General features: G+C 43.2%; 2 protein-coding genes across 2 annotated transcripts; one reads left to right on the top strand and one right to left on the bottom strand.

Moving 5' to 3' along the window:
* The first annotated feature begins 21064 nt into the window (after nt 1-21064).
* LOC137373161 (di-N-acetylchitobiase-like) lies at nt 21065-78360 on the top strand. Its single transcript, XM_068038020.1, has 8 exons — nt 21065-21214; nt 21966-21983; nt 22363-22522; nt 57622-57818; nt 68423-68594; nt 68680-68777; nt 72060-72221; nt 78157-78360. Exons 1-8 carry the CDS (start codon nt 21065-21067, stop codon nt 78358-78360), a joined length of 1161 nt encoding a protein of 386 aa, XP_067894121.1.
* Nucleotides 78361-92013: 13653 nt separating this feature from the next.
* On the bottom strand, nt 92014-113799 carry LOC137373162 (di-N-acetylchitobiase-like). Its single transcript, XM_068038021.1, has 6 exons — nt 113766-113799; nt 112437-112633; nt 101957-102128; nt 101774-101871; nt 98345-98506; nt 92014-92217 (listed from the first exon to the last, which is right to left on the bottom strand). Exons 1-6 carry the CDS (start codon nt 113797-113799, stop codon nt 92014-92016), a joined length of 867 nt encoding a protein of 288 aa, XP_067894122.1.
* Nucleotides 113800-144179: the final 30380 nt, after the last annotated feature.

The following is a 144179-nucleotide window of genomic DNA, read 5'->3' on the forward strand; positions in this document are numbered from 1 at the left end:
ATCTCACTTTCAGCAAAATATCTGCCAACGTGGAGATAACCTACAGAACAGACAGGAAACTGTTCAACCTACGCCACCTTCAAACCAAAACCAAAATCACTCCAACCTCAGTTGTCGAGCATCAGTATGCAGATGTGTGTGCTCACTCTGAAACTAGTTCCAGATCATTGTCGACTCCTTCTCCAAAGTATCTGAGAAAATGGGTCTTCCACTAAACGCTCGGAAAACAAAGGTCCTCATCCAATCAGCTCCCACAGCACAACACCTCTCCCTGTCAATCAAGATCAATGGTGAGTTCCTGGAAAATGTGGACCATTTTCCACATCTCTCAGCGAACGCAGACATAGACAATGAGGCTCATCATGCCTGCAATTTGCCAATTCAGCCTTGGACCAACTGAGGAAGAGAGTATTTGAGGATCAGGATCTCAAAGCCAAGATAAAGATCATGTTTTACTGGGAAGCAATGATCCCTGCTCTCCAAAATGCTTTGGAGACTTGGACAACCTACAGCAGGCACCACAAAGCACTGGAGAAATACCACCAGAGGTTCCTCTGCAAGATCCTGCAAATCTGGTGGCAAGAAAGGCGGTCTAACAGCAGCATCCTCTCCCAAGTCAACCTGCCCTACAACTGGGCGCTAAACACCCAAAACCAGCTCTACTGGGTTGGACACGTCATTCAAATGACTGACACCAGACTCCTGAAGCAGCTTTTTTACTCAGAATTTTGTCACAGCAGGAGACGTCCAGGAGGACAGTGGAAATGCTTGAGAGATGCCCTTAAAGCATCCCTGAAGAGATCAACCATCCCCATTGACTCATGGGAGTCTCTGGCTCGTGACCATCCTGGATGGAGGAAGCTCATTCGGGAAGGCATCGTGCACCTCGAGGGACTTCTTGAGGAAAACACGGAGGTGAAGTCGAGGCATCGGAGGGAAGCAACAAACCTCCAAACTGCTCATCTACCTGAACCTTTAAGCACCACCTGCCCCTCATGTGACAGAGTCTGCAGATCACGCATTGGATTCATCAGCCATCTCAGAACCCATCGAGCTGGAGTGAAAGGAAGTCACCCTCGATCCCGAGGAACTGCCTAAGAAGTAAGAAGAAGAAGAAGGCACTGAACTTCAGGGAAGAGAATTGTTCCCTAAGGACCCTGAGTGGTGAAGTCCTGCTGTGGAGGATCCTTCTCCCACTTCTCCTCCCCCCTCTTCCAGCAGATTGTCCTACTCTGCGTGGCCTTTGCTCTTGTTCCCAGTCATGCTCAATTCCAAGAGGAAGGCCGACTAGTGCACTCATGTCTGGGAGCAGCTGCTTTGTGAAGAAGCCTGAAGTCAGCAATAATGTACTTCAGCACCTGCCGCACCACTCCCTGAAGACTTTAGAAACTTTCAAAGTCTGTTTCCAATGAATTACATGATAATATGTTTCGCTTGACAGCTCTTAGTTTCTACTTTTTCGAGTTAGTTTGCATTACCTCATTGTACATCATTCATGATCTTATTGAATGGCAGAGCAGGCTCGAGGGGCCAAATGGCCGACTCCTGCTCCTATTTCTTATGATCTTAGTGACCTCTTTAAATGTAGTGCAGTGTGAAGGTCACTTGTACAGCTAGTTGATATTGGAAGGTGAACAGTATGTTGGTGCCCATGATGCTCAAAGAAGTAAAATGGACAGCAGCTGGTTTAACTTGCCTTCCATCATCAGGTTATTGAACTTCTTGCAGCACCAGTCTACAGTTCTGAGGGCAAGATGCGCCTGCACTCAGTGTTACTCTCACCTCGGATTATAGAATGATACAGAAGAGAGGAGGCCATTCAGCCCATCCGGGTTCTTTGAAAGAACTATCCAATTAGACCCACTCATCTGCTCTTGCCTCAAAGTCCTGCAATTGATTCCCCTTCAAGTATTTGTCCAATTCTATTTTGAAAGTTAGTATTGAATCTGATTCCACCATCCTTTCAGGCAGTACATTCTCGATAAAAACTCACAAAGAAGATTTTTTCCTCAAGTCACCTCTCGTTCTTTTGCTAATAACCTAAATCTGTGTACTCTGTTTACCAACCCTTCTGTCACCTGGCAACAGTTTCTCCTTAATTACTCTATGAATAAATAATCATGGTTTTGAACACCTCTACACAATCTCCTTTTAACCTTCTGCTCTGTAACTGTTGGGTTCATCACTCCCATCCTTTTTTGAACGAGTGTGTAAAATTTGCAATCCTCTAATCCTTTGGCACGACGTGCATATCTAAGGAGATTGGCTGATTGTAACCAGAGCTCTGCAATTTCCACCCTTACTTCCCTCTGTAATCTATGATGGATTGCTACTTTGAGTGCTGCCAACCTCCTCTTTATCTATTAACAGAGAGGGTCACTGAGGGTAATGCTGTTGATGTGGTGTACAAGGACATCCAAAAAGCATTTGATAAAGTGCCACACAACAGACACAACAGACTTGTGAGAAAAGTTACAGTTCATAGAATAAAAGGGACAGTAGCAACATGGATATGTAATTGGCTGAGTGACAGGAAACACAGAGTAATGGTTAATGGATGTTTTTCACACTGCAGGAAGGTTTGTAGTGAAGTTTCCCAGAGGTCAGTGTTGGGACCTTGCTCTTCCTGATATATATTAATGACCTGGACCAGGGATCGCAAAACGTTGATTGTGATTTACTGGAAGCTCGCTGTTGGTCTTTGAGTAGCTGACATAAAATCAATAATTTGTGACGGTAAAAGTAGAATTAAAAAAATGGCCTCTTTCCCAGACTGAAATTTGCGGCATTTTTCGAATTCACACATTCTGCCTGTTTGACAATTTAAGCCAATGATTTACTCTATTTTCTTGTTCAAGGTCTGCGATTGGTTAAGACATGTGAATGAGAAAAAGGTGACCAATCAGAAGTGGACTCGGGTTTAGAGCGGGTGCAAACTGCGGGAATGAATGGTCCCTGAATGACTGAGCTGAAATTGATCAGTTTCATAAACCCTGTCAGTTTCAGTGCAGGAAATACCGTCTCGGGGGAAATAACACCACAAATCATTCTTCGATTCTGAAGAAGGGTCACTGACCTGAAACGTTAACTCTGCTTCTCTCTCCTCAGATGCTGCCAGACCTGCTGAATATTTCCAGCATTTCTTGTTTTTATCTCACAAATCATTCCATTCTGAAGATGTGATGTTACTTTTCACTGGGAGGGGAGAATCCGCCATCTGAGTAAATCAGCAAATTTATAACATCGTCTGCACATTCAGAAGAGAAACAATGAAAACTCTCGCCATAACCCTGGTGCGCTGGAAAGGCTAAATTCAGAGGCTGGAATATTACAAGAGCATAACGTAAATCATTTACTAATTTCTCTAACACATCCCAGTTCCTGTTCCCAGGTCACTGCAGTCCCTATGAGGCGGTGGGTGGCTCTGAAAAGAGTCTTTGTTTCGTGCTTGGGAGAAATGGTTGAGTTTTTTGACTGCCGAATCCACAGGGAGTGCGACCCTGCCGTTTCAGAGCAGACACCACATGCTTGCATCTTGCGCTTGACCTGCTCAGTGCAGGTGACCCGCTTCACTGCTCCCGCATTCTCCAGGAAAACCACAAAGATCCTCCCAGGCAGTGAAACTCATCTTCCGAGAATCTCCATAACAGATTGAAACAGAAAATACAAAGACAATGGGAAAGATCCAGAGTGATACTTAGCATTAAAACTAAATAAATAAACCGATTCTATAGAGAGATGTTGGTGCAGCTTTTTCAGAGAGATTGTGGGTGGTTCTCAGCTGGGCTCGATCTCAGAGCAGAGATGTTAATGAGACAGTTAACAGTTGTTTTCAACATTGTGCAGGGTTTTTATAGAGTAAATAAAGAGAAACTGTTTCCAGTGGCAGAAGGGTCCAGAACCAGTGGACACAGAATTGGTAAAAGAATCAGAGGGGGAGATGAGGTGACATTTTTAACGTAACGAGTTACGATGATCAGAGATGCATGCTCCAATCATGCAGTGTCGAATATAACATTGAAATAAAATTAAGATCAGTTTTCCTTCATATTAAATATATTATAATGTAATTATAATACCTATCTATTTAGATATTTCTAAAACAGATGGTGAGAGTTTCTAGAGATACTTAAATAAGAAGTGATAACAAAGTGGGCATTGGACCTACAGAAAGTGAGTCACGGGAATTAATAATGGAAAATAAGGAGATGGCAGATGAATTCAACAGTTATTTTGCATCGGTTTTCACCATAAAGGATATCAGTAACATCCCAGAAATAGCTGTAAATCAGGAAATGGAAGGGAGGGAGGAATCAAGAAAATTATAATCACCAGGGAAGTGGTACTGAACAAATTGTTGGAGCTGTGAGCTGACAAGTCCCGGGGTTCTGATGGACTTCAGCCTAGGGTCTGAAAAGAAGTGACGGGTGAGATAGTTGATGCGTTGGTTCTAATTTTCAAAAATTCCCTAGATTTGGGATAATTCCATTAGATTGGAAAATAGCCAATGTAACTCTTTTATTCAAATAGGGAGGGAGACAGAAAGCAGGAAACTACAGGCCAATTAACTTAACACCTGTCAGAGGGAAAATGTTAGAAGCTAATATTAAAGACTTTCTAGCAGGGCACTTCGAAATATTCAAGGGAATCAGGCAGAATCAACATTGTTTTGTGAAAGGGAAATATGTCTCATCAATTTGTTCAAATGGTGTGCCTTATGTTAAGAGAGTTGGCCAAGATCTGGTAAATGGAGTAAAAAGGGGAAAAATGTGAAATTGTCCATTTTGGCAGAAAGAATAAAAAAGAAGCATATTATCTAAATGGTGAGAGATTGCAGAGCTCAGAGATGCAGAGGGATCTGGGTGTTCTTGTACATGAATCACAAAAAGTTAGTATGCACTTACGGCAATTAATTAGGAAAGCTAATATAATGTTATCATTTATTGTGAGGAGAATTGAAGACAAAAGTATGGAGGTTCTGCTTCAATTATACAGGGAATTGGTGAGACCACATCTGGAGTACTGTGTACAGTATTGGTCTCCTTATTTAAGGAAGGATGTAAATGTGTTGAAAACAGTTCAGAAAAGGTGTCCTAGACTAATACCTGGAATGGGTGGGTTGTCTTCTGAGGAAATGTTGGACAGGCTAGGCTTGTATCCGCTGGAGTTTGAAGAGAATGTGGTGACTTGATTGAAACGGTTATAAAAGTCATTCTTTTTTGTTGAAAAAATATTTTTCAAGGAATTTGTGGTTAAGCTGAATAAATGTTGGACCTGGGTATTTTTTTATAAAGGAAGCCATCAACAGGACACCGAGAAAAAGAGCCAGATTGGCAATAGTGTTGCTGGTTGTCACATGACTCGGGTTAGTCTCGGAGCAGAAACCCTGGCAACAGGGGCAAAAAAATTACAAGTGCTCCTTTGATTGGACAAGCCCGGTTGTAAGAGAGTGAACCTGGAATGGGCAGATAACCCGACAAGCTTTCCGGTTATCAGTCTGTGTGTGTGTGGTTTTACCTTCCAGAAGGAGATAAAAGTCAAGTGCTGCTGAAGCGTCAACAAAGGACAGAAGAAGGACAGAATTCCAAGGAAGAATAGAAGACGACAACTCAGATCACTTTCCAGCAAATATTCTGAGAAGTCCATTGTGCCAATTCATCTTGATTCCTGTATATGAAGAAAGCCTGCGAAAAAAAATTCTCAATGCCCGCTGAACAGAAGTGTTCTAAAGATCCTGTCTATGTGTGCTCGAAGTTTGGACTTGGTGCCAGTTTTCAAGCATGTTTCATCAGGTTTTTCTTCAGAGATGGGCAAGTGATCTGTCTGGGTGTTTGTTTTTTTGTGTGTAACAGAGCTCTGATCCAAAAATCCCTTTTTATTAGCTTTCGGTTAACCGGTATATATGTCTATTAGTGTTAAGGGACCAAGGTAAAAAGGGACTTTAACATTTGGTTAAGGTAGAAATGGGACTTTTAAAACTGAATGTTGGATTTTTAAAATTTGATCTGTGATATATTGTTTGACTTCATTACTAGTTAAGACTTGTTATATAATAAAATGTTAATTTTGTTGTTCAGTAAAGAACCCTGGTTAGTGTGTTCTATTCTGGGGAAAAATAATATATCTGATTGACTGTTTCAGTAAGTGGGAAAATTTAAAAAAAAATATGTTGTGACCTGTGGAGAAGTGGGACTGAATTAACAGTGCACTCCTCCCGCCTCGGTCGTAACATATTTAATTGGGGGCTCTCTCTTTCCGGGATAAGCCCAACATCGACGGCGTACAATTGTAAGTGGGGTAATAATAATTGGGAAGGTTAAAAAAATATATTGTGACCTGTGGAAAAGTGGGACTGAATTAACAGTGCACTCCTCCCGCCTCAGTCGTAACATATTTAATTGGGAGCTGTCTTTCCGGGATAAGCCCAACATCGACGTACAATTGTATGTGGGGTAATAATAATTGGGAAAGTGAAAAAAAATGAACCAGGTTTCTTGTGCAATAGAGTAAAGTTTACACGACCAGAATGTCTTTAACAGTTTCTGTGACTTTTCTGGGGAAGGACAGTGTATCCCTCATTGATTTGAGATACTTAAACAAAGTTAAACTAAAGGATTTGGCAGTCCTGATGGCATTCGAGTTAAAATCAGGTGCTAAGAAAGCAGACATAATTGAAGTAATAGCACACCATTTGAAACTGGAAGAAGAAGAAAGCAAACCAGGGAGTAGTGCAGTTAAACTCGCTAAAATTCAGTTCAAACTGAAAAAAACTTGAGTTTGAAAAAGAATTGACAGTGAAAAGACTTGAACTTGAGGAAAGGGAAAGAGAAGGAGAAAAGAAATACCAGATTAGAAAGCTGGAACGAAGTCAAAGAGTGATTTTTATACCTGTGGAGATTCTGATGAGGAAGATTCTGAATCCATGGTACAGGAAACCATTCAAGTGGAAGGAGAAAAAAGGAATGTAGTGGTAGTAGGCGACAGTATAGTTAAGGGGATTGACACTGTTCTCTGCAGCAAAGAGCAAGAGTCCAGACGGCTGTGTTGCCCGATGCCAGGGTTCGGGACATCTGCTCACGGCTGGAGAGGAACTTACAGTAGGAGGGAGCATTTAGGAAGGACTGTTAATTTATGTTGGTATTAGCGCAGTAGAGAGGGATGACCTAAGTTCAGGAGACCAGGATGTAGAAGCAGTTTGGGTAGAGAGGAGTAATCATAAAGACAAGAAGCCACTTGTGGGAGTGGTGTACAGGCCATCTAACATTAACAACACTGTGGGACGGGGTAGAAAGGAAGAAATAATGGCAGCTTGTCAGAAAGGTACAGCAATAATTATGGGGGATTTTAACTTATATATAGACTGGAAAAATCAGATGGAACAAAGGTAGCCTCGATGAGGAGTTGATAGAATGTTTTCAGGATTATTTCTTGAAACAATACATTCTGGAGCCAACCAGAGAGCAGACTATACTAGATCTGGTATTGTGCAACGAGACAAGAATAATTAATAACCTCATAGTTAAGGCACCCCTAGGGAGCAGTGATCATAATATGATTAAATTTTACATTCAGTTTGAGGGAGAGTAGAATGGGTCCAAGACTAGTATTTTAAACTTAAATAAGGGCAATTATGAGCGCATGAAAGCTAGCTAAAGTGAACTGGCAAATCAGGTTAAGGGATAGGTCAATAGTGATGCAGTGGCAGACATTTAAGGGGATATTTCAGAATACACAGAATAGATACATTGCAACGAGAAAGAAAAATTCCAGGGGTGGGAAGCGCCATCCGTGGTTAACTAAAACAGTTAAAGATAGTATCAAACTTAAAGAAAAAGCCTATAATTGCGCAAAGATGGGAGGCAGGTCAGAAGATTGGACAGAATATAAAAAACAGCAAAGAAGGTAAAATTAGAGTACGAGAGAAAGCTAGCTAGAAATATAAAGACAGATAGTAAGAGTTTCTACAGATATTTTTTTAAAAAGAGTTGACAAAGTGAGTGTTGAGTCTGGGGAATTAATAATGGATAATTAGGAGATGGCAGATGAACTGAACAGATATATTGCAATTGTCTTCACTACTGAGGTGGCATAACCACCACGGCGGAGGAGTACCAGTATGGACGTAACCGGACTTGTCCGGTGAGCAACAGTACATTCTGTTTCAACCCACAAATACCAACCAGAGTAGGGAAGATGGAGTTGGTAGACACACAGAAACGAAAGACAGAAACGATAACTGTGACAGGATGTATTAAGGAGGATTTGATAAATTACCTCCGGGAATATGAATATACTATTCAGCCATTGCCCACGCGCTTGTGTAAAGAGAGACAGCAGCTAGAAGCCATTGGTGTTGTGTACTACAATCTGGAACAACAGTTGAAGAAGCTACAAGATGAGATTGACGAGATAAATGATTCTACCTGGTGGGAGGACTTATGGAACTGGTGGTCAAATGTGCAGATACACCCCTGGTTTTGAATTATCTCCCATGTCCTGATAGTGGTTTTGGGTATCAAGGTGATATATGTGACCTACTTAATTTGGAAACTAAAGAAATCAATTAGGTAATGTGAGAGGATGTATGAACGCAGGTTGGACAGCTATCTAAAAGGCAATCAGTGTTCGAACTTGCTCTATAAAAGATAGACAATTAGTTATGTAACACGAGGGTAATTGTCTAACCTATTCATATATACTGAAAATGAATTAATGAATGATCAACGTCCTCTAAGAATGAAATTGCGACTGTATTATGTTCGCACAATTGATTGATTATGTAATAGTGATGTTTAAATTGTGCTTTCTTTAATATTACACTGCTTATGCTTTTGCTTTGAAAATGAAATTGTAATTGCACAAGTGTACAACCTAAGAGACATGAGAGTGTGATCCCTTGGACATAGCCCTGCAGGATCAAAGGAGGGACTGTAGTCCCAGCAAAAACACATACAAACTTAGTTAAAACAAAGGGGCCAGTCACACAACAATAAATAATGTGTTGAAGCATAGGGAGGATGAGTAGAAAGGAGCCACAGCACACAGATGACCGAGGAATTGTAAACAGTATAGATGAAACACTGATGATACCAGACCCTGTCTTTGCACATGGCAGATAAAGGGAGTCGTCATGGATACCAGATAAGATTTGATTCATAGTAGATAATGGGAATCTGTGAAGTTTTGAACAGGTGTTCACTGAGCCAAATAAGGAATTATCATTATGTCAGTATACACGACCCCTATGAGTAAGTAAGAGGGGCGGGTTTGGAAACAAGATTTAACCCCTGACTGAAAATGAGGAAGGTACGAGAACCCCGGGGAAGAACACTCGAGAAGATACCCTGAGCCAGGAACTCAGAGAACAGAAGAGCAGCCGCAAGTCTGAGACTGATCACCTTGTGTCTTGATGGGTAGAATACTGTACAAGCAGTGAGAGCTTGTATTTGATGATTTAGTGTGTGATTAAAATATTGAAATACCTTTCACCATTCAGATTCCGCGGATTGTTTAAGAGTAAGTGCATATTCGGCACAACAATCACTTGACCAAAATTTTAAATCTGTGTCCCCCAATCCTTGTACCTTTGGCTAATTGGAGCAATTTTTCTTTGTCTACCTTATCCAAACCTATCATAATTTTGTACATCTCTCCTCAATCTCCTTTGATCCAGGAAGAACAACCCCAGCTTCTCCAACCTAACCTTGTAACTAAAATCCCTCACCCCTGGAACCATTCCGGTAAATCTCATCTGCACCCTCTCAAGGACTCTCACATCCTTCCTCAAGTGTGGTGACTAGAATTGCATACAATACTCTAGTAGTGGCCTAACCAGAGCTTTATCAAGGTTCAACATAACTTCTCTTTTGTACTTAATGCCTCTACTTATGAAGCCCAAGATCCCATATGCTTTGCTGACTACTGTCTCAATATGTCATGCCACCTTCAAAGAGCGAGGGCATTTAACACAGTAAAACATAAGAACATAAGAACTAGGAGCAGGAGTAGGCAATTCAGCCCCTCGAGCCTGCTCCGCCATTCAATACGATCATGGCTGATCTCATCTCGGCCTCAACTCCACTTTCCTGCCTGTTCTCCATAGCCCTTCAACCCAATACTAATTAAACGGTCCAAGATGCTTCAAAGGAGCATCAGAGAAATTTATAAATGGAAAGTTTGCCAATGAGAGTGTCAAATATTTGGCCAACAGGAAGTGAGGTTTTGAAGACAGGAGACTTTTAATAATAGAAGAGATCAGTGAAAAGTGTGAAATTTATAAAAAAAATATTGAAAGACAACATCACAGCCTATTGTACACCTTCCATTGACACATGACTAATGAGGTAGTTGCCACGGATTTGTGGGACTGTGACAGAAACCACACCTGCCAAATGGAAACATATCAATTTTGTCACATGGAACACTATTTGAACGCTTGCTGGACATTGAAAATAACTTGCTTAAAAAGACCACAGAGCAGTGGCTGAAAACATGGCTACACATTTGCATTCTGAGAGACAGTTGCACAGAGAGACAATGGAAGTGTTTCCTGATTCAATTAGCCAGATGGGTATTGTCATTGGTGATGATCAGAAGACAATGAGAATCAGTGTTTGTGTAAGAGCCAGCGCTGCAACCCCACGCCCCCCCCGCCCCCGCACTGAGTGTGTCTGCTAAGCTTTGATGAATCAAGAAACCTCGCAGGCGATGCTGTCTCAAACAAAAAGCTAGTTACATGACTAACCTGCTGGCCAACCTGGGAATTGATTGAATTCTGTTCACAGTAATGTTTTGAGACAGACTGCTTTTGAAGACCAAAGAGAAGCAAGGTCTTTCTCTCTCTCTCTCTCACGCAAAGTTCCAGGGACCCACGGAAGTAACTTAAGTCTCAAGATAGAAGACCCCGGCAGCCTTCTGGTACCAGCAAAACAAGTTTGAATGTGTGCTCTTTGCCCTAACGAGAACTGCCAGACTTAACTTCAATCAAAGACTTCACAGCCAACTGAAAACCAGTAACTAAATTCCATCTACTATTTCAAACCTTCCTCCCTTTGATTCTTTGTCTTCCTCTGTGTCTATTTGTGCATGTGTTTATTGCATATGCATGTTAGCGTGGTTGTGTTATGCATTCTTAGTCATTTTAACTGCGTTTGAGTTTTAAGGTAAGTAAACTTACACTTTTCTTGTTTAAACCTGAGAAAATCTGTCTGGTTGATTGCTTTACAATTGCAATTAGACGGCAGTGAGCAAGGACTCACTGAGGAGAAGCTAGAAACACTGGGCTGAATTTTACCATCCCCTCAACCCTGCGGGTCGCGGTGTGGCGGCCAGTAAAACTTTGCAGGGAGAGGCCCGCCTCGACCCACGACACCGGGAAGGGCCCGCCAGAGATTACTGGTGGCGGGGGAACCTCAATGCAGCCCGACCGCTGCCTGGTGGCAGGACCTTCATCTGCATAATCAAATGAACCTGAATGAGATGCAAATAAAGTTACCTGCAGGCGGCAGGCATCCCACGCTGATTTTACCGACTCCGAACGCAGCTTGGGTGCCGTTGGAGGAGTTCTGCGGCGGGAACCTGGTGGGGAGGGGGGAAGAATAAAATTTTCAGGGCAGGAGGGGGTGGAGTAGCGGAGAAAACAATTTTGCACTGACTGTGAGGATGCTGGGAAGGGGTTGAAGGGCAAAGAGTGCAAAATTTGGGGTTTAAAGGGCAGGACTGTCAAGAATGGCTTTTGCGGGGTAGAGGGAAATAAATTTATTGTGTGATGATTGGGGGAGTGGATGTGGTGCTTTTATGTGAAAAGTACAGTTTATATTAAAAATTGGTCCTGGTCCCTTTAAAATTAAAATTTCTGCTCAGAGCTTAACCCAGCGCCTGCGAAGTGGCACCGGATGCCTTTTCGGGGATGTGGTGGCTGCTCCCTCTATGTTTGCAGCGGTGGTCGCTCCACCCCCACTGTTTAAATGTGCCCCCGCTCGAAATATCGTGGGGGCTCCTCGGTGACACCTCCGTGTTGGAAGGCCACCGACTTGAAAGTGCGCCGCCGAGGAGCACAGTGCGTGATTAAAATACAGCCCACTGTGCTTTAAAAGTTAAAACATGTTACAGCCAAACAAGGAAAAGGCCTGGAGTGGAGCCCTAGACACCTTCCTCACCTGGCCATAACAGGGACAAAGACAAGAACATTTTCATTCTGTATTTTATAGACTTAGCAACTGGATTTTGTCTTTCTACAATAATAAATAGCAAGGACAAATGGGTGATTGTGGACAAAATTCTGGAGAAATGGATAGGGACTGGACTTGGGGCACCAGCTAAATTTCTGACTGATAATGGAGGGGAATTTGCCAATGACGAGTTCAGAGACATGTATGAAAACATAAGCATTGCAGTTATGAATACTGCAGCTGAAAGTCCTTTCAGCAATGGGCTTTGTGAAAGGAATCATGCAGTGGTTGATGAAATGCTGCATAAAATCTCAGCTGGCCAGCCAAACTGCAAATTGACAACTGCCCTGGCATGGGCTGTTCAACTGAAGATTTTGTGTTAGATGGTTGGAGGATATAGTCCCTATCAGTTGGTCTATGCGTGGAATCCCAAATTGCCTTCTGTACTGTGCGACAGTCCTCCTGCTCCAGAAGGGACTTCAATTAGTTGCATTTTTTCTGCACATTTGAATGTTTTACATGCAGGGAGACAGATTTTCATCAAGGCTGAGGTCTCTGAGAAACTCCGGAGAGCTCTGAAGCATCGAATAAGGCCATCTGAGGCCGGATTTAATTCAGGAGATTTGGTGTATTATAAAAGAGAGGGTCATAGGGAATGGCAGGGGCCTGGTAAGATAATAGATTGTGATGCTAAGACAGTAGTTGTCAGGCATAGAAATCAAGCTGTTAAGGTTCGTTCCTCGCAATTGATCGGGGTTAATTACAAAATCTCAGAATCTGAGCAGTTGATAGAAGGAAATGATGCACCTTGTACCTCAAATACTCATGTGTTTTGTGATGAAGGTTCTGAGGAACAGAATGGGGTAGATCTCCGTTTGGATACTAATGTTTGGGATCATGATTGTGAAGAAAGACCTATCACATCCAACGGACAATTGCCTCGTGTAGGTACTCAGATAATAAATATTCCAGAGGAGTTCAATAAATGGAGGGGTGCAACAGTTGTGAGATGTGCAGGAAAATCTATGAGCAAGTTTAAATATTGGTTAAATGTTTAAAATGATGACCAAGAAGCAAGGTCCATGGACTGGCAAAATGGGGTGAAAGAGTGGAGGGTATGAAAGTGCAGTGCAAGTTCTCCTAGTGGGTCTGGAAGTGACTCTTGCAAAAGGAAGCGATCCTGTACTGGAGAAAGAGCCTCTGATAATGTGTGAGGGAGATCTTCTAGCAGTAGTCCTGAAAGACATCAAAGTGCTAATAGAGGCCCTAGTTTGAGTAGATTCCACAATGAAACGAACACAGTCTCGGAATAGAACTAGAAGCAGAAGTCCTCATGACTGTGACCTTTTAGTGGCTGACAATAAAATTGAGGATAAACTATTAAGAAAAGCAATACATAAGGAATTAGAGCGATGGAGAGAGTTTGGAGTTTATTCTGAGGTACCAGATAGGGGACAGACAGTCTTGTCACAAAGATGGATTTGTACTGAAAAAGTCCTTCCCAATGGAACTTATAAGGCTAAAGCAAGGCTAGTTGTGAGGGGTTTTGAAGAGTGACTGTGCGATACCGATGTTAGAGTGGACTCTCCCACATATTCAAGGGAGTGTAAATCCATTGATGTAAAAGCTGCATTTCTGCAGGGTGATTCTTTTCAGAGAGAAGTGTTTCTGAAACCACCCAAAGAGGCAGCAGATGCAGAGGGAAACCGATGGAAACTGAACAAATGTGTCTATGGCCTTAATGATGCTTCCAGGGTGTGGTGTTTCTTAGTGAGATCTGTTTTGTTGAAAATTGGATGTGTTCAACTAAAAGCAGATCCTGCAATGTTTTATTGGTATCATAAAGTGAAACTTTCAGGCACCTTCATGATGCACGTTGATGATTTATTATGGTGTGGTACTGCGGATTTTGAGAAATATGTCATTGATATGATGAGGGCAGAATTTAAGATTGGGAGTCAGGCGTGTGGGGCCTTTAAATATATTGGTTTAGATATTAAGTAGACTGAGTCTGTAATAACTTTAAATCAACAATCCTATTAAAAATGTTAATCCCATCCCGGTTTATCATGTTCGGTCATCACAGAAAGATGATGACATATCTAAAGCAGAGAATAACCAAATGCAAAGCTTGATTGGTCAATTAAACTGGTTGGGCTCTCAGACTGGGCCTGATGCTAGTTTTGATGTTCTGGAGTTAAGCACGATGATGAAACATCCGAAAGTTGAGAATATTTTAAAGGCAAATAAAACATTAAAAAATTAATTCTGGAGAAATGTGTACTGAAGTTCCCATCCTTAGGTGAGCCAAACAACGTGGTGCTAATCATTTTTATTGATGCTTCACATACTAATCTTGCTGATGGGTATTCGAGTTCAGCTGGTTTCATAACATTTCTGTTGGGTGAAAATGGGAAATGTTGTCCTTTCACTTGGGAGGCTAAGAAAATAAAACAGATCATTAAATACACTTTAGCTGCAGAAACACTGGGTCTTGTGGAGGCACAGGATATGGGGTTCTATTTTTCAAATATTTTGGGTGAAATTCTGAACAAGGGATATACTGAAGATAGGATACCCATCAAATGTAATGCAGATAATCATTCTTTGTGGGACAATGTACACTCTACAAAAAAGTGTGAGTGAGAAAAGACTACATACTGACCTTGCTGGATTGTAACAAATGCTGGAGAAAAAGGCAATCTCCAAACTTAAATGGGTAGTTTCAAGTCATCAGCGATCCAATTGTTTCACAAAAAGAAATGCTGGGACAAAGAAATTGTTAGAATTGCTAAAGGGCATCTCACAATGTAATACTTTATTTTGATTTATTTTGAAATATTCTTCGAGCATGTTAATAATTTGCGCAATATATGGAATTTATTTTGAAATGTTGTTTGAGCATATTAATCCACATTGTATTATAAAAGAAAGAAGGGAATTTGTTACTCTGTTAATTGTGTATCAATTGTTTGATTATATTCAGGTGGAGGTTGTTAACTGGGGTCTTACTTGAGCAGTTATAAGCAGACACTTACTGAGACTAATGAAGAGTTTTGAGTGAGGAGCTACATGTTTGTAATCCTTTTACTCTGCACAGTAAATGTGAAACAGAGTAAAGATAGACTCCAGCATTATCCTTCCATAACAAGCTTTCTGGAGTTTAACGCCACACAGTATACCATTACCCTACTAATTGTTTTCCCAAAAACTGGAATAGGAATTAGAGGTGTCGGTTTTATTGCAGGTTGCAGCTTTCCCACAATCGGGCACATATGACACGTTTTACAAAACTACACCACCTCCTTGTGAAGACCTGGCCAGTTAAAATATTGACTTCCGGATCCCTCCATGTCCCGCCAAAGGAATTTTATTGGATCGCCTTGACATGTCCCAGCGATAATTGGGTGATACCACCATCTGGTGAACCACCATCCATTCTTGTTCCGTCGGTCTGTGAGGAGGTCTCCACTTCCTCATCAGGATCCCATTTCTAATATAATAGCATTCTGGAACTCTCTCTGCTTCAGCTTCAGTTAGAGCCGATTGTTCCCCTTTACTTAACTCTGGATCAGCTTGCTGAGCATTGATCAGAGATTTGCTGAACATTTCCTTCAGATTATCCAAATCCCCCCCAAAAATTTCAGATGGCCAAATATCTGTCTGTGGTGCGAACTTGACCTTCGACAATGGAACTTGCTTAGCCATTGCTCAGTTCACTGCACATGAAGGAATAAATCCTGGAACCTTTTCCTGCAACTGCTCTGTCTCCTTGACTTCACTTGGTCTTCCATGACCTCTGGAGAAGCTACTAGCTTCACTCCAGTCAAATCATATCCTCAGGAGTAGGTCACCTCCATCTACAGGTAAACTATGGACAACTCCAACAGTTACCATTCCAGACATTAGATCACACTCCAGGTGCACCCAATACAAAGATACGGGTATATACTCCCCGCCAATACTATTCACTAAAACATAGCATTCAATGTTCTACCTGGTGGAAAAGTCATGCCTTTTCCCAGCAAAAGAGTTTGGGTTGTGCTGTTTCCTTAAGTACAAATACAGGTTTACCTGCCTCACTTGAGGGATAGGGAGTTACTTTTCCTTTTGACAAGAATTCCCTGTAGCTCTCAGGTATCTTTTTCACCATCCCCTGCACTCACAGTGGTGTTTGTACTTGGCCTCACAGCTACAATCAGAGCTGCAGCCTGATCTGCCGTCCTCTCAGTCAGAACCCCTTTCTCTGTATTGGCCTTGCGTACCCCAATAAATCCCATGGGTTTACCCTGTAACTTCCAGCAATCTGCACGAAGGTGTCAGGACGTGTGGCAATGGAAACACTTTGGCTTTTAGACCTCACTTCCACCTTCAGCATCTTCCTTTCTGGCCTGAGGAGGAGATCCCAGGATGGTCCCAGCTGTCCCTTTTCATCCCTGGCTACTTGCCCAGCTTCTATCCTTCTCAGTTTTGTCGGGGTGATGGAGAAAGGGTTTGGACTTCTAAACAAGCTTGTAATCATCAGCGATCTCAGCTGCCTGTCTGGCTCTTGAAAACTTCTCGTTCTCTGTGTGGTTTCTTGCTAACAGAGGAAGTATATTTTTAAATTCTTCCAGGAGAATTATTTCCCTGAGGCTCTCATACATGGCCGCTCCCTTTCGTGCCTGCATCCAATAATCAAAGTTAATTTGCGTTGCCCTCTCAAATTCTATATAAGTCTGTCCAGGCTGTTTCCGGAGGTTCCGGAATTTCTGCCTGTAAGCTGCAGGAACCAACTCAGAAGCTGTGAGAATAGCCTTTTTTGACATGTCATAATCTGCAGAAACCTCCCCAGAAAGTATAGCATAAACTTCATGAGCTCTGCCTGTCAACCTGCTTCGCATGAGCAGTGTCCAGTTTTCTTTCGGCCACCTCATCTGTTTTGCTATCTTTTGAACAGAAATGAAAAATGCCTCCAAGTCCCATTCCTGAAACTTCAGGAATGCTTATGCAAATTTAAATAGCTCCTCACTGGGTCCTGGTTTGCAGTCAGGTCTTTCCTCACCAGAATTTTCATTGGGGTCAAGGGAATCCTTATTTTTTTAGTTCCATCCTTTTTAATTGGAATACCCTTTGTCACCCCCATTCTCTCACCTGCCTCTTCTCTTTCCCTTTGCAATTCTAGTTCCAGCTTATGAAATTCTCTTTCTTTTTCCTCTCTCTGAAGTTCAAGTTTACTCATTTCTTTTTCCTGTTCAAGCTGCTTCATCTGCAACTGAATTCTATCTAATTCAACTGAATTACCATCTGGATTGTCTTTTCTTTCTTCCAATTTCAAATGCTGTGCTATTACCTGAATTGTACCTGCTTTCTTAGCCCTTGGTTTTGGCTCTAACTCCAATTTTTCTGCCAACGCTATTATTCGAGCCTTGGTTAAGTTTTGCAAATCACTCAGGGATAAATCCTCCCTTTCCAGAAACATCATAGCAACTGAGAAAGCCAATTTGCATTTCAGTACATATAGTAAAGATCACCATAAAAAACTTAATCAGCCTTAACCTCAGCAAGTCCCAGCACTTGTATTTGTCTGTGGATTTCGAATCCTGCAAAGCAACCTGATAGACAGATAGAGGTGATCCAATTTGGTAGGAGGAATAGATGTGCAGAGTATTTCTTAAATGGTAAGAGATTAGAAAGTGTAGATGTACAAAGGGACCTAGCTGTCCTCGTCAATAAGTCACTGAAAGCTGACATGCTTGTGCAGCAAGCAATTAAGAATTCTAATGGTATATTAGCCTTTTATCGCAAGAGGATTTAAGTGCAGGAGTAGTGAAATCTTTCTTCAATTGTGTAGAACCTTGGTTAGACCACACCTGGAGTACTATGTGCAGTTTTGGTCCCCTGACCTTAGGAAGGATATTATTGCCATTGAGGGAGTTCAAAAAAGGTTTACCAGATGTTTCCCAGGATAGCAGGACTGTCCCATGAAGAGAGATTGGGGAAACTGGGCCTGTATTCTCTAGAGTTTTGAAGAATGAGAGGTAATCTCATTGAAATCGACAAAACACTTCAAGGGATAGATAGGGCAGATGCAGCTAAGATGTTTCCACTGGTAGGGGAGTCTAAAACCAGGGGAGTAAATTTCAAAATATGTGGGAAGCCACTTAGGACTGAGATAAGGAGACATTTCTTTACTCAGAGGGATGTGAATCTTTGAAATTCTGCACCCGAGAGGAGGCTGAGATGGATCATCAAGTCGTCACTTCTGCCTGAAGATTGTTGCAAATGCTTCAGCCTTATCTTTTGCACGGATGTGCAAAATTGAGGATGGGGATACTTGTGGAGCCACCTCCTCCAGTTAGTTGTTTAATTGTCCACCACCATTCACGGCTGGATGTGACAGGAATGCAGAGCTTTGATCTGATCTGCTGTTGATGGGATCGCTTAGCTCTGTCTATCGCATTCTGCTTACACAGTTTGGCACGCAAGTAGCCCTGCTTTGCAGCCTCACCAGGTTGACACCTCATTTTGAGGTACGCCTGGTACGGCTCCTGGCATGCCCTCTTGCACTGTTCATTGAACCAGGGTTGGTCTCCCTGCTTGTTGATAATGGTAGAGTGGGGGATATGTCTGGCCATGAGGTTACAGATTGTAGTTGACTACAGTTCTGCTGCTGCTGATGGCCCACAGCGTCTCATGGATGCCCAGTTTTGAGTTGCTAAATATGTTTGAAATCTATCCCATTTAGCACGGTGGCAGTGCCACACAGCACTGTGGAGAGTATCCTCAATGTGAAGGTGGGACCTCGTCTCCACAAGGACTGTGCTGTGGTCACTCCTACCAATACTGTCATGGGCAGATGCATCTGCGGCAGGCAGATTGGTGAGGACGAGGTCAAGTATATATTTCTCTCTTGTTGGTTCCCTCACCACCTACCACATACCCAGTCCAGCAGCTATGTCCTTTAGGACTCGGTCAGCTCGGTCACTAGTGGTGCTACCGAGCCACTCTTGGTGATGGACATTGAAGTCCCCCACCAGTGTACATTCTGGGCCCTTGCCACCTGCAGTGCTTTCTCCAAGTGATGTTCAACATGGAGGAGTACTGATTCATCAGCTGAGGGAGGGCAGTAAGTGGTAATCAGCAGGAGATTTCCTTGCCCATGTTTGACCTGATGCCATGAGACTCCATGGTGTCCGGAGTCAATGTTGAGGGCAACTCCCTCCCAACTGTATACGACTGTGACGCCATCTCTGGTGGGTCTGTCCTGCCGGTGGGACAGGACACACCTGGAGATGGTGATGGAGGTAACTGGAAAGTGCTGGAAATACTCAGCAGGTCTGCAAGCATCTGTGGAGAGAGAAACAGAGTTAATGCTTCAGGACGATGAACTCTGATGAGAGGTCATCAATGTGAAATGTTAACTCTGTTTCTCTCTCCACAGATGCTGCCAGACCTGCTGAGTATTTCCGGCACTTTCTGTTTTTATTTCAGATTTCCAGCATTGGCAGTATTTTGTTTTTAGTATGGTAATGGAGGAGACTGGAACACTGGCTGAAAGGTATGATTCAGTGAGTATGACTAGAATCTTGCTTGACTGGTCTGTGGAACAGCTCTCTCAACTTTGGCAGAAGTCCTCATATGCTGGTAAGGAGGACTTTGTAGAGTAACTGACTGGGGCGTTCCTTTGTCATTCCCAGTGCCGAGGTTGATGCTGGGCAGTCCATCCAGTTTAATTCTTTGTCAACTTTTTTGTAGTAGTTTGCTGGGCCATTTCAGAGGGCAGTTAAGAGTCAACCACATTGCTGTGGTTGTGGAGTCACATGTTGGCCAGACCAGGAAAGGACAGCAGATTTCCCTTCCAAAAGGACATTAATGAACTCGATGGGTTTTTAACAACAATTCAGTAGTTTCATGGTCGCTATAACTGAGACCAGCTTTATTTAATTGAACTTAATTCCACCAGACCAGATTTGAACTTGTATCTCCGGAGCATGAGTCTGGGCCTCTGGATTACTAGCCCAGTAACATTACCACCATGCGACTGAATGTTGGCAAAGTCAGAGAGGAAGAGTGGAGAGAGGGTTAGGATGAATGTTGTGCAAGACACTGAGGAAGGATGGAAAAAGTTTTGAGGATAAAATTTACACAAAACACGATGGAAGAGGGCAGAAGATGCAAGGATGAAAGTTGGAAGAGGGCTGTGAGTTTCAGGAATGAATTTTGCCCAAGGCAGCGAGGATGGGGGTGGAGGGGGAAAGAGTTTTAAGGATGAATGGTGACAAAGATAGCAAGTAAATGGGGAGAGATTGCAATAGGTCAGTGTTGCTCCAGAGATGGACGATGTGGGGGGCACAAGGAATCAGAGTTTCAGGGATGAATGCGAGCGGAGATCAGAGGAATGGGAGCAGAGAGGGTCAAGGTGTTGCTCCAGAGATGCTGGAAGCAGTGGTAGCAGTGGTGGGGTGGAATATCAGAGGTTCAGAGATGAATATTAGCAAGGACTAGGAGGATGGAGGCAAACCTTTGGACAATGGAAATGGACCAAGAGGGGGAACGTGGTGGAGAGGAACAGGAATGAATATTGCACAAGTTCAGGAGCAAGGTGGGGAGACAGATTCAGGGGTGAATGTTGCCCAAGAGAGATATAAAGGGAGAAATGTTCACAGATGAATGAGTTGGAAAAGGGGAAAGGTTCAGGGATGAATGTTGCACAAGGCAGGAAGAGAGGGGGAGAAGAGAACTTCCCTACAAAGTTGCATTTGACAGTATGAAGCTTGCGTCAACTTTTCACTATTATCACACAAAGTGAGATAGAGATAGCGATCCAGGAGGTTTCATCATCAGTCACATGCAGCTCAATATAAATAAACCATCTCACTGTGTCTGACGGATTTTCATCTCCGGCGGAGAGGATGCGCTGGAGTTTGGCATTGGTGCGGGCTCTGGCGGTGATGGCACTGAGGATCAGCGAAGACTCCGGGGTCTTTCCCGATGACTTCTGCTCGTGTTTACAACGGGATCTGTGTCAATCCCTACCCGCGGATCATCAGTTCCAAGTTGAGGTGAGTGTCTCATATCATTAAATTCCCTCTGGAAAAGAGTTAGTTTACTTGAAGTTGTCTTTTGAAGTGTGTTGATCAGTAACACTTGGAATGGAGCATTGGGATGTGAGCTCCTGCCTTTCCTCATATGGTTCAGCTCCTCTCACCCGCATTGATGTGGAAGGTCAGAGACTGTCCTCTTTCGGATGTTCTTTTTACACCAGGGGCCGGGACTCCACCCCCCGGGGCTGGGCTGAACTGGGCTGGACTGGGGGGCTCGTGCTGGGGTGACTCGGGCTGGACTGGACTGGACTGGGGGGCTTGGGCTGGGCTGGACTGGACTGGGGGGGCTCGGGCTGGACTAGACTGGACTGGGGGGCTCGGGCTGGGCTGGGTAGAGGTGGGAAAGAGAATTCACCAGTCAGGCTCCAGCCTGGGCTCTGAGGGAGATGCAGGTTGGAGAGGAGTCGTTAACACAGTCCAAGTATCAGGAACAGGCTGAAGCTGTGAGTCGGGGTCGGAGACAGGTGAAGAAAGTGCAGCGGCGCAAGGGGCAGCTCAGATTATTGTTGAAATGCAAAGAGAATCCTGTTTTATATAATACATATGTTCAAGTGTTAATCTTGGTATAGTTACAGCTGTGTAAAATAGGACCAGCCGTAGTGTTGGGCAGTGCAAAGATATTTTAACAAGTGCAGCATCTATAAAATGTGTTTTTTAATGTTTCTCCAATGTGCAGAGTCTTAAATGATGTGTGATCTAACTCTTACAGCCTCATACCATGGTTCAGGTTTGCAGATTTCACACAATATTGATCCCCAAAACACCAGTTACAAATCCTGGAATCACATGGAATAAAATTGTGATTTGTCCTCGGTCATTGTAAAACTGGGACCCTGGTCATGATTAAACTGAATACAATTTAGCAGATCTTTGAACAAATGTTTGTGTTAAATGTCTCTGTAACTGCTGTGTAGTTGATGAGGTTAGTATTTATTTCAGAGTAATGTTACTAAGTGGGCAGTGTGGCAGGAACAGGAGCTCCATCAATATAACCTGCAGACTAGATGTGTTCATTATCCCTTCCTTATCCTGTACCCTGGGGACAATTATATTGATCAGGAAAATCTATATTTTTAATGTCAGTTTTATATCCTTCATTACTGCAGCTGACAGCTTTATTTTTGTATCAGGTCATGATGTTTGATAAAGAAGGAGCGGATTGGAAACAATATGACTGGTCCAAGGTCACGACTGTAACCATGGAATATCTTGACACTGATCTTGTGTGTCATGCTCATGCAAACAAAGCTCGAGTTGTCATGAAAGGTAACTAATTTTATCACAGAAAAGTGACGTGTCCTTCTGTCTTCTAATGCAAGCTATATTATTGAGAACCACGTAATGGAACATGCAGTGTACAGATTTGAGGCTCGAGCATAATCGCTGGAATGGACTGATTGGGCCGAATGGCCTGTTTTTGTGCTGTATATTTTGTCATTCTATGAAATTGCTGTTCTTGACGATACAGTGCGGAAATACCTGGACAGCTCCGATACAACCATTAATTATTCTGCTAATGATTCTATATTCCATTTATAATATATTAAAAATCTTACATCAACACCCGCCTCCTACCTTCATAGAATGACAGAATGGTTACCGCACAGAAGGAGGCCATTCATCCTGTCCTATTTGTGCTAGCTCTCTGCTGGAGTAACTCACCTAGTCCCCTTCCTCCGCCTTTTCCCGATAGATCTGCAAATTCTTTCTCTTCAGATAATCATCCAATTTTCTTTTGAGCTCCTCTATTGAATCTGTCCCCACCACACACTCAGGCAGTGCATTCCAGATCCTAACAAATCGTTGTGTGAAAAAGATTTTCCTGATGTCACTGTTGCTTCTTTTGCCAATTCCCTTAAATTAGTGTCCTTTGGTTCTCAATCCTTCTGCCAATGGGAATAGTTTCTTTCCAGCTACTCTGACCAGAACCTTCATGGTTTTGATCAGCTCAATCAAAACTCCTCTTAATCTTCCCCAAGGAGAACAGTCCCAGCTTCTCCAACATATCCATGTAACGATGTTCCTCATTCCTGGAACCATTTTTGTGAATCATTTCTCCACCCTCTCTGAAGCCTCCACAACCTTCCTAAAATGCAGTGCCCAGGGCTGGATGCAATATTCCAGTTGAGGCTGAGCCAGTGTTTTGTACAGGTTTATCCCAGCTTCTTTGTTCGTATACTCCATGCCTCTATTTGTAAAGCCCAGGATCCCATACACTTTATTAATGCTTTCTCAGCCTGCCCTGCCACCTTCAATGATTTGTGCATGGATACCTCCAGGTGCCTCTGCTCCTGCACCCACTTTAGAATTGTGCCCTTTTTTATGGCCTCTCCTCATTCTTCCTACCAAAATGAATCACTTCACACTTCTCTGTATTAAATTTCATCTGCGACTTATCTTCCCATTCCACCAACCTGTCTGTGTCCTCTTGAAGTTGTTGTGCGACAAATCAACCCCGACATGAGGAGACTCGGGTACAGGTTCAATTGATTTATTCAAGTGTACGCAGGGAGAAACACCACCTTGGATATTCCGAGGTAATGCTCAAACTTTACATTCTGGAGGACAAACTTATATACCGTTCTTATCATACAATGTGTTCAAACAACAGATGATCGATATGATTGATCACAAAACAATTGTGATTGATTACACATTCCAATGAACACACATCCTCAGCCTTATCAGTACACATACCAAATGGCTCCAAGCTGAGATTATTATCCCTTTGTTTCCCATTTCACCAACATTTCACGGAAACAGTGGCCTCAAGGTCTCGGCTCCAACCTTCACTCCCTAATCCTTTACCCGAGCAGCATGTTTGTTTCTTTTCTCAATCTGACTGTTATATTCTGCTGAGAGGCTTTCCTAAGGCTTAGCTTGTTTCTACTTAACCCCTTCAAAGTTTATCATTATCTTCCTTACAGTTCAAAATGCCAATATGCCAATTTTGAAATTGTGTCCCACATACCCAAGTCTAGGTCATTAATATATATCAAGAAAAGCAGGGATTCTACACTGTCCCCTAGGGAACCCCACTATATACTTTCCTCCAGTCCAAAAACAACCCTTCACAATTCCTCTTTGTTTCCTCTCATTCAGCCAATTTCATATCTATGCTGCTACTGTCCTGTTTATTCCATGGGCTCTAACTTTTCTGAGAAGCCTGTTATGTGGCACATTATCAAATGTGTTACAGACAGGTGGGAAATGGGGTGGCTGGCTTCCATTTTTGGCCGTAGATAGTGCTTTTGTTAAACTAGTGTTTCAACCCCTGAGAGTTTTAAGAGTCAAATCAACAGACCAAGAACAGATTTTCTCGTAGGTTTTTTAAAAGAAAAGATAACGATGTATTTTTACACAATAAGAGAATTGTTTGAAATCTTCACCCATGCACACATTCACACACATACACACAGGGATAGATGGATAGAAAGAAGAGGGTAAGATGTAATTAAAGTCTCAAGCCATGCAAGAATTTTATGGTTTGCAGAAACTTATTGAATTATCTTCGAAGGAAAGTCTTTTCAAATGTGAAGGCCTGGATGTTTGTAGTCTTGAACTTGTTGAGGTGTTGCAGGCTTCTCGCTTGCTTCTGCAGGTTGGGGATTCAAAGTCACTTTTGCAATTTCTCTTTGCCTCGGTTGTTCAAAGAGGTTTTAAAGAGGATTTTTGGAGGTGGGGCTCCTTTGCTGAGCTGGTCACCCTCACAGCTTATCTGGCTGGAAAATATGGCCTTCTGTCGTCTCTGGTTGATCTCTGCCTCTCTCTACAGGTTAAGGTAAAAACTCATCACACTTGAGTCTATGTTAGGTGATAACATGGCCCCTCTCCCCTGCTGTCACCATACAATGGTCCAGGATTTGGAAATCATGCTATCTGATGTCTTCTGGATGGGATCCATTCTGCTATGATGGAGCTACTTAACCTTATTATTTTGGCTTTTGAATCCACAGTCTCTCTGTCAGCCAGGGTCTATGATAATTCAATTTTTGAAGATAGGAGCCGCATTGAATTGCCTGTTGTCCATTTTAATATTTCCCCGTGGCTGGACCAGACATGATGATGGGTTTTGGTCTTCCAAATATACTTTCCAGTACAGGAGTGGTGTCACCTGACACCGACTCCATCTTGTCTGTAGCAATGTGTCCATATTTTGGAGTTTAACTCACCAGTTCATTTTTTATAGTCCTTAATTGCTCCAATTCACTTCATTTTTCATCCTTGCTTCTTTTGTGAGCATAACACCTCCCTGCAAAAGGAAAAAATGAAATTCCTTGGTATTTTATTTTTTGTTTCTTGTTTTCAGAAAGAAAGGAAGCAAGTTAGACATAAGATAACACACATCTGGACACATTCATCCCTTGCACTCTTCAGGCTTCCAGTCATGATTTCTTTACAGATTTCTGGCAATATAGTGATTTTAAATTCGGGATAGCACATCGGCAATAAGACCTTTTTCCTGCTTTATGAACAATTTTTATGTTTAACGGCTGAAGGAGTAAGCTCCATCAAAACAATCTGGCCTTTTTATCTTTAAATTTTTCCTGAGATGTTCGGCGGTTGTGGTCAGTATGGCTTCATTATCTGAGGAGTTGCAAATGGTGCTGAACATTGTGCAATTATCAGCGAACATCCTCACTTCTGACTGGAGGGAAGGTCATTGATGCAGCAGCTGAAGATGGTTGGGCCTCGGACACTACCCTGACGAACCCCTACACTGGTGTCCTGGGACAGAGATGATTGACCTCCAACAAACACCACCATCTTCTTTTGTGCTAGGTATGACTTCAACCAGCGGAAAGTTTTCCCCCTCATTCCCATTGACTCCCGTTTTGCTAGGGCTCCTTGATGCACACTCGGTCAAATGCTGCCTTGATGTCAAGTGCAATCACTTTCACCTCAGCTCTGGAGTTCAGCTCTTTCGTCCATGTTTGGAGTCAAAGTAGTTAAAGTTCTCCTGGTGTTTTAGTACCAAAACCAGATGGTTTCCAGAGTTTAGAATAATGAGGGGGATCTCATAGAAACCTATAAAGTTCTAACAGGGCTAGACAAGCTAGATGCAGAGAGGATGTTCCTGATGACTGGGGAGTCCAGAACCAGGGGTCACAGTCTCAGGATACGGAGTATGCCATGGAGAACCGAAATGAGGAGAAATTTCTTCACTCAGAGGGTGGTGAACCTGTGAAATTCTTGACCGCAGAAGGCAATGGAGGCCAAGTCATTAAATATATTCAAGAAGGAGATAGATATATTTCTTCATGCCAAAGGGATCAAGGGATATGGGGAGAAAGTGGGAACAGGGTACTGAATTAAACGATCAGCCATGATCTTTTTTGAATGGTGGAGCAGGCCCAAAAGGCCGAATGGCCTACTCCTGCTCCTATTTTCTATGTTTCTCTGTAACTAAGATGGACTGCTATCTGATTGTAAGGTTTGAGGATTGCATCGATAGGGTGGGAAACCCGACCTTTGTTAACAGCATTGATTTGCTTACGGGATCCCGGCAAGTCCTCTTGTCTGACCAAGCAAAAGAAATATCTGCTTTTGTGACACCAGATGGTCTCTTCCAGTGTAAAGTCATGAAATCTGGTATGAAAAATACATCGGCCATATTTCAAAGATTGACCAATCAAGTGATTGCTGAGTTGAGTAATTGTGTTGTGTACATCGATGACCTTTTGATAAAGTGATCATGTCCGATGTTTAAGGGCTCTGTTTGACAGGCTGGCCAAAGCCAACTTTGTCATAAACCCGGCAAAGTGCAAGTTTGTTAAGGCCAAGGTTTTATGTAGGACATATTGTGAGTCAAAGTCAAGTGTTTCCACAAGAGGCCAAGGTTCAGGCGATAATAAATTTTCCTGTACCCAAGACAAAGGAAGAAGTGTTACAGTTTCTGGGTATGTGTGGATTCTACAGTAAATTTGTCCCTAATTTCAGCAGAGTAGTCAGCCTATTAACTAATCTGTTCAAGAAGAATGTGAAGTTTGAAGATTAGAGTCATGCCAAACAGCATCTGTGAAGTTAAAGGATATTTTAATAAAAGAACCAGTTCTTGCAGCTCCAGACTTGAACAAAACATTCAAAGTAGCCATTGATGACAGTGATGTAGGGGTAGTGTTACGAACGAGGTGAGAGAAGTGCAGTGTTTCTTCTACTTCCCCTTCTCCACAGGTCACAACATATATTTAAATTTTTTTCCCAATTACCAATACGGTCAATTGGAGACTCCATTTTTATCCCAGAATAAAAGACCAACCAGGTTTCTTTAATTATCAACAAATTATCAGTTTATTATAAAATATGTCCAAACCAGTAATAAAAGAAAGCATAAACACACAGATCAAAATATAAAAGTTCCCTTTTTACCTTAGCCCCTCACACTCACACACACCTACACTGGTTAACCGGAATAATAAAAAGATTTTTGTTTTTGGAGCTCTATTACAAACTTGGGCTGAATACTTACTCATTCTTGAAGAAACAGCAAATGAGATAAGTTGTGTTCCAAAACTAGCACACAGTCTGGCCTCCGAATACATATGGACAGGTCACTGGGATCTTTTAGAACAGTTATTTTCAAGCGGCGTTGAGAATTAAATGAACTGGATTTTCTTCAAAGCCAGAAGACGAGATGAGTTGACACAATGGACTTCTCAGGGTCTTTTAGAGAGGTGCTGGAAAGCTGAACTGGGTTGTGGCATTCTCTTCATCCTTGGGAATTCTCTTCTCTCCTTGGAAGTTCACTCCCTTTTTATACAGTTCAACCCCAACTCAAAACAATTCAAAAACAAAACCGACAACAGGAGGTCAATCTTTTAGCCGCCATCAATGTTGACCTGTCACTTCTTAGTAAACAACTACTCCAGGTTTCCAAAATTCTCTGTTGTTTCTTGAGCTGGAAGTCAGTGGTTTCCAGAAAGGCTTGTTTTCCTCACAAGACCTCGCAGTGCCCCTTTTAAAAACATTTCCAGGTACTAATATTCAAAGTCAAGTCTTCTTCTTACCTTCTTGGGCAGTCACTCAGGAATGAGGATGACCTTTTTCCACTCCAGGGTTGTGGGTCCTTAGGTGACTGAGTAGTCTAATTTTGGATCCGGACACACTGCCAAAGGTGGGGCAGGTGGTGTTTGGTGAGGTGAGTGAATGGGATGCTCGATTTTCCAAATAATCCTTCCGCTGTTTGCACTTGGTCGCTGCCTGAGCAAGTCGACGTTTGAATTGGTTGGCACCTTCACGGATGTTTCTTCTCCATTTTGGGCAGTCTCGGGCAAGAGATTCCCAGGAATGAGTGGAGATGTCACATTTTTTCAGGCAAGCAGAAGAAAGTGAAGACTCAATCCAGGAGCTGTTTCTGTTACTGAAAGTACAAACTAACCAGACCCGGTCACACAGTGCACAGGTTGTCACTGAAGGACTCAGATAAAAGGAAGACTGGTATATTCACACCATCAAGAATGTCATAAACAGAGTAGAGGAGGTAATAGAATCAGAGAATCATTTACGGGACAGAAGGAGGCCATTCAGCCCATTGAGTCCATGCTGGCTTTCCATGGAACTATCCAGTCAGTCCCACTCCCCTAGTCGATACCCATAGCCCTGCAAGTTTATTTCTTTCGAGTGCCCATTTAAGTTCCTTTTGAAGTCATTTATTGTCTCCGCTTCCACCAGCCTTGTGGACAGCGAGTTACAGTTCATTACCACCCACTGCGTAAAAATGTTCTTCCTCATATTCCCCTTGTATCTCTTGCCTAAATCCTTCAATCTGTGTCCCCTAGTCCTTGTACCATTAATTAATGGGAACGGTTTCTCCTTGTCTAATCTTGTACACTTCCATTAAATCTCTCCTCAATTTCCTTTGATCTAAGGATGACAATCACAGTTTTTCCAACCTAATCCTGTAACTAAAATCCTACATCCCTGGAATCATTCTGGTAAATCTCCTCTGCACCCTCTCAAGGACCCTCACATCCTTCCTGAAGAATGGTGACCAGAAATGGACGCAATTCTCCAGTTGGAGCCTAACCAGAGTTTTATAAAAGTTCAAAATAACCTCCCTGCTTTTGTACTCAATGCCTCTATTTATGAAGTCTAAGATACCATATGCTTTACTAACCACTCTCTCAATATGTCCTGCCAGCTTCAAAGATCTATGAACATGCATTCCCAGGCTCCTCTGTTCCTGCACTGTCTTTAGAACTGTCCCATTAAGTACACATTTCCTCTCCCTACTCCTTCTGCCAAAATGCATCACCTAACACTTGTCAGTATTGTTATGACTGAGGCGGGAGTAATGCACGGTCAATTCAGTCCCCTAACTCCACAGGTCACAGCACATTATTAAAGTTTCCCACCGATCAGAAATTAGCCAAACTAAACACTTTATTAACCCCTAGAATAAAACACACAAAACCAGGGATCTTTAAACAACAACAAATTAGCTATTTATTAATAAATTAAATCTTAACAATATTGAGATAAATCTATGTCTAAAAAGCCTTTATAACTTCTTTTTCCTTCTAACCCTCATGCACACACACATATATTCAAAAACCAACAGTTAATGCATCTAAAATGATGTTTTTAAATGAGAACTGTTTCTCAGAAATAATAAAACAACTGGGTTGTAAGTCCTGGTTGGTTACTTTCCCGGATCAATGAGGTGTCCCAGAGTCGAATAGTCAGATGCCGCTCAAAGTCTCCATGCGAATTAATGAACAGGTTGGAATGGATAGGCGTTCAAGGCACTTCAGCTGCAGTAGGCATCACACAGATCTTTCAACAATGAGTATAACAACAGTTCTATTTGGATTTTGAAATAGCAGTCTATCGGTCAAAGCTTTACAGTGTCTTAAAGGCACACAGACTGCCCCCTTAGTTTAAACAACAGAAAAGAAAACACCTCCATGACATTACTGAATTCCATCTATCACCTCTCTGTGTATTCTGCTAACCTACGTCTTGTTGCAGGTGCTTCATATCATCTACACTGCTTGCCACACCTCCAAGTTTTGTGTCATCGACAAATTTTGAGATTCTACTCTGTATTCTAAGATCCAATGCATTTACATATAGCAAAAAATGAAGTGGTCCCAGTACTGACCCTTGGGGAACACCATTGTCCACCATCCTCCAGTCTGAAAAATAACCATTTACTATGCTCGCTGTTTTCTGTCCTTAAGCCAATTTTTTATCCATGCTGACACTGATCCTCCTATTCCATGAGCCAGAAGGGTCTGGAAGTGGTCACCTTGTGGTGACCACTGCACTCGTGGAGTTCAGATTGAGGGTAAACTACTGTCGGAAGAAGAACCGCAGCTAAATCCTTGAAAAAAAGGCTGAAAATCTACCTGAAGAACTGCAGAGTTGTGAAGAACGGTGTGACTGCTTCACCTTACTCTCTATCTCTTTTGACATCCAGGGAGCTCTGAATCTGTTTGCCCTATCTTTCCGCCTCATGGGAATGTACTTTCACCATTCCTGAACTATCTCTTTAAAAGCAGCTCATGTAATATTACTTGTCCCTTGGTGTGTGATCTGTTGTTAAGACTCACAGGATTACAAGTATATACAAAATAAACATGGGTTTTATTATAACTGATCTGGAACATATATATGGAAAGAGTAACTCAATGAGCACGTATTAACACATCTTATAATGTCGGGCTCCACCCACAACCCCCTAGTCATGTGTGATGTGACATCACTTCCTGTGATGCTCTTCACTTGCATTCCTTAAGGTAGTCCCTTCTTAAGGTCGTCCCACAACATCCCACTTTGCTCCAGAGATAAAAGCATATGGACAATAAATAATGATGTTGTGGTCCAGACTAACTAGACATGATTGAACAAGATGTTATTTACAGATAAGCAAATTTAACCCTCTCTAAAACATAGACGCAGTTTGCTGATTCATCCAGATCTGCTTTTTCTGAGTCTCTTCCCAGAGGTGAGCTTGTCTTGATGATTCACTTGAGATTCTGGTGACCCAGAACTCTGGTTCGTATTGTTCTCTTCAGTGCTTGTTGTCTCCGTGCTTTCATCTCCAAATTTTGTTTTTGAATACATCTGCATTATCTCAGGGTTGTCACATGTAGTGTTGTCATACATCTCTCTGAGCTGACTTCGGTTTCTTCTGGGTGTCTGGACCCTGTATGACCTGGGTTGGTGGCATATCCCAGCAACCTCTGCAGAATACCAGGATATGTCGTGGTATACATTGGGACAAACGACATAGGTAAAAAAAAAGGATGAGATCCTAAAAGCAGAATATAGGGAGCTAGGAAGTAAGTTGAAAAGTAGGACCTCAAAGGTAGCGATCTCAGGATTACTACCAGTGCCACGTACTAGTCAGAGTAGAAATAGCAGGATATATCGGATGAATATGTGGCTGAAGAGATGGTGCGAGGGGGAGAGTTTCAGATTCCTGGGGCATTGGGACCAGTTCTGGGGGAGGTGGGACCAGTACAAACTGGACGGGTTACACCTGGGCAGGACTGGGACTGATGTCCCAGGGGGAGTATTTGCGAGAGTGGTTGGGGAGGGTTTAAACTAAAATGGCAGGGAGATGGGAACCTTTGCAAGGAGTCAGAGGAGGGGGGAATCAAAGACAAGAATAAAAGACAATAAGAGGAATAAGAAAAGTGATAGGCAGAGAAATCAAGGGCCAGAATCAAACAGGGCCACAGTGAAAAATAGTGGGAAGGGGACAAGTAATGTTAAAAAGACAAGCCTTAAGGCTTTGTACCTTAACACATGGAGCATTCGCAATAAAGTGGATGAATTAATTGTGCAAATAGATGGAAACGGGTATGATATAGTCTGGATTACGGAGACATGGCTGCAAGGTGACCAGGGACGTGAAATGAACATCCAGGGATATTCAGTATTCAGGAAGTACAGACAAAAAGCAAAAGGTGGTGGACTTGCATTGCTGGTTAAAGAGGAAATTAACACAATAGTGAGGAAAGATATTAGCTCTGACGATGTGGAATCTGTATGGGTCGAGCTGAGAAACACTAAGGGGCAAAAAGCATGAGTGGGATTTGTATATAGACCCCCAAACTGTAGTGGTGATGTTGGGAATGGCATTCAACAGGAAATTAGAGATGCATGCGATAAAGGAACATCTGTAAATATGGGTGACTTTAACCTGCATATAGATTGCACAAATCAATTTAGTCACAATACCGTCGAGGAGGAATTCTTGGAGTGTACACGGGATGGTTTTCTGGAACAATACGTTGAGGAACCAACTAAAGAACAGGCCATCCTAGACTGGGTATTGTGTAATGAGAGAGGAATAATTGAAACTCTAGTGGTGCGAGACCCCTTGGGGACGAGCGAACATAATATGATAGAATTCTTCATCAAGATGGAGAGTGACGTAGTTGATACTGAGACAAGCGTCCTGAATCTTAGTAAAGGAAACTACGAAGGTATGAGGCGCGAGTTGGCCATGACGGATTGGGAAACGTTACTTAAAGGGATGACAGTGGATAGGCAATGACAAACATTTAAAGAACGCATGGATGAATTGCAACAATTGTTAATCCCTCTCTGACGCAAAAGTAAATCAGGAAAGGTAGCCAAACCATGGCTTACAAGGGAAATTAGAGATAGCATTAGATCCAAGGAAGAGGCATATAAATTTGTCAGGAAAAACAACAGACCTGAGGATTGGGAGTAGTTTAGAATTCAGCAAAGGAGGACCAAGGGATTGATTAAGAATGGGAAAATAGAATACAAGAGTAAGCTTGCGGGCAACATAAAAACTGACTGTAAAAGTTTCTCGAGGTATGTGAAGAGAAAAATATTGGTGAAGACAAATGTAGGTCCTGTACAGTCAGAAACAGGGGAGTTTATTATGTGGAATAAAGAAATGGCTGACCAACTAAATGCGTACTTTGGTTCTGTCTTCACAAAGGAGGACACAAATATCATACCAGAAATGTTGGGGAACACAGGACTTAGTGAGAGAGAGGAACTGAAAGAAATCAGTATTAGTAGAGAAATGGTGTTGGGGAAATTGATGGGATTGAAGGCCAATAAATCCCCAGAGCCTGATGGTATGCATCCCAGAGTACTTAAGGAAGTGGCCCTAGAAATAGTGAATGCATTGGTGGTCATCTTCCAAGATTCTATAGACTCTGGAACAGTTCCTACAGATTGGAGGGTAGCTAATGTAACCCCACTATTTAAAAAGGGAGGTGGAGAGAAAGCAGGGAATTATAGACCAGTCAGCCTGATGTCAGTAGTGGGGAAAATTCTAGAGGCCATTATCAAAGATTTTATAGCAGAGCACTTAGAGAACAGTAGTAGAATCGGGCAGAGTCAGCATGGATTTACGAAAGGGAAATCATGCTTGACAAATCTACTAGAATTCTTCGAGGATGTAACGAGTAGAGTTGATGTGGGGGAGCCAGTGGATGTAGTTTATTTGGACTTTCAGAAGACTTTTGACAAATTCCCACATAAGAGATTAACGTGTAAAATTAAAGCGCATGGGATTGGGGGTAGTCATAGAGTCACAGAGAGATACAGGCCCTTCGGCCCACCGAATTCGCATTGACCATCAACCACCCATTTATACCAGTCCTCCATTAATCCCATTTTTCCCTCTCACATCCCCACCTTCCCTCAATTCTCCTACCACCTACCAACACTAAGGGCAATTTTTTTTTACAATGGCCAATTTTCCTATCAACCCAGAAGTCTTTGGCAGTGTATTGCGATGGATAGAAAATTGGTTGGCGGACAGGAAACAAAGAGTAGGAATAAATGGGTATTTTTCTGAATGGCAGGTTGTGACTAGTGGGGTATCACAGGGATCAGTACTCGGACTCCAGCTATTCACAATATATATTAATGAGTTGGATGAGGGAACTAATTGTAATATCTCCAAATTTGCAGATGACTCAAAACTGGGTGGGAGGGTGAGTTGTGAGAAGGATGCAGAGAGGCTTCAGGGTGATTTGGACAAGCTGAGTGAGTGGGCAAATGCATGACAGATGCAGTATAATGTGGATAAATGTGAGGTTGTCCACTTTGATAGCAAAAATAGGAAGGCAGATTATTATCTGAACGGCTGTCAACTGGGAGAGAGGAATATGCAGCGAGACCTGGGTGTTCACGTACACCAACCGCTGAAGGTAAGCATGCAGGTGCAACAGGCAGTGAAAAAGGCAAATGGTATGCTGGCCTTCATAGCGAGAGGATTCGAGTACAGGAGCAGGGATGTCTTGCTGCAATTATACAGGGCCTTGGTGAGGCCACACCTGGAATATTGTGTGCAGTTTTGATCTCCTTACCTGAGGAAGGATGTTCTTGCTATAGAGGGAGTGCAGCGAAGGTTTACCAGACTGATTCCTGGAATGGTGGGACTCACGTATGAGCAGAGCTTGAGTCGTTAGGATTATATTCGCTGGAGTTCAGAAGAGTGAGGGGGGATCTCACCGAAACCTATAAAATTCTAACAGGACTTGACAGGGTAGATGCAGGAAGGATGTTCCCGATGGTGGGGAAGTCCAGAACCTGGGCTCATAGTTTAAGGATACGGGGTAAACCTTTCAGGACTGTGATGAGGAGAAATATCTTCACCCAGAGAGTGGTGAGCTTGTGGCATTTGCTACCACAGAAAGCAGCTGAGGCCAAAACATTGTATGTTTTCAAGAAGGAGTTAGATATAGCTCTTGTGTCCAAAGGGATCAAAGGGTTTGGGGCGAAAGAGGGAACAGGTTACTGAGTTGGATGATCAGCCATGATCATAACGAATGGCAGAGCAGGCTCAAAGGGCTGAATAGCCTACTGCTGCTCCTATTTTCTATGTTACTATGTTACCAACTTCCCTTTGCAAGATTGAGGACTCTGACCTTCTGCTCCATCTGCATTCGAGCTGATTCTGGTACAGCTTGCGTGTCATATGATGCCTTCATCTTCTCTTATTTGGACAGTGTCATTCTAGGATCCAACCTCCCAAGAATGAGGCACATTACTTTTGTCATGAACATTGATTTTAAACTGTTACTGGAGTGAAGAAAGGACTTGTTAAACAGATCAGCCGTGGCTGGAAAAGGCATTCGCATATTAACAGATAGTGTTTGGAAGGACAAAGGACCATTCCCTGACACATTCAACCTACAATGGACCTTGATCACCAGGTATTGCGTGTAAGAGGACCATTACAGAGACTGCTAAGGTGATATAATCCAAGAGGTGATCAGAAGGTTGGTCACATGACTAACATGCTTGGCAACCTAGGTTATTCTGAATTATACAAACAGTTTGAACTGAGAGTATCCGTTTACCTCTAGACAGAGAAGATCCCTCCTGTCTGCTCCCATCTCTTTCTCACAAGCCTCTGAATCCACTGAAGACACATGAACCCCAAGAGAGAAAAGTCTCCTCCAGCGAACAAGGTTTAAGAAGAATACTGGGTCCCAACGAAAAGCAAGAACTACCCGCAATTAAGAACTCTACAGTGAGTTTGAAGAACTGTGGCAATAACTCTTCAGATATGGCCTCAAACTTTTCACTTTATTTTTCTTCCGATCTTTTCTGTCTCTATTTGCATGTGTGTATCGCATATGAATGCTCGCGTGGGCAAGTCATATCCGTAGGCGTGAACCGAATTAGAGTTTAAGTTCAAGTTTAATAAGTTTCAACTTTTCTTCTTTAAACCTAAGAAAACCTATTTGTACTGGTTTCTTTGCCTTATAATTGAAAAGTGGTGAACAAGGATTCACCAAGGGGGAGCTAAAAACACGGTGTGTTTATAATTAAACCCTGTTACGGTAAGACTAGGTGAAGGCTGAAAGGGAATCCTAGACCTCTTTCTCACCGAGTCATAACAGAAAGATATCCTTTCCTGTGGACAACGTAGAGAGATGATGACTGGGCATGTTAGTTCTTCCCTGCCTTCCAAACATTAACTCTGTAGGCGACGATAATCCCCTGTCCGATGGAGTGGCCTGGAGGTTCAGAATTGTCACCTTGAGGTCTGCACCTGTCTGCTTACACTTTAAAATAAGTGCTTTGATAGTGCACACCATGTGATCAGCCATGCCATTGGACTTAGGATAATGCAGCAACAATGTCACGTGATGGACTCCCCACCTGGCACACACGTCTCGGAATGGTCTTCCTGCATATTGTGGCCCATGATCAGAGATGATTTCATCCAACACGCCAAACTGGTGAAAGAGAGCACTGACCATATCCGCAACAACTATATTTGATAATCCTGTAGCTGCCTGATGATTGGAAACTTGATGAAGTAGTCTGTAACAAGGAGGAAATCATCATCCTGAACGTGGAACAAATCTGTGCCAATCTTCACCCATTGGTGTGAAGGTGTTTCATGTGGAATCAAGGGTTCCTTCGTGTTGATTCAGCTCACAGATTTGACATGCCTCGTAGGATTTTACCAGCATCTCAACATCACTGTTGATTCCTGGCCAGTATACCATCTCTCTGGCAAGGCATCTGCTGCGTTCTATTCCTAAATGCCCTTGATGCAATTGCACTAGAATATCAGAATGTAGAGCCTCGGGTATTAGGATTTGTTTGCCTTTGATACGGCCAGTAACAGAGGTTCGGTTACTTCCTGTATGGTGTCAGACCATCTATCCACAATCATCTTCCACAACAATGGTAGGGTCGGGTCACGTGTCATCTCGTCTCTCAGCTGCTCCATTTGTGGGGTTCAAAACTCATGATGTTGATCTGGAGGACATTCTCAATCTCAGTATTCACCGTGGACATTCAAATCGAGTGGGACATCTGTGTTTTAATTTTGGTTGACAACCTGCTCAGGGTGTCTGAGGTGACCATTTTGCTGCCTGGTTTAAAGCATACATCACAGTCATAGCCCTGGACCTTCATCAGAAGTCTCTGCAGCCATGGAGGACACCATAAGTGGTTTGCGCCGGATGGTTTCAAGCGGCTTGTGGTCAGTCTCCACGGTGAAATGTTTTCCGAACAATTAGGTGTGAAACCTAACGATGCCAAAAACTAGAGCTAAGGTTTCACGTTCAACATTAGAGTAAATGAATTGTGTTTACCACAAACCCTTCGACGTGAAGGCAATTACTTCCATTCCTGCATGATGCAGGTGCCTAATCCCTCTGGGAGGCACCGATCTCAAGCTTAGTCTCTTTGGTTGGGTCAGAATACTGTAACATGCTGTGCTGTCTTGACAGAGCAAACTTTAAGGACTCAAACACCTGATGGTGGCCTTCCTGCCACAAGAAATGGGTATCTTTATGCAGCAGTTCCATAAGTGCTGCAGCTCGCTCAGTGAAATTTACGGGGTCAAAACGTTGAACAACCTTAGGCACAGTTGTAGGTTTTCCAGGTCCTGAGGAGTTGGCACAGCTCTGACATCTTCAACCTTATCCGGGTCTGGATGTATTCCTGTGTCGGAATATATTGACTCAAAGAAGTTGGAAAGTCGAAAGTTGACCTGGCACTTCTTGCTGTTAAATACAAGGCCTTCACAACAAGCAGCCAGCATAAGCAAGTGCAAGTTTCAGTCAGGCTCTGCCTTGGTCGGCCCCATCTCCGCAGTATCGTTGCCTGTACAAATATAGCCTGGACATTTTCTATTATCCTGTCTATGTATTGTTGGAATATGTCCTGGCTGATGCACAGACCAAACAGTAACAATCTGAAGCAATATCTACGGAAAGGTGTTCTAAAAGTTGTGACTGGCTAAGACTGCTTGGCGAAGTAGACAGATGAGTAGCCATGTTTTGCATCAAGTTTTGAAAAATATTTAGTACCAGTGAACTGAGGATTCAGTTCCTCCAGGGTCAGGATTTTGTGTGGGCCTCTCTTAAGGGCTAAATTCAGTCATCGTGGGTTTAAGCTCATCCTGAGATTGCCATCTTTTTTCAGCACACAGGTAATGGAGCTGCACCAATTGGAATGCTGGTGTACTCGGAGGATGACTCTATTTCACTCCATCACATCCAGCTCCACTTTAAGCTTCTCTTGAATGTGCACGCTGCACTTCCTTGGCGTGTCGATAACAGGAACTGCATCCTCCCTCATGTACAGTATGATATCACCCTTCAAATCACCGATTGCATCAAACCTGTCTGGGTAAAATAGTTTCAGGTCACTAATTGACTCAGTGCACTCTGTGTTACAATCTTCTGAACCTTTCACTGCAGTACTGACGTCATGTATTGTGACAATTTGTAAATCTTGGCAGACTGGAAGTCCTGCGACAGCTGGTCCAGTTGTGTCGACAATGTAAAATGTTTGTGGTAGCCGTTCAGAGTTTCCATAGCTGCATTGTAAGGTTATCATTCCAATGCACTTAATTGGAGAACCATTGTAGGCCGTCAGCCCAGCTGTGATGGGTTGCACCATGGATTCCCATTTCTTGGATTACATGTCCTTCACTATGTAGATGGGTAGAATATTTGCACTTGCATCTGTGTCATTTTCTCCACATAGCTTATGCTTGCTCCTCTTCTGCGGACAGATAATCCTCATCATGGTGAATGCCTTGGATTGCACAATAGCATAGACACGTTGATCCAAATGGACCATGTGAAATGTTTGCTTGCTGTTCGCATGAGTGCTCTCTTCATCAGTGTCCTCCTGGCAATCTGTCTCTTTGCTGACCTGATGTACCTGCTTGGGCTTCTGTTGTGTGTTGCCATACCTCTTGTTGCGTTTGCCATCCTTTCTTGCAGACGTTCTCTCTGCATGGGATCTGTCACCATTCCTATGTGCAGTGCCTGAGCTGGGTCTTCTGCATTTCCTTGACCAATGTCCTTGCATACCATAAACTTTGCACAGGACCTGTTACGCTGGACAGCTGTGAATTGGCTGAGTCAGGCCATGTTTGCCACAAGGCTTAGCAGACTTCTCAGCCTTGGTAATCATACTGATTGTTGTAGCCACCCCCAACACTTGTAACTGTTCGTGCCCAGCCATAATGGCTTCAAATTTAATTTGAGCAGTGCGTCTATGGTGTGCCCTTTTCTCTTTTCTAGCAGGTCTTTTTGAAAGACCTCTATTGGGGTAAATGCGATTACTAGCTCTATAACCCGTTCTGACAATTCCGTATCTGCCAAGTCACATTCCTGAGCTTTGTCTCAGCATCTTGCAACAAACTGGTCAATGGACTCATCTTGCCTTTGCCGGTAGATCATAAGCTCAAATCTATGTATTTGGAAATTTAGCTTTCCCTTCAGTTGCAGCTCCAGGAATGTCCAGATCTTTCTCAGGTCCTTCAGATCCTCATCCAACAATCCTGAGGTATTGAGTCATTTCAAACCTTTGTTCGCCTGTGAGAGCTTAATTTTGATAGCTTGTTTCTTTCATTCGGTGACTGCCATGCCTAGGACACACAGCTCCATCTACTGTCAGAATAGTTTAAATGCAGACACCAAGTCCAAAACCTTCAGTCCATAACTGGATATCTGAAAGCCATTGTAATAATGATCTTTTTACTTTGTAAATAAAGAACTCTGACAGGTTGTGTTTATCGCAGGAACAGTTCTTGTGTTTCCTTTTTAAGTCAGTTTCGGATAATTGCCACTTTTAAGAGTGACAGACGATAGCTCTCATTGTTTGCACAGACTGGCTGATTGTTGACACAGCTGTCCATTGTTGTTTTTGAACAAAGCTTTTGTAAGATGTCTGGGTGCGTGCAGTACTTGCAGCTGCCACAACCAGTCTTTAACCTAGTGCTGGACCTCCCATGGTGCTGTCTAGTCTTCCCACTCTTTTGGGCTTAGGCACTGCCCACAAACTGAAAGAAATGGAACACTAAAACAGTAATAGCTTCAGGTACTGCTTTAGAAACCCTCTGACCCATTGTCAGATTGGTGAAAGCTCTCATATCTTGGTCAATTTCCTGTTGTACTTACAGAACTCTACCACTTTGCGGTGTCCTGTCTGTGTCCTCGCTCGCTGCAGTGTTGTGGGGTTTCTTGCTAGCTGCTCTCCTGCTAGATCTTTGGCCACTCTGGTACGCAGCTTTCTGTTCCTTGTTATCTTTTTTGATGTATTCTTCAAGAAAAATCAAAAGTTGCCACAATGCGATGTTTGGTGGTCTCCAGATAAATCAATAGATCACAACACAGCAACCGTGTAATATTACCTGCATCTTGGTGTGTTATGAAGGTGTTTCTATTTTTTTAAAAATTTGTTTGAAGATTCGTGTGTTAGAAGGAGATGGATTCATTGGCGAACTGAGGTAATTCCATTGACGTTGAGCTATGTTTTTTTAAAAGAGGTCACCAGAAGGATAGTTGAAGTCTTGTTTGAAAACAACCTTCACTGGAAGTCACATGCCTTAAGCTCAATAAACAACAGAAACATTGGTGACTTGGGGGAGATGTTTGTGAGAAGTGGCATGTCACGATTTATGAGGGTCAGACGGTTCTGACTTGCTATTTGGTTTCACTTCTGACATATTGTTTTGGTTCAGTCGGGGTGTGGACAGTGTTGAAAGCTGTTGGAGATCAACCTTCTGGAGAGGAACACCCAGCTTACCTCCTTCCTTGTCTCTCTGTGAAATTCTGCATTTCTCCTGAGGAGCTCCTGGAAAGCTTGCCAGATTAATTGTTGATACTGCCTAAAAAGAACTGCTCCAGAAAAGATCCCAGTGACCCATCTACACGTACTCGGATGCCAGACTGTATGCCAATTAGAGATACAAAATATCTCAACCATTTTCTGCAAGAATGAACAAGTATTCGACCAGCGTATTCTTTTCTATATCTTTTTGTGAAAGGGCTCTGCAGAGAAAATCTCTATTTTTTTGGTTAACTGCTGTGTGTGTGTGTGTTTGTGCATGTGGGTGTGTATGCGAGGGGCTAAGGTAAAAAGGGAACTTTCATATTTCAATCTGTGTGTTAATGCTTTGTTTCATTACTGGATAAATCCTATTTCATAATGAACTGATAATTTTGTTGACAATTAAAGAAACCTGGTTGGTGTATTTTATTTGGGGATAAAGAATACAGTGACCTTATTGGTAACTGGGTAAACATTTAAAGATATGTTGTGACCTGTGGAGAAGTAGAACTAGAAAAGACAGTGCATTCCTCCCAACTTGGTTGTAACAGCTGTGTGATCTGTCATTAAGACTCGCAGCGTTATAAGTAATATCCAAAATAAATGCAACCTTATTATAACTGAACTGGAACATATGTATATTATATTTAAACATATATACTTACTGTGGCGGGATCTACCCACAAATCGCTGGTCAAGTGTGATGTGACATCACTTCCTCTGATGATCTTCACTTGCAGTTCTTAAACTGGTCTGGCTCAAGGTAGTCCCTTCTTAAGGTTGTCCTACAACAGCCCATTGTTCAATTCCAGTTTGCCTGCCAATCTCTGATTCCAGTTTACCTGGGCCAATTGCAGTCTCACTCCATTTTAGATGCCCACCCCCAATTAATTATCTTTAATCTGGATTGTTCCTTGTTCTTTTCCACAGCCAACATAATCTTTATGATGCTATGGTCACTGTCCCCTAAATGCTCCCCCTTGACACACCTCATTCCCCAGAACCAGATACAGCAATGCCTCCTTCCTTGTTGGACCAGAAACATACTGATGCAGAAAATTCTCCTGAACACACTCTAGAAACTCTTGCCCCTCTACGTCCTTTACACTACGACTATCCCAGTCTATATTAGAATAATTAAAGTCCCCCATTATAACGACTCTATAATTCTTGCCCAGCTGTGTAATTTCCCTGCAAATTTGTTCCTCTATATCTTTCCCACTAGTTGGTGGCCTATGGAAGGCCCCCAGTGATGTAATGACACATCTATTGTTTCTTAGCTCGAACCAAATAAATATCCCTCCAGGACATCATCTCTCCCCAGCACTGTAGTGTTCTCCTCAATCAATACAACTACCCCTCCTCCTTTCCTTCCTTCCCCAAAGTTTAGAGGGGATGTGCGAGGCAAGTTCTTTACACAGAGGGTGGTGAGTGCCTGGAACTTGTTGCCGGGGGAGGTGGTGGAAGCAGGTACGATAGCGACGTTTAAGAGGCATCTTGACAAATACATGAATAGGATGGGAATAGACGGATACGGTTCCCGGAAGTGCAGAAGGTTTTAGTTTAGGCAGGCGTCATGATCGGCGCAGGCTTGGAGGGCCAAATGGACTGTTCGTGTGCTGTCCTGTTCTTTGTTCTCTTTGTCCCATGCTTCCTGAACACATTGGGCTCACTGATATTAGTTTTTGTTTTGTATACTAATGAATCAATCAAGTATTACTTTATAGTTGACTATATTAAATTAAAAGCTTCCCAGTACACTCACCCCAGCCTGCTTTCTGCTTCCCCGCACTCTCTGTTGATTGTGATGTCAATCAGATGTCACTTTTCAATTTTTTTTCCTGCACTTCAAAACTTTACTTCCTGTTGGTCAAGTTTTTCACACTTTGATGACATTTTTTTTTCCATTTATAAATTCCTCTGATGCTCCTTTGAAGCATCTTGGTGTGTTTTACTGTGTCAAAGGCACTATATAAATACAAGTTTTACATTAGTTATTGTTGTCCACATATATAATAGGAACTGTCTGTGTAAACTTGCTGCACATAATGAGGACCTCCCCCCAATGATGGCACTCTCTAATTTGCATCTTCTCATTTAAATTGTGATTTAACTATAAAATAATACCAGAAGACAGGATTATTTTGTAATAGGATGGCATGCATCATGCCATGGCCGGCACAGACACGATGGGCCGAAGGACCTGTTTCAGTGCTGTATGACTCTGTGACTCTCTGACTATTTCACAATGGGACTGAATTATATTTGAACACCCTGGTTGAGTAATCCCACACATTCTAACACTGCTTCACCTGAAGACGACACTTCGGACTGGGCTCCCTTTGTCCATTGGCTGGGAGATTGACCAGTGACTTTTTTAAATGTTTTGCCTCCCAAACTTGCTGGATTTTTCAGCAAGGAGAGGGAGTCATGTGATCGAGGAGTGGGGAAGGGAATAATCATGACATGGGAGCTTGTAGTATTCAGGAGGATTCTGGAGATGGTTGGGATTACTGAGATTTGGCAGTATCGGGGGAGAGAGGGGCAGCAGCATCAAACATATCTTGTTGAGGGGTTGGGGGTTGCTGTGGTTTTTAATGCAATGAGACAGAAACTGCTATTGGCTCCTTTGGTACCTTCAGGCCTTCATCCATTACCTGTTCCTGAAACTTAGGTGCCTGAACTTCCACCTCCCTGTTTGTCTGCCTATTCCTATCTTCTGTTATAGTCTTCTGCTGGGGAGCATAAATGCTTGGTTACCAAAACCATAAAAAGTGATAACAAAGAGCTGGGGTTCCTTTCTAGAGGAATAGAATTCAAAAACTGACAGGTTGCCGGGTATTTTCCCAGGCTGTTGGAGACAGGCAGGGTGGGTTGAAGGAGAGCAGGTAACTGCTGTGGGTCTGGCTGGTGAGTAATTTAGAAGTTGTTGAGATTCCTGAGAAGCCACTTGAGGTCATTTAGAACTTCATCCTGAATTTCCCTGTAATAGAAGGTGTTTCCTGAACTGCAAGCAACCTCACCAGGGTCAAAGAAGCAATTGTATAGCGGGAAAAGCTCATCAATAAAACCGGCAAAGCTGGGAAGGCTTTGATCAATTACACTGAAGTGCTACAGCCACAGCCAGATGAGAGGCTGCTGTTCAAAGCACTTCTTCTCTCAGAGACTACTTTCACTGTTTGATAGGTGATTTCCAACTTCTTGGAAGTCACTTCCCCTGTCCAGAACGCCACTGATCTTCAGCTTCATTTCGCTGCTGCCAGCCTTCAGCATCACATGGAAGCAGTTTCTGCAGCTCCACCATCTTGTCAAGTGCAAAGGCCACACTACCACCAACTGTTCCAGCAGCAGCAGGAGCAACACCAGCAGCAGCACCAGCTGCATTCTTCTTAACCGCATACCCCTCCAAAAGCCAGATAGGATGGACACTGAGATCCATTTGGAAGGAGGCGAGAACCCCAACACAGGGTCTATAGCAAAGGAACAGCTCACTCAACATGTCTGAGCACCAGTGCCTTAGGAGGTTCAGGCAGGTCCCTGCTGACATCTGCAGCTTCCTGGAAAAAGACCCCTTCGCAGTGGAGCAGGTGAGCATACATTGCCAATGGCCGACAAGGTGCCTTTCACTGGAGATCTGCCTTTCCTCTCTCCTTCGTGCCTCTTCGTGTCTCACCAAGTTGTGCACTCTCTTCTGTAAGGAGAGAAAGCAGAGAGGTGTGAGTGCCAGCAATGGCTTATGTGCAGAAGAGGGAATGATTCCATTTGTGGAGGGCCACAGTGAGGTATGGGTGCGAGAGGAATAGGCTGAGGGTGAGTGTGTGTTGGCTGCTCAGATGGGGATGTGAGGTGTTTGCAGGGAGACGAATGAGTAGAGCTGCAAGGTATATTGTTCTGAGGTGTGCTGTTCAGGAGAATACTGGGCAAGTCAGAATGGGGGGCTTGGCACCTGAACGTGTTATGCCACTCACCCTTCATGCCCTCCTGAGGTCCTGGATCCTATTGAAGGTTATCTCCAGTTTGGAGGGCACGCACTTCTGCTGCTGACTTCCTCAGCCAGTTCCATCCTCGCCTGCTTGGTGAGAGAGGCCAGCCTCTTCCTTCCATCCTTGATAGAGATCACCTCACTGCAGCCCCTCAGATCCCTCAACAGGACCTCCAGCTATGAGTGAGAGCCCAGAGGAGGGCTCTTAATTGGTTTGTTCTGGGAAAGCGCAACCACAAAGCCCACACAGCAGGGAGTCAGCTTCCAAACCCGAAAATCATAAGATCATAGACTCATAGTAATAACAGCACAAGAAGGAAACCATTTGGCCAGTCGATCCATGCCAGCTCTCCACAGAGTAACCAATCAGTCCCATTCCCCAGCTCTATCCCCTGGAAGAATTTCCCTCAGGTGCCCATCCAATTTCCTTTTGAAATCATTCATCAGCGGAGTTGATCAATGACTTAAGAGGAAGTTGGATTGCCACCTGATTCGATGGGCTGAATGGCCTACTTCTGTGCCATAAATGACCCTATGACTCTACATTTCCACCACCCTCGTAGGCAGTGAGTTCTAGCTTACTACCACTCTCTGCATAAAAAAGTCCACCCCCCCATATCTTGCCCAAAACCTTAAATCTGTGTCTCCTAATCCTTGTGCCATCAACTAAGGGGAACAGTTTTACTTTGTCTACCTGACCAAACCTGTCAGAATCTTGTACACCTCCATCATATCTCCCCTCAATCTCCTTTGCTTCTCCAACCTAACCTTGTAGCTAAAAGCCTTCTTCCCCGGACCCATTCTGCGAAATCCCCTCTGCATCCTGTCAAGGACACTGACATCCTTCCTAAAGTGTGGTGGCTAGAACTGGATGAAATATTCTTGTTGTGGATTAACCACAGCTTTATAAAGGTCCAGCTTTTGAACTCAAGATCCCATATGCTTTGCTAACTCTCTGATTATATCCTGCCACTATTAAAGATCTATGCAAATAAACTCCCAGTTCTTCTGTCCCTCTACACTCTTTAGAACTGTACCATTTAGTCTATATTGTCTCTCCCTATCCCTTTTGCCAAAATCCACACCCTATTCGTTTTCCTAACCTTACAGTTCTCTGTATTAAATTCCATCTGCCACTTATCTGCCCATTCTGCTAGTCTATCAGTGTCCTGTTGGCAGTCGATTGGCATCATCCTCATTAAATGCCACTTCTCCAAGTTTGGGTCATCACCAAATTTTGAAATTTTCTCCATATTCCAATATCCAAGTCATTTATGTATAATCAAAAAAGCAGTGATCCGAGCACTGACCCTTGGGGAACACCACTGTCTACCATCCTCCAGTCTGAAAAACAGCCATTTACCATGACTCCCTGTTTTCTGTCCTAAAGCCAATTTTTTTATCCAAGCTGACACTAACCCTCCTATTTGAAGAGGCTCAATTTTGTTAACCAGCCTTATATGTGATACTTTGGCAAAGGCTTTCATACAATCAATATCGACAACATCCATTGCTTCCTCTTCATCAAATTTCTCTGATACTTCATCAAAAAATTCAATTCGATTCATCAAGCACAATCTGCCTTTTATAAATCCTTGCTGGCTCTCCTTAATTAATTCAAACCTCTCCAAGTGCCTGTTGATATTTTCCCTGATTACTGTTACTAATACCTTACCCACCACAAATGTTCAACTGACCGGCCTGTAATTACGAGGAATGTCCTTACACCATTTCTGGAATAATGGTGTCACATTTCCCATTCTCCAATCCTCTGGCACCTCCCCTGTATCTAGGGAAGATTGGAAGATTATGGCAAACCCTTCCACTATCTTCCACTCCCACTGCTTTTCACAACCTGGGATGCAAGCCAACTGGATCAGGTGACTTCTTTACGCTAACCATAGCCAGGCTTTCCAGAACATCCTGCCTATCAACTTTCACCTTATCCTTCACCTCTACCATCTCCGCTTCACATGGGATTGGAGGTATTATAATGGCATGGATTGAGAACTGATTAATGAATGGAAAACAGACAGCAGGAATAAGCAGTGGCAGACTGTGACTAGTGGGGTACCGCAAGGATCAGTGCTTGGGCCCCAGCTACTCACAATCTGCCACCTTCAACAATTTGTGCACATATACCCCAGGTCTCTCCGCTCCATTAGAATTCTACCCTTTATTTTTAATTTTCTTTCCTCATTCTTCCTACCAAAATGAACACGTCATACTTCTCTGCATTAAATTTCATCTACCACATATCCGCCTATTCCACCAGCCTGTGTAATTCCTCTTGAAGTCTATTACTATCCACCTCACAGTTCACAATATTTCTGAGGTGACCATTGCTCTGCTTATTTCCTTTGGCACATCTACTCTATACTTTTTATATTCAGCCTGATTCTGCCCTGTATGATCAAGCTGACATTTGTCATATGCCCCCTTTTTCAGATTCATCCTGCTCTCTAACACCTTTCTAATCCTGGGAGCTCTGGAATTTGTTACCCTCACTTTCCCCTTGTGGGAATGTTCCTAAACTGTGTTTGAACCATCTCCTCTTCAAAGGCCACAATTGCTCCATTATATTTCTGTCTGCCAGTCTTTGACTCCAATTTGAAAACGAGTTTCTATAGATATTTTAAAAAGAAAAGAGTCAACAAAGTGTGTGTTGGTACTATAGAAAGTGCATCTGGGGAATTAATAATTGATAATTAGGAGATGGCAGATGAATTGAACAGATATTTTGCATCGGTCTTCACTATTGAGGATACAGGTAACATCCCAGTATTAACTGAAAGTCAGGAAATGGGAGAGAGGAAGGAACTCAAGAAAATTACAATCACCAGGGAAGTGATACAGAGCAAATTGTTGGAGCTGTGGGCTGACAAGTCCCCGGGCCCTGATGGACTTCATCCTAGGGTCATAAATAAAGTGGCTAGTGAGATGTGTTAATTTTAATTTTCCAAAATTCCCTAGATTCAGGGAAGGTTCCGTTAGATTGGAAAATAGCATAAGTAACACCTTTATTCACATGGGATTGGAGGTATTATAATGGCATGGATTGAGAATTGATTAATGTTTGGAAAACAGAGAGTAGGAATAAGAGACAATGTTTTCTAAGCAGATGTTGTGGCTACTCTGTCTCCAGCAAGATCCCACAATTAGGAAATTAGATAATGGACCAGTTTGATATTTTGGTGGTGTTGGGTGAGGGATGTTTGTTACCCAGGACAGCACGAGAACTCCCTGCTCTTCTTCACATTGTGCCCACGTGGTCTTCTATACCCACCTGAACAGGCTGGTGGAACATTTATTTATATCTCATCTGAAACACAGCAGATTCACCAATGCAGCACTCCCTCAGTACTGCCCTTATGTGTCAATTGCTGGAGTAAACCCAAAAACTTCCAAAACAGAGGGTAGAGAGATAGAGAGAGAGCGTGTTCCCACTGAGTCAAGCTGACAAGATAAAGTGACCATTTCTTTCTTTCTTTTGGGCCTCCTTATCTCGAGAGACAATGGATACGCGCCTGGAGGTGGTCAGTGGTTTGTGAAGCAGCGCCTGGAGTGGCTATAAAGGCCAATTCTGGAGTGACAGGCTCTTCCACAGGTGCTGCAGAGAAATTTGTTTGTTGGGGCTGTTGCACAGTTGGCTCTCCCCTTGCGCCTCTGTCTTTTTTCCTGCCAACTACTAAGTCTCTTCGACTCGCCACAATTTAGCCCTGTCTTTATGGCTGCCCGCCAGCTCTGGCGAATGCTGGCAACTGACTCCCACGACTTGTGATCAATGTCACACGATTTCATGTCGCGTTTGCAGACGTCTTTATAACGGAGACATGGACGGCCGGTGGGTCTGATACCAGTGGCGAGCTCGCTGTACAATGTGTCTTTGGGGATCCTGCCATCTTCCATGCGGCTCACATGGCCAAGCCATCTCAAGCGCCGCTGACTCAGTAGTGTGTATAAGCTGGGGGTGTTGGCCGCTTCAAGGACTTCTGTGTTGGAGATATAGTCCTGCCACCTGATGCCAAGTATTCTCCGAAGGCAGCGAAGATGGAATGAATTGAGACGTCGCTCTTGGCTGGCATACGTTGTCCAGGCCTCGCTGCCGTAGAGCAAGGTACTGAGGACACAGGCCTGATACACTCGGACTTTTGTGTTCCGTGTCAGTGCGCCATTTTCCCACACTCTCTTGGCCAGTCTGGACATAGCAGTGGAAGCCTTACCCATGCGCTTGTTGATTTCTGCATCTAGAGACAGGTTACAGTTGATAGTTGAGCCTAGGTAGGTGAACTCTTGAACCACTTCCAGAGCGTGGTCGCCAATATTGATGGATGGAGCATTTCTGACATCCTGCCCCATGATGTTCGTTTTCTTGAGGCTGATGGTTAGGCCAAATTCATTGCAGGCAGACGCAAACCTGTCGATGAGACTCTGCAGGCATTCTTCAGTGTGAGATGTTAAAGCAGCATCGTCAGCAAAGAGGAGTTCTCTGATGAGGACTTTCCGTACTTTGGACTTCGCTCTTAGACGGGCAAGGTTGAACAACCTGCCCCCTGATCTTGTGTGGAGGAAAATTCCTTCTTCAGAGGATTTGAACGCATGTGAAAGCAGCAGGGAGAAGAAAATCCCAAAAAGTGTGGGTGCGAGAACACAGCCCTGTTTCACACCACTCAGGATAGGAAAGGGCTCTGATGAGGAGCCACCATGTTGAATTGTGCCTTTCATATTGTCATGGAATGAGGTGATGATACTTAGTAGCTTTGGTGGACATCCGATCTTTTCTAGTAGTCTGAAGAGACCACGTCTGCTGACGAGGTCAAAGGCTTTGGTGAGATCAATGAAAGCAATGTAGAGGGGCATCTGTTGTTCACGGCATTTCTCCTGTATCTGACGAAGGGAGAACAGCATGTCAATAGTCGATCTCTCTGCACGAAAGCCACACTGTGCCTCAGGGTAGACGCGCTCGGCCAGCTTCTGGAGCCTGTTCAGAGCGACTCGAGCAAAGACTTTCCCCACTATGCTGAGCAGGGAGATTCCACGGTAGTTGTTGCAGTCACCGCGGTCACCTTTGTTTTTATAGAGGGTGATGATGTTGGCATCGCACATGTCCTGGGGTACTGCTCCCTCGTCCCAGCACATGCATAGCAGTTCATGTAGTGCTGAGAGTATAGCAGGCTTGGCACTCTTGATTATTTCAGAGGTAATGCTGTCCTTCCCAGGGGCTTTTCCGCTGGCTAGGGAATCAATGGCATCACTGAGTTCCGATTTGGTTGGCTGTATGTCCAGCTCATCCATGACTGGTAGAGGCTGGGCTGCATTGAGGGCGGTCTCAGTGACAGCATTCTCCCTGGAGTACAGTTCTAGGTAGTGCTCAACCCAGCGGTCCATCTGTTTGCGTTGGTCAGTGATTATGTCCCCCGATTTAGATTTGAGGGGGGTGATCTTCTTGATGGTTGGCCCAAGAGCTCTCTTCATGCCATCATACATTCCTCTGATGTTTCCGGTGTCTGAGGCCAGCTGAATATGGCTGCATAGGTGTTGCCAGTAGTCGTTTGCGCAACGCCTAGCTGTTCTTTGTGCAGTACTTCTGGCTGCTTTAAGTGCTGCGGATGTTAAATCGCTGGGGGCTTTCTTGTAGTTCAAAAGTGCAATGCGCTTAGCGGCTATGACAGGTTCCAGCTCTTCATTATGAGATTGAAACCAGTCTGCATTTCTCTTCGCACTTTTGCCGTAGGTGGTCAAAGCTGACTCATAGATGGCGTCTCTGATGTGGGCCCACTTGGTCTCAGCATCCCCTGTGGGAGTGTTTTGAAGGGCTGTTACAAGTGAATTTAGAAATTTTTGTAACAGCTGTGGGTGAGAAATTCTGCTCGTGTTGATGCGCGGGTGGCCCTTCTGCTTGGAATGATGCAACTTCTTTGGTCTGAGTGACCATAAGCACAGGCAAACAGGTCAGTTTTGAGGCAGCTTGAGAAGGTAAGAGAAATAGCAAAGTAACAAAGGTAGAAGATTCTAGATTCTTGTTTTCAAGGCAGTAACAGCTGAAAGATCTGCCACTGATGGTGGAAGAGGAGAAATCTCATCAGGCCAGAGTCAGAAGAGTGGAACGTGTGCGCTGGACTGAGGCTTGGCACACAATAGGGTAAGACTTTCAGTAAAGTGCATTCTGCTTTCTAATTCTGGCTTCAATGACATACTGCTGTTGTGACATTTAATAAATGTTCTGCTTATCTATTTATCGGTTATTAAAATCAAAATATCTTGTCATCTGGAGTTAGGGAGGACGTCCAAAAGCAAGACCTCAAAGGTTGTAATCTCTGGATTACTCCCTTTGTCACACATGAAGGAAAATCGACATCGGAGGAGAGGGCAATTAATGTGTGGCTAGAAACATGGTGCAGGAGGGAGGGCTTCAGATTCCTGAGAGATTGGGAATTCTGTGGCAGGAGGGACCTCTTCTAGATGGACAGATTACACCTGAATAGAGCTGGGAACAAGATCCTTGCTGGCAGGTGTGGGGAAAATGTTATACTAATTTGGCAGGAGTTGGTACCAAGATGCAGAATTAAAAGTAGAAACAAGGTGTATCTTTTGTTAGGGTGGGAGTGCGTGTAAATATACAAAGTGTGGTTAATAAAGTTGGTGAGCTGCACGCACAAACAGCCATGTGGAAATATGATGTAGTCGTGATAACTGGATCAAAAAAGGGGAGAATTGGATGCTTAATATTCCTGGGTACAAGATATTCAAGGAAGATAGGGAAGGAAAAAGAGGAAGGATAGCAATTTTAATTCAGGGAATAATACAAAGAAAGAGACAATGTCATTGAGAGGTCAAACACAGAATCAATCTGGTTGGAATTTGGAAATAATACATGAGCTGTTACACTACCTGCTGTATTTAACACCATATTAAAGAGTGGGAAGGAGATGAAGGAGCAGATTTGCAAAGATATTACAGAGAGGTAAGGAACTGCAGAGTAGTGATAACAGGAGACTTTAATTACCTCAACATTGAATGGGCAGTGATTGTGTTAAGGGCAGAGAAGGGAAGGAATTTCTCAAATGTGTTCAGGGAACATTCCCGATCAGAATCTATCATGCCCAATGAGGAAGGAGGCATTGCTGGGAATGAAGTTGTTCAAATAGGGAATATTAGAGTCAGGGAGAACCTGGAGAATAATGATCATAGAATCAGACCAATTAGATTAGAACAAAGACAAGGAGCAGACTAGAATAAAAATACTTAACTGGAGAAGGGATAATTTCAGTGAATTGAAGAGGGATCTGGCCTGTATAAATACAAACATATGAACATACAAACATACGAATTAGGAGCAGAATTAGGCCACTCGGCCCCTCGAGCCTGCTCCGCCATTCAATAGGTTCATAGCTGAACTGATTACTCCACATTTCCACCTACCCCCGATAACATTCCACCCCTTGCTTATCAAGAATCTATCTACCTCTGCCTTAAACATATTCAAAGACTCTGCTTCCACCGGCTCTTGAGGAAGAAAATTCCAAAGACTCACGACCCCCCCGAGAGAAAATAATTTCTCCTCATCTCTGTCTTAAATGGGCGACCCCTTATTTTTAAACAGTGACCCCTAGTTCTAGATTCTCCCACAAGGGGAAACATCCTTTCCACATCCACCCTGTCAAGACCCCTCAGGATATGTTTCAATCAAGTCACCTTGTATTCTTCTAAATTCCGGCAGATACTAACCTAGCCTGTCTACTCTTACCTCGTAAGACAGCCCGCCCATTCCAGGTATTAGTCTAGTAAACCTGCTCTGTACTGCCTCCAATGCGTTTACATCCTTCCTTAAATAAGGAGACCAGTACTGTACACAGTACTCCCGATCTGGTCTCACCAATGCCCTGTATAGCTGAAGCATAACCTCCCTACTTTTGTATTCAATTCCCCTCACGATAAACAATAACATTCTCCGAGCTTCGCTAATTACATGCTTGTACCTGCATACTAATCTTTTGCAATTCATGCTCTAGGACACCCAGATCCCTATGCATCTCAGAGCTCCGCAATCTCTCACCATTTAGATAATATGCCTCTTTTATATTCTTCCTGCCAAAGTGGACAATTTCCCACTTTCCCACATTATACTCCATTTGCCAGATCTTTGCCCACTCACTTAACCTATCTATATCCCTTTGTAGCCCCTTGATGTCCTCTTCACAACTTACTTTCCTACCTATCTTTGTGTCATCAGCAAATTTAGCAACCATTCCTTCGGTCCCTTCATCTAAGTCAGTTACATAAATTGTAAAAAGTTGGGACTCCAGCACAGATCCCTGTGGCACACCACTCGTTACATCTTGCCAACCAGAAAATTGCCCATTTATGCCTCCTCTCCATTTTCTGTTAGCTAGCCAATCTTCTATCCATACCAATATGTTACTCCCTACACCATGAGCTTTTATTTTCTGCAATAACCTTTGATGTGGCACCTTATCAAATGCCTTCTGGAAATCTAAGTACAATACATCCACCAGTTCCCCTTTATCCACAGCACATGTAACTCCCTCAAAGAACTGAAATAAATTAGTTAAACATGATTTCCCTTTCACAAAACCATGTTGATTCTGCCTGATTACCTTGAATTTTTCGAAATGGCCTGCTATACCGTCTTTAATAATAGTTTCTAATATTTTCCCTATGGCAGATATTAAGCTAATTGGCCTGCAGTTTCCTGCTACCCTCCCTTTTTGAATAAAGTCTTGTTACAACCAAGGTGGGAGTAATGTACTGTTAATTCAGTCCCACTACTCCACAGGTCACAGAATATTAGTAAAGTTTCCCACCTACCAGAAATTAGCCAAATTAAACTCTTTATATATCCCCGAGAATAAAGCACACCAAACCAGATTTCTTTAAGCAACAACAAAATTAACTCTTTATTCATAAACTAAACCTTAAACAATAATGAGATAAATCTATTTATATATATAAAAGATTTATAACTTCTTAGTCTTCCTAACCCTTGTGCACACACACATACATTCGAAAACCGGTTAACTGGGGAAAAAGGCTTTTTGGTGTTAAACTGTTTCTTCGGAATAATAAAATAGTTAGTGATCATGGTCTGGTAGGATATTTCTGGATTAGTGAGGTGTCCCAGAGTCGAATAGTCAGATGCTATTCGAAGTCTCTCATGAGTTTGATGAATTTGATGAACATCTGTGATGGGTAGGCATTCAAGGCAGTTCGTCTGCAACAGGCTTCACACAGATCTGTCACCAAAAGGAGTAGCAACAGGTCTACTTAAATTTTAAAGTAGCAGGCTAGCAATAGAAGCTTTCTTGAGATTTCAGGATCTCAGAAGAATACGAGTAACAGGAATCATTCTTGAAGCAGAGATTTCCTAGAGATTGCAGGCAATATGAGTTTGCAACCATTAACAATGCAGGCCTTCCTCTCCGCAAAGGAGCCTTTCTCCACAGAGAGCAGCAATTCCTCATGTATCTTATTCTCAACCTCTACTCTCACTTTGGTTTTTGTGTCTGATTTTACAGCTGCTGTAAAAGCTACAGCCTGGTCTACTGTACTCTCAGTCAGTGCCCCTTTCTCTGCATTATCTTTCTGTACCCCAGCAAGTCCCATGGTTTAGCTAACCACTTCCAGCATTCTGAACGAAGATGTTTCATCTTGTGACAATGATAACACTTTGGTTTGCAGACCTCACTTCTACCCTCAGCACCTCTCTGTCTGGCCTGAGGAGAGGATCCTGGGGTGTTCCCAGCTGCTCCTTCTTGTCCCCAACTACTTGCCTTCCTTTCACTCTCCCACTTTCTATCCATCTCATGTTGTAGGGGTGATGGACAAAGGGTTTTGGCTTATTCACAAGCACAAAATCATCAAGTGATTTCTGCTGCTTGTCTGACTTTTGAAACTTTTAGGTTCTCCACATGAGTTCTCACTACTGGAGGAATTGAATTTGTAAACTGTTCCAAGAGAATCAGTTCTCGAAGGTTCTCATATGTGGTTTCCATCTTTAATGCCCGTATCCAACAATCAAAATTAATTTGCTTCACTCTCTCAAATTCTACATAAATCTGCCTGGCCAACCAGCCAATCTACATAAGTTCCAAAACTTTTATCGGTAAGCTTCAGGGTCTAACTCCAACGCACCGAGAAAAACTTTTTTTTCCATCTCATAATCTGCAGAAGCCTCTTCAGGAAGTATGGCATAAACTTCATGATCTCTGCCTATCAACCTGCTTTGCATAAGCAGTGTCCAGCTTTCCTTTGGCCATTTTATTTGTTTGGCTATTTTTCAAGAGAAATTAAAAGTGCCTCTACGTTCCTTTCCTCAAACTTCAGGAGAGCTTGTATAAATGTAAACAGCTTTTTGCTGGGTCCTGGGTTGGGTTCAGATTCTTCCTGACCAGAATTTTTCCTGGAGTCAAGTCTACATCTTTGTCTTAGTTCCATCTCTTTTAACCTAAATTCCCTCTCTCCTCTTTCATTTTCTCTCTGAAGTTCAGGTTTTCTTATTGCTTTTTTTTTTCCTGTTGACGTTTTCTCATTTCTTTTTCAGCCTCAAGTTGTTTCATTTGTAATTGAATTCTAGCCTATTCAACTGCATCACCCTCTGACTTACTATTTTCTTGTTTATGTTTAGAGATACAGCACTGAAACAGGCCCTTCGGCCCACCGAGTCTGTGCCGACCATCAACCACCCATTTATACTAATCCTACATTAATCCCATATTCCTACCACATCCCCACCTGTCCCTATATTTCCCTACCACCTACCTATATTAGTGGCAATTTATAATGGCCAATTTACCTACCAACCTGCAAGTCCTTTGGCTTGTGGGAGGAAACCGGAGCACCCGGAGGAAACCCATGCAGACACAGGGAGAACTTGCAAACTCCACACAGGCAGTACCTGGAATTGAACCCGGGTCCCTGGAGCTGTGAGGCTGCAGTGCTAATCACTGCACCACTGTGCCGTCTTCTCGTAATTTTAAATATTGAGCTATTACATCAACTATCTCTGCTTTTTTAGCACCTGATTTCAATTCAAACCCCAATTGTGCTGCCAACTTTTTTAGTTTAATCTTGGTTAAAGTTTTCAATCACTGAGGGGCATATTCGCCTTTCCCAGAAAGACTGCGGCAACTGCTAATGCCATTCTGATGGTATAGCCTGTCCCTGATTATACAAGAAACCCTGGTTCCCTTTTTTTCTCTTTCAATTATTTTTCCCTTACAACTAACATAATTAGTGTTGGAACTATCCCTTCAAGAGCCCCCAATTAATGTGTCATGACCAAGGCGGGAGTGATGTACTGTTAATTCAGTCCCACTACTTCACAGGTCACAGCATATTAGTAAAGTTTTTCACCCACTGGAAATTAGCTGAATTCAGCACTTTATTTATCCTCCAGAATAAAGCACATCAAACCAGGTTTCTTTACACAATAATAAAATTAACTATTTATTAATAAACTAAATGTTAAACAATAATGAGATAAATCTATACATATATACAAACGATTTATTACTTCTTCCTAACCCTCATGCAGACACACATATGTTGGAAAACTGGTCAGCTGGGGAAAAAGACTTTTTGGCAACTGTTTCTTAGCAATAATAAAATCAATGGTGGTCACAGTCTGATAGGATATTTCCAGATTGGTGAGGTGTCCCAGAGATGAATAGTCAGATGCCACTCAAAGTCTTTCCAGGCAAGCTTGATGAACAGTCAGTGATGGGTTGACATTCAAGGCAATTCTTCTGCAGCAGGTGTCACACAAATCTGTCAGCAAAAGGTATAGCAACAGGTCTTCTTATATATTAAAGTAGCAGTCTAGCAATAGAAGCTTTCTTGAGATTTCAAGATCTCCTAAAAACAAAAGCACAGGAATCACTCTTGAGGCAGAGGTTTCCTAGACACTGGAGGCAATAGGTGTTTGCTACATTTAACAATGCAGCGCTCCCTCTCAGCAAAGGAACCTTTCTCCACAGAGAGCAGCAACTCCTCTTTCTCTGGGTCTTTTCCTCTCCAGTGATCTTGTTCCCTCCAGGCAGAACTCAGTCACAACTCAAATGTAGACTTTCTTTTTTCAAGAGATGCAAGCCTTCTTTTCAGGGAGTGGTCTTTTTCTGTTCTGCAAAAAGCACAGGTCCCAGCCAGTTTGTTCTGTCTCCTGCCTGCCCAGCACTGGTCTTTCTCAAAGCAAAAGTGAAACTGAACTCTTAACAATAAGTCATGCGACCTGTCAGTTCCCTTGCTGATGAGTTGTTTGGAAACAAGTTGTCTTGCAGTCTGTGCCCCACCCAGTTCAGCATTCAATGTTCTCAGAGACTTTTTTTTTTCTCTCAGTCTTTCAAGACACAGAACACCAAGTTTTCTTTTTAAAACCAAAGAACTTGGAACACACTTCAAAAATAATGAATAAGAATATAAGAATGTAAGAAATAGGAGCAGGAGCCGGCCATTCGGCCCCTCAAGCCTGCCCCACCATTCAATAAGATCATGGATGATCTGTCCCAGACCTCAACTCCTCTTTCGTGCCAGCTCCTCATAGCCCTTAACTCCCCGATATTTCAAAAATTTATCTTCCTCCTCTTTAAATACTTTCAGTGATCTAGCCTCCACAACTTCAGGGGTAGAGAATTCCAGACATTCCATAATGAATATGAAGCATGTAAGGACATCCTGAGGATGTGGAAGGCACTAGGTAAATGCAAGTTCTAGCTAAATCTTCCTCTCCCACTTTCTACTTGATGCTGCCAGTTCTGTTTGTAAAGTGTTTTGGGACTGTCTGTTCTGTGAAAAAAGCTGTAGTTGTTATTTCTTCATGCTTCACCAGATTTAATACAACGAAACTACTTGACTGACAGTAGACGACGAGCGAATTGGATCGCATTTATTGTGGATTATTCAAAATTACTGTATCTGGATGGAATTAATTTGGATCTGCAAAGCACTACTTCAAATTATAGTGCACTACCTCAGGCGCTCAGGGAAGTCACAAACATGTTCCACAAGAAAATACCAGGATCTCAGGTAAAAGCCATCTTTTTAAAAATAGGGACAAGCAATTTAGTTCCACTTAATTATAAAGAAACATGGATAGTTTCCTGGATAAGTAAATTGAAATGAAGATTTCTAGCTGTTGTTTATCAGAGCATCAACTTGTTACGAGACTGTTTGGACCAGAGCTGAGAAAAGACATTTGAGTTTGAATCAGCTGAATCTGAATCTGTAGCAGACTTGGTGATGCAGAACATGTAGCCCAGAATTATACAAGTGTATTGAGGCCCAGATTCTCGTGATGGCATTTTTCAAACTGTAATTATGACACAAGTGGAAGAATGATACAGTGCAGAAGGAGTCCATTTGGCCCATCGTGTTTGTGCTGGCTGACTAAAAGAGCAACTCACTTAGTCCCATTCCTCTGCCAATTCCCTGTCGCTCTGCAAATTTTATCTCTTCAGTTAATTATCCAATTCTCTTTACAAGGCCTTAATTGAATCTGCCTCCACCACACACTCGAGCAGTACATTCCTGATCCTAACAAGTCGCTGTGTGAAAAAGTTTTCCCTCATGTCGCTGTTGCTTCTTTTTCCAATCCCCTTAAATTGATGTCCTCTGGTTCTCAATCCTTCCACCAATGGGAACAGTTTCTCTGTATCTACGCTGTCCATGTCCCTCATGATTTTGGACACCTAGGAACTTAAAACATATGAACACATAAATTAGGAGCAGAAGGAGGCCATTCAGCCCCTTGATCCTGCTTCCCCACTCAATAAACTCATGGCTGATCTGTTTGTGTTTCGAATTCCACACTCCCATATAACCTTTGATTCCCTTGCCTAACAAGAATCTATCTACCTCCGCCTTAAAGATATTTAATATCCCCGCCTCCACCACCTTCTGACGCAGAGAGTTCCAAAGTTGCACAACCCTCTGAGAGAAAAAATTTCTCCTCATCTCTGTCCTAAAAGAGCGACCCCTAATTTTTAAATAGTGCCCCCTAGTTCTGGACTCATCCACAAGAGGAAACATCCTCTCCACATCCACCTTGTCAAGACCGTTCAGGATCTTATATACTTCAATAAAGTCTCCCATCACTCTTCTAAACTCCAGTGAAAACAAGCCTAGTCTGTCCAACCTTTCCTTGTAAGCCAACCCGCTCATTCCAGGTATCAATCTAGTAAACCTCCTCTGATCATACTTCAACATATTTACATCCTTCCTTAAATAAGGAGACAGTATTCGAGATGTGGTCTCACCAATGCCCTGTATAAGTGAAGCATAACATCCTTACTTTTATTTTCAATTCCTCTCATAATAAAGGGGAGCATTCCATTAGCCTTCTTTAATACCTGCTGTTGCTGCATACTAACCTTTTGTGACTCATGCACTAGAACACCTAGATCCCTCTGCACCTTGGAATTTTGCAGTCATTCTCCATTTAAGTAGCATTCAGCTTTTTTATTCTTCCTGCCAAGCTGAACAACTTTACATTTTTCCACATTATATTCCAGCTGCCAGATTTTTGCCCACACATTCTACCCATCTATATCAGTCTGCAGCCTCCTTATGTCCTCTTCATAACTTTCCTACCTATCTTTGTGTCATCTGCAAATTTAGCTACCATGCCGTCGCTCCCTTCATCTAAGACATTGATATAAATTATAAAAAGTTGTGGCCCCAACACAGATCCTTGCGGGATACCACTCATCACATCCTGCCAATCAGAAAAGGATTCATTTCTGCATACACTCTGTTTTCTGCCAGTCAGCCAATCTTCTATCCATGCTAATATGTTACCCCCTACACCTGAGCTCCTACTTTGTGCAATAACCTCTATGTGGCACCTTGTCAAATGCTTTCTGGAAATCCAAGTACAGTACGTCAACGGGTTCCCCTTTATCCATAGCACATGTCACTCCATCAAAGAACTCCAATAAATTGATGAAATATGATTTTCCCTTTCAGAAAACCATGCTGACCATTCCCGATTCCCTTGAGTTTTTCTAAGTGCCCAGTCACAACCTCCTTCATGATCGATTCTAACATCCTCCCACAACAGACGTCAAGCTAACTAGCCGATAACTGACCCCTACCTACTTTCCTCTTAATCTTCTTTTCTCCGAAGAGAACAACCCCAGGTTCTCCAACTTATCAGCAGGAAAGCAGGAAACAACAGGCCAGTTACCTTAACATCTGTCATAGGGAACATGTTAGAAGCTACTATTAAAGATGTTATAGCAGGGCACTTAGAAAAATTCAACATGGTTGCCTTCCCTTATTCTTCCTACAAAAATGAATCTCTTCACACTTTTCTGTATTAACTTCCATCTGCCACTTGTCTACACATGCCACCAGCCTGTCCATCACGATCTGTCTCACAATTCACAGTACTTCCAAGTTTTGTGTAATCTGCATATTTTGAAATTGTGGTCTGTAAACTCAAGTCTAGGTAATTAATATAGAACAAGAAAAGCAGGGGTCCCAACACCAACCCTTGGACCAGTTCGCCTAACATCAGTTGTTGGGAAGATGCTGGAAACTGTTATTAAAGAAGTCTTAACATTGCATTTGGAAACGTATCGTGGGATTAGAACAAGTCAGCATGGGTGTACTAAAGGGAAATCCTGTTTAACAAATTTATTAGAATTTTTTGGGGATGTAACTAGTAGGGTAGATAAAGGGGAACCAGTAGATGTAGTATACCTGGATTTCCAAAAGACATTTGATAAGTTGCCATATAAAACATTAGTAAGCAGGATAAGGGCTCATGATGTTGGAGGTAATATATTAGCATGGATAGAGGATTGGTTAACGGACAGGAAACAGAGAGTGGGCATAAATGGGGCATTTTCAAGTTGGCAGGCAGTGAATAGTGGGGTGCCAGAAGGATCAGTGCTGGGACCTCAGCTATTTACACTGTATAGTAGTGACTTGGATGAAGAGCCAGAGAGCAATGTATCTAAGTTTGCTGGTTATACAAAACTCGTTGGAAAAGTAAACTGTGGGGAGGACAAAGAGAGGTTGCAAAGAGATATAGACAGGTTAAGTAATTGGGCAACAAGATGGAAAATGGAGTATAATGTAGGGAAGTGTGAAGTTGTTCACTTTGGTCGTAAAAATAGAAAAGCAGAATATTTTTTAAAAGGTGTGAAACTGGTGATTGTTAATGTTCAGAGAGACTTGGGTGTACTCGTACAAGGAATACACAAAGTTAACATGCAGGTGCAGCAGGCTATGAGGAAGGCAAATGGCATGTTGGCCTTTATTGAAAGGGGATTGGAGTACAGGAATAAAGAAGTCTTACTAAAATTGTACAGGGCTTTGGTGAGACTGCACCTGGAATATTATGTGCAGTTTTGGTCTCCACATTTAAGAAATGATATACTTGCACTGGAGGCAGTGTAGCGAAGATTTACTAAATTGGTCCCTGGAATGAGGGGATTGTCCTATGATGAGAGGCTGAGTAAATTGAGCCTATATTCTGTGGAGTTTAGGAAAATGAGAGGCGATCTAATTGAGACATACAAGATTCTGAAAGGGCTTGATAGGGTAGAAGCTGAGAGATTGTTTCTGCTGGTCGGGGAATCTAGGCACAGTCTGGGGATCATTCAACCAATCATTCAGCACCGAGATGAGGGGAAATTACTAGTCTCAAAGGGTTGTGAATCTTTGGAATTCTCTACCTCAGAGGGTTGTGGATGCTCCATCATGGAAAACATTTAAAGTTGGGATAGAGAGATTTTTGGTCTTGCAGGGTATCAAGGATATGGGGTGTGGGCAGGAAAGTGGAATTGAAGCCCAAGATCACCCATGATCGTATTGAATGGTAGAGCAGGTTCAATGGGCCATATGGTCCACTGCTCCTATTTCTTGTGTTCTTGTGAACCCCACTATTTACCCTTCTCCAGTCCAAACACAACCGTTCACCACTATGCTCTGTTTCCTGTCACACAGCCAACTTCGTATCCATGCTGCCACTGTCCCTTTTATTCCACGAGCTCTACCTTTGCTGATAAGCCTGTATTATGGCACTTTATTAAATGCCTTTTGGAATTCCATGTACACCACATCAACATCATTACCTTCATCAATCCTCTCAGTTACCTCATTAAAAAACTGAAGGAAATTAGTAAAACATGATTTTCCCTTTAAAAATCCATGCTGGCTTTCCTTAATTAATCCACATTTATGCAAGTAACTATTAATTTTGTCCCAAATTATCATTTCTAAATTTTTTCCCACCACCGATGTTAAACTGACTGGCCTGCAGTTTCTGGATTTGTCCTTACACCCTTTTTTGAATAAGGGTCTAACATTTGGAATTCTCCATTCCTCTAGCACCATCCCTGTATCTAAGGAGGATTGAAAGTTTATGGACAGTACCTCTGCAATTTCTACCCTTACTTCCCTCAGAAAACTTGGATGAATCTCATCCAGTCCTGTTAACTTTAAGTACAACCAGTCTATCTAATACCTCCTCTTTATTAATTTTTAGCCCCTCCAATGTCTCAACTACCTCCTCTTTCACTGTGACTTGAGCAGCACCTTCTTCCTTGGTGAAGACAAATGCAAAATACTCATTTAATATCTCAGCCACGCCCCCTGTCTCCATTCATAAATCCACTTTTATATTCCTAAAAGTCCCGGCTTTTCCTTTTCCCACCCCTCTACTGTTGATATGCCTATAGAAGACTTTTGGGTTCCCTTTTGTGTGAGCTGGCAGTCCCTTCTCATACTCTCTCTTTGCTTCTCTTATTCATTTTTTCACTTTCCCTCTGAACCTTCAATATTCAGCCTGGTTGGCAATTGTATTATCCACCTGAAATCTGTCATATGCACCCATTTTCAGCTTCATCTTATTCTCTATCTCTTTTGTCATCCAGGGAGTTTTTGATTTGTTTGCCCTGCCTTTCCCCTTTGTCTGTACACAAACTATCTCCTCTTTAAAGGCTGCCCATTGTTTCAAAGAACAAAGAACAGTACAGGAACAGGCCATTCAGCCCTCCAAGCCTGCGCCAATCATGATACCTGTCTAAACTAAAACCTTTTGCACTTCCGGGGTCCGTATCCCTCTATTCCCATCTTATTCATATATTTGCCAAGATGCCTCTTAAACGTCGCTATCGCACCTGCTTCCACCACTCCCCCGGCAGCAGGCTCCAGGCACTCACCACCCTCTGTGTAAAGAACTTGCCTCGCACATCCCCTCTAAACTTTGCCCCTCGCACCCTAAACCTATGTCCCCTAGTAACTGACTCTTTTACCCTGGGAAAAAGCCTCTGACTATCCACTCTGTCCATGCCACTCATAACTTTGTAAACCTCTAACATGTCGCCCCTCCACCTCCGTCGTTCCAGTGAAAATAATCCGAGTTTATCCAACCTCTCCTCATAGCTAATACCCTCCAGACCAGGCAACATCCTGGTAAACCTCTTCTGTACCCTCTCCAAAGTCTCCATGTCCTTCTGGTAGTGTGGCGACCAGAATTGTACGCAATATTCCAATATTCTAAGGTTCTGTACAGCTGCAGCGTCACTTGCCAATTTTTATACTCTATGCCCTGACCGATGAAGGCAAGCATGCCGTATGCCTTCGTTGCAGGTTTTCCTGCAAATCTTTGATTTCAATTTATTCATACCGTCATGGAGTCATTTACCACACAGAAGGAAGCCATTCGGCCCATCAAGTCTCCATGAAGCAATCTAGTCAGTCCCAATGCCCTGCTCGATCCCTGTCGTCCTGTACATTTATTTCTTACAAGTGCCCATCCAATTTCCTATTTAAATCATTGATTGTTTCCCCTTCGACCACACTCATGGCAGCGAGTACCAGGTTATTACCACTCGCTGCATAAAACAGTTCTTCCTCACCTTCCCCCTGCATCTCTTACCCAAAACCTTCAATCAGTGTCCTCTCGTCCTTGTACCATTAGTTAATGCGAACAGTTATTCCTAGTCTACCTTATCGAAGCCTGTCATCATCTTGTACTCCTCTATCTCACCTCAATCTGTTTTGCTCCAGATTCCAAACTAACCTTGTAACTTAAATCCCCCATTGCTGGAACCATTCTGATACATCTCCTCTACAGCCTCTCACAGACCCTCACATCCTTCCTAAAGTGTGGTGAACAGAACTGGATGTAATACTTCAATTTGAGCCTAACCAGAGCTTCAGAAATGTTCAACATAACTTCCCTGCTTTTGTACTCAATGCCTCTATCTATGAAGCCCCAGATCCCATATGATTTGCTAACCACTCTCTCAATATGTCCTACCACCCTTAAAGATCGATGCACATGCAGCCCCAGGTCCCTCTCTGTTCCTGCACACTCTTTAGAACTCGGCCATTAAATCTATATTGCTTCACCCTATTTCTTCTGCCAAAATGCATCACCTCACACTAGTCTGTTTTAAATTCCATCTGCCACCTGTCTGCCTATTCTGCTCGCCCAGGGTTGTCCAACATATGACCCGTGGGTCAGGATCCAGCCTGTCAAAGGTTTCCATCCGGCCCACATTCCTCTGTGGAGAGAGAAGCAGAGTTAACGCTTCAGGTCTGTGACCTTGTATCAGAATGGGGACAGAGAGGGGTGAAACAACACAGAGAGGGGGGAACAACACAGAGAGGGGGGATACAACACAGCGAGGGGTGAACAACACAGAGAGGGGGAACAACACAGAGAGGGGGGATACAACACAGCGAGGGGTGAACAACACAGAGAGGGGGAACAACACAGAGAGGGGGGAAACAACACAGAGAGGGCGAAACAACACAGAGAGGGGGGAACAACACAGAGAGGGGGGAACAACACAGAGAGGGGGGAAACAACACAGAGAGGGGGGAACAATACAGAGAGGGGGAACAACACAGAGAGGGGGGAAACAACACAGAGAGGGGGGAAACAACACAGAGAGGGGGGAACAACACAGAGAGGGGGGAAACAACACAGGGAGGGGGGAAACAACACAGAGAGGGGGAACAACACAGAGAGGGGGGAAACAACACAGAGAGGGGGGAACAACACAGAGAGGGGGGAAACAACACAGAGAGGGGGGAAACAACACAGAGAGGGGTGAACAACACAGAGAGGGGGGAACAACACAGAGAGGGGGAACAACACAGAGAGGGGGGAACAACACAGAGAGGGGTGAACAACACAGAGAGGGGGGAACAACACAGAGAGGGTGAACAACACAGAGAGGGGTGAACAACACAGAGAGGGGGAACAACACAGAGAGGGGGAACAACACAGAGAGGGGTGAACAACACAGAGAGGGGGGAACAACACAGAGAGGGTGAACAACACAGAGAGGGGGAACAACACAGAGAGGGGTGAACAACACAGAGAGGGGGAAACAACACAGAGAGGGTGAACAACACAGAGAGGGGTGAACAACACAGAGAGGGGGAACAACACAGAAAGGGGGGAACAACACAGAGAGGGCTGAACAACACAGAGAGGGGTGAACAACATAGAGAGGGGGAACAACACAGAGAGGGATGAACAACACAGAGAGGGGGGACATAGAGAGAGAGAAAGAGACTGAGAAAGAGGGAGAGAGAGTGCTCAAGATCACTCCTGACAGAATGACATCTATCTGGAATACTCGGCATCACTGATGAAAAGTCACAGACCTGAAATGTTAACTCTGCTTCTCTCTCCACAGCTGCTGCCTGACCTGCTGAGTATTTCCAGCACTTTCTGTTTTGATTTCAGATTTCCAGCATCTGCAGTATTTTGCTTTTATGTTAATGTACATTTGTTGTTTTGATTAATAGTAATATAATTTTGTAATGCCTTTACCTTTCTGAAATTGTCTCACCACCGCCTATGTAAGACAAAAATTGTAATGTGCTCCCCGCCCCCCCGCCATTTGAAAAGTTTGGATCACCCTGTGCCAGTCAATCTGTGTCCTGTTGCAGGCGATTCGTATCATCCTCACTGTTTGCCACTCCTCCAAAATTGGTATCTTCAGCAATTTTTAAAAATTTTTCTTTCTATTCCAAGATCCAAGGTGTTTATATATAGCAAAAAAGCAGTGGTCCTAACATTGACCCTTGGGAACACCATTACCTCCCATCCTCCAGTCTGAAAAACAACCATTTACCACCACTCGATATTTTATATCCTTCAGCCAATTTTATATCCAATTAGACACTGATCCTCCTATTCCATTTGCCTCAGTTTTATTAACCAGCCTTTTATGTGGTATTTAATCAAATGCTTTCCAGATCTGTTCTCATCCCATTGATGTTGACCCTCCCCCTATTAATTATTTTCACTCTGGATTGCTCCTTGTACTTTTCCACAGCCAACCTAACCCTTATGATACTATGATCACTGTCCTCTAAATGTTCCACTACTGACACTTGATCCACTTGACCCACCTCATTCCCCAGAACCAGATACAGCAATGTCTCCTTCCTTGTTGGACTGGAAACATACTGATGTAGAAAATTCTCCTGAACACACTCTAGAAACTCTTGCCCCTCTCTGTCCTCTACATTACTAATATCCCAGTCTATGTTAGGATAATTAAAGTCCCCCATTATAATGACTCTATAATTCTTGCCCCACTCTGTAATTTCCCTGCAAATTTGTTCCTCTATATCTTTACCACTATTTGGTAGTCTATGGAATACACCCATCAGTGTAATGGGGTACCTCTATTGTTTATTAGCTCGAATCAAATAGATTCTGTCCTTGACCCCTCTCGGGCATCCTCTCTTTCCAGCACTGTAATGTTCTCTTTAATCAATACAGCTGTCCCTTCCCCAACCTTTCCTTCCCTATCTTTCCTGAACACCTTGTATCCAAGAATATTTAGTCCCCAGTCCTGCCCTTTATTTGAGCCAGGTCTCCATTATCACCACAACATCATATTTCCACTCGCCTGTAGCTCACCAACTTTATTTATCACACTCCACGCATTCACATTCATGCACTATAAACCTAATTTAGACATTTTTACATTCCCTCTTACTCTGACCCCACCTAATGCCTTACTATTTCCTATTCTCGTGCTACCCGTTTCTCCAAATTCTCTGTGCACCTTGTTTTTTTCTCTCCAATATTACCTCCTGGTTCCGCATCCCTGCCAAGTTAGGTTAAACCTTCCCAAATAGCACTAGCAAATCGCCCTGCAAGGACATTGGTCCTGGCTCTCTACTGGTGCAACCCATCCAGCCTGCATAGGTTTCAACTCCCAGAACCAGTCCCAATGTCCAAGGAATCTAAAGCATTTCCTCCTGCACCATCTCTCCAGTCATGCATTCATCTGCTCATCTGCTCTACTCACTTGCGCATGGTACTGGGAGTAATCTGGAGATTACTACCTTTGAGGTCCTGCTTGCACTTTCTTTCATAGCTCCCTGAACTCCATCTGCAGGACTCCATCTCTCTTTCTACCTGTGTTGTTGGTACTGACATGGACCACGACTGTTAGTTGCTCACCCTCCCCCGTCAGAGTGCTCTGCAACTGTTGAGTGACATCCATGACCCTGGCGTCAGGGTGACAACATAACATCCTGGGTTCACATCTGTTGCCACAGAAACACCTGTCTGTTCCCCTATTGAATTCCATGTCACTATTGCTTTTCCAATCTTCCTGATTAATATTTAGACAATCAAGGATCCTAACAATTAAGACTCACTATTTTCCCCAACTTTATCATGTTCCATTTTATAAAGTCATGAACATTGCAGAACATCTCCCCTGTTGAATTTCACAGCTTCAATGCCCTGTGCATTAGAAGGGAATGCTTAATAAAAACCAAATAACTACGTGTGACAACAACAGAAGGGGCTGAATATTCTGCAGCGGGTGAAAAGAATGGCGGCCCACCTGGGTGGGCCACACGCCAAAGAGTCACCGCGATTCCAAGTGCAGCAGCTCATTTAAATAGCTGGGACAGGCTGCCCCCACCCCGATCCTGTGGAGCGGGCAGCCTGTCCGTCCCTGACAATGGCATCAACTGCCTGTGCTCAGGCGCTGACATCATTTTTAAAAGGCTGTCAGCCCGACCGGGACATTTAAATATTGAAAGTCACATTGAATTACATTTCTTTTGCCTCTCTCCCAACCCCCGATATCAATTGGATTAATTATTTCCCCTTTTCACCCCAAAACACTGACCTTCACAATCTGACCTTCCCCTTCAAACTGCACAAAATTTAAACTGTAACCTTTCCCACCATCCCCTGCACCCATAACATTCATTTGAGCCCCCATCCCCCGCACTGAGAAACTTACCTTCTCCCCCCTCCCATCCAATGTTGTGTCTTGTTTCCCTGGACGGGAATCCGAAGGTTTGGCAGTGCCAACCGCCAGGGTGAAGATCGCGGTGGGATTTCAGGAGGCGACGGGAGACACATTTAATCAGCTGTGTTAATTTATAAAAATATTAAATGGCCGTTGTGTCGCCGCGTGGTGAGAGGGGCCGCCATGAGGCCTTACCCGTCACCAGCAATATCGGGCTGTGCCCTGCCGGTGTCGAGGTCCATGGCTGGCCTCATCCAGGGCAATCTTCATGCCCCCTTCCCCCACCATGGATCCCGACATCGAGGGCTCGAAAAAATCCAACCCAAGGTGTGAGATAAAGTTAACTTCTCATTACTATTTGTTCCTTAGGTCACATTTAATGTACCTTGGACTCCAGACTGCCCAAATGGCCAATGCCATGATTATGTGGAAATGGCAAATTCCTGTGACTTCTTAGTCGTAAAGTCCTATAATTTGCAGAACCAAATGTGGGATGAGTGCTTTGCAAAAGCAGGTGCTCCCTATCACCAGGTTTATTCAGGTATGTACATTAAAACCTTCTGGTTCAGGGTCTGCCTCCCGGATATCAATGTTTATCTCAGACTGTCATATTTTTATCCATTTAGGTCTCTCTGCTTATATCAAACTGGGTGTTGATTCCAGAAAGCTGGTGATGGCAATTTCATGGTATGGTTACGACTATCCTTGCCAGCGCTTTTATGAGGTAAGAAGAAATGTTTAGTTTGCATTGCACAAGAAATGGGAGTGAATCATAGAATCGTAAAACGTTTAAGACATAGAAAGAGGCCACTTGGCACATCATATCTGCGCTGGCCGAAAAACGATCTATCTATTCTAATCTCACCTTCCAGCATTTGGTCCGTAGCTCTGTAGCTTACAGCATTTGAGGTGCATATCCAGACTCCTTTTTAATGAGTTGAGGGTCTCTGCTTCAACTACCCTTTCAGCTAGTAAATTCTAGACCATCACCACCCTCTGGGTGAAAACGTTTTTCCTCATCTCCTCTCTAATTTTTCTGCCAATCACTTTAAATCTATACCCCCTCATCACTGACCCTTCTGCTAAGGTGAATAGACCCTTCACCTCCACTCTATCCAGGCCCCTCAAAATTTTGCACATTTCACTCAGAACTCTCCTCAGCCTTCTCTGTTCCAAGGAGAACATCCCAACCGATCCAATCTTTCCTCATAGCTGCACTTTTCCAGTCCTGGCAACATCCTCGTAAATCTCCTCTGTATCCTTTCTCGTGCAATTACATCCTTTATACAATGAGGTGACCAGAACTGCACACAATACTCAAGTTATGGCCTAACCATCGAGTTATACAGTTCCAGCATAACGTCCCTGCTCTTATATTCTGTACCTCGGCTAATAAAGGAAAGGATTCCATATGCAGATTCCATTACAGTCAGAAACAGGGGAATTTATTATGTGGAATAAAGAAATGACTGACCAACTAAATTCATACTTTGGTTCTGTCTTCACAAAGGAGGACACAAATATTATACCAGAAATGTTGGGGAACACAGAGCTTAGTGAGAGGGAGGAACTGAAAGAAATCAGTATTAGTAGAGAAATGATGCTGGAGATATTGATGGGATTGAAGACCGATAAATCCCCAGGGCCTGATGGTATGCATCCCAGAGTACTTAAGGAAGTGGCCCCAGAAATAATGGATGCATTGGTGGTCATCTTCCAAGATTCTATAGTCTCTGGAACAGTTCCTACAGATTGGAGGGTAGCTAATGTAACCCCACTATTTAAAAAGGGAGGTAGAGAGAAAGCGGGAAATTATCGACAAGTCAGCCTGATGTCGGCAGTGGGGAAAATTCTAGAGTCCATTATCAAAGATTTTATGGCAGAGCACTTTGAGAACGGTGGTAGAATCGGGCAGAGTCAGCATGGATTTACGAAAAGGAAATCATGCTTGATGAATCTACCACAATTCTTCGAGGATGTAACTAGTCGAGTTGATGAGAGGGAGCCAGTGGATGTGGTTTTTGGGGACTTTCGGAAGGCTTGCGACAAAGTCCCACAAAAAAGATTAACGTGTAAAATTAAAGCGCACGGGATTGGGGGTAGTGTATTGCGATGGATAGAAAATTGGTTGGCAGACAGGAAACAAAGTGTAAGGATAAATGAGTCTTTTTCCAAATGGCAGGCAATGACCAGTGGGGTACCGCAGGGATCGGTGCTAGGACCCCAGCTATTCACAATATGCATTAATGATTTAGATGAGGGAACTAAATGTAATATCTCTAAATTTGCAGATGACACAAAACTGGGTGGGAGGGTGAGTTGTGAGGAGGATGCAAAGAGGCTTCAGGGTGATTTGGACAAGTTGACTGAGTGGGCTAATGCATGGCAGATGCAGTATAATGTGGATAAATGTGAGGTTATCCACTTTGGTAGCAAAAACAGGGAGACAGATTATTATCTGAATGGCTATAACTGAGAGAGGGGAATATTCAGCAAGACCTGGGTGTTCTCGTACACCAGTCGCTGAAGGTAAACATGCAGGTGCAACAGGCGGTAAAAAAGGCAAATGGTATGTTGGCCTTCATAGTGAGTGGATTCGAGTACAGGAGCAGGGATGTCTTGATGCAATTATACAGGATCTTGGTAAGGCCACACCTGGAATATTGTGTGCTGTTTTGGTCTCCTTATCTGAGGAAGGATGTGCTTGCTAGAGAGGGAGTGCAGCGGAGGTTAACCAGACCGATTCCTGGGATGATGGGACTGACGTATGAGGAGAGATTGAGTCAGTTAGGATTATATTTACTGGAGTTCAGAAAAGTGAGGGGGCATCTCATAGAAAACTTTAAAATTCATACAGGACTTGACAGGGTAGATGCGGTAAGGATGTGCCCGATGATGGGGGAATCCAGAACCAGGGGTCATAGTCAAAGGATACGGGGTAAACCTTTCAGGACTGAGATGAGGAGAAATTTCTTCACCCAGAGAGTGGTGAGCCTGTGGAATTCGCTACCACAGAAAGCAGCTGAGGCCAAAACATTGTATGTTTTCAAGAAGGAGTTAGATATAGCTCTTTGGTCTAAAGGGATCAAAGGGTATGTGGCGAAAGCGGGAACAGGTTACTGAGTTGGATGATCAGCCATGATCATAATGAATGGCGGAGCAGGCTCGAAGGGCGGAATGGCCTACTCCTGCTCCTATTTTCTATGCCTCTATGTTTCTATGCCTTCTTAACCACCTTATCGACCTGTCCTGCTACCTTCAGGGATCTGTGAACATTTACTCCGAGGTCCCTTACCTCCTCTACACCACTCAGTATTTTACCATTAATCGTGTGTGAAAGAATGAACTTTGAGAAAAAAATTCAGAAGTAATCGAGTGAATTCAGTTCACCTGAAATTCATCCCTTGTCCACATTAACTGTCCAATCAGGGCATTTATTTGCATTTTGAAACAGCCCAGTATTTTCTCTTGCTCAGCTTGCTTGTAGCCTAGTTCATTAATTTTGCTTTTTTGACTTTCAACGTTTTTAATACCAGTTTTACAATTTTACTGATTTCCATTTGTATCCATTGGCTTGCTGTCTGTGCTTACCTTATCCATACTATTGAACATTTCATTTCACTGAGGCATTTCCTTAACTGCATTCTTCTAGACTGTAAATCTTAAGCTTCTGAATTTTTTTTCTCAAAGCTCATTCCTTCACACATGGAATCAAAGAAGCACAGGAGATACAGTAGACCATTCAATTACTCAAGCCTGTTCCACCACTCGGTTTGAATGTTACTGATTTTTATCCCATATACCTGCCTTGACTTTGTCACGATTAATACCTTCGCCGAACAAAATTCTATTGAGCTTAGTTTTGAAATTCTCAATTATCCTTCAGTCCTAATTGTTCCTCAGAGCCTATACACTGGGAGATCAGTCATGCTGTCACTACATTTTTGAAGTTAGCAGAGTAACTATATTCACAAGTAATAATTTCTCATCCTTTTGTACTTTACAGCCTGGTCGATGTGAATTGAAAAAGATTCCTGTCGGAGGTGCTCCTTGCAGTTCTAAGGCTGGAAGATCGATTCCATATAAAGTGATCATGCAGCAGCTGCCCAGATCAATTACCGGCAGATATTGGGATGATGATTACAAATCCCCATATTTTGTCTACAGGGTAAGACTATCAATCAAAGCACAGTGGAGACCTGTGCATTTCAACATTCTTTGTAGAATGTGAACATTGCAGGGTTTCATGATTCAGTATTCTCTGTGTACAGGATTCAGCAAAGTTTAAAATGTCCAGTTTGTACAGTCGGAAATGTGTGTAGTTGGAGAATTGACAAGAAAATGGGAGTTGAGAAGCAAAGCACCAAAACCAGTTCACCTTGTTAAAACATTGTGAAAAACCAGTTGCAGACACTGTCGGAGGTGTTGTTTTTCAGATAGGAAGTTAAACTGAGGCCCTATCCGTCCTCTGAGGTGGACATAAATGTTCCAATAGCACTATTTTGAGGAAGAGTGGAGGTGTCCTCCCTGGTGTCCTGGGAAATATTTATCCCTCAACCAACATCACTAAAAGATTATCTGATCGTTATCACATGCTGTTTGTGGGATCTTGCTCTGTGCAAATTGTCTGCTGCATTTCCTACATTACAACAGTCATTACATTTCAAAAGCACTCAATGAGCTGAACAGTGCTTTGGAATGGTCTGAGTTTGTGAACGGCGCTATTTAAATGCAAATACTTTCTCTAGAAGCTTTACATGAATATATCTAAAGTAATTATGCAATTTTATTAATCAAGGCAAACAGTCACAGTCATCATGACAATTTTGAGGAATATATTTGTCCTGTTAACATGTGCCTTGTGTTCAGATGTTGCACAGCATCCAGATGAGTTCATTGGTTTTGGTGTTAAAAAGATTGACTGGGAATTTCCTTGGAGCTCCTCCTCCAAGAAACCAAAGAATGTCCTTCATACTGAATTTGATCATATCTGTTTAAATCATCACAAGGGTTTCACACAATTAGTTTCTTTCAAGTGCAGTAACATAGTTATGTAATTGGCTTGAAATTATGTTGTGGGGTGTTCGTGGATGAATGCTTAATTCAGTCAGATGAACAAACTTACACTAATTTAATGGCATCATTAAACTATTAAATTATTTGGACACTATCCCATGGTCCAATCTTCAGGTCAATGCTGCCATTGACTTTGCCAATTTTAGTATTTTAAAAAATTAAAACAGTTGATATTTATTCACATCCAAGGCCCTGTGATCTCAATGAAGGATCAGTGGTGAGAGTTTTTGAGCAACAGTTTCCACTTCAGTTCTATTCCATGTGTGATGTGTTAATGTACTAATACACTTTACAGATTAATAAAGGGGGAGGTGTTGGCATAGTGGTAATGGACTGGTAATCTAGAGGCTAGGCTAATGTACTGGGGACAAGGGTTCGAATCCCACCATGGCAGATGGTGAAAATTTAAATTCAGTTCAGAATTCTGGAATTAAAAAAGCTAGTCTAATGGTGACCATGAAACCACTGTCAATTGTTGTAAAAACTCATCTGGTTCACTAATGTCCTTTCGGGAAAAAAATCTGCTGTCCTTACCTGGTCTAGCCTGCATGTGATTCCAGACCTGCAGCAATGTGGTTGACTCTTACAAGCCCTCTGAAATGGCCTAACAAGCCACTCAGTTGTATCTAACCTCTACGAAGTCAATAAAAAGGAATGAAACCAGACAGACCACCTGGCATCAACCTGGGCACCAGAAACACAACGGCAAACCCAGCCCTGTTTACCCTGCAAAGTCCTCCTTACTAACAACTGGGGTCTTGTGCCAAAGTTGGGAGAGCTGTCCCACAGACTAGTGAAGCAACAGCCTGACATAGTCATACTCAGGGAATTATACCTTCCAGAAAATATCCAAGTCACTACCATCACCATCCCTGGTGTCAGGCACAGTGGTATACAGTGGGGGACTTCAATGTCCATTACCAAGAGTGGCTCGGTAGCACCACTACTGGCCGAGCTGGCCGAGTCTTAAAGGACATATCTGCTGTACTGGGTATGCGGCAGGTGGTGAGGGAAAAACATACTTGACCTCGTCCTCACCAATCTGCCTGTCGTAGATACATCTGTCCATGACAGTATTGGTAGCAGTGACCACCGCACAGTCCTTGTGGAGATGAAGTCCCGCCTTCACATTGAGGAAATTGTCCATCATGTCGTGTGGCACTACCACCGTGCTAAATGGAATAGATTTCAAACAGATCTAGCAATGCAAAACTGGGCATCCATGAGGCGCTTTGGGCCATCAGTAGCAGCAGAATTGTACTCAACCACAATCTGTAACCTCATGGCCCCGTATATTCCCACTCTACCATTACCATCAAGCCAGGAGACCAACCCCGGTTCAATGAAGAGTACAGGCGGACATGCCAGGAGCCGCACCAGGCATACTTCAAAATGAGGTGTCAACCTGGTGAAGCTACAACCCAGGACTACTTGCGTGCCAAACTGCATAAGCAGCATGCAATAGACAGAGCTAAGCGATCCCATAACCAACGGATCAGATCTAAGCTTTGCAGTCCTGCCACATCCAGCCGTGAATGGTGGTGGACAATTAAACAACTAACTGGAGGAGGTGACTCCACAAATATCCACATCCATAATGATGGGGGAGCCCAGCACATCAGTGCAAAAGATAAGGCTGAAGCATTAGCAACAACTTTCAGCCAGAAGTGCTGAGTTGATGATCCATCTCGACCTCCTCCTGAAGTCCCCAGCATCACAGATGCCAGACTTCAGCTAATTTGATTCACTCCGCGTGATATCAAGAAGCGACTGAAGGCATTGGATACTGTAAAGGCTATGGGCCCTGGCAATATTCCGGCAATAGAACTGAAGACCTGTGCTACAGAACTAGCCTAGCAAAGCTGTTCCAGTACAGCTACAACACAGGCATCTACCCAGGTATGTCCTGTACATAGAAAGCAGGACAAGTCCAACCCGGCCAATTACCGCCCCATCAGCCGACTCTCAATCATCAGTAAAGTGATGGAATGTGTCATCAACAATGCCATCAAGCAGCACTTGCTCAGCAATTACCTGCTCAGTTTGGGTTCTGCCAGGGCAACTCAGCTCCTGACCTCATGACAGCCTTGGTTCAAACGTGCACAAAAGAGCTGAACTCAAGAGGTGAGGTGAGAGTGACAGCCCTTGACATCACAGCAGCATTTGACTGAGTATGGCATCAAGGAGACCTAGCAAAACTGAAGTTAATGGGAATCAGGGGGAATAATCTCCGCTGGTTGTAGTCATACCTCGAGCAAAGGAAGATGTTTGTGGTTGTTGGAGGTCAATCATCTGAGCTCCAGGACATCACTGCAAAAGTTCCTCAGGGTAGTGTCCTGGGCCCAAACATCTTCAGCTGTTTCATCATGGACCTTCCTTCAATCATAAGGTCAGAAGTGGGGATGTTCACTGATGATTGCACAATGTTCAGCACCATTCGCAACTCCTCAGATACAGAAGCAGTCCGTGTAGAAATGCAGCAAGATATGGACAATATCCAGGCTTGGGCTGATAAGTGGCAAGCAACATTCGCGCCACACAAGTGCCAGGCAGTGACCATCTCCAACAAGAGAGAATCTAACCATCGCCCTTGACATTCAATGGCATTACCATTGCTGAATCCCCCATTATCAACATCCTAGGGGCTACCATTGACCAGAAACAGAACTGGAGTAGCCATATAAATACCGTGGCTACAAGATCAGTCAGAGGCTAGAAATCCTGCAGCAAGTAACTCACCTCCTGACTCCCCAAAGCCTGTCCATTACCTACAAAGCACAAGACAGGAGTGTGGTGGAATACTCTGCACTTGCCTGGATGGGTGCAACTCCAACAACACTCAAGATGTTCGATACCATCCAGGACAAAGCAACCCGCTTGATTGGCACCCCATCCACAAACATTCACTCCCTCCAACACCGACGCACAGTGGCAGCAGTGTGTACCATCTACAAGATGCACTGCAGCAACACACCAAGGCTCCTTACACAGCACCTTCCAACCTGTGACCTCTACCAACTAGAAGGACAAGGGCAGCAAATGCATGGGAACACCACCACCTGCAAGTTCCCCTCCAAGTCACACAACATCTTGACTTGGAACTATATCGCCGTTCCTCAACTGTCACAGGGTCAAAATTCTGGCACTCCCTTCCTAACAGCACTGTGGGTGTACCTACCTCCCATGGACTGCAGCGGTTCAAGAAGACAGTTCACCACCACCTTGTCAAGGGCAATTAGGGATGGGTAATAAATGCTGGCCGAGCCAGTGATGCCCACATCCCATGAATGAATTAAAAAAAGGATTCTTAGCCTCTGACCTGCTCTTGTCGGCATGGTATTTATATGGCTACTCCAGTTCAGATTCTGGTCAATGGAAACCCCCAGCTTGTTGTTAGTGGGAGATTCAACAATCGTAATGCCATTGAATGTCAAGGGGAGATGGTTAGATCCGGTCCATGAAAAGCAGGACAAATCCAATCCGGCCAATTACCGCCCAATCAGTCTACTCTTGATCAACAGAGAAGTGATGGAAGATATCGTTGACAGTGCTATCAAGCGATGCTTACTCAGCAATAACCTGCTCACCAGTGCTCAGTTTGGGTTCTGCCTGGGTGTCTTATCTCCTGACCTCATTACAGCCTTGGTCCAAACATGGACAAAATAGCTGAATTCCAGAGGCGAGGTGAGAGTGACTGCCCTTGACATCAAAGCACCATTTGACCAAGTGCGGCATCAAGGAGCCCCAACAACATTGAAGTCGATGGGAATCGGAGTGGAAACTCTCCACTGGATGGAGCCGTACTTAACACAAAGGAAGATTGTTGTGTTGTTGGTGGCCAATCATCTCGGCTCCAGGACATCACTACAAGAGTTCATCAGGGTAGTGTCCGAGGCCCAACTATCTTCAGCAGCTTCATTAATGGCCTTCCCTCCATGATGAGGTCATAAGTGGGAATGTTCACTGATGATTGCACAGTGCTCAGTACCATTCGGAACTCCTCAGATACTGAAGCAGTGCGTATTCACATGCAACAAGACCTGGACAGCATTCAGGCATGAGCTGCTAAGTGGTGAGTAAAATTCATGCCATACAAGTGCCAAGCAATGACCAGCTCCAAAAATAGCGATTCTAACCCTTCACATTCAACAGTATTCCCATCACTGCAACCGCAACCATCACCATCCTGCAGGTCACCATTGAGCAGAAACTGAACTAGAACAGCCATATAAATAATGTGGCTACAAGAACAGGTCAGAGGCTGGGTATTATGTGGTGAATAACTCACCTCCTGACTCCTCAATGCCTGTCCATCATCGACAAGGCACAAGTCAGGAGTGTGCTGGAATACTCTGCATTTCTTCGGATGAGTGCAGTTCCAACAACATTCAAGAAGATCAAACTTTGACACCATCCAGGACAAAGCAGTTCATTGATCGGCACCCCGTCCTCTACCTTAAACATTAATTCGCTCCACCACCAGCACACACTGGCAGCAGAGTGTACCATCTACAAAACTCGCCCAGACTCCTTCGACAGCATTTTCCAAAGCTGTGAACACTACCATCTAGAAGGACAAGGGCAGTAGATGCATGGGAACACCACCACCTGCAAGTTCCTATCCAAGCCATAAACATCCTGACTTGGGACTATATCGCTGTTCCTTCACTGTTGCCGGGTCAAAGTCCTGAAACTCCCTTCCTTGCAGCACTGTAACTGTAAATACACCACATGGACTGGCTCACCACAACCTCATGGACAATTAGGGATTGGCAAAAATGCTGGACTTGCCAGTGACACATTGAATGAAAGAATAGATTTTTTAAAAATCAATTTAAATGAGATTTGGAACAAATTGCCTTTATATGGTTCATTTGCTTAATCCACCTAAACTTATCCTTTAATGCGAGTACAAGTTTAATGTATTTTAAATGGTGATGTTGAAGATGATCAGCATTGTGTCTAGAACTGTGCATTGACCTAAACTTAGCTCCTATCTGTCTAACTCTCTTTGGCTATTTTGGCAGGTTAATAACACATACCATGAGGTTTGGTATGATGATCCAGAGAGCATTTCACTAAAATCATCGATCTTGAAGAAACTAAAACTCCGTGGCATAGGCGCGGCGACAGGAAATGCCCTAAACTACACTGGTTATCCTGCAGCAGCAATGCAAACTGAAGAAATGTGGAATGCTCTGTGCCCTATCCGAGGAAAATGGAGAACTTAAACCATTTACTCTTCTCATAATGTGATTATTTAATTTTGCAAGTAAACAGAACAAAAAGTGAAATAAAAACGGCAAGTGCTGGAAAAGCCCAGCTGGTCTGGCAGAATCTGTAGAGAGCGAAACAGAGTTAATGTTTCAGGTCAGTGACCTTACACCAGAATGTTTCTGATGAAAGGTCACAGACCTGAAACGTTTACTCTGTTTCTCTCTCCTCAGATGCTGCCAGAGCTGCTGAGTTTTTCCAGCACTTTCTGTTTTTATTTCAGATTTCCAACATCTGCAGTATTTTGCTTTTATTACAACAAAAAGTGAGCTCACTTCCAATGTTAGAAATTTAACTGATGCAGATCTAGGGAAAGATTTAATATTTTATCTGATCAATCAAATCCTAGTCAATGGAAAGTAAATGTACAAATATGATTTGTAATCCAAGATCTGGTCACTTCAAGCATCTTAACAAAATGCACTAAATCAGCATTAACTACCATAATTGGTCAGAATATAAAGGACAGCAGAGAAAAACAAAAAGGTTAATAGGGAGAAAGAAATTAGAGTATGCGAGGAAGTAGCTAGAAATGTAAAAACGGATAGCAAGAGTTTCTACAGGTATTTAAAAAGGAAAAGAGTAAGTAAAGTGTGTGTTGGTCCTCTGGAGAATGAGAATGGGGAGTTAATATTAGATAATGAGGAAATGGCAGATGAAATGTACAAATATTTAGCTTCTGTCTTCACTATAGAGGATACAAAAAACATTCCAGTAATAGCTGTAAATCAGGAGGTGGAAGGAGGAGAGGAACTTGGTGAAATTACAATCAAGGGAAGTGGTACTGAGCAAACTGATGGAGCTGTGGACTGACATGTCCCAGGTTCTGATGGACTTCATCCTAGGGTCTTAAAAGAGGTGGCAAATGAGGTAGTAGATGCGTTGGTGTTAGTTTTTCAAAATTTGCTGGATTCTGGAAAAGTTCCATCAGAGTGGAAAATATCCCCTCTATTCAAGAAGTGGAGGAGGCAGAAAACAGGCAACAATAGGCCAGTTAGTTTGACATCTGTCATGGGGAAGGTGTTAGAATCAATCATTCAGGAGGCTATTGCTGGCCACTTAGAAAAATTTAAGGTAATCGGGAATAGTCAGTGTAGTTTTATGAAAGGGAGATCATGTTTAACCAATTTACTGGAGTTCTTTGAAGGAGTAACACGCGCTGTGGATAAAGTACGATGATGTACTGTACTTGGATTTCCAGAAGGCATTTGACAAGGTGCCACATAAAAGGTTATTGCGCAAAGTAGGAGCTCATGGTGTAGTTTGTAACATATTAGCATGGAAGATTGACTGGCTGGCAGAAAACAGAGAGTATGCATGAAGGGGCCCTTTTCTAATTGGCAGGATGCGACAAGTCGAGTCCCGCAGGGGTCTGTGCTGGGGCCTCAACTTTTTACAATTTATGTTAGATGAGGGGAGCGATGGCATGGTCACTAAAATTTACAGATGACACAAAGATAGGTAGGAAAGTATGTTGTGAAGAGAACATAAGGAAGTTGCAGACTGATATAGACAGATTAAGTGAGTGGGCAAAAATGTGGCAGATGGAGTATAATGTGGGAACGTGTGAAGTTGTTCACTTTGGCAGGAAGAATAAACAAGCAGAATATTACTTAAACGGAGAACGACTGCAGAACTCTGAGGTGCAGAGGGATCTCGGTGTTTTAGTGCATGAGTCACAAAAGGTTAGTCTGCAAGTAATAAAGAACAAGTAATAAAGAGGGCTAATGGAATGCTATCCTTTATTATGAGAGGAATTGAAAATAAAAGTAAGGATGTTATGCTTCAATTAAACATGGCATTGGCGAGACCACATCTTAAATACTGTCTGCAGTTTTCATCCCCTTATTTAAGGAAGGATGTGAATGCGTTGGAGGCTGTTCAGAGAAGGTTTACTAGATTGATACCTGGAATGAGTGGGTTGTCTTATGAGGAAAGGTTGGACAGACTGGGCTTGTTTTCACTGGAGTTTAGAAAAGTGAGGGGAGACTTGACTGAAGTATATAATATCCTGAATGGTCTTGACAAGGTGGATGTGGAAAGGATGTTTCCTCTTGTGGATGAGTCCAGAACTAGGGGGCACTGTTTTAATTTAGATTAGAGATCTCAGACGGCTGGGCGAGTTTGGAACTCTCTGCTTCAGAAGGTGGTGGAGGTGGGGTCATTAAATATTTTTAAGGTGGAGGTAGATAGATTCTTGTTAGGCAAGGGAATCAAAGGGTATCGGGGTAGATGGGAGTGTGGAATTCGAAACACAAACAGATTAGCCATGATCTTATTGAGTGGGGGAGCAGGCTCGAGGGGCCGAATGGCCTACTTCAGCTCCCAATTCGTATGTTCATTTCATGCTTAATGACAGTGCAGCCTAAAACTTGTTGCCACTAAATACTTACAATTCAGGAAACAATTCAACTTTTCCGTTGTGTAATAATCAGTTCTGACATACACAAGTGCTGCCTGTTTGATACACATCTTCACTCTCAACCATGATTTATTGTGATTTTATTTTGCCAAAGGTTATCATTATGAACTTGGAGAATCTTTTAATGTTCAGTTCTCTCCATTAAGGGGTGTGAATGGAACACAAATAGTGTCCTCTTTTTGCTGCTTGCTTTTTAATTGTAATAATACAAACACTGCAACTATTTGCATTTTAATCTTCATGAGAGATTTACAATTGCCTACTCCTGAAAGAGAAATTGAATCTTCCCAAGAATATGTATTTCACAAAATAAAATGCTGTTATCAAAGTAACTTTAGTTTAGTTTAGTTTAGAGATACAGCACTGAAACAGGCCCTTCGGCCCACCGAGTCTGTGCCCACCATCAACCACCCATTTATACTAATCCTACACTAATCCTATATTCCTACCTAACATCCCCACCGACCCTATATTTCCCTACCACCTACCAATACTCGGGACAATTTATAATGGCCAATTTACCTACCAACCTGCATGTCTTTTGGCTTGTTTTAGTTCTGTTGCTCGAGGCAAGTGGAAATTGTGGAAATATAAAACAATTGTGGATCTGGTTAGAAAAGAATTCCCATCGATGTAATCTTTGCACATATATGTAGTTGTCCTTTGTTAATCACCTTCCCTCCTCATTTCTAATGTGAAAAACTCACCATTGGGGTCGGGTGGATTGGAGTTGGGTATTTCTCTCATATTCTCTGTATTTGTAATTCTACCCAGCAAGAATTATCATTCTTTATTCCTGATACAAATTTCTTCTGTAACAATGTAGTTTCAGTAACTTTGTATGTAATATTATGGGTCGAACCAGTTCCTTGATAAGAGTACAACTCTGGTATGGAATTTGCAAAAACACAGTTAATTCGAGATGAAGATAAAGAAGGCAGAAGAAAACGACCTCTTTCAGTGATCATAAAAGTTACCTTTCTTTGTCCCTGGCAAACTATAAATACTTTAAACTACAACACTGTCTTTGCAGCAAAACCTTGAAAGTTTGAGAATTACTAAAGCCGTACAGATGCATCCTGCGCATCCTGGTTTATATAATCCCACCATTGGTGGCAGTGTCTTCAGCAGCCTGGGCCCTAAACTCATTCATTTCTGAATCCTCATTCTCTCTCTCTCCTCCTTTCGGACACTTCTTAAAACGTACCTCTTTGACCATGCTATTGATCACCTGCCCCTATATCTTCTGTGTTTATTAGAGACAATGCAGAAACATGTACAAGAATGGTTCCAGGGATGAGGACTTCATTTTTTTTTATTCATTCATGGAATGTGGGTGTCGCTGGCCAGGCCAGCATTTATTGCCCATCCATAATTTCCCTTGACAAGGTCGTGGTGAGCTACCTTCTTGAAGTCCATGTGGGGTAGGAACACCCACAGTGCTGTTAGGAAGGGAGTTCCAGAATTCTGACCCAGCGACAGTGAAGGAACGGCGATATAGTTCCAAGTCAGGATGATGTGTGACTTGGAGGGGAACTTGCAGGTGCTGCTGTTCCCATGCATTTTCTGCCCTTGTCCTTCTAGTTGGTAGCGTTCGCGGGTTTGGAAGGTGCAGTCTGAGTTGCTGCAGTGCATCTTGTAGATGGTACACACTGCTGCCACTGTGCGTCGGTGGTGGAGGGAGTGAATGTTTGTAGATGGGGTGCCTATCAAGCGGGCTGCTTTCTCCTGGATGGTGTTGAGCTTTTTGAGTGTTGTTGGAGTTGGACCCATCCAGGCAAGTGGAGAGTATCCCATCACACTCCTGACTTGTGCCTCGTAGATGGTGGACAGGCTTTGGGGAGTCAGGAGATGAGTTACTCGCTGCAGGATTCCTAGCCTCTGACCTGCTCTTGTAGCCGTGCTATTTATATGGCTACTCCAGTTCTATTTCTGGTCAATGGTAGCCCCTAGGATATTGATAGTGGGGGATTCCGCAATGGTAATACCATTGAATGGCAAGGGGAGATGGTTAGATTCTCTCTTATTGGAGATGGTCATTGCCTGGCACTTCTGTGTGCGAATGTTATTTGCCACCTATCAGCCCAAGCCTGGATATTGTCCAAGTCTTGCTGCATTTCTACACGGACTGCTTTAGTCTCTGAGGAGTCGTGAACGGTGCTGAACATTGTGCAATCATCAGCGAACATCCCCACTTATGACCTAATGATTGAAGGAAGGTCATTGATGAAGCAGCTGAAGATGGTTGGCCCAAGGACCCTACCCTGAGGAACTCCTGCAGTGTTGTCCTGGAGCTCAGATGATTGACCTCCAACAACCACAGACATCTTCCTTTGCCCTAGGTATGATTCCAACCAGTGGAGAGACTTCCCCCTGATTCCCATTAACTTCAGTTATGCTAGGGCTCCTTGATGCCATACTCGGTCAGTTACAAGGATTGATTTCAGAAGCTGGGGCTTTGAAAAGAGAAGGTTGAGAGGAAATTTTGATAGAGGTGTTCAAATTCATGAGCGGTCTGGCAGGGTAGTTAGGGAGAAATTGTTCCCATTGGCAGAAGGGTCGAGAATCAGGGGACACACATTTAAAGTGAATAACAAAAGAACCAAAGGTGATATGAGAATAAACCTTTTTCAGAGCGTGTGGTTAGGATCTGGGATGCACTGCCTGAGAGTGTGGTGGAGGCAGATTTAATCATGGCTTTCAAATGGGAATTGGATAAAGATCTGAAGAAAAGAAATTGCAGGGCCATGGGAAAAGACGGAATGAAGATTCAGAAATGAATTCTAGAGGGGGTGTGGTGGGAATAGCTGAGTTGCTGTTGCAGAGAGCCATCATGGTGCTGTGACCATTCTATGATTCTATGGTGTCAAATTTTGTTTGTTAACATTCCTGTGAAGCACCTTAGGATGTTTCCCTGTGTTAAAGGCACTATATAAATACAAGTGTTGTTGATCAGTGTGTTTCCAGCCCAACAAGGATGGAAACAGTGCAGGATCGAGCTCTCAGGAATCAAGTGGGGCAAGTGGGGAAGGTTTTAGTTGAGGATCATTTGGGCAACAGTGATCATAATAACTGGTTAAGAATAGTTCTGGAAAAAAGACAAGGGACAACTCGACATAAAAATTCTTAACTAGAGGAGGACTAATTTCAATGATTCATAAAGGCACCTAGCCCAGGTGGATTGGAATTGAAAATTATTAAGTAAAGCTGTAACTGAACAATGCGATGCTTTCAAATAGGAGATGGTTCAAGTACAGAGTAGACATCCCCATGAGGGGAAAGGAATTGCATCCAAAGTCTCCTGGATGACTAAAGACATAGATATAAAATGAAACAGAAAAATTAAGCTCCTAACAATATGATTGATAATACTGTAGAGAATCGAGCTGAATACAAAAAATAGAAGAGATCTAAAATGAAATGAGGGACATGAGATTAGTGGTTCACATAGAAAGGAACCTAAAAGTTTTTTATAAACATGTAGTAAGAGAGTAGTCAATGGAAGAATGAGGCTGATTGGGGGCCAAAAAGTGAACTTCTGGTGGAGGCAGAGGTCATGGCCGAGGTGCTAAATGCTATCTCTTATCTCTGACTATTAGAGAAGAGGATGTTGCTCATCTCGCAGTAATGTAGGAGGTAGTAGCAATATTGCATATAATAACTTTTCACAGAATGATAGAATTGTTACAGCACAGAAGGAGACCATTTGGCCCATCGTGTCTGTGCTAGCTCACCAAAGGAGCAATTTACCTAGTACCACACCCCCACCTTCTCCCCATATCCCTGCACATTCTTCCTTTTCAGATAATAATTCAATTCCCTCTTGAATGCCTCTATTGAACCTGCCTCCACCACACTCCTGGGCAGTGCATTCCAGATCCGAATCAATCGTTGCGCGAAAAGTTTTTCCCGGTGTCTCCATTGCATCTTTTGCCAATTACCTTGAATCTGTGCCACCTTGTTCTCGATCCTTCCATCAGTAGGAATAGTTTATCCCAAACTATGCTGTCCAGACCCCTCATAATTTTGAAGTTATAAAAAATTCATTCATGGGATGTTTGCGACGCTGGCCAGGCCAGCATTTATTGCCCATCCCTAATTGCCCTTTAGAAGGTGGTGGTGAGCTGCCTTCTTGAACCGCTGCAGTCCATTTGGGGTAGGTATACCCACAGTTCTGTTAGGAAGGGAGTTCCGGGATTTTGAACCAGTGACAGTGAAGGAACGGCAATATAGTTCCAAGTTAGGATGGTTTGTCAGGATGCATCTATCAAATCTCCTTTCGACCTTCTCCAAGGGAAACAGTCCAAACTTCTCCAATCTATCCACCTAACTGAAGTTCCTCATCCCTGGAAACATTCTTGTGAATCTTTTCTGTACTCTCTCTAATGTCTTCACATCTTTCCTAAAGTGTGGTGCCCAGAACTGGACACAAAGGCCGAACCAGTGTTTTATACAAGTTTAACATAACTTTTTTTTTCCATTCATGGGATGTGGGCATCACTGGCTGGGCCAGCATTTATTGCCCATCCCTAATTTCCCTTGAGAAAGTGGTGGAGAATGTCCTCACTTCAGTTAGGTGGATAGATTGGAGAAGTTTGGACTGCTTCCCTTGGAGAAGGTCGAAAGGAGATTTGATAGATGCATCCTGACAAACCATCCTGACTTGGAACTATATCGCCGTTCCTTCACTGTCGCTGGGTCAAAATCCTGGAACTCCCTTCCTAACAGCACTGTGGGTATACCTACCCCAAATGGACTGCAGCGGTTCAAGAAGGCAGCTCACCACCACCTTCTAAAGGGCAATTAGGGATGGGCAATAAATGCTGGCCTGGCCAGCGTCGCACACATCCCATGAATGAATAAAAACAAAATTCAAAATTATGAGGGGTCTGGACAGCATAGATTGGGAAAAACTATTCCTACTGATGGAAGGATTGAGAACAAGGTGGCAGAGATTTAAGGTAATTGAAAAAAGAAGCAATGGAGTCATCAGGAAAAACTTTTTCACGCAGCGATTGATTCGGATCTGGAATGCACTGCCCAGGAGTGTGGTGGAGGCAGGTTCAATAGAGGCATTCAAGAGGGAATTGGATTATTATCTGAAAAGGAAGAATGTGCAGGGATATGGGGAAAAGGCAGGGGAGTGGTACTAGGTAAATTGCTCCTTTGGTGAGCTAGCACAGACACGATGGGCCAAATGGTCTCCTTCTGTGCTGTAACAATTCTGTCATTCTGTGAAAAGTTATTATATACAATGTTGCTACTACCTCCTACATTACTGCGAGATGAGCAACATCCTCTTCTCTAATGGTCAGAGATAAGAAATAACATTTAGTACCTCGGCCATGACCTCTGCCTCCACAAGAAGTTCACTTTTTGGCCCCCAATCAGCCTCATTCTTCCATTGACTACTCTCTTACTACATGTTTATAAAAAACTTTTAGGTTCCTTTCTATGTGAACTGCTAATCTCATGTCCCTCATTTCTTTTTAGATCTCCTCTATTTTTTGTATTCAGCTCGATTCTCTACAGTGTTAACAATCATATTGTCAGGAGCTTAATTTTTCTGTTTCATTTTATATCTATGTCTTTAGTCATCCAGGACACTTTGGATGCAATTCCTTTCCCCTCATGGGAATGTCTACTTTGTACTTGAACCATCTCCTATTTGAAAGCATCACATTGTTCAGTTACAGTTTTACTTAATAATTTTCAATTCTGATCCACCTGGGCTAGATCCCTTTTTGAATCACTGAAATTAGTCCTCCTCTAGTGAAGAATTTTTATGCCTGGTTGTCCCTTGTCTTTTTTCCAGAACTATTCTTAACCAGTTATTATGATCACTGTTGCCCAAATGATCCTCAACTAAAACCTTCCCCACTTGCCCTACTTGATTCCTGAGAGCTCGATCCTGTACTGCTTCCATTCTTGTTGGGCTGGAAACACACTGATCAACAACACTTGTATTTATATAGTGCCTTTATCATAGTAAAACATCCCAAGGTGCTTCACAGGAATGTTATCAAGCAAAATTTGACACCATAGAATCATAGAATGGTCACAGCACCATGATGGCTCTCTGCAACAGAAACTCAGCTATTCCCACCGCACCCCCTCTAGAATTCATTTCTGAATCTTCATTCCATCTTTTCCCATGGCCCTGCAATTTCTTTTCTTCAGATCATTATCCAATTCCCATTTGAAAGCCATGATTAAATCTGCCTCCACCACACTCTCAGGCAGTGCATCCCAGATCCTAACCACATGCTCTGTAGAGGTTTATTCTCATATCACCTTTGGTTCTTTTGTAATTCACTTGAAATGTGTGTCCCATGATTCTCGACCCTTCTGCCAATGGGAACAATTTCTCCCTATCTACCCTGCCAGACCGCTCATGAATTTGAACACCTCGATCAAAATTTCCTCTCAACCTTCTCTTTTCAAAGGAAACAGCCCAGCTTCTGAAATCAATCCTTGTAAATGACCGAGTATGGCATCAAGGAGCCCTCGCAAAACTGAAGTCAATGGGAATCAGGGGGAAGACCTCCACTGGTTGGAATCATACCTAGAGCAAAGGAAGATGTCTGTGGTTGTTGGAGGTCAATCATCTGAGCTCCAGGACATCACTGCAGGAGTTCCTCAGGGTAGTGTCCTAGGCCCAACCATCTTCAGCTGCTTCATCAATGACCTTCCTTCAATCATTAGGTCATAAGTGGGGATGTTCGCTGATGATTGCACAATGTTCGTGACTCCTCAGAGACTGAAGCAGTCCGTGTAGAAATGCAGCAAGACTTGGACAATATCCAGGCTTGGGCTGATAGGTGGCAAGTAACATTCACGCCACAGAAGTGCCAGGCAATGACCATCTCCAACAAGAGAGAATCTAACCATCTACTCTTGCCATTCAATGGTATTACCATTGCGGAATCCCCCACTATCAATATCCTAGGGGCTACCATTGACCAGAAACAGAACTGGAGTAGCCATATAAATACCACGGCGACAAGAGCAGGTCAGAGGCTAGGAATCCTGCAGCGAGTAACTCACCTCCTGACTCCCCAAAGCCTGTCCACCATCTACGAGGCACACGTCAGGAGTGTGATGGAATACTCTCCACTTGCCTGGATGGGTTCAGCTCCAACAACACTCAAAAAGCTCGACACCATCCAGGAGAAAGCAGCCCGCTTGATCGGCACCCCATCCACAAACACTCACTCCCTTCATCACCGACGCACAGTGGCAGCAATGTGTACCATCTGCAAGATGCACTGCAGCAACTCAGACAGCACCTTCCAAACCTGCGAACTCTACCAACTAAAAGGACAAAGGCAGCAAATACAAGGGAACACCACCACCTGCAAATTCCCCTCCAAGTCACACACCATCCTGACTTGGAACTATATTGACGTTCCTTCACTGTCGCTGGGTCAGAATTCTGGAACTCCCTTCCTAACAGCACTGTGGGTGTTCCTACCCCACATGGACTGCAGCGGTTCAAGAAGGTAGCTCACCACCACCTTGTCAAGGGAAATTATGGATGGGCAATCAATGCTGGCCGAGCCAGTGACACCAACCTCCCATGAATGAATAAAAAAAAAATGAAGTCCTCATCCCTGGAACCATTCTTGTACATGTTTCTGCATTGTCTCTAATGCCTTCACACAGAAGATATTAGGGCAGGTGACCAATAGCTTCATCAAAGAGGTACGTTTTAAGAAGTGTCCGAAAGGAGGAGAGAGAGAGAATGAGGATTCAGAAATGAATGAGTTTAGGGCCCAGGCTGCTGAAGACACTGCCACCAATGGTGGGATGATATAAACCAGGGATGCGCAGGATGCATCTGTATGGCTTTAGTAATTCTCAAACTTTCAAGGTTTTGCTGAAAAGACAGTGTTGTAGTTTAAAGTATTTATAGTTTGCCAGGGAAAAAGAAAGGCAACTTTAATAATCACTGAAAGAGGTCGTTTTCTTCTGCCTTCTTTACCTTCATCTCAAATTAACTGTGTTTTTGCAAATTCCATACCAGAATTGTACTCTTATCAGGGAACTGGTTAGACCCATAATATTACATACTGAGTTACTGAAACTACATTGTTACAGAAGAAATTTGTATCAGGAATAAAGAATGATAATTCTCGCTGGGTAGAATTACAAATACAGAGAATATGAGAGAAATACCGAACTGCAATCCACCCGACCCCAATGGTGAGTTTTTCACATTAGAAATAAGGAGGGAAGGTGATTAACAAAGGACAACTACATATATGTGCAAAGATTACATTGATGGGAATTCTTTTCTAACCAGATCCACAATTGTTTTATATTTCCACAATTTCCACTTGGCTCGAGCAACAGAATTAAAACACTTACTTTGAAAACAGCATTTTATTTTGTGAAATACATATTCCTGGGAAGATTCAATTTCTCTTTCAGGAGTAGGCAATCGTAAATCTCTCATGAAGATTAAAATGCAAATAGTTACAGTGTTTGTATTATTACAATTAAAAAGCAAGCAGCAAAAAGAGGACACTATTTGTGTTCCATTCACACCCCTTAATGGAGGGAACTGAACATTAAAAGATTCTCTAAGTTCATAATGATAACCTATGGCAAAATAAAATCACAATAAATCATGGTTGAGAGTGAAGATGTGTATCAAACAGGCAGCACTTGTGCATGTCAGAACTGATTATTACACAACGGGAAAGTTGAATTGTTTCCTGAATAGTAAGTATTTAGTGGCAACAAGTTTTAGGCTGTACTGTCATTAAGCATGAAATGAACATACGAATTAGGAGCTGAAGTAGGCCATTCGGCCCCTCGAGCCTGCTCCCCCTCTCAATAAGATCATGGCTAATCTGTTTGTGTTTCGAATTCCACACTCCCATCTACCCTTGATACCCTTTGATTCCCTTGCCTAACAAGAATCTATCTACCTCCACCTTAAAAATATTTAATGACCCCGCCTCCACCACCTTCTGAAGCAGAGAGTTCCAAACTCGCCCAGCCGTCTGAGATCTCTAATCTAAAAGGGCGGCCCCTAATTTTAAAACAGTGCCCCCTAGTTCTGGACTCATCCACAAGAGGAAACATCCTTTCCACATCCACCTTGTCAAGACCATTCAGGATCTTATATACTTCAGTCAAGTCTCCCCTCACTTTTCTAAACTCCAGTGAAAACAAGCCCAGTCTGTCCAACCTTTCCTCATAAGACAACCCACTCATTCCAGGTATCAATCTAGTAAGCCTTCTCTGAACAGCCTCCAATGCATTCACATCCTTCCTTAAATAAGGGGATGAAAACTGCACACAGTATTCGAGATGTGGTCTCGCCAATGCCATGTTTAATTGAAGCATAACATCCTTACTTTTATTTTCAATTCCTCTCATAATAAAGGATAGCATTCCATTAGCCCTCTTTATTACTTGTTCTTTATTACTTGCAGACTAACCTTTTGTGACTCATGCACTAAAACACCTAGATCCCTCTGCACCTCAGAGTTCTGCAGTTGTTCTCCGTTTAAGTAATATTCTGCTTGTTTATTCTTCCTGCCAAAGTGAACAACTTCACACTTTCCCACATTATACTCCATCTGCCACATTTTTGCCCACTCACTTAATCTGTCTATATCAGTCTGCAACTTCCTTATGTTCTCTTCACAACATACTTTCCTACCTATCTTTGTGTCATTTGTAAATTTTAGTGACCATGCCATCGCTCCCCTCATCTAATATAAATTGTAAAAAGTTGAGGCCCCAGCACAGACCCCTGCGGGACTCTACTTGTCGCATCCTGCCAATTAGAAAAGAGCCCATTGATGCATACTGTCTGTTTTCTGCCAGCCAGTCAATCCTCCATGCTAATATGTTACAAACTACACCATGAGCTCCTACTTTGCGCAATAACCTTTTATGTGGCACCTTGTCAAATGCCTTCTGGAAATCCAAGTACAGTACATCAACGTACTTTATCCACAGCGCATGTTACTCCTTCAAAGAACTCCAATAAATTGGTTAAACATGATCTCCCTTTCATAAAACTACACTGACTATTCCCGATTACCTTAAACTTTTCTAAGTGGCCAGCAATAGCCTCCTGAATGATTGATTCTAACACCTTCCCCATGACAGATGTCAAACTAACTGGCCTATTGTTGCCTGTTTTCTGCCTCCTCCACTTCTTGAATAGAGGGGATGTTTTCCACTCTGATGGAACTTTTCCAGAATCCAGCAAATTTTGAAAAACTAACACCAATGCATCTACTACCTCATTTGCCACCTCTTTTAAGACCCTAGGATGAAGCCCATCAGAACCTGGGACATGTCAGTCCACAGCTCCATCAGTTGCTCAGTACCACTTCCCTTGATTGTAATTTCACCAAGTTCCTCTCCTCCTTCCACCTCCTGATTTACAGCTATTACTGGAATGTTTATTGTATCCTCTATAGTGAAGACAGAAGCAAAATATTTGTACATTTCATCTGCCATTTCCTCATTATCTAATATTAACTCCCCATTCTCATTCTCCAGAGGACCAACACACACTTTACTTACTTCTTTTCCTTTTTAAATACCTGTAGAAACTCTTGCTATCCGTTTTTACATTTCTAGCTACTTCCTCGCATACTCTAATTTCTTTCTCCCTATTAACCTTTTTGTTTTTCTCTGCTGTTCTTTATATTCTGACCAATTATGGTAGTTAATGCTGATTTAGTGCATTTTGTTCACAATTTAATATGCTTGAAGTGACCAGATCTTGGATTACAAATCATATTTGTACATTTACTTTCCATTGACTAGGATTTGATTGATCAGATAAAATATTAAATCTTTCCCTAGATCTGCATCAGTTAAATTTCTAACATTGGAAGTGAGCTCACTTTTTGTTGTAATAAAAGCAAAATACTGCAGATGTTGGAAATCTGAAATAAAAACAGAAAGTGCTGGAAAAACTCAGCAGCTCTGGCAGCATCTGAGGAGAGAGAAACAGAGTAAACGTTTCAGGTCTGTGACCTTTCATCAGAAACATTCTGGTGTAAGGTCACTGACCTGAAACATTAACTCTGTTTCGCTCTCTACAGATTCGGCCAGACCAGCTGAGCTTTTCCAGCACTTGCCGTTTTTATTTCACTTTTTGTTCTGTTTACTTGCAAAATTAAATAATCACATTATGAGAAGAGTAACTGGTTTAAGTTCTCCATTTTCCTCGGATAGGGCACAGAGCATTCCACATTTCTTCAGTTTGCATTGCTACTGTAGGATCAGCAGTGTAGTTTAGGTCATTTCCAGTCCACGCACCTATGCCACGGAGTTTTAGTTTCTTCAAGATCGATGATTTTAGTGAAATGCTCTCTGGATCATCATACCAAACCTCGTGGTATGTGTTATTAACCTGCCAAAATAGCCAAAGAGAGTTAGACAGATAGGAGCTAAGTTTAGGTCAATGCACAGTTCTAGACACAATGCTGAACATCTTCAACATCACTATTTAAAATACATTAAACTTGTACTCGCATTAAAGGATAAGTTTAGGTGGATTAAGCAAATGAACCATATAAAGGCAATTTGTTCCAAATCTCATTTAAATTGATTTTTAAAAATCTATTCTTTCATTCAATGTGTCACTGGCAAGTCCAACATTTTTGCCAATCCCTAATTGTCCATGAGAAGGTTGTGGTGAGCCAGTCCATGTGGTGTATTTACAGTTACAGTGCTGCAAGGAAGGGAGTTTCAGGATTTTGACCCGGCAACAGTGAAGGAACAGCGATACAGTCCCAAGTCAGGATGTTTATGGCTTGGATAGGAACTTGCAGGTGGTGGTGTTCCCATGCATCTACTGCCCTTGTCCTTCTAGATGGTAGTGTTCACAGCTTTGGAAAATGCTGTCGAAGGAGTCTGGGCGAGTTTTGTAGATGGTACACTCTGCTGCCAGTGTGTGCTGGTGGTGGAGCGAATTAATGTTTAAGGTAGAGGATGGGGTGCCGATCAATGAACTGCTTTGTCCTGGATGGTGTCAAAGTTTGATCTTCTTGAATGTTGTTGGAAGTGCACTCATCCGAAGAAATGCAGAGTATTCCAGCACACTCCTGACTTGTGCCTTGTCGATGATGGACAGGCATTGAGGAGTCAGGAGGTGAGTTATTCACCAAAGAACAAAGAAAGAACAAAGAAAATTAGAGCACAGGAACAGGCCCTTCGGCCCTCCAAGCCTGCGCCGATCCAGATCCTCTATCTAAACATGTCGCCTATTTTCTAACCATCTGTATCTCTTTGCTTCCTGCCCATTCATGTATCTGTCCAGATACATCTTAAAAGACGCTATCGTGCCCGCGTCTACCACCTCCGCTGGCAACGCGTTCCAGGCACCCACCACCCTCTGCGTAAAGAACTTTCCACGCATATCCCCACACATAATTCCCAGCCTCTGACCTGTTCTTGTAGCCACATTATTTATATGGCTGTTCTAGTTCAGTTTCTGCTCAATGGTGACCTGCAGGATGGTGATGGTTGCGGTTGCAGTGATGGGAATGCTGTTGAATGTGAAGGGTTAGAATCGCTATTTTTGGAGCTGGTCATTGCTTGGCACTTGTATGGCATGAATTTTACTCACCACTTAGCAGCTCATGCCTGAATGCTGTCCAGGTCTTGTTGCATGTGAATACGCACTGCTTCAGTATCTGAGGAGTTCCGAATGGTACTGAGCACTGTGCAATCATCAGTGAACATTCCCACTTATGACCTCATCATGGAGGGAAGGCCATTAATGAAGCTGCTGAAGATAGTTGGGCCTCGGACACTACCCTGATGAACTCTTGAAGTGATGTCCTGGAGCCGAGATGATTGGCCACCAACAACACAACTGTCTTCCTTTGTGCTAAGTATGTCTCCAAGCAGTGGAGAGTTTCCACCCTGATTCCCATTGACATTAATTTTGTTGGGCTCCTTGATGCCACACTTGGTCAAATGGTGCTTTGATGTCAAGGGCAGTCACTCTCATCTCACCTCTGGAATTCAGCTATTTTGTCCATGTTTGGACCAAGGCTGTAATGAGGTCAGGAGATAAGACACCCAGGCAGAACCCAAACTGAGCACTGGTGAGCAGGTTATTGCTGAGTAAGCGTCGCTTGATAGCACTGTCAACGATATCTTCCATCACTTCTCTGTTGATCAAGAGTAGACTGATTGGGCGGTAATTGGCCCGTTTGGATTTGTCCTGCTTTTCATGGACAGGATCTAACCATCTCCCCTTGACATTCAATGGCATTACGATTGCTGAATCCCCCACTAACAACAAGCTGGGGGTTTCCATTGACCAGAAACTGAACTGGAGTAGCCATATAAATACCATGGCTACAAGAGCAGGTCAGAGGCTAAGAATCCATTTTTTTTATTCATTCATGGGATGTGGGCATCACTGGCTAGGCCAGCATTTATTACCCATCCCTAATTGCCCTTGACAAGGTGGTGGTGAGCTGTCTTCTTGAACCGCTGCAGTCCATGGGAAGTAGGTACACCAACAGTGCTGTGAGAAAGGGAGTGCCAGAATTTTGACCCTATGACAGTGAAGGAACGGCGATATAGTTCCAAGTCAAGATGTTGTGTGACTTGGAGGGGAACTTGCAGGCGGTGGTATTCCCATGCATTTGCTGCCCTTGTCCTTCTAGTTGGTGGAGGTCACAGGTTTGGAAGGTGCTGTCTAAGGAGCCTTGGTGTGTTGCTGCAGTGCATCTTGTAGATGGTACATACTGCTGCCACTGTGCGTCGGTAGTGGAGGGAGTAAATGTTTGTGGATGGGGTGCCAATCAAGCAGGTTGCTTTGTCCTGGATGGTATCGAACTTCTTGAGTGTTGTTGGAGCTGCACCCATCCAGGCAAGTGGAGAGTATTCCATCACACTCCTGTCTTGTGCTTTGTAGGTAATGGACAGGCTTTGGGGAGTCAGGAGGTGAGTTACTCGCCGCAGGATTTCGAGCCTCTGACTGCTCTTGTAGCCACGGTATTTATATGGCTACTCCAGTTCTGTTTCTGGTCAATGGTAGCCCCTAGGATGTTGATAATGGGGGATTCAGCAATGGTAATGCCATTGAATGTCAAGGGAGATGATTAGATTCTCTCCTGATGGAGATGGTCATTGCCTGGCACTTGTGTGGCGCAAATGTTACTTGCCACTTCTGAGCCCAAGCCTGGATATTGTCCAGGTCTTGCTGCATTTCTACACAGACTGCTTCAGTATCTGAGGAGTTGCGAATGGTGCTGAACATTGGGCAATCATCAGCGAACATCCCCACTTCTGACCTTATGATTGAAGGAAGGTCCTTGATGAAACAGCTGAAGATGGTTGGGCCTTGGACACTACCCTGAGGAACTCCTGCAGTGATGTTCTGGAGCTCAGATGATTGACCTCCAACAACCACAAACATCTTCCTTTGCTCTTGGTATTCCATCACTTTACTGATGATTGTGAGTAGACTGATGGGACGGTAATTGGCCGGGTTGGACTGGTCCTGCTTTTTGTGTACAGGACATACCTGGGGAATTTTCCACATTGCCAGGTAGATGCCAGTGTTGTAGCTGTCCTGGAACAGCTTGGCTAGGGCTGCAGTAAGTTCTGGAGCACTGGTCTTCAGTACTACTGCCGGAATATTGTCAGGGCCCATAGCCTTTGCAGTATCCAGTGCCTTCAGTCGTTTCTTGATATCACGCGGAGTGAATCAAAGTGGCTGAAATCTGGCATCTGTGATGCTGGGGATTTCAGGAGGAGGCCGAGATGGATCATCAACTCGGCACTTCTGGCTGAAAGTTGTTGCAAATGCTTCAGCCTTATCTTTCGCACTGATGTGCTGGGCTCCCCCATCATTAAGGATGAGGATATTTGTGGAGTCACCTCCTCCAGTTAGTTGTTTAATTGTCCGCCACCATTCATGGCTGGATGTGGCAGGACTGCAGAGCTTAGATCTGATCGATTGGTTATGGGATCGCTTAGCTCTGTCCATCGCATGCTGCTTACGCAGTTTGGCACGCACGTAGTCCTGGGTTGTAGCTTCACCAGGTTGACACCTCATTTTGAGGTTTGCCTGGTGTGGCTCCTGGCATGTCCGCCTGTACTCTTCATTGAACCGGGGTTGGTCTCCTGGCTTGATGGTAATGGTAGAGTGGGAAGATACGGGGCCATGAGGTTACAGATTGTAGTTGAGTACAATTCTGCTGCTACTGATGGCCCAAAGCGCCTCATGGATGCCCAGTTTTGCATTGCTAGATCTGTTTGAAATCTATTCCATTTAGCACGGTGGTAGTGCCACACGACATGATGGACAGTTTCCTCAATGTGAAGGCGGGACTTCATCTCCACAAGGACTGTGCAGTGTTCACTGCTACCAATACTGTCATGGACAGATGCATCTACGACAGGCAGATTGGTGAGGACGAGGTCAAGTATGTTTTTCCCTCACCACCTGCCACATACCCAGTCTAGCAGCTATGTCCTTTAGGACTCGGCCAGCTCGGTCAGTAGTGGTGCTACTGCTACCAAGCCACTCTTGGTAATGGACATTGAAGTCCCCCACCCAGAGTACATTCTGTGCCCTTGCCACCCTCAGTGCTTCCTCCAAGGGGTGTTCAACATGGAGGAGTACTGACTCATCAGCTGAGGGAGAGTGGTCGGTGGTAATCATCAGGATGTTTCCTTGTCCATGTTTGACTTGATGCCATGAGACCTCCTGACTGTATACCACTGTGCCTGACACCAGGGATGGTGATGGTAGTGTCTTGGATATTTTCTGTAAGGTATAATTCCCTGAGTATGACTATGTCAGGCTGTTGCTTCACTAGTCTGTGGGACAGCTCTCCCAATTTGGCACAAGCCCCCAGTTGTTAGTAAGGAGGGCTTTGCAGGGTAAACAGGGCTGGGTTTGCCGTTGTTGTTTCTGGTGCCTCGGTTGATGCCAGGTGGTCTGTCTGGTTTCATTCCTTTTTATTGACTTCGTAGCAGTTAGATACAACTGAGTGGCTTGTTAGGCCATTTCAGAGGGCTTGTAAGAGTCAACCACATTGCTGCAGGTCTGGAATCACATGCAGGCTGGACCAGGTAAGGACAGCAGATTTTTTTCCCGAAAGGACATTAGTGAACCAGATGAGTTTTTACAACAATTGACAGTGGTTTCATGGTCACCATTAGACTAGCTTTTTTAATTCCAGAATTCTGAACTGAATTTAAACTTTCACCATCTGCCATGGTGGGATTCGAACCCTTGTCCCCAGTACATTAGCCAAGCCTCTAGATTACTAGTCCATTACCACTATGCCAACACCTCCCCCTTTATTAATCTGTAAAGTGTATTAGTACATTAACACATCACACATGGAATAGAACTGAAATGGAAACTGTTGCTCAAAAACTCTCACCACTGATCCTTCATTGAGATCACAGGGCCTTGGATGTGAATAAATATCAACTGTTTTAATTTTATAAAATACTAAAATTGGCAAAGTCAATGGCAGCATTGACCTGAAGATTGGACCGTGGGATAGTGTCCAAACAATTTAATAGTTTCATGATGGCATTAAATTAGTTTAAGTTTGTTCATCTGACTGAATTAAACATTCATTCACTAATACCCCACAACATAATTTCAAGTCAATTACATAACTATGTTACTGCACTTGAAAGAAACTTATTGTGTGAAACCCTTGTGATGATTTAAACAGATATGATCAAGTTCAGTATGAAGGACATTCTTCAGCTTCTTGGAGGAACAGCTCCAAGGAAATTCCCAGTCAATCTTTTTAACACCAAAAACAATGAACTCATCTGGATGCTGTGCAACATCTGAACACAAGGCACATGTTAACAGGACAAATATATTCCTCAAAATTGTCATGATGACTGTGACTGTTTGCCTTGATTAATAAAATTGCATAATTACTTTAGATATATTCATGTAAAGCTTCTAGAGAAAGCATTTAAATAGCGCCGTTCACAAACTCAGACCATTCCAAAGCACTGTTCAGCTCATGGAGTGCTTTTGAAATGTAATGACTGTTGTAATGTAGGAAATGCAGCAGACAATTTGCACAGAGCAAGATCCCACAAACAGCATGTGATAACGATCAGATAATCTTTTCGTGATGTTGGTTGAGGGATAAATATTGCCCAGGACACCAGGGAGGACACCTCCACTCTTCCTCAAAATAGTGCTATTGGAACATTTATGTCCACCTCAGAGGACGGTTAGGGCCTCAGTTTAACTTCCTATCTGAAAAACAACACCTCCGACAGTGTCTGCAACTGGTTTTTCACGATGTTTTAACAAGGTGAACTGGTTTTGGTGCTTTGCTTCTCAACTCCCATTTTCTTGTCAATTCTCCAACTACACACGTTTCCGACTGTACAAACTGGACATTTTGAACTTTGCTGAATCCTGTACACAGAGAATACTGAATCATGAAACCCTGCAATGCTCACATTCTACAAAGAATGTTGGAATGCACAGGTCTCCACTGTGCTTTGATTGATTGTCTTACCCTGTAGACATAATATGGGGATTTGTAATCATCATCCCAATATCTGCCGGTCATTGATCTGGGCAGCTGCTGCATGATCTCTTTATATGGAATCGATCTTCCAACTTGTGAACTGCAAGGAGCACCTCCGAGAGGAATCTTTTGCAATTCACATCTACCAGGCTGTAAAGTACAAAAGGATGAGAAATTATTACTTGTGAATATAGTTACTCTGCTAACTTCAAAAATGTAGTGACAGCATGACTGATCTCCCAGTGTATAGGCTCTGAGGGGCAATTAGGACTCAAGGATAATTGAGAATTTTGAAACTAAGCTTAATGGGATTTTGTTAGGTGGAGGTATTAATTGTGACAAAGTCAAGGCAGGTATATGGGATAAAAATCAGTAACAATCAAACTGAGTGGTGGAACAGGCTTGGGGGATTGAATGGTCCACTGTATCTCCTGTGCTTCTTTGATTCCATGTGTGAAGGAATGAGCTTTGAGAAAAAAAATTCAGAAGCTTAAGATTTACAGTCTAGAAGAATGCAGTTAAAGAAATGCTTCAGTGAAATGAAATGTTAAATAGCATGGATAAGGTCAGCCCAGACAGAAAACCAATGGATACAAATGGAAAGTAGCAAAATTGTAAAGCAAGTATTAAAAACGCTTAAAGTAAAAAAAGCAAAATTATTGAACTAGGCTACAAGCAAGCTGAGCAAGAGAAAATACTGGGCTGTTTCAAAATGCAAATAGATGCCCTGATTGGACAGTTAATGTGGACAAGGGATGAATTTCAGGTGAACTGAATTCACTCGATTACTTCTGAATTTTTTTCTCAAAGTTCATACTTTCACACACGATTAATGGTAAAATACTGAGTGGTGTAGAGGAGGTAAGGGACCTCGGAGTAAATGTTCACAGATCCCTGAAGGTAGCAGGGCAGGTCGATAAGGTGGTTAAGAAGGCATAGAAACATAGAAGATAGGAGCAGGAGTAGGCCATTCGGCCCTTCGAGCCTGTTCCGCCATTTATTATGATCATGGCTGATCATCCAACTCAGTAACCTGTTCCCGCTTTCGCCCCACACCCTTTGATCCCTTTAGATCAAAGAGCTACATCTAACTCCTTCTTGAAAACATACATTGTTTTGGCCTCAGCTGCTTTCTGTGCCAGCAAATTCCATAAGCTCACCACTCTCTGGGTGAAGAAACTTCTCCTCATCTCAGTCCTGAAAGGTTTACCCCGTATCCTTTGACTATGACCCCTGGTTCTGGACTCCCCCATCATCGGGAACATCTTTCCTGCATCTACCATGTCAAGTCCTGTTCGAATTTTAAAGTTTTCTATGAGATCCCCCCTCACTTTTCTGAACTCCAGTAAATATAATCCTAACTGACTCAATCTCTCCTCATACGTCAGTCCCATCATCCCAGGAATCGGTCTGGTAAACCTTCACTGCACTCCCTCTATAGCAAGAACATCCTTCCTCAGATAAGGAGACCAAAACTGCACACAATAATCCAGGTGTGGCCTTACCAAGGTCCAGTATAAATGCAGCAAGACATCCCTGCTCCTGTACTTGAATCCTCTCACTATGAAGGCCAACATACCATTTGCCTTTTTTACCGCCTGTTGCACCTGCATGTTTACCTTCAGCAACTGGTGTACGAGAACACCCAAGTCTCGCTGCATATTCCCCTCTCTCAGTTTACAGCCATTCAGATAATAATCTGCCTTCCTGTTTTTGCTACCAAAGTGGATAACCTCACATTAATCCACATTATACTGCATCTGCCATGCACTTGCCCACTCACTCAACTTGTCCAAATCACCCTGAAGCCTCTCTGCATCCTCCTCACAACTCACCCTCCCACCCAGTTTTGTGTTTTGTGTCATCTGCAAATTTAGAGATATTACATTTAGTTCCCTCATCTAAATCATTAATATATATCGTGAGTAGCTGGGGTCCTAGCACCGATCCCTGCGGTACCCCACTAGTCACTGCCTGCCATTCGGAAAACGACCCATTTATCCCTGCTCTTTGTTTCCTGTCTGCCAACCAATTTTCACTCCATCGATAATACATTACCTCCAATCCCGTGCGCTTTAATTTTACGCGCTAATCTCTTATGTGGGACTTTGTCGAAAGCCTTCTGAAAGTCCCAAAAAACCACATCCACTGGCTCCCCCTCATCAACTCTACTAGTTACATCCTCGAAGAATTCGAGTAGATTTGTCAAGCATGATTTCCCTTTCGTAATCCATGCTGACTCTGCCCGATTCTACTACTGTTCTCTAAGTGATCTGCTATAAAATCTTTGATAATGGACTCTAGAAGTTTCCCCACTGCCGACATCAGGCTGACTTGTCGATAATTCCCAGCTTTCTCTCCACCTCCCTTTTTAAATAGTGGGGTTACACTAGCTACCCTCCAATCTGTAGGAACTGTTCCAGAGACTATAGAATCTTGGAAGATGACCACCAATACATCCACTATTTCTGGGGCCACTTCCTTAAGTACTCTGGGATGCAGACCATCAGGCCCTGGGGATTTATCGGTCTTCAATCCCATCAATTTCTCCAGCATCATTTCTCTACTAATACTGATTTCTTTCAGTTCCTCCCTCTCACTAAGCCCTGTGTTCCCCAACATTTCTGGTATAATATTTGTGTCCTCCTTTGTGAAGACAGAACCAAAGTATGAATTTAGTTGGTCAGTCATTTCTTTATTCCACATAATAAATTCCCCTGTTTCTGACTGTAATGGAATCTGCAGATGGAATCCTTTCCTTTATTAGCCGAGGTATAGAATATAAGAGCAGGGAGGTTATGCTGGAACTGTGTAACTCGATGGTTCGGCCATAACTTGAGTATTGTGTGCAGTTCTGGTCACCTCATTGTAGAAAGGATGTAATTGCACGAGAAAGGATACAGAGGAGATTTACGAGGATGTTGCCAGGACTGGAAAAGTGCAGCTATGAGGAAAGATTGGATAGGTTGGGATGTTCTCCTTGGAACAGAGAAGGCTGAGGAGAGTTCTGAGTGAAATGTGCAAAATTTTGAGGGGCCTGGATAGAGTGGAGGTGAAGGGTCTATTCACCTTAGCAGAAAGGTCAGTGATGAGGGGGTATAGATTTAAAGTGATTGGCAGAATAATTAGAGAGGAGATGAGGAAAAACGTTTTCACCCAGAGGGTGAACTTACTGCCTGAAAGGGTAGTTGAGGCAGAGACCCTCAACTCATTAAAAAGGAGTCTGGATATGCACCTCAAATGCTGTAAGCTAAAGAGCTACGGACCAAATGCTGGAAGGTGAGATTAGAATAGATAGATCGTTTTTCGGCCAACGCAGATATGATGTGCCAAGTGGCCTCTTTCCATGTCTTAAACTTTTTACGATTCTATGATTCACTCCCATTTCTTGTGCAATGCAAACTAAACATTTCTTACCTCATAAAAGCGCTGGCAAGGATAGTCGTAACCATACCATGGAACTGCCATCACCAGCTTTCTGGAATCAACACCCAGTTTGATATAAGCAGAGAGACCTAAATAGATAAAAATATGACAGTCTGAGATAAACATTGATATCCGGGAGGCAGACCCTGAACCAGAAGGTTTTAATGTACATACCTGAATAAACCTGGTGATAGGGAGCACCTGCTTTTGCAAAGCACTCATCCCACATTTGGTTCTGCAAATTGTAGGACTGCACGACTAAGAAGTCACAGGAATTTGCCATTCCCACATAATCATGGCATTGGCCATTTGGGCAGTCTGGAGTCCAAGGTACATTAAATGTGACCTAAGGAACAAATAGTAATGAGAAGTTAACTTTATCTCACACCTTGGGTTGGATTTTTTCGAGCCCTCGATGTCGGGATCCATGGTGGGGAAGGGGGCATGAAGATTGCCCTGGATGAGGCCAGCCATGGACCTCGACACCGGCAGGGCACAGCTCGATATTGCTGGTGACGGGTAAGGCCTCATGGCGGCCCCCCTCACCATGCGGCGACACAACGGCCATTTAAAATTCATATAACTTAACTCACCTGATTAAATGAGTCTCCCGTCGCCTCCTGAAATCCCATCACGATCTTCACCCTGGCGGTTGGCACTGCCAAACCTTCGGATTCCCGTCCAGGGAAACAAGACACAACATTGGATGGGAGGGGGGAGAAGGTAAGTTTCTCAGTGCGGGGGATGGGGGCTCAAATGAATGTTATGGGTGCAGGGGATGGTGGGAAAGGTTACAGTTTAAATTTTGTGCAGTTTGAAGGGAAGGTCAGATTGTGAAGGTCAGTGTTTTGGGGTGAAAAGGGGAAATAGTTAATCCAATTGATATTGGGAGTTGGGAGAGAGGCAAAAGAAATGTAATTCAATGTGACGTTCAATATTTAAATGTCCCGGTAGGGCTGACAGCCTTTTAAAAATGATGTCAGCGCCTGAGCACAGGCAGTTGATGCCGTTGCTAGGGACGGACAGGCTGCCCGCTCCACAGGATCGGGGTGGGGGCAGCCTGTCCCAGCTATTTAAATGAGCTGCTGCACTTGGAATCACGGTGACTCTTTGGCGTGTGGCCCACCCAGGTGGGCCGCCATTCTTTTCACCCGCTGCAGAATATTCAGCCCCTTCTGTTGTTGTCACACGTAGTTATTTGGTTTTTATTAAGCATTCCCTTCTAATGCACAGGGCATTGAAGCTGTGAAATTCAACAGGGGAGATGTTCTGCAATGTTCATGACTTTATAAAATGGAACATGATAAAGTTGGGGAAAATAGTGAGTCTTAATTGTTAGGATCCTTGATTGTCTAAATATTAATCAGGAAGATTGGAAAAGCAATAGTGAGATGGAATTCACTGGGGGAACAGACAGGTGTTTCTGTGGCCACAGATGTGAATCCAGGATGTTATGTTGTCTCCCTGACGCCAGGGTCATGGTTGTCACTCAACAGTTGCACAGCACTCTGACGGGGGAGGGTGAGCAACTAACGGTCGTGGTCCATATCAGTACCAACAACACAGGTAGAAAAAGAGATGGTAGAGTTCAAGGAGTTAGGAAAGAAACTAGCAAGCAGCATCTCAAAGGTAATAATCTCCAGATTACTCCCAGTATCATGCGCAAGTGAGTACAGAAATAGGAAAAAAGAGCAGATGAATGCATGACTGGAGAGATGGAGCAGGAGGAAAGGCTTTAGATTCCTTGGACATTGGGACTGGTTCTGGGAGATGGAACCTATGCAAGCCGGACGAGTTGCACCAGTAGAGAGCCAGGACCAATGTCCTTGCAGGGCGATTTGCTCGTGCTATTTGGGAAGGTTTAACCTAACTTGGCAGGGATGCGGAACCAGGAGGTAATATTGGAGAGAATAAAACAAGGTGCACAGAGAATTTGGAGAGACAGATAACACTAGAGTAGGAAATAGTAAGGCATCAGGTGGGGTCAGAGTAAGAGGGAATGTAAAAATGTCGAAATTAGGTTTATAGTGCATGAATGTGAATGCGTGGAGTGTGATAAATAAGGTTGGTGAGCTGCAGGCGAGTGGAAATATGATGTTGTGGTGATAATGGAGACCTGTCTCAAATAAAGGGCAGGACTGGGTACTAAATATTCCTGGATACAAGGTGTTCAGGAAAGATAGGGAAGGAAAGGTGGGGGAAGGGACAGCTGCATTGATTAAAGAGAACATTACACTGCTGGAAAGAGAGGATGCCCGAGAGGGGTCAAGGACAGAATCTATTTGGTTAGAGCTAAGAAACAATAGAGGTACCTCATTACACTGATGGGTGTATTCTATAGACTACCAAATAGTGGGAAAGATATAGAGGAACAAATTTGCAGGGAAATTACAGAGTGGGGCAAGAATTATAGTATCATTATAATGGGGGACTTTAATTATCCTAATATAGACTCGGATAGTAGTAATGTAAAGGACAGAGAGGGGCAAGAGTTTCTGGAGTGTGTTCAGGAGAATTTTCTACATCAGTATGTTTCCAGTCCAACAAGGAAGGAGACATTGCTGTATCTGGTTCTGGGGAATGAGGTGGGTCAAGTGGATCAAGTGTCAGTAGTGGAACATTTAGAGGACAGTGATCATAGTATCATAAGGGTTAGGTTGGCTGTGGAAAAGTACAAGGAGCAATCCAGAGTGAAAATAATTAATAGGGGGAGGGTCAACATCAATGGGATGAGAACAGATCTGGAAAGCATTTGATAAAATACAACATAAAAGGCTGGTTAATGGAACTCAGGCACATGGAATAGGAGGATCAGTGTCTAATTAGATATAAAATTGACTGAAGGATATAAAATATCGAGTGGTGGTAAATGGTTGTTTTTCAGACTGGAGGATGGGAGGTAATGGTGTTCCCAAGGGTCAATGTTAGGACCACTGCTTTTTTGCTATATATAAACAACTTGGATCTTGGAATATAAAGCAAAATTTTAAAAAAATTGCTGAAGATACCAATTTTGGAGGAGTGGCAAACAGTGAGGATGATTTGAATCGCCTGCAACAGGACAGAGATTGACTAGCACAGGGTGATCCAAACTTTTCAAATGGCGGGGGGGGGGGGGGGGGGGTGCACATTACAATTTGTGTCTGACATAGGTGGTGGTGAGACAATTTCAGAAAGAGAAAGGCGTAACAAAATTATATTATTATTAATCAAAACAACAAATGTACATTAACATAAAAGCAAAATACTGCAGATGCTGGAAATCCGAAATAAAGACAGAAAGTGCTGAAAATACTCAGCAGGTCAGGCAGCAGCTGTGGAGAGAGAAGCAGAGTTAACATTTCAGGTCTGTGACTTTTCATCAGTGATGCCGAGTATTCCGGATAGATGTCATTCTGTCAGGAGTGATCTTGAGCACTCTCTCTCCCTCTTTCTCAGTCTCTTTCTCTCTCTCTATGTCCCCCCTCTCTGTGTTGTTCCCCGCTCTCTGTGTTGTTCCCCCTCTCTGTGTTGTTCACCCCTCTCTGCGTTGTTCACCCCTCTCTGTGTTGTTCACCCCTCTCTGTGTTGTTCCCCCTCTCTGTGTTGTTCAGCCCTCTCTGTGTTGTTCCCCCTCTCTGTGTTGTTCCCCCCTCTCTGTGTTGTTCCCCCCTCTCTGTGTTGTTCCCCCCTTTCTGTGTTGTTCACCCCTCTCTGTGTTGTTTCCCCTCTCTGTGTTGTTCACCCCTCTCTGTCCCCATTCTGATGCAAGGTCACAGACCTGAGCCTTTAACTCTGCTTCTCTCTCCACAGAGGAATGTGGGCCGGATGGAAACCTTTGACAGGCTGGATCCTGACCCACGGGTCATATGTTGGACAACCCTGGGCGAGCAGAATAGGCAGACAGGTGGCAGATGGAATTTAACACAGACTAGTGTGAGGTGATGCATTTTGGCAGAAGGAATAGGGTGAAGCAATATAGACTTAATGGCTGAGTTCTAAAGAGTGTGCAGGAACAGAGAGGGACCTGGGGCTGCATGTGCATCGATCTTGGAAGGTGGTAGGACATATTGAGAGAGTGGTTAGCAAATCATATGGGATCTTGGGCTTCATAAATAGAGGCATTGAGTGCAAAAGCAGGGAAGTTATGTTGAACATTTATAAAGCTCTGGTTAGGCCCAAATTGAACTCTTACATCCAGTTCTGTTCACACTTTAGGAAGGTTATGAGGGTCTGTGAGAGGCTGTAGAGGAGATGTATCAGAATGGTTCCAGCAATGGGGGATTTAAGTTACAAGGTTAGTTTGGAAACACTGGAGCAAAGCAGATTGAGGTGAGATAGAGGTGTACAAGATGATGACAGGCTTCGATAAGGTAGACGAGGAATAACTGTTCACATTAACTAATGGTACAAGGACTAGGGGACACTGATTGAAGGTTTTGGGTAAAAGATGCAGGGGGAAGGTGAGGAAGAACTTTTTTACACAGCGAGTGGTAATGACCTGGAACTCGCTGCCATGAGTGTGGTCGAAGGGGAAACAATCAATGATTTAAATAGGAAATTGGATGGGCACTTGAAAGAAATAAATGTACAGGACTACAGGGATCGAGCAGGGCATTGGGACTGACTAGATTGCTTCATGGAGACTTGATGGGCCGAATGGCTTCCTTCTGTGTGGTAAATGACTCCATGACGGTATGAATAAATTGGAATCAAAGATTTGCAGGAAAACCTGCAACGAAGGCATACGGCATGCTTGCCTTCATCGGTCGGGGCGTAGAGTATAAAAATTGGCACGTCATGCTGCGGCTGCACAGAAACTTAGAATGTTGGAATATTGGAATATTGCGTACAATTCTGGTCGCCACACTACCAGAAGGACGTGGAGGCTTTGGAGAGGGTACAGAAGAGGTTTACCAGGATGTTGCCTGGTCTGGAGGGTATTAGCTATGAGGAGAGGTTGGATAAACTCGGATGGTTTTCAGTGGAACGATGGAGGTGGAGGGGCGACATGATGGAGGTTTACAAAGTTATGAGTGGCATGGACAGAGTGGATAGTCAGAAGCTTTATCCCAGGGTGGAAGAGTCAATTATTAGGGGACATGGGTTTAAGGTGAGAGGGGCAAAGTTTAGAGGGGATCTACGAGGCATGTTCTTTACACAGAGGGTGGTGAGTGCCTGGAACTTGCTGCCGGGGGAGGTGGTGGAAGCAGGTGCGATAGCGACGTTTATGAGGCATCTTGACAAATATATGAGTAAGATAGGAATAGAGGGATACGGACCTCGGAAGTGCAGAAGGTTTTAGTTTAGACAGGCATCAAGATCGGCGCAGGCTTGGACGGCCGAATGGCCTGTACCTGTGCTGTACTGTTCTTTGTTCTTTCTTTGTTCTTTGAAACAATGGGCAGCCTTTAAAGAGGAGATAGTTTGTGTACAGTCAAAGGGGAAAGGCAGGGCAAACAAACTGGGGCAGCACAGTGGCGCAGTGGTTAGCACCGCAGCCTCACAGTTCCAATGACCCAGGTTCGATTCTGGGTACTGCCTGTGCGGTGTTTGCAAGTTCTCCCTGTCACCGCGTGGGTTTTCGCCGGGTGCTCCGGTTTCCTCCCACAGCCCAAGACTTGCAGGTTGATAGGTGAATTGGCCATTGTAAATTGCCCCTCGTATAGGTAGGTGGTAGGGGAATTGAGGGAAGGTGGGGATGTGAGAGGGTAATGGGATTAATGAAGGATTGGTATAAATGGGTGGTTGATGGTCGGCACAGAGCCGATGGACCAAAGGGCCTGTTTCAGTGCTGTGTCTCTAAATAAATCAAAAACTCCCTGGATGACAAAAGAGATAGAGAATAAGCTGAAAATGGCTGCATATTACAGATTTCAGGTGGATAATACAATTGCCACCAGGCTGAATATTGAAGGTTCAGACGGAAAGTGAGACAATGACTAAGAGAAGCAAAGAGAGAGTATGAGAAGGGACTGCCAGCTCACACAAAAGGTAACCCAAAAGTCTTCTGTAGCCATATAAACAGTAAAGGGGTGGTAAAAGGAAAAGCTGGGACTTTTAGGGATATAAAAGTGGATTTATGAATGGAGACAGGGGGCGTGGCTGAGATATTAAATGAGTATTTTGCATTTGTCTTCACCAAGGAAGAAGGTGCTGCTCAAGTCTCAGTGAAAGAGGAGGTAGTTGAGACATTGAAGGGGCTAGAAATTAATAAAGAGGAGGTATTAGATAGACTGGTTGTACTTAAAGTCAACAGGACTGGATGAGATTCATCCAAGTTTTCTGAGGGAAGTAAGGGTGGAAATTGCAGAGGTACTGTCCATAAACTTTCAATCCTCCTTAGATACAGGGATGGTGCGAGAGGACTGGAGAATTCCAAATGTTACACCCTTATTCAAGAAAGGGTGTAAGGACAAATCCAGAAACTACAGGCCAGTCAGTTTAACATCGGTGGTGGGAAAAAATTTAGAAATGATAATTTGGGACAAAATTAATAGTTACTTGTATAAATGTGGATTAATTAAGGAGAGCCAGCATGGATTTTTAAAGGGAAAATCATGTTTTACTAATTTCCTTCAGTTTTTTGATGAGGTAACTGAGAGGATTGATGAAGGTAATGATGTTGATGTGGTGTACATGGACTTCCAAAAGGCATTTGAGAAAGTGCCATAATACAGGCTTATCAGCAAAGGTAGAGCTCGTGGAATAAAGGGACAGTGGCAGCATGGATACGAAGTTGGCTGGGTGACAGGAAACAGAGCATAGTGGTGAACGGTTGTGTTTGGACTGGAGAAGGGTAAATAGTGGGGTTCACAAGAACACAAGAAATAGGAGCAGTGGACCATATGGCCCATTGAACCTGCTCTACCATTCAATACGATCATGGGTGATCTTGGGCTTCAATTCCACTTTCCTGCCCACACCCCATATCCTTGATACCCTGCAAGACCAAAAATCTCTCTATCCCAACTTTAAATGTTTTCCATGATGGAGCATCCACAACTCTCTGAGGTAGAGAATTCCAAAGATTCACAACCCTTTGAGATTAGTAATTTCCCCTCGTCTCGGTCCTGAATGATCCCAAGACTGTGCCTAGATTCCCTGACCAGCAGAAACAATCTCTCAGTTTCTACCCTATCAAGCCCTTTCAGAATCTTGCATGTCTCAATTAGATCGCCTCTCATTTTCCTAAACTCCACAGAATATAGGCTCAATTTCCTCAGCCTCTCATCTTAGAACAATCTCCTCATTCCAGGAACCAATTTAGTAAATCTTCGCTACACTGCCTCCAGTGCAAGTATATAATTTCTTAAATGTGGAGACCAAAACTGCACATAATATTCCTGGTGCAGTCTCACCAAAGCCCTGTACAATTTTAGTAAGACTTCTTTATTCCTGTACTCCAATCCCCTTTCAATAAAGGCCAACATGCCATTTGCCTTCCTCATAGCCTGCTGCACCTGCATGTTAACTTTGTGTATTCCTTGGACGAGTACGCCCAAGTCTCCCTGAACATTAACACTCACCAGTTTCACACCTTTTAAAAAATATTCTGCTTTTCTATTTTTACGACCAAAGTGAACAACTTCACACTTCCCTACATTATACTCCATTTTCCATCTTGTTGCCCAATTACTTAACCTGTCTATATCTCTTTGCAACCTCTCTATGTCCTCCCCACAGTTTACTTTTCCAACGAGTTTTGTATAACCAGCAAACTTAGATACATTGCTCTCTGGCTCTTCATCCAAGTCATTACTGTACAGTGTAAATAGCTGAGGTCCCAGCACTGATCCTTGTGGCACCCCACTATTCACTGCCTGCCAACTTGAAAATGCCCCATTTATGCCCACTCTCTGTTTCCTGTCCGTTAACCAATCCTCTATCCATGCTAATATATTACCTCCAACATCATGAGCCCTTATCCTGCTTACTAATGTTTTATATGGCAACTTATCAAATGTCTTTTGGAAATCCAGGTATACTACATCTACTGGTTCCCCTTTATCTACCCTACTAGTTACATCCCCAAAAAATTCTAAGAAATTTGTTAAACAGGATTTCCCTTTAGTACACCCATGCTGACTTGTTCTAATCCCACGATACTTTTCCAAGTGCAATGTTAAGACTTCTTTAATAACAGTTTCCAGCATCTTCCCAACAACTGATGTTAGGCGAACTGGTCCAAGGGTTGGTGTTGGGACCCCTGCTTTTCTTGTTCTATATTAATTACCTAGACTTGAGTTTACAGACCACAATTTCAAAATATGCAGATTACACAAAACTTGGAAGTACTGTGAATTGTGAGACAGATCGTGATGGACAGGCTGGTGGCATGTGTAGACAAGTGGCAGATGGAAGTTAATACAGAAAAGTGTGAAGAGATTCATTTTTGTAGGAAGAATAAGGGAAGGCAATATAAAACCATGTTGAATTTTTCTAAGTGCCCTGCTATAACATCTTTCATAGTAGCTTCTAACATGTTCCCTATGACAGATGTTAAGGTAACTGGCCTGTTGTTTCCTGCTTTCCTGCTGATAAGTTGGAGAACCTGGGGTTGTTCTCTTCGGAGAAAAGAAGATTAAGAGGAAAGTAGGTAGAGGTCAGTTATCGGCTAGTTAGCTTGACGTCTGTCGTGAGAGGATGTTAGAATCGATCATGAAGGAGGTCGTGACTGGGCACTTAGAAAAACTCAAGGGAATCGGGAATAGTCAGCATGGTTTTCTGAAAGGGAAAATCATGTTTCATCAATTTATTGGAGTTCTTTGATGGAGTGACATGTGCTATGGATAAAGGGGAACCTGTTGACGTACTGTACTTGGATTTCCAGAAAGCATTTGACAAGGTGCCACATAGAGGTTATTGCACAAAGTAGGAGCTCAGGTGTAGGGGGTAACATATTAGCATGGATAGAAGATTGGCTGACTGGCAGAAAACAGAGTGTATGCAGAAATGAACCCTTTTCTGATTGGCAGGATGTGACGAGTGGTATCCCGCAAGGATCTATGTTGGGGCCACAACTTTTTATAATTTATATCAATGTCTTAGATGAAGGGAGCGACGGCATGGTAGCTAAATTTGCAGATGACACAAAGATAGGTAGGAAAGTTATGAAGAGGACATAAGGAGGCTGCAGACTGATATAGATGGGTAGAATGTGTGGGCAAAAATCTGGCAGCTGGAATATAATGTGGAAAAATGTAAAGTTGTTCAGCTTGGCAGGAAGAATTAAAAAGCTGAATGCTACTTAAATAGAGAATGACTGCAAAATTCCAAGATGCAGAGGGATCTAGGTGTTCTCATGCATGAGTCGCAAAAAGTTAGTATGCAGGTACAGCAGGTATTAAAGAAGGCTAATGGAATGCTCCCCTTTATTATGAGAGGAATTGAAAATAAAAGTAAGGATGTTCTGCTTCACTTATACAGGGCATTGGTGAGACCACATCTCGAATACTGTCTCCTTATTTAAGGAAGGATGTGAATATGTTGAAGTATGATCAGAGGAGGTTTACTAGATTGATACCTGGAATGAGCGGGTTGGCTTACAAGGAAAGGTTGGACAGACTAGGCTTGTTTTCACTGGAGTTTAGAAGAGTGATGGGAGACTTTATTGAAGTATATAAGATCCTGAACGGTCTTGACAAGGTGGATGTGGAGAGGATGTTTCCTCTTGTGGGGGAGTCCAGAACTAGGGGGCACTATTTTAAAATTAGGGGTCGCACTTTTAGGACAGAGATGAGGAGAAATTTTTTCTCTCAGAGGGTTGTGCAACTTTGGAACTCTCTGCGTCAGAAGGTGGTGGAGGCGGGGATATTAAATATCTTTAAGGCGGAGGTAGATAGATTCTTGTTAGGCAAGGGAATCAAAGGTTATCAGAAGTAGATGGGAGTGTGGAATTCGAAACACAAACAGATCAGCCATGAGTTTATTGAGTGGGGGAGCAGGATCAAGGGGCTGAATGGCCTACTTCTGCTCCTAATTTATATGTTCATATGCTTGTAAGTTCCTAGGTGTCCAAAATCATGAGGGACATGGACAGCGTAGATACAGAGAAACTGTTCCCATTGGTGGACGGATTGAGAACCAGAGGACATCAATTTAAGGGGATTGGAAAAAGAAGCAACAGCGACATGAGGGAAAACTTTTTCACACAGCGGGTTGTGAGGATCAGGAATGTACTGCTCGAGAGTGTGGTGGAGGCAGATTCAATCAAGGCCTTGTAAAGAGAATTGGATAATTAACTGAAGAGATAAAATTTGCAGAGCTATAGGGAATTGGCAGAGGAGTGGGACTAAGTGAGTTGCTCTTTTAGACAGCCAGCACAAACACGATGGGCCAAATGGACTCCTTCTGCGCTGTATCATTCTTCCACTTGTGTGATAATTACAGTTTGAAACATGCCGTCACTAGAATCTGGGCCTCAATACACTTGTATAATTCTGGGCTACATGTTCTGCATCACCAAGTCTGCTGCAGATTCAGATTCAGCTGATTCAAACTAAAATGTCTTTTCTCAGCTCTGGTCCAAACAGTCTCGTAACAAGTTGATGCTCTGATAAACAACAGCTGGAAATCTTCATTTCAATTTACTAATCCAGGAAACTATCCATGTTTCTTTATAATTAAGTGGAACTAAATTGCTTGTCCCAATTTTTAAAAAGATTGCTTTTACCTGAGATCCTGGTATTTTCTGGTGTAACATGTTTGTGGTTTCCCTGAGCAGCTGAGGTAGTGCACTATAATTTGAAGTAGTGCTCTGCAGATCCAAATTAATTCCATCCAGATACAGTAATTTTAAAAAATTCACAATATCTGTGATCCAATTTCCTTGTAGTGTACTGTCAGTCAAGTAGTTTTGTTCTATTAATTCTGGTGAAGCATGAAGAAATAACAACTAATGTTGATACAGCTTTTTTCACAGAACTGACAGTCCCAAGACACTTTACAAACAAAACTGGCAGCATCAAGTAGAAATTAGGAGAGGAAGATTTCGCTAGAACTTGCATTTACCTAGTGCCTTCCACATCCTCAGGATGTCCTTACATGCTTTATATTCATTTTGGAATGTCTGGAATTCTCTACTCCAGAAGTTGTGGAGGCTCAATCACTGAAAGTATTTAAAGAGGAGGTAGATAGATTTTTGAAATATCAGGGAGTTAAGGGCTATGAGGAGCTGGCATGAAAGAGGAGTTGAGGTCTGGGGCAGATCAGCCATGATCTTATTGAATGGTGGGGCAGGCTTGAGGGGCCGAATGGCCCACTCCTGCTCCTATTTCTTACATTCTTATGTTCTTATTAATTATTTTTGAAGTGTGTTCCAAGTTCTTTGGTTTTAAAAAGAAAACTTGGTGTTCTGTGTCTTGAAAGACTGAGAGAGAAAAAAAGTCTTTGAGAACATTGAATGCTGAACTGGGTGGGGCACAGACTGCAAGACAACTTGTTTCCAAACAACTCAACAGCAAGGGAATTGACAGGTCACATGACTTATTGTTAAGAGTTCAGTTTCACTTTTGCTTTGAGGAAGACCAGTGCTGGGCAGGCAGGAGGCAGAACAAACTGGCTGGGACCTGTGTTTTTTGCGAACAGAGAAAGACCTCTCCCTGAAAAGAAGGCTTGCATCTCTTGAGAAAAGAAAGTCTACATTTGAGTTGTGACTGTGTTCTGCCTGGAGGGAAAAAGATCACTGGAGAGGAAAAGACCCAGAGAAAGAGGAGTTGCTGCTCTCTGTGGAGAACAGCTCCTTTGCTGAGAGGGAGCACTACATTGTTAAATGTAACAAACACCTATTGCTTCCAGTGTCTAGGAAATCTCTGCCATAAGAGTGATTCCTGTGCTTTTGTTTTTGGGAGATCTTGAAATCTCAAGAAAGCTTCTATTGCTAGACTGCTACTTTAATATATAAGACCTGTTGCTATACCTTTTGCTGACAGATTTGTGTGACACCTGCTGCAGAAGAATTGCCTTGAATGTCAACCCATCACTGACTGTTCATCAAGCTTGCCTGGAAATACTTTGAGTGGCATCTGACTATTCATCTCTGGGACACCTCACCAATCTGGAAATATCCTATCAGACTGTGACCACCATCTATTTTATTATTGTTAAGAAACAGTTGCCAAAAAGTCTTTTTCCCCAGCTAACCAGTTTTCCAACATATGTGTGTCTGCATGAGGGTTAGGAAGAAGTAATAAATCGTTTGTATATATGTATAGATTTATCTCATTATTGTTTAACATTTAGTTTATTAATAAATAGTTAATTTTATTATTGTGTAAAGAAACCTGGTTTGATGTGCTTTATTCTGGAGGATAAATAAAGTGTTTAATTCAGCTAATTTCCAGTGGGTGAAAAACTTTACTAATATGCTGTGACCTGTGGAGCAGTGGGACTGAATTAACAGTGCATCACTCCCGCCTTGGTCATGACACATTCATTGGGGGCTCTTGACGGGATAGTTCCAACAATAATTATGTTGGTTGTGAGGGACAAATAATTGAAAGAGAAAAAAAGGGAACCAGGGTTTCTTGTCTAATCAGGTACAGGCTATACCATCAGAATGGCATTAGCAGTTGCCGCAGTTTTTCTGGGAAAGGTGAATATGCCCCTCAGTGACTTGAAAACTTTAACCAAGATTAAACTAAAAGAGTTGGCAGCACAATTGGGGTTTGAATTGAAATCAGGTGCCAAAAAAGCAGAGATAGTTGATGTAATAGCTCAACATTTAAAATTACAAGAAGAAGAAGATAAACAAGAAAATAGTAAGTCAGAGGGTGATGCAGTTGAATAGGCTAGAATTCAATAACAAATGAAACAACTTGAGGCTGAAAAAGAAATGAGAAAACTTCGACAGGAAAAAAAAAGCAATAAGAAAACCAGAACTTCAGAGAGAAAGTGAAAGAGAAGAGAGGGAATTTAGGTTAAAAGAGATGGAACGAAGACAAAGGGGTTGACTTGACTCCAGGAAAAATTCGGGTCAGGAAGAATCTGAATCCAACCCAAGACCCAGCAACAAGCTGTTTCCATTTATACAAGCTCTCCTGAAGTTTGAGGAAAGGAACGTAGAGCACTTTTAATTTCTTTTGAAAAATAGCCAAACAAATGAAATGGCCAAAGGAAAGCTGGACACTGCTTATGCAAAGCAGGTTGATAGGCAGAGATCATGAAGCTTATGCCATACTTCCTGAAGAGGCTTCTGCAGATTATGAGATGGGAAAAAAGGTTTTTCTCGGTGCGTTGGAGTTAGTCCCTGAAGCTTACCGACAAAAGTTTTGGAACTTATGTAGATTGGCTGGTTGGCCAGGCAGATTTATGCAGAATTTGAGAGGGTAAAGCAAATTAATTTTGATTGTTGGATACGGGCATTAAAGATGGAAACCACATGTGAGAACCTTCTAGAACTGATTCTCTTGGAACAGTTTATAAATTCAATTCCTCCAGTAGTGAGAACTCATGTGGAGAACCTAAAAGTTTCAAAAGTCAGACAAGCAGCGGAAATCACTGATGATTTTATGCTTGTGAATAAGCCAAAACCCTTTGTCCATCACCCCTACAACATGAGATGGATAGAAAGTGGGAGAGTGAAAGGAAGGCAAGTAGCTGGGGACAAGAAGGAGCAGCTGGGAACACCCCAGGATCCTCTCCTCAGGCCAGACAGAGAGGTGCTGAGGGTAGAAGTGAGGTCTGCAAACCAAAGTGTTATCATTGTCACAAGATGAAGCATCTTCGTTCAGAATGCTGGAAGTGGTTAGCTAAACCATGGGACTTGTTGGGGTACAGAAAGATAATGCAGAGAAAGGGACACTGACTGAGAGTACAGTAGACCAGGCTGTAGCTTTAACGGCAGCTGTAAAATCAGACACAAAAACCCAAGTGAGTGTAAAGGTTGAGAATAAGATACATGAGGAATTGCTGCTCTCTGTGAAGAAAGGCTCCTTTGCGGAGAGGAAGGCCTGCATTGTTAATGGTAGCAAACTTGTATTGCCTCCAATCTCTGGGAAATCTCTGCCTCAAGAATGATTCCTGTTACTCGTATTCTTCTGAGATCCTGAAATCTCAAGAAAGCTTTTATTGCTACTCCTTTTGGTGACAGATCTGTGTGAAGCCTGTTGCAGACGAACTGCCTTGAATGCCTCCCCATCACAGATGTTCATCAAACTCATGAGAGACTTCGAATAGCATCTGACTATTCGACTCTGGTCACCTCACTAATTCAGAAATATCCTACCAGACCATGATCACTAACTATTTTATTATTCCTAAGAAACAGTTTAACACCAAAAAGCCTTTTTCCCCAGTTAACCGATTTTCCAATGTATGTGTGTGTGCACAAGGGTTAGGAAGAATAAGAAGTTATAAAGCTTTTATATATATAAATAGATTTATCTCATTATTGTTTAAGGTTTAGTTTATGAATAAAGAGTTAATTTTGTTGTTGCTTCAAGAAATCTGGTTTGGTGTGCTTTATTCTCGGGGATATATAAAGAGTTTAATTTGGCTAATTTCTGGTAGGTGGGAAACTTTACGAATATTCTGTGACCTGTGGAGTAGTGGGACTGAATTAACAGTACATTACTCCCATCTTGGTTGTGACAAGACTTTATTCAAAAAGGGAGGGTAGCAGGAAACTACAGGCCAATTAGCTTAACATCTGCCATAGGGAAAATATTAGAAACTATTATTAAAGAGGGTATAGCAGGCCATTTCGAAAAATTCAAGTTAATCAGGCAGAGTCAACATGGTTTTGTGAAAGGGAAATCATCTTTAACTAATTTATTTCAGTTCTTTGAGGGAGTTACATGTGCTGTGGATAAAGGGGAACTGGTGGATGTATTGTACTTAGATTTCCAGAAGGCATTTGATAAGGTGCCACATCAAAGGTTATTGCAGAAAATAAAAGCTCATGGTGTAGGGAGTACAATATTGGTATGGATAGAAGATTGGCTAGCTAACAGAAAATGGAGAGGAGGCATAAATGGGCAATTTTCTGGTTGGCAAGATGTAACGAGTGGTGTGCCACAGGGATCTGTGCTGGAGTCCCAACTTTTTACAATTTATGTAACTGACTTAGATGAAGGGACCGAAGGAATGGTTGCTAAATTTGCTGATGACACAAAGATAGGTAGGAAGGTAGGTTGTGAAGAGGACATCAGGAGGCTACAAAGGGATATAGACAGGTTAAGTGAGTGGGCAAAGATCTGGCAAATGGAGTATAACGTGGGAAAGTGGGAAATTGTCCACTTTGGCAGGAAGAATAAAAAAGAGGCATATTATCTAAATGGTGAGAGATTGCAGAGCTCTGAGATGCATAGGGATCTGGGTGTCCTAGAGCATGAATTGCAAAAGATTCGTATGCAGATACAAGCATGTAATTAGCGAAGCTTAGAGAATGTTATTGTTTATCGTGAGGGGAATTGAATACAAAAGTAGGGAGGTTATGCTTCAGCTATACAGGGCATTGGTGAGACCAGATCTGGAGTACTGTGTACAGTACTGGTCTCCTTATTTAAGGAAGGATGTAAACGTATTGGAGGCAGTACAGAGCAGGTTTACTGGACTAATACCTAGAATGGGCGGGCTGTCTTATGAGGTAAGATTAGACAGGCTAGGTTAGTATCTGCCGGAATTTAGAAGAATAAAAGGTGATTTGATTGAAACATATCCTGAGGAGTCTTGACAGGGTGGATGTGGAAAGGATGTTTCCCCTTGTGGGACAATCTAGAACTAGGGGTCACTGTTTAAAAATAAGGGGTTGCCCATTTAAGACAGAGATGAGGAGAAATTATTTTCTCTCAGAGGGCCATGAGTCTTTGGAATTTTCTTCCTCAAGAGCTGGTGGAAGCAGAGTCTTTGAATATTTTTAAGGCAGAGGTAGATAGATTCTTGATAAGCAAGGGGTGGAATGTTATCGGGGGTAGGTGGAAATGTAGAGTAATCAGTTCAGCTATGAACTTATTGAATGGCGGAGCAGGCTCGAGGGGCCAAGTGGCCTAATTCTGCTCCTAATTCGTATGTTTGTATGTTCATATGTTTGTATTTATACAGGCCAGATCCCTCTTCAATTCACAGAAATTTTCCCTTCTCCAGTTAAGTATTTTTATTCTAGTCTGCTCCTTGTCTTTGTTCTAATCTAATTGGTCTGATTCTATGATCATTATTCTCCAGGTTCTCCCTGACTCTAATATTCCCTATTTGACCAACTTCATTCCCACCAATGCCTCCTTCCTCATTGGGCATGATAGATTCTGATCGGGAATGTTCCCTGAACACATTTAAGAAATTCCTTCACTTCTCTGCCCTTAACACAATCACTGCCCATGCAATGTTGAGGTAGTTAAAGTCTCCTGTTATCACTACTCGACAGTTCCTTATCTCTCTGTAATATCTTTGCAAATCTGCTCCTTCATCTCCTTCCCACTCTTTAATATGGTGTTAAATACAGCAGGTAGTATAACAGCTCATGTATTATTTCCGAATTCCAACCAAATTGATTCTGTGTTTGACCTCTCAATGACATTGTCTCTTTCTTTGTATTATTCCCTGAATTAAAATTGCTATCCTTCCTCTTTTTCCTTCCCTATCTTCCTTGAATATCTTGTACCCAGGAATATTAAGCATCCAATTCTCCCCATTTTTGATCCAGTTATCACGACTACATCATATTTCCACATGGCTGTTTGTGCGTGCAGCTCACCAACTTTATTAACCACACTTTGTATATTTACACGCACTCCCCACCCTGACAAAAGTTACACCTTGTTTCTACTTTTAATTCTACATCTTGGTGCCAACTCCTGCCAAATTAGTATAACATTTTCCCCACACCTGACAGCAAGGATCTTGTTCCCAGCTCTATTTAGGTGTAATCTGTCCATCTAGAAGAGGTCCCTCCTGCCACAGAATTCCCAATCTCTCAGGAATCTGAAGCCCTCTCTCCTGCACCATGTTTCTAGCCACACATTAATTGCCCTCTCCTCCTATGTCAATTTTCCTTCATGTGTGACAAAGGGAGTAATCCAGAGATTACTACTTTTGAGGTCTTGCTTTTTGACGTCCTCCCTAACTCCAGATGACAAGATATTTTGATTTTAATAACCAATAAATAGATAAGCAGAACATTTATTACATGTCACAACAGCAGTATGTCATTGAAGCCAGAATTAGAAAGCAGGATGCACTTTACTGAAAGTCCTACCCTATTGTGTACTGAGCCTCAGTCCAGCGCACACGCTCCACTCTTCTGACTCTGCCCTGATGAGATTTCTCCTCGTCTGCCATCAGTGGCAGATCCATCAGCTGTTACTGCCTTGAAAACAAGGATCTAGAATCTTCTACCTTTGTTGCTTTTCTATTTCTCTTACCTTCTCAAGCTGCCTCAAAACTGAACTGTTTGCCTGTGCTTATGGTCACTTTATCCTGTCAGCTTGACTCAGTGGGAACACGCTCTCTCTCTATCTCTCTATCTCGCTCCCCTCCGTGTTTGGAAGTTTTTGGGTTTACTCCAGCAATTGACACATAAGGGCAGTACTGAGGGAGTGCTGCATTGGTGAATCTGCTGTGTTTCAGATGAGATATAAATAAATGTTCCACCAGCCTGTTCAGGTGGGTACAGAAGACCACGTGGGCACAATGTGAAGAAGAGCAGGGAGTTCTCGTGGTGTCCTGGGTAACATTCATCCCTCACCCAACACCACCAAAATACCAAACTGGTCCATTATCTAATTTCCTAATTGTGGGATCTTGCTGGAGACAAAGTAGCCACAACATCTGCTTAGAAAACATTGTCTCTTATTCCTACTCTCTGTTTTCCATTCATTAATCAATTCTCAATCCATGCCATTATAATACCTCCAATCCCATGTGAATAAAGTTGTTACTTATGCTATTTTCCAATCTAACGGAACCTTCCCTGAATCTAGGGAATTTTGGAAAATTAAAATTAACACATCAACTATCTCACTAGCCACTTCTTTTATGACCCTAGGATGAAGTCCATCAGGGCGCGGGGACTTCAGCCCACAGCTCCAACAATTTGCTCTGTATCACTTCCCTGGTGATTGTAATTTTCTTGAGTTCCTTCCTCCCTCCCATTTCCTGACTTACAGTTAATACTGGGATGTTACCTGTATCCTCAATCGTGAAGACCGATGCAAAATATCTGTTCAATTCATCTGCCATCTCCTAATTATCAATTATTAATTCCCCAGACGCACTTTCTATAGTACCATCACACACTTTGTTGACTCTTTTTTAAATATCTATAGAAACTCATTTTCAAATTGGAGTCAAAGACTTGCAGGCAGAAATATAATGAAGAGGAGATGGTTCAGACACAGTTTAGGGACATTCCCACAAGGGGAAAGTGAGGGTAACAAATTCCAGAGCTCCCAGGATTAGAAAGGTGTTAGAGAGCAGGATGAATCTGAAAAAGGGGGCATATGACAAATGTTAGTTTGATAATACAGGGCAGAATCAGGCTGAATATAAAAAGTATAGAGTAGATGTGCCAAAGGAAATAAGCAGAGCAATGGTCACCTCAGAAATATTGTGAACTGTGAGGTGGATAGTAATAGACTTCAAGAGAAATACACAGGTTGGTGGAATAGGCGGATATGTGGCAGATGAAATTTAATGCAGAGAAGTATGACGTGTTCATTTTGGTAGGAAAAACGAGGAAAGGCAATACAAAATAAAGGGTGGAATTCTAAAGGAGCAGAGAAACCTGGGATATATGCGCACAAATTGTTGAAGGTGGCAGATTGTGAGTAGCTGGGGCCCAAGCACTGATCCTTGCGGTACCCCACTAGTCACAGTCTGCCACTGCTTATTCCTACTGTCTGTTTTTCATTCATTAATCAGTTCTCAATCCATGCCATTATAATACCTCCAATCCCATGTGAAGCGGAGATGGTAGAGGTGAAGGATAAGGTGAAAGTTGAAAGGCAGGATGTTCTGGAAAGCCTGGCTGGATCCGGTTGGCTTGCATCCCAGGTTGTGAAAAGCAGGGGAGTGGAAGATAGTGGAAGGGTTTGCCATAATCTTCCAATCTTCCCTAGATACAGGGGAGGTGCCAGAGGATTGGAGAATGGGAAATGTGACACCATTATTCCAGAAATGGTGTAAGGACATTCCTCGTAATTACAGGCCGGTCAGTTGAACATTTGTGGTGGGTGAGGTATTAGTAACAATAATCATGGAAAATATCAACAGGCACTGGGAGAAATTTGAATTAATTAAGGTAGAGTTCTGTAAGTACAGATATGAGAGCTTTCACCAATCTGACAGTGGGTCAGAAGGTTTCTAAAGCAGTACCTGAAGCTATTACTGTTTTAGTGTTCCATTTCTTTCAGTTTGTGGGCAGTGCCTAAGCCCAAAAGAGTGGGAAGACTAGACAGCACCATGGGAGGTCCAGCACTAGGTTCAAGACTGGTTGGGGCAGCTGCAAGTACTGCAAGCTCCCAGGCATCTTACAAAAGCTTTGTTTAAAAACCACAATGAACAGCTGTGTCAACAATCAGCCAGTCTGTGCAAACAATGAGAGCTATCGTCTGTCACTCTTAAAAGTGGCAATTATCCGAAACTGACTTAAAAAGGAAACACAAGAACTGTTCCTGCGATAAACACAACCTGTAAGAGTTCTTTATTTACAAAGTAAAAAGATCATTATTACAATGGCTTTCAGATATCCAGTTATGGACTGAAGGTTTTGGACTTGGTGTCTGCATTTAAACTATTCTGACAGTAGATGGAGCTGTGCGTCCTAGGCATGGCAATCACCGAATGAAAGAAACAAGCTATCAAAATTAAGCTCACACAGGCTAACAAAGGTTTGAAATGACTCAATACCTCAGGATTATTGGATGAGGATCTGAAGGACCCGAAAAAGAACTGGACATTCCTGGAGCAGCAACTGAAGGGAAAGCTAAATTTCTAAATACATAGATTTGAGCTTATGATCTACCGGCAAAGGCAAGATGAGTCCATTGACCAGTTTGTTGCAAGATGCTGAGACAAAGCTCAGGAATGTGACTTCGTAGATACAGAATTGTCAGAACAGGTTATAGAGCTAGTAGTCGCATCTACCCCAATAGAGGTCTTTCAAAAAGACCTGCTAGAAAAGAGAAAAGGGCACACCATAGACGCACTGCTCAATTTAAATTTGAAGCCATTATGGCTGGGCATGAACAGTTACAAGTGTTGGGGGTGGCTACAACAATCAGTATGATTACCAAGGCTGAGAAGTCTGCGAAGCCTTGTGGCAAACGTGGCCTGACTCACCCAATTCACAGCTGTCCAGCGTAACAGGTCCTGTGCAAAGTTTATGGCATGCAAGGACATTGGTCAAGGAAATGCAGAAGACCCAGCTCAGGCACTGCACATAGGAATGGTGACAGATCCCATGCAGAGAGAACGTCTGCAAGAAAGGATGGCAAACACAACAAGAGGTATGGCAACACACAACAGAAGCCCAAGCAGGTACATCAGGTCAGCAAAGAGACAGATTGCCAGGAGGACACTGATGAAGAGAGCACTCATGCGAACAGCAAGCAAACATTTCACATGGTCCATTTGGATCAACGTGTCTCTGCTATTGTGCAATCCAAGGCATTCACCATGATGAGGATTATCTGTCCGCAGAAGAGGAGCAAGCATAAGCTCCATGGAGAAAATGACACAGATGCAAGTGCAAATATTCTACCCATCGACATAGTGAAGGACATGTAATCCAAGAAATGGGAATCCATGGTGCAACCCATCACAGCTGGGCTGACGGCCTACAATGGTTCTCCAATTAAGTGCATTGGAATTATAACCTTACAGTGCAGCTATGGAAACTCTGAATGGCTCCCACAAACATTTTACATTGTAGACACAACTGGACCAGCTGTCGCAGGACTTCCAGTCTGCCAAGATTTACAAATTGTCACGATACATGACGTCAGTACTGCAGTGAAAGGTTCAGAAGGTTGTAACACAGAGTGCACTGAGTCAATTAGTGACCTGAAACTATTTTACCCAGACAGGTTTGATGCAATCGGCGATTTGAAGGGTGATATCATACTGTACATGAGGGAGGATGCAGTTCCTGTTATTGACATGCCAAGGAAGTGCAGCGTGCACATTCAAGAGAAGCTTAAAGTGGAGCTGGATGTGATGGAGTGAAATGGAGTCATCCTCCGAGTACACCAGCATTCCAATTGGTGCAGCTCCATTACCTGCGTGCTGAAAAAAGATGGCAATCTCAGGATGAGCTCAAATCCACGATGACTGAATTTAGCCCTTAAGAGAGGCCCACACAAAATCCTGACCCTGGAGGAACTGAATCCTCAGTTCACTGGTGCTAAGTACTTTTCAAAACTTGATGCAAAACATGGCTACTCGTCTGTCTACTTAGCCAAGCAGTCTTAGCCAGTCACAACTTTTAGAACACCTTTCGGTAGATACTGCTTCAGATGGTTACTGTTTGGTCTGTGCATCAGCCAGGACATATTCCAACAATACATAGACAGGATAATAGAAAATGTCCAGGCTGTATCTGTATAGGTGACGATACTGCGGAGATGGGGCAGACCAAGGCAGAGGTTGACTGAAACTTGCACTTGCTAATGCTGGTTGCTTGTTGTGAAGGCCTTGTATTTAACAGCAAGAAGTGCCAGGTCAACTTTCGACTTTCCAACTTCTTTGAGTCAATATATTCCGACACAGGAATACATCCAGACCCGGATAAGATTGAAGATGTCAGAGCTGTGCCAACTCCTCAGGACCTGGAAAACCTACAACTGTGCCTAAGGTTGTTCAACGTTTTGACCCCGTAAATTTCACTGAGCGAGCTGCAGCACTTATGGAACTGCTGCATAAAGATACCCATTTCTTGTGGCAGGAAGGCCACCATCAGGTGTTTGAGTCCTTAAAGTTTGCTCTGTCAAGACAGCACAGCGTGTTACAGTATTATGACCCAACCAAAGAGACCAAGCTTGAGATCGGTGCCTCCCGGAGGGATTAGGCACCTGCATCATGCAGGAATGGAAGTAATTGCCTTCACGTCGAAGGGTTTGTGGTAAACACAATTCATTTACTCTAATGTTGAACGTGAAACCTTAGCTCTAGTTTTTGGCATCGTTAGGTTTCACACCTACTTGTTCGGAAAACATTTCACCGTGGAGACTGACCACAAGCCGCTTGAAACCATACGGCCCAAACCGCTTATGGTGTCCTCCATGGCTGCAGAGACTTCTGATGAAGGTCCAGGGCTATGACTGTGATGTATGATCTAAACCAGGCAGCAAAATGGTCACCTCAGACACCCTGAGCAGGTTGTCAACCAAAATTAAAACACAGATGTCCCACTCGATTTGAATGTCCACGGTGAATGCTGAGATTGAGGATGTCCTTCAGAACAACGTCATGAGTTTTGAACCCCACAAATGGAGCAGCTGAGAAACGAGATGACACGTGACCCGACCCTACCATTGTTGTGGAAGGTGATTGTGGATAGATGGTCTGACACCATACAGGAAGTAACCGAACCTCTGTTACTGGCCATATCAAAGGCAAACAAATCCTAATACCCGAGGCTCTACATTCTGATATTCTAGTGCAATTGCATCAAGGGCATTTAGGAATAGAACGCAGCAGATGCCTTGCCAGAGAGATGGTATACTGGCCAGGAATCAACAGTGATGTTGAGATGCTGGTAAAATCCTACGAGGCATGTCAAATCTGTGAGCTGAATCAACACGAAGGAACCCTTGATTCCACATGAAACACCTTCACACCAATGGGTGAAATTGGCACAGATTTGTTCCACGTTCAGGATGATGATTTCCTCCTTGTTACAGACTACTTCATCAAGTTTCCAATCATCAGGCAGCTACAGGATTATCAAATATAGTTGTTGCGGATATGGTCAGTGCTCTCTTTCACCAGTTTGGCGTGTTGGATGAAATCATCTCTGATCATGGGCCACAATATCACAATATGCAGGAAGACCATTCCGAGACGTGTGTGCCAGGTGGGGAGTCCATCACGTGACATTGTTGCCGCATTATCCTAAGTCCAATGGCATGGCTGATCACATGGTGTGCACTATCAAAGCACTTATTTTAAAGTGTAAGCAGACAGGTGCAGACCTCAAGGTGACAATTCTGAACCTCCAGGCCACTCCATCGGACAGGGGATTATCGTCGCCTACAGAGTTAATGTTTGGAAGGCAGGGAAGAACTAACATGCCCAGTCATCATCTCTCTACGTTGTCCACAGGAAAGGATATCTTTCTGTTATGACTCGGTGAGAAAGAGGTCTAGGATTCCCTTTCAGCCTTCACCTAGTCTTACCGTAACAGGGTTTAATTATAAACACACCGTGTTTTTAGCTCCCCCTTGGTGAATCCTTGTTCACCACTTTTCAATTATAAGGCAAAGAAACCAGTACAAATAGGTTTTCTTAGGTTTAAAGAAGAAAAGTTGAAACTTATTAAACTTGAACTTAAACTCTAATTCGGTTCACGCCTACGGATATAAGACTTGCCCACGCGAGCATTCATATGCGATACACACATGCAAATAGAGACAGAAAAGATCGGAAGAAAAATAAAGTGAAAGGTTTGAGGCCATATCTGAAGAGTTATTGCCACAGTTCTTCGAACTCACTGTAGAGTTCTTAATTGCGGGTAGTTCTTGCTTTTCATTGGGACCCAGTATTCTTCTTAAACCTTGTTCGCTGGAGGAGACTTTTCTCTCTTGGGGTTCATGTGTCTTCAGTGGATTCAGAAGCTTGTGAGAAAGAGATGGGAGCAGACAGGAGGGATCTTCTCTGTCGAGAGGCAAATGGATACTCTCAGTTCAAACTGTTTGTATAATTCAGAATAACCCAGGTTGCCAAGTATGTTAGTCATGTGACTAACCTTCTGGTCACCTCTTGGATTATATCACCTTAGCAGTCTCTGTAATGGTCCTCTAACACACAATACCTGGTGATCAAGGTCCATTGTAGGTTGAATGTGTCAGGGAATGGTCCATTATCCTTCCAAACACTATCTGTTAATATGCGAATGCCTTTTCCAGCCACGGCTAATCTGTTTAACAAATCCTTTCTTCACATCAGTAATGGTTTAAAATCAATGTTCATGACAAAATTAATGTGCCTCATTCTTGGCAGGTGGGATCCTAGAATGACACTGTCCAAATAAGAGAAGATGAAGGCATCATATGACACGCAAGCCTAGCCAGAATCAGCTCGAATGCAGATGGAGCAGAAGGGCAGAGTCCTCACTCTTGCAAAGGGAAGTTGGTAACATAGAAACATAGAAAATAGGAGCAGCAGTAGGCCATTCGGCCCTTTGAGCCTGCTCTGCCATTCATTATGATCATGGCTGATCATCCAACTCAGTAACCTGTTCCCGCTTTCACCCCATACCCTTTGATTCCTTTAGACACAAGAGCTATATCTAACTCCTTCTTGAAAACATACAATGTTTTGGCCTCAACTGCTTTCTGTGGTAGCGAATTCCACAGGCTCACCACTCTCTGGGTGAAGATATTTCTCCTCATCACAGTCCTGAAAGGTTTACCCGGTATCCTAAAACTGTGAGCCCAGGTTCTGGACTCCCCCACCATCGGGAACATCCTTCCTGCATCTACCCTGTCAAGTCCTGTTAGAATTTTATAGGTTTCTATGAGAGTCCCCCCTCACTCTTCTGAACTCCAGTGAATATAATCCTAACCGACTCAAGCTCTGCTCATACATGAGTCCCACCATTCCAGGAATCAGTCTGGTAAACCTTCGCTGCACTCCCTCTATAGCAAGAACATCCTTCCTCAGGTAAGGAGATCAAAACTGCACACAATATTCCAGGTGTGGCCTCACCAAGGCCCTGTATAATTTCAGCAAGACATCCCTGCTCCTGTACTCAAATCCTCTCGCTATGAAGGCCAGCATACCATTTGCCTTTTTTACTGCCTGTTGCACCTGCATGTTTACCTTCAGCGACTGGTGTACGAGAACACCCAGGTCTCGCTGCATATTCCTCTCTCCCAGTTTACAGCCGTTCAGATAATAATCTGCCTTCCTGTTTTTGCTACCAAAGTGGTTAACCTCACATTTATCCACATTATACTGCATCTGCCATGCATTTGCCCACTCACTCAGCTTGTCCAAATCATCCTGAAGGCTCTCTGCATCCTTGTCACAACTCACCCTCCCACCCAGTTTTGAGTCATCTGCAAATTTGGAGATATTACATTTAGTTCCCTCATCCAACTCATTAATATATATTGTGAATAGCTGAAGTCCGAGCTCCGATCCCTGTGATACCCCACTAGTCCCAGCCTGCCATTAGGAAAAAGACCAATTTATCCCTACTCTTTGTTTCCTGTCAGGCAACCAATTTTCTCTCCATCGCAATACACTGCCAAAACATGTGGGTTGATAGGTAAATTGGCCATTGTAAAAAAAAATTGCCCTTCGTGTAGGTAGGTGGTAGGAGAATTGAGGGAAGGTGGGGATGTGAGAGGGAAAAATGGGATTAATGTAGGACTGGTATAAATGGGTGGTTGATGGTCAGCGTGGACTCGGTGGGCCGAAGGGCCTGTATTTCTCTATGACTCTATGACTACCCCCAATCCCATGCGCTTTAATTTTACACGCTAATCTCTTATGTGGGACTTTGTCAAAAGCCTTCTGAAAGTCCAAATAAACCATATCCACTGGCTCCCTTCATCAACTCTACTCGTTACATCCTCGAAGAATTTTAGTCGATTTGTCAAGCATGATTTCCCTTTCGTAAATCCATGCTGACTCTGCCCGATTCTACCACTGTTCTCTAAGTGCTCTGCTATAAAATCTTTGATAATGGCCTCTAGAATTTTCCCCACTACTGACATCAGGCTGACTGGTCTATAATTCCCTGCTTTCTCTCCACCTCCCTTTTTAAATAGTGGGGTTACATTCGCTACCCTCCAATCTGTAGGAACTGTTCCAGTCTATAGAATCTTGGAAGATGACCACCAATGCATCCGCATTTTCTAGGGCCACTTCCTTAAGTACTCTGGGATGCATACCATCAGGCCCTGGGGATTTATTGGCCTTCAAGCCCATCAATTTACCCAACACCATTTCTCTACTTATACTGATTTCCTTAAGTTCCTCTCTCTCACTAAGCCCTGTGTTCCTCAACATTTCTGGTGTGATATTTGTGTCCTCCTTTGTGAAGACAGAACCAAAGTATGCATTTAGTTGGTCAGCCATTTCTTTATTCCCCATAATAAATTCCCCTGTTTCTGACTGTGCAGGACCTACATTTGTCTTCACCAATCTTTTTCTCTACACATATCTACAAAAAACGTTTAGTCAGTTTTTATGTTGCCCACAAGCTTACTCTTGTACTCTATTTTCTCATTCTTAATCAATCCCTTGGTCCTCCTTTGCTGAATTCTAAACTGCTCCCAATCCTTAGGTCTGTTGTTTTTCCTGACAAATTTATATGCCTCTTCCTTGGATCTAATGCTATCTCTAATTTCCCTTGTAAGCCATGGTTTGGCTACCTTTCCTGATTTACTTTTGCGTCAGACAGGGATTAACAATTGTTGCAGTTCATCCATGCGTTCTTTAAATGTTTGCCATTGTCTATCCATCGTCATCCCTTTAAGTAACGTTTCCCAATCCGTCATGGCCAACTCGCACCTCATGCCTTCGTAGTTTCCTTTACTAAGATTCAGGACGCTTGTCTCAGAATCAACTACGTCACTCTCCATCTTGATAGAGCATTCTGTCATATTATGTTTGCTCGTCCCCAAGGGGTCTCGCACCACTAGATTTTCAATTATGCCTCTCTCATTACACAACACCCAGTCTCGGATGGCCTGTTCATTAGTTGGTTCCTCAACGGATTGTTCCAGAAAACCATCCTGTATACACTCCAAGAATTCCTCCTCTACGTTATTGTAACTAGTTTGATTTGTGCAATCAATTGCAGGTTAAAGGCACCTATAATTACAGATGTTCCTTTATCGCATGCATCTCTAATTTCCTGTTTCATGCCATTCCCAACATCACCACTACAGTTTGGGGGTCTATATAAAACCCCCACTAATGTTTTTTGCCCCTTAGTGTTTCTCAGCTCTACCCATATAGATTCCGCATCATCAGAGCTAATATCTTTCCTCACTATTGTGTTAATTTCCTCTTTAACCAGCAATGCAACTCCACCACCTTTTGCTTTTTGTCTGTCCTTCCTAAATACTGAATATCCCTGCATGTTCATTTCACATCCCTGGTCACCTTGCAGCCATGTCTCCGTAATCCCGACTATATCATACCCGTTTCCAACTATTTGCACGATTAATTCATCCACTTTATTGCGAATGCTCCACGCGTTTAGGCACAAAGCCGTAAGGCTTGTCTTTTTAACATTACTTGTCCCCTTCCCACTATTTTTCACTGTGGCCCTGTTTGATTCTGGCCCTTGATTTCTCTGCCTATCACTTTTCTTATTCCCCTTATTGTCTTTTATTCTTGTCTTTGATTCCCCCCTCCTATGACTCCTTGCAAAGGTTCCCATCTCCCTGCCATTTTAGTTCAAACCCTCCCCAACCACTCTCGCAAATACTCCCCCTGGGACATCAGTCCCGGTCCTGCCCAGGTGTAACCCGTCCAGTTTGTACTGGTCCCACCTCCACCAGAACCGGTCCCAATGCCCCAGGAATCTAAAACTCTCCCCCTCGCACCATCTCTTCAGCCACGTATTCATCCGATATATCCTGCTATTTCTACTCTGACAAGTACGTGGCACTGGTAGTAATCCTGAGATCGCTACCTTTGAGGTCCTACTTTTCAACTTACTTCCTAGCTCCCTATATTCTGCTTTTAGGATCTCATCCTTTTTTTTTACCTATGTCGTTTGTACCAATGTATACCACGACATATCCTGGTATTCTGCAGAGGTTGCTGGGATATGCCACCAACCCAGGTCATACAGGGTCCAGACACCCAGAAGAAACCGAAGTCAGCTCAGAGAGATGTATGACAACACTACATGTGACAACCCTGAGATAATGCAGCTGTATTCAAAAACAAAATTTGGAGATGAAAGCACGGAGACAACAAGCACTGAAGAGAACAATACGAACCAGAGTTCTGGGTCACCAGAATTTCAAGTGAGTCATCAAGACAAGCTCACCACTGGGAAGAGACTGACAAAAAGCAGATCTGGATGAATCAGCAAACTTCCTCTATGTTTTAGAGCGGGTTAAATTTGCTTATCTGTAAATAACATCTTGTTCAATCATGTCTAGTTAGTCTGGACCACAACATCATTATTTATTGTCCATATGCTTTTATCTCTGGAGCAAAGTGGGATGTTGTGGGATGACCTTAAGAAGGGACTACCTTAAGGACTGCAAGTGAAGAGCATCATAGGAAGTGATGTCACATCACACATGACTAGGGGGTTGTGGGTGGAGCCTGACATAGTAAGATGTGTTAATACGTGCTCATTCAGTTACTCTTTCCATAAAACCCATGTTTATTTTGTATATACTTGTAATCCTGTGAGTCTTAAAAACAGATCACACACCAAGGGACAAGTAATATTACATGAGCTGCTTTTAAAGAGATAGTTCAGGAATGGTGAAAGTACATTCCCATGAGGCGGAAAGATAGGGCAAACAGATTCAGAGCTCCCTGGATGTCAAAAGAGATAGAGAGTAAGGTGAAGCAGTCACACTGTTCTTCACAACTCTGCAGTTCTTCAGGTAGTTTTCCGGTCTTTTTTAAAGGATTTAGCTGCGGTTCTTCTTCCGACAGTAGTTTATCCTCAATCTGAACTCCACGGGTGCAGTGGTCACCACAAGGTGACCACTTCCAGACCCTTCTGGCTCATGGAATAGGAGGATCAGTGTCAGCATGGATAAAAAATTGGCTTAAGGACAGAAAACAGCGAGCATAGTAAATGGTTATTTTTCAGAATGGAGGATGGTGGACAATGGTGTTCCCCAAGGGTCAGTCCTGGGACCACTTCATTTTTTGCTATATGTAAATGCATTGGATCTTAGAATACAGAGTAGAATCTCAAAATTTGTCGATGACACAAAACTTGGAGGTGTGGCAAGCAGTGTGGATGATATGAAGCACTTGCAACAAGACATAGGTCAGCAGAATACACAGAGAGGTGGCAGATGGAATTTAGTACTGTCATGGAGGTGTTTCGTTTTCTGTTGTTTAAACTAAGGGGGCGGTCTGTGTGCCTTTAAGACACTGTGAAGCTTTGACCGACAGACTGCTACTTCAAAATCTAAACAGAACTGTTGTTATACTCATTGTTGAAAGATCAGTGTGATGCCTACTGCAGCTGAAGTGCCTTGAACACCGATCCATTCCAGACTGTTCATTAACTCACCTGGAGACTTTGAGTGGCATCTGACTATTCGACTCTGGCACACCTCATTGATCCAGGAAAGTAACCAACCAGGACTTACAACCCAGTTGTTTTATTATTTCTAAGAAACAGTTCTAATTTAAAAACATCATTTTAGACGCATTAACTGTTGGTTTTTGAATATATGTGTGTGTGCATGAGGGTTAGAAGGAAAAAGAAGTTATAAAGGCTTTTTAGACTTAGATTTATCTTCATATTGTTTAAGATTTTATTAATAAATAGCTAATTTGTTGTTGTTTAAAGATACCTGGTTTTGTGTGTTTTATTCTAGGGGTTAATAAACTGTTTAGTTTGGCTAATTTCTGTTCGGTGGGAAACTTTAATAATATGCTGTGACCTGTGGAGTAATGGGACTGAATTGACAGTGCATTACTCCCGCCTCAGTCATAACAATACTGACAAGTGTGAGGTGATGCATTTTGGCAGAAGGGGTAGGGAGAGGAAATGTGTACTTAATGGCACAGTTCGAAAGACAGTGCAGGAACAGAGGGGCCTGGGGTGCATGTTCATAGATATTTGAATCTGGCAGGACATATTGAGAGAATGGTTAGTAAAGCATATGGTATCTTGGACTTCATAAATAGAGGCTTTGAGTACAAAAGCAGGGAGGTTATGTTGAACTTTTATAAAACTCTGGTTAGGCCCCAACTGGAGTATTGCATCCATTTCTGGTCACCGTTCTTCAGGAAGGATGTGAGGGTCCTTGAGAGGGTGCAGAGGAGATTTACCAGAATGATTCCAGGGATGTAGGATTTTAGTTATAGGATTAGGTTGGAAAAACTGTGGTTGTCGTCCTTAGATCAAAGGAGATGGAGGGGAGATTTAATGGAAGTGTACAAGATTAGACAAGGAGAAACTGTTCCCATTAATTAATGGTACAAGGACTAGGGGACACAGATTGAAGGATTTAGGCAAGAGATACAGGGGGAATATGAGGAAGAACATTTTTACGCAGTGGGTGGTAATGAACTGTAACTCGCTGTCCACAAGGGTGGTGGAAGCGGAGACAATAAATGACTTCAAAAGGAATTTAAATGGGCACTGGAAGGAAATAAACTTGCAGGGCTATGGGTATCAACTAGGGGAGTGGGACTGACTGGATGGCTGCATGGAAAGCCGGCATGGACTCAATGGGCTGAATGGCCTCCTTCTGTCCCATAAATGATTCTATCATTCTATTACCTCCTCCGCTGTGCTCATGACATTCTTGATGGTGTGAATATACCAGTCTTCCCTTTATCTGAATCCTTCAGTGACAACCTGTGCACTGTCTGGCCGGGTCTGGTTAGTTTGTACTTTCCTGGATTGAGTCTTCACTTTCTTCTGCTTGTCTGAAAAAATGTGACATCTCCACTCATTCGTGGGAATCTCTTGCACAATACTGTCCAAAATGGAGAAGAAACATCCGTGAAGGTGCCAACCAATTCAAACGTCGACTTGCTCAGGCGGCGACCAAGTGCAAACAGCGGAAGGATTATTTGGAAATTCGAGCATCCCATTCAGTCACCTCACCAAACACCACCTGCCCCACTTGTGGCAGTGTGTCCGGATCCAAAATTAGACTATTCAGTCACCGAAGGACCCACAACCCTGGAGTGGAAAAAGGTCATCCTCATTCCTGAGTGACTGCCCAAGAAGGTAAGAAGAAGACTTGACTTTGAATATTAGTACCTGGAAATGTTTTTAAAAGGGGCACTGCGAGGTCTTGTGAGGAAAACAAGCCTTTCTGGAAACAACTGACTTCCAGCTCAATAAACAACAGAGAATTTTGGACACCTGGAGAAGCTGTTTACAAAGATGTGACAGGTCAACATTGATGGAGGCCAAAAGATTGACCTCCCGTTGTTGGTTTAGTTTTTGAATTGTTTTGAGTTGGGGTTGAACTGTATAAAAAGGGAGCAAACTTCCAAGGAGAGAAGAGAATTCCCAAGGAAAAAGAGAAGACCACAACCCAGTTCAGCTTTTCAGCACCTCTCTAAAAGACCCTGAGAAGTCCATTGTGTCAACTCATCTCGTCTTCTGTCTTGGAAGAAAAGCCAGTTCATTTAATTCTCAACGCCGCTTGAAAATAACTGTTCTAAAAGATCCCAGTGACCTGTCCATATGCATTCGGAGGCCAGACTGTGTGCTAGTTTTGGAACACAACATATCTCATTTGCTGTTTATTCAAGAATGAGTAAGTATTCGGCCCAAGTTTTTTTTGTTTGGAATAGAGCTCCAAAAACAAAAATCTTTTTATTATTCCGGTTAACCAGTGCAGGTGTGTGTGAGTGTGAGGGGCTCAGGTAAAAAGGGAACTTTTATATTTTGATCTGTGTGTTTATGCTTTCTTTTATTAGCGGTTTGGACATGTATTAAAATAAACTGATAATTTGTTGTTTATTAAAGAAACCTGGTTGGTCTTTTATTCTGGGATAAAAATGGAGTCTACAATTGACCGTATTGGTAATTGGGAAAAAATTTAAATATATGACCAGTGGAGAAGGGGAAGTAGAATAAACACTGCACTTCTCTCACCTCGTTCGTAACACTACCCCTACATCACTGGCATCAACAGCTACTTTGAATGGTTTGTTAAAGTATGGAGCTGCAAGAACTGGTTCTTTTATTAAAATGTCCTTTAACTTCACAGATGCTGTTTGGCATGACTCTAATCTTCAAACTTCACATTCTTCGTGAACAGATTAGTTAATAGGCTGACTACTCTGCTGAAATTAGGGACAAATTTACTGTAGAACCCACACATACCCAGAAACTGTAACACTTCTTCCTTTGTCTTGGGTACAGGAAAATCGATTATCGCCTGAACCTTGGCCTCTTGTGGAAACACTTGACTTTGACTCACAATATGTCCTACATAAAACCTTGGCCTTAACAAACTTGCACTTTGCCGGGTTTATGACAAGGTTAGCTTTGGCCAGCCTGTCAAACAGAGCCCTTAAACATCGGACATGATCACTTTATCAAAAGGTCATCGATGTACACAACACAATTACTCAACTCAGCAATCACTTGATTGGTCAATCTTTGAAATATGGCCGATGTATTTTTCATAACAGATGTCATGACTTTACACTGGAAGAGACCATCTGGTGTCACAAAAGCAGATATTTCTTTTGCTTGGTCAGACAAGAGGACTTGCCGGGATCCCTTAAGCAAATCAATACTGTTAACAAAGGTCGGGTTTCCCACCCTATCGATGCAATCCTCAAACCTTACAATCAGATAGCAGTCCATCTTAGTTACAGAGAAACATAGAAAATAGGAGCAGGAGTAGGCCATTCGGCCTTTTGGGCCTGCTCCACCATTCAAAAAAGACCATAGCTGACCGTTTAATTCAGTACCCTATTCCCACTTTCTCCCCATATCCCTTGATCCCTTTGGCATGAAGAAATATATCTATCTCCTTCTTGAATATATTTAATGACTTGGCCTCCATTGCCTTCTGCGGTCAAGAATTTCACAGGTTCACCACCCTCTGAGTGAAGAAATTTCTCCTCATTTCGGTTCTCCATGGCATACTCCGTATCCTGAGACTGTGACCCCTGGTTCTGGACTCCCCAGTCATCGGGAACATCCTCTCTGCATCTAGCTTGTCTAGCCCTGTTAGAACTTTATAGGTTTCTATGAGATCCCTCTCATTATTCTAAACTCTGGAAACCATCTGGTTTTGGTACTAAAACACCAGGAGAACTTTAACTACTTTGACTCCAAACACGGACGAAAGAGCTGAACTCCAGAGCTGAGGTGAAAGTGATTGCACTTGACATCAAGGCAGCATTTGACCGAGTGTGGCATCAAGGAGCCCTAGCAAAACGGGAGTCAATGGGAATGAGGGGGAAAACTTTCCGCTGGTTGAAGTCATACCGAGCACAAAGGAAGATGGTGGTGTTTGTTGGAGGTCAGTCATCTCTGTCCCAGGACACCAGTGCAGGGGTTTGTCAGGATAGTGTCCTCGGCCCAACCATCTTCAGCTGCTGCATCAATGACCTTCCCTCCAGTCAGAAGTGAGGATGTTCGCTGATAATTGCACAATGTTCAGCACCATTTGCAACTCCCCAGTTAATGAAGCCATACTGACCACAACCGCCGAACATTTCAGGAAAAATTTAAAGATAAAAAGGCCAGATTGTTTTGATGGAGCTTACTCCTTCAGCTGTTAAACATAAAAATTGTACATAAAGCAGGAAAAAAGTCTTATTGCCGATGTGCTATCCCGAATTTAAAATCACTATATTGCCAGAAACCTGCAAAGAAATCATGACTGGAAGCCTGAAGAGTGCAAGGGATGAATGTGTCCAGATATGTGTTATCTTATGTCTAACTTGCTTCCTTTCTTTCTGAAAACAAGAAACAAAAAATAAAATACCAAGGAATTTCATTTTTTCCTTTTGCAGGGAGGTGTTATGCTCACAAAAGAAGCAAGGATGAAAAATGAAGTGAATTGGAGCAATTAAGGACTATAAAAAATGAACTGGTGAGTTAAACTCCAAAATATGGACACATTGCTACAGACAAGATGGAGTCGGTGTCAGGTGACACCACTCCTGTACTGGAAAGTATATTTGGGCTGTTGAAGACCAAAACCCATCATCACGTCTGGTCTAGCCACGGGGAAATATTAAAATGGACAACAGGCAATTCAATGCGGCTCCTATCTTCAAAAATTGAATTAGCATAGACCCTGGCTGACAGAGAGACTGTGGATTCAAAAGCCAAAATAATAAGGTGAAGTAGCTCCATCGTAGCAGAATGGATCCCATCCAGAAGACATCAGATAGCATGATTTCCAATCCTGAACCATTGTATGGTGACAGCAGGGGAGAGGGGCCATTTTATCACCTAACAGAGACTCAAGTGTGATGAGTTTTTACCTTAACCTGTAGAGCGAGGCAGAGATCAACCAGAGACTACAGAAGGCCATATTTTCCAGCCAGAGAAGCCCTGAGGGCGACCATTTCAGCAAAGGAGCCCTGCCTCTAAAAAACCTCTTTAAAACATCTTTGAACAACCGAGGCAGAGAGAACTTGCCAAAGTGACTTTGGATCCCCCACCTGCAGAAGCAAGCAAGAAGTTTGCAACACCTCAGCAAGTTCAAGACTACAAACATCCAGGCCTCCACATTTGAAAAGACTTTCCTTCCAAGATAATTCAATAAGTTTCTACAAACCATAAAATTCTTGCATGGCTTGAGACTTTAATTACATCTTACCCTCTTCTTTCTATCCATCTATCCCTGTGTGTATGTGTGTGAATGTGTGCATGGGTGAAGATTGCAAACAATTCTCTTATTGTGTAAAAATGCATAGTTATCTTTCCTTTTAAAAAAACCTACGAGAAAACCTGTACTTGGTCTGTTGATTTGACTCTTAAAACTCTCAGGGGTTGAAACACTAGTTTAACGAAAACACTATCTACGGCCAAAAATGGAAGCCAGCCACCCCATTTCCCACCTGTCTGTAACACATTTGATAATGTGCCACATAACAGGCTTCTCAGAAAAGTTAGAGCCCATGGAATAAACAGGACAGTAGCAGCATAGATATGAAATTGGCTGAATGAGAGGAAACAGAGAGTAATTGTGAAGGGTTGTTTTTGGACTGGAGGAAAGTATATAGTGGGGTTCCCTAGGGGACAGTGTAGAATCCCTGCTTTTCTTGATATATATTAATGACCTAGACTTGGGTATATGGGACACAATTTCAAAATTGGCATATTGGCATTTTGAACTGTAAGGAAGATAATGATAAACTTTGAAGGGGTTAAGTAGAAACAAGCTAAGCCTTAGGAAAGCCTCTCAGCAGAATACAACAGTCAGATTGAGAAAAGAAACAAACATGCTGCTCGGGTAAAGGATTAGGGAGTGAAGGTTGGAGCCGAGACCTTGAGGCCACTGTTTCCGTGGAATGTTGGTGAAATGGGAAACAAAGGGATAATAATCTCAGCTTGGAGCCATTTGGTATGTGTACTGATAAGGCTGAGGATGTGTGTTCATTGGAATGTGTAATCAATCACAATTGTTTTGTGATCAATCATATCGATCATCTGTTGTTTGAACACATTGTATGATAAGAACGATATATAAGTTTGTCCTCCAGAATGTAAAGTTTGAGCATTACCTCGGAATATCCAAGGTGGTGTTTCTCCCTGCGTACACTTGAATAAATCAATTGAACCTGTGCCCGAGTCTCCTCATGTGGTGGTTGATTTGTCGCACAACAACTTCAAGAGGACATAGACAGGTTGGTGGAATGGGAAGATAAGTCGCAGATGAAATTTAATACAGAGAAGTGTGAAGTGATTCATTTTGGTAGGAAGAATGAGGAGAGGCCATAAAAAAGGGTACAATTCTAAAGTGGGTGCAGGAGCAGAGGCACCTGGAGGTATCCGTGCACAAATCATTGAAGGTGGCAGGGCAGGCTGAGAAAGCATTAATAAAGCGTATGGGATCCTGGGCTTTACAAATGGAGAATACGAACAAAGAAGCTGGGATAAACCTACATAAAAAACTGGCTCAGCCTCAACTGGAATATTGCATCCAGCCCTGGGGACTGCATTTTAGGAAGGTTGTGGAGGCTTCAGAGAGGGTGCAGAAATGATTCATGAAAATGGTTCCAGGAATGAGGAACATCGTTACATGGATATGTTGGAGAAGCTGGGACTGTTCTCCTTGGGGAAGATTAAGAGGAGTTTTGATTGAGCTGATCAAAACCATGAAGGTTCTGGTCAGAGTAGCTGGAAAGAAACTATTCCCATTGGCAGAAGGATTGAGAACCAGAGGACACCAATTTAAGGGAATTGGCAAAAGAAGCAACAGTGACATCAGGAAAATCTTTTTCACACAACGATTTGTTAGGATCTGGAATGCACTGCCTGAGTGTGTGGTGGGGACAGATTCAATAGAGGAGCTCAAAAGAAAATTGGATGATTATCTGAAGAGAAAGAATTTGCAGATCTATAGGAAAAAGGCGGGGGAGGGGGACTAGGTGAGTTACTCCAGCAGAGAGCTAGCACAAATAGGACAGGCTGAATGGCCTCCTTCTGTGCTGTAACCATTCCGTCATTCTATGAAGGTAGGAGGCGGGTGTTGATGTAAGATTTTTAATATATTATAAATGGAATATAGAATCATTAGCAGAATAATTAATGGTTGTATCGGAGCTGTCCAGGTATTTCCGCACTGTAACGTCAAGAACAGCAATTTCATAGAATGACAAAATATACAGCACACAAACAGGCCATTCGGCCCAACCAGTCCATTCCAGCGATTATGCTCGAGCCTCAAATCTGTACACTGCATGTTCCATTACGTGGTTCTCAATAATACAGCTTGCATTAGAAGACAGAAGGACATTTTCACTTTACTGTGATAAAATTAGTTACCTTTCAGGACAACTCGAGCTTTGTTTGCATGAGCATGACACACAAGATCACTGTCAACAGATTTCATGGTTACAGTCGTGACCTTAGACCAGTCATAATGTTTCCAATCCGCTCCTCCATGATAAAACACCATGACCTGTAACAAAAATAAAACTGTCAGCTGCAGTAATGAAGGATATAAAACTGACATTAAAAATATAGATTTTCCTGATCAATATAATTGTCCCCAGGGTACAGGATAAGGAAGGGATAATGAACACATCTAGTCTGCAGGTTATATTGATGGAGCTCCTGTTCCTGCCACACTGCCCACTTAGTAACATTACTCTGAAATAAATACTAACCTCATCAACTACACAGCAGTTACAGAGACATTTAACACCAACATTTGTTCAAAGATCTGCTAAATTGTATTCAGTTTAATCATGACCAGGGTCCCAGTTTTACAATGACCGAGGTCAAATCACAATTTTATTCCATGCGATTCCAGGATTTTTAACTGGTGTTTTGGGGATCAATATTGTGTGAAATCTGCAAACCTGAACCATGGTATGAGGCTGTAAGAGTTGGATCACACATCATTTAGACTCTGCACGTTGGAGAAACATTAAAAAAACATTTTATTGATGCTGCACTTGTTAAAATATCTTTGCATTGCCCAATACTACGGCTGGTCCTATTTTACACAGGCTGTAACTATACCAAGATTAACACTTGAACATATGTATTATATATAACAGGATTCACTTTGCATTTCAACAATAATCTGAGCTGCCCCTTGCGCCGCTGCACCAGCTTCACCTGTCACTGACCCCGACTCACAGCCTCAGCCTGTTCCTGATACTCGGACTGTGTTAACGACCACTCTCCAGCCTGTATCTCCCCCGGAGCCCAGGCTGGAGCCTGACTGGAGAACTCTCTTCCCCACATCAACCCAATCCAGCCAGTCCAGTCCAGCCCGAGCCCCCCAGTCCAGTCCAGCCCAGCCTGAGCCCCCCACCTCAACCCAGCCCAGCCCGAGCCCCCCAGTCCAGTCCAGCCCAGCCTGAGCCCCCCAGTCCAGTCCAGCCCAGCCCGAGCCCCCAGTCCAGTCCAGCCCATCCTGAGCCCCCCAGTCCAGTCCAGCCCGAGCTCCCCAGTCCACTCCAGCCCATCCCGAGCCCCCCAGTCCAGCCCAGCCCGAGCCCCCCAGTCCAGTCCAGTCCAGCCCAAGCCCCCCAGTCCAGTCCAGCCCAGCCCGATCCCCCCAGTCCAGTCCAGCCCAAGCTCCCCAGTCCAGTCCAGTCCATCCCAGCCCGATCCCCACAGTCCAGTCCAACACGAGCCCCCCAGTCCAGTCCAGTCCAGCCCGAGCCCCCCAGTCCAGTCCAGTCCAGCACGAGCCCCCCAGTCCAGTCCAGCCCGACCCCCCAAGTCCAGTCCAGTCCAGCCCGAGCCCCCCCAGTGCACCCCAGCCCGATCCCCCCAGTCCAGTCCAATCCAGCCCGAGCCCCCCAGTCCAGTCCAGCCCAGCCCCGGGGGGGTGGAGTCTCGGCCCCTGGTGTAAAAGGAACATCCTAAAGAGGACAATCTCTGACCTTCCACATCAGTGAGGGTGAGAGGAGCTGAACCACATGAGGAAAGGCAGGAGCTCACATCCCAATGCTCCATTCCAAGAGTTACTGCTCAACACACTTCAAAAGACAACTTCAAGTAAACTAACTCTTTTCCAGAGGGAATTTAATGATCTGAGACACTCACCTCAACTTGGTACTGATGGTCCGCGGGTATGGGTTGACACAGATCCCGTGTTGAACAATGACACGGATTCTGGGAAAAGACCCCGGAGTCTCCGCCGATCCACAGCGCCAGCACCGCCAGAGCCCGCACCAATGCCAAACTCCAGCGCATCCTCTCCGCCGGAGATGAAAATCCATCAGACACAGTGAGATGGTTTATTTATATTGAGCTGCATGTGACTGATGATGAAACCTCCTGGATCTCTATCTCTATCTCACTTTGTGTGATAATAGTGGAATGTTGACGCAAGCTTCATCCTGTCAAATGCAACTTTGTTGGGAAGTTCTCTTCTCCCCCTCTCTTCCTGTCTTGTGCAACATTCATCCCTGAACCTTTCCCCTTTTCCAACTCATTCATCCGTGAACATTTCTCCCTTTATTTCGCTGTCGTGTTCAACATTCACCCCTGAATCTGTCTCCCCACCTTGTTCCTGAACCTGAGCAACATTAATCCCCAAACCTCTATCGGTATTCCCCCTTTCCTCTGAACTTGGGCAACATTCATCCCTGTACCTCTCCACCACATTCCCCTTCTTGGTCCATTTCCATTGTCCAAAGGTTTGTCTCCATCCTCCTAGTCCTTGCTAATATTCATCTCTGAACCTCTGATATTCCACCCCACCACTGCTACCACTGCTTCAGGCATCTCTGGAGCAACACCATGACCCTCTCTGCTCCCGTTCCTCTGATCTCCGCTCGCATTCATCCCTGAAACTCTGATTCCTTGTGCCCCACACATCGTCCATCTCTGGAGCAACACTGACCTATTGCAATCTCTCCCCATTTACTTGTTATCTTTGTCACCATTCATCCTTAAACCTCTTTCCCCCTCCACCCCCATCCCTCCCTGTCTTGGGCAACATTCATCCCCGAAACTCACAGCCCTCTTCCAACTTTCATCCTTGAATCTTCTGCCCTCTTCCATGTTTTGTGCAATTTTTATCTTCAAAACCTTTTCCATCCTTCCTCAGTGTCTTGCACAACATTCATCCTAACCCTCTCTCCCCTCTTCCTCTCTGACTTTGCCCACATTCAGTAGCATGGTGGTAATGTTACTGGGCTAGTAATCCAGAGGCCCGGACTCATGCTCAGGAGATACAAGTTCAAATCTGGTCTGGTGGAATTAAATTCAATTAAATAAAGCTGGTCTCAGTTATAGCGACCATGAAACTACTGAATTGTTGTTAAAAACCCATCGAGTTCATTAATGTCCTTTAGGAAAGGAAATCTGCTGTTTTCTTCCTGGTCTGGCCTACATGTGGCTCCACAACCACAGCAATGTGGTTGACTCTTAACTGCCCTCTGAAATGGCCCAGCAAACTACTACAAAAAAGCTGACAAAGAATTAAACTGGATGGACTGCCCAGCATCAACCTGGGCACTGGGAATGACAAAGGAACGCCCCAGTCAGTTACTCCACAAAGTCCACCTTACCAGCATATGAGGACTTCTGCCAAAGTGGAGAGAGCTGTTCCACAGACCAGTCAAGCAAGATTCTAGTCATACTGACTGAATCATACCTTTCAGCCAGTGTTCCAGTCTCCTCCATTACCATACTAAAAACAAAATACAGTCAATGTTGGAAATCTGAAATAAAAACAGAAAGCACCGGAAATACTCAGCAGGTCTGGCAGCATCTGTGGAGGGAGAAACAGAGTTAACATTTCACATTGATGACCTCTCATCAGAGTTCATCGTCCTGAAGCATTAACTCTGTTTCTCTCTCCACAGATGCTGGCAGACCTGCTGAGTATTTCCAGCACTTTCTGGTTTATCCTCCATCACCATCTCCAGGTGTGTCCTGTCCCACCGGCAGGACAGACCCACCAGAGATGGCGTCACAGTCGTATACAGTTGGGAGGGAGTTGCCCTCAACATTGACTCCGGACACCATGAAGTCTCATGGCATCAGGTCAAACATGGGCAAGTAAATCTCCTGCTGATGACCACCGACTGCCCTCCCTCAGCTGATGAATCAGTACTCCTCCATGTTGAACATCATTTGGAGGAAGCACTGCAGGTGGCAAGGGCCCAGAATGTACTCTGGTGGGGGACTTCAATGTCCATCACCAAGAGTGGCTCGGTAGCACCACGACTGACCGAGCTGACCGAGTCCTAAAGGACACAGCTGCTGGACTGGCTTTGTGGCAGGTGGTGAGGGAACCAACAAGAGAGAAATATATACTTGACCTCGTCCTCACCAATCTGCCTGCCGCAGATGCATCTGCCCATGACAGTATTGGTAGAAGTGACCACCGCACAGTCCTTGTGGAGACGAGGTCCCGCCTTCACATTGAGGATACCCTCCATAGTGTTGTGTGGCACTACCACCGTGCTAAATGGGATAGATTTCGAACATATTTAGCAACTCAAAACTGGGCATCCATGAGACGCTGTGGGCCATCAGCAGCAGCAGAATTGTAGTCAATTACAATCTGTAACCTCATGGCCAGACATATCCTCCGCTCTACCATTACCAACAAGCAGGGAGACCAACCCTGGTTCAATGAACAGTGCAAGAGGGCATGCCAGGAGCAGCACCAGGCGTACCTCAAAATGAGGTGTCAAGCTGGTGAGGCTGCAAAGCAGGACTACTTGCGTGCCAAACTGCATAAGCAGCATGTGATAGACAGAGCTAAGCGATCCCATCAACAGCAGATCAGATCTAAGCTCTGCAGTCCTGTCACATCCAGCCGTGAATGGTGGTGGACAATTAAACAACTAACTGGAGGAGGTGGCTCCACAAGTATCCCCATCCTCAATTTTGCACATCCGTGCAAAAGATAAGGCTGAAGCATTTGCAACAATCTTCAGGCAGAAGTGACGAGTTGATGATCCATCTCAGCCTCCTCTTGGGTAGAGAATTTCAAAGATTCACTACCCTCTGAGGAAAGAAGTGTCTCCTCATCTCAGTCCTAAGTGGCTTCCCACATAGTTTGAAATTTACTCCCCTGGTTTTAGACTCCCCTACCAGTGGAAACATCTGAGCTGCATCTGCCCTATCGATCCCTTGAAGTGTTTTGTCGATTTCAATGAGATTACCTCTCATTCTTCAAAACTCTAGAGAATACAGGCCCAGTTTCCCCAATCTCTCTTCATGGGACAGTTCTGTTATCCTGGGAAACATCTGGTAAACCTTTTTTGCACTCCCTCTATGGCAATAATATTCTTCCTAAGGTAAGGGGACCAAAACTGCACACAGTACTCCAGGTGTGGTCTAACCAAGGTTGTACACAATTGAAGCAAGATTTCACTACTCCTGCACTCAAATCCTCTTGCGATAAAAGGCTAAAATACCATTAGAATTCTTAATTGCTTGCTGCACAAGCATGTCAGCTTTCAGTGACTTATTGACGAGGACAGCTAGGTCCCTTTGTACATCTACACTTTCTAATCTCTTACCATTTAAGAAATACTCTGCACATCTATTCCTCCTACCAAAATGGATCACCTCTATCTGTCTATCAGGTTGCTTTTGCAGGATTCGAAATCCACAGACAAATACAAGTGCAGGGACTTGCTGAGGTTAAGGCTGATTAAGTTTTTTATGGTGAACTTTGCTATATGTACTGAAATGCAAATGGGCTTTCTCAGTTGCTATGATGTTTCTGGAAAGGGAGGATTTATCCCTGAGTGATTTGCAAAACTTAACCAAGGCTCGAATAATAGCATTGGCAGAAAAATTGGAGTTGGAGCCAAAACCAAGGGCTAAGAAAGCAGGTACAATTCAGGTAATAGCACAGCATTTGAAATTGGAAGAAAGAAAAGACAATCCAGATGGTAATTCAGTTGAATTAGCTAAAATTCAGTTGCAGATGAAGCAGCT

This window comes from Heterodontus francisci, chromosome 8, assembly GCF_036365525.1.
Source record: "Heterodontus francisci isolate sHetFra1 chromosome 8, sHetFra1.hap1, whole genome shotgun sequence".
NCBI classification, from domain to species: Eukaryota; Metazoa; Chordata; class Chondrichthyes; order Heterodontiformes; family Heterodontidae; genus Heterodontus; species Heterodontus francisci.

Coding starts and splice junctions, on each gene's coding strand:
- LOC137373161 (XM_068038020.1), top strand. CDS start 21,065: ATGCGCTGGAGTTTGGCATTGGTGCGGGCTCTGGCGGTGATGGCACTG. Junction 57,819..68,422: donor AGAAAATACCAGGATCTCAG/GTAAAAGCCATC, acceptor TTTGTTCCTTAG/GTCACATTTAATGTACCTTG. Junction 68,595..68,679: donor CTATCACCAGGTTTATTCAG/GTATGTACATTA, acceptor TTATCCATTTAG/GTCTCTCTGCTTATATCAAA.
- LOC137373162 (XM_068038021.1), bottom strand. CDS start 113,799: ATGAATAGTCAGATGCCACTCAAAGTATTTCCAG. Junction 102,129..112,436: donor AGAAAATACCAGGATCTCAG/GTAAAAGCAATC, acceptor TTTGTTCCTTAG/GTCACATTTAATGTACCTTG. Junction 101,872..101,956: donor CTATCACCAGGTTTATTCAG/GTATGTACATTA, acceptor TTATCTATTTAG/GTCTCTCTGCTTATATCAAA.